Raw genomic sequence first — 142,207 nt, forward strand, 5'->3', positions numbered from 1 at the left:
GGGGCAGTTGGATTGGAGTGGGGAGAGAATTTAAAAAAGGGATACTGATTAGTTTGTTGTTGTCATATGATGCTTGGTGACCCCATTCGGGTTTTCTTGATAAAAATATTGCAGTAATTTGCCATTTTCTTCTCCAACTAATTTTGCAGATGAGGAAAAAATCAAACAGGATTAAGTTTGCCCAGGGTCACACGGCTAGTAAGTGTCTGAGGCTGGATTTAAATTCAGGAAGATTGGTCATCATGGCTTCAGATCTGGCACTCTATGCACTATCCTTCATAGATACCCAGTTAGTAGGTTATTGCTTTACTCTAGGCAAGAGATAATAAGAGCCTGAACTAGCTAGTAACTGGGAGGTGTGTGTGTGGGGGGAAGGGGGGAGGTTGGGTGGAGAGAAGGGGATAGATAGATAGATATAGATAAATAGATATACATGTCTATATATATAGATATACATATATATTGCAGATGCCAAGAAGGTAGAAATGACTAGATTTGGCAATGGATTGGATTTGATAGGTGAGTTAGAGAAGTCAAAGGTGACACCTAGTTGTGAATCTAGGGAATTGAAGATGATGCATGGGACCCAAGATAATAAATAATAAAGAGACTGGAAGATAAGAAGGTTTTGGGGGAGGGAGGAAAGATAAATTCATTTTTAGGAAGGTTGAGTTTGAGATGCCCATGGGATATCTAGTCAGAGCTATCCAAAAAGCAATTGGTGGTGTGGGACTTGAGAAGCAAAAGAGATATCTAGAAATCTAGGAATCATATTCATAGAGATAATGGAACCCATAAGAAATGGATGGGATCAATCACCAAGGCAGCTGATTATATTTTTGCCAATTTTCAAATTTAGCATTATATTATCTTTCTTCATGTTTTGGTTCAGATGATTCCCCTCTGCATGTAATGCCCTCCCTCCACCTCTTAGAAGCTCCATTTTTTTTTTTTTTTTGAGGCTCATTTAACATGGCCTTTGTACCTTTTGTACCTTTTGGGAAGCCTTTCTTAGTGCTCAGCTTAACCAAAATTATCAAGTATTTGCTCATTTACTTATTTTTTTTATTCTTAAGATACAAATCTAAAATATAATCTGTTTTAGGGCAGGGATAATTTCTGCACAAGATATCTTATAAATGTTTGTTCAACTGAATTGGATTGAATTCTATAATATTCTCCTAATATAGTTTTTAAAAATCCCTTTTTGTTATCCTTACCATTCTCAGCTCATTCTAAACTCCTGATATCTTCATTCGACATAAAAATAATTTTTATTGATCTCTTTTGTTTTCACATTTCCTACATTTCCTAGTGTATCTTTCCTTTTCTCTCTCAAAGGTTCCTTTATTCTTCTTCCATTACTTACCCTCATTGAGATCTTGTTACTTAAATGAAATAAACAAAACAACCTCTGAATCAAGTTGGTTTATGAGTTCCCTGTGTATTCACATCTGTTCCTTTATTCAAAATTTAATTCCTGAGAGTTTCTTAGTCTTCCTGGATTGGCTTCCCTTATAGAATTCCCTTTTAGAATTTTAGTTCATGTAATACTATCCTAGCTTGAAACTCTTTGAAATTTGCTCTTCCCAAATCTAGGGTTCAAGTTAGGCAATGGCTCAGTGTTGCAGTGTTGGACCTAGTATCAGGAGGACTCTAATTTAATTCTTATTATTGTTTGCCTCCATTTCTCATTTGTAAAATGGGATAATAATATCACCTATCTCCCAGGTTGTTATGAGCATCAAATGAGTTCATATTTGTAAGGCCTGCAAGCCTTAATGCTATTTTTATTATTATCTCTCACAAATTATAAGACAGGGGATATTTCCTCTCAAGATTTCCATTCTTTTTACTGCAGTGAATTTTAACTTACTGGCCAGAACCCCGTCCATATTTACTTTTCCAACTCTCTGCTTTCTCTACATTTTTGAAGGATGAAATTTTTCTCTACTTAAAACAAGCCAATAATTTATTCTCTGTTTTTAAAAGGCAGAGAAAGTATTTTAGCAGTTGTCCAAGTAATTGACATCTAGAATGACTTCTAAATCATACCTTTCTGCTAGACTTGTAATCTATTTATTTCATTCTTCATTTGTTTCTTCCTTTTGTCCTGTTGTTAGAAGATTGATATAAGCTAGCCCCAGTGCATGCAGCTTGTTACTGCAAGGAGGAGATCTCCTTCTAATAGTTTTGGAGCATAGACTTCTTGGGACAGTTATTAAAAAGTTCCAGTGGAATGATGGAACTACAGAAAACATGCATTATTCAAAAATAGTTCATTTTTGAATTGTTCTCTTCCGACCTCACTTAGAGAGAGCCTGAAAGTGCTCTTCCAAAGATTGCCAGTGATCTTGTCACTGCTGATTCTGATGACCTTTTCTATATGATGACCTCATCCTTAACTACAGCTACTTTTTATACTTTCTTGACCTCCTCCTACCTCTCTCACTGTTGTTCCCCCTCAGTCCCTTTTGCTGTATCATTAACTATGTCATTCCTTCCAATCAGGGATCTGCCCCAAAGTTCTGCCCTATTAGCCTTTTTTTTTTTTCCCTCTAGACTCTCCCTTTTGATGATCACATCGAATCTTGTGGATTCAGTTATTACACACACACACACACACACACACACACACACACACACACACAAATATAACTCCAAGACTCTTCTCTTCCACATTTAAAGCCCTTCTTATTCTGGCTCTAGATTACTTTCCTAGATTTATTTCACATTTTTTCCCCTTCATATACATACATACTACATATACTTCATATATTACATGTGCATTATTAGCTGTTCCTTAAACATGGCATTCTATTTCTTTTCTTTCTGCCTTAATCTAAGTTATTCCTTATACCTAGAATGCACTCTATCATTGCCCCAGTTGGTGTAAATTTTTGAGGACACAAGGTACTTTTTCTTTCATTCTGGTTTCTTTCTGTCCTGACTTAAGTCAGGAATAGGGATGTTATGGGCTCTACTAGTGTGTATTGGAATACACAGGAGCCACCTAACAGTGGCTTGTTGGAGATCCAACCCAGACCTGCAGAATGGATCTTCTCTTGTGAGAGGATGATACAAGGAGAAAGAGGCTGTTGAGTTCTCTGACCTCTCTCCTCTTCCCTCTGCCTCCAATTTATCTCATTCCCAGTCCTCAACACCTGTGTCGGCAAAGGCTGCCTTGCAACGCCTTCATATGTTATGATCCACAGCTGTGGAGGCTCTTGGAGAATTGACCTGTCCCTTAACAGTGTGGATTGGTATCGTTTTTTGCAGTTTATTGTCTCAGAGAGTGACCGATAAGTTAAATTAAGTGCTTTGCCTACAGTCATACAACTAATATGTTTCAGAGGCAAAATTTGAATTCAGGCTTTTCTGGGTGTAGAGCCAAACTTTTTATTTACTATGAATTGAATTTTGACTCAATATTGTGTTATTTCCATTGTCCTAGCTGTTGATTCTTGATCGCCTTTTCTTCAATTTTTCTTTCTCAGTGAAACTATATCTCCTTGTGTCTAAATTTTTTATTTATTTCTTTTTCATTACTGATAATTTTAATTAGGTAGTTTTCAATTAAATAAAATGTTTTGGGTTATAATTTTTAAATGTTGTACTAAATAGGGTTGTGTTGCTTCTTTATACTTAAATACATTTCTGTGAGAGATTAGTCATTGGTGAGCTTTGTCATAATATTTTTGTTCCTAAATAGTTTATTTTGGTTGGTAGGAAATGCATTATTCATAGTAACAAAAATTTCTTCAATGTTATGTTAGTGACTTAATAGAATGCCCTGAGCACATACAAGCTTGTGTCTCTTTTTATAGGGCAAGACCAGACCAATTGTTCTTATTTTGGAAGAAATACCTGTGTAATCTTATTCCAATAATTAGGGAAACTCTAGCTCTGTTATTTCCCCAAAGTTCATACTGAATGTTACCAGAAACAGACTAAATTTTACTCCCATTCTCCAAAACACAGATTTTTATTTATTTTAATGTATTTTGTTACATTAAAGACTGATTGAAAAATTGCTCATCTGAAGTCATTAAGATAAGAATGAAAAATCTTTGGAGGCCAGTGATTGTAAAACATCTGTTTGTAAATATAGAACAGAATCACTATTCAGTGAAGTAAAGATTAGAGAGAGGGCTAAAGTAAGATGATGAGAGACATATTTTAATTTCAGGCAAGAAAATCTAGATAAAGAATGCCATATTCTTAGCATTTGAAAGGATTTTGGAGGCCATCCAATCCAATCAAACCTGAATAAGAATTATCCTTGACATACTTTACAGATCTCAAGTCTTTTCTTAAAGACTTTAAGTGATGGGGAGCTCATCACCTCCTGGGATAGCCCATTTGGAATATGTATTGTTTTAATTGTCACTTTTTTCTTTGTATTGAGTGAAATTTGCCTCTTCACAATTCTGTCTCTTGTGGCCAAGCAAAAATAATTATCCTTTCTTGATATGTCAATGCTCTATTTGAAAGCAGCAATTTCTATCATCCAAGTCTTATCTTCTCCTGGCTAAACACTACTAATTCTTTTAACCCTATTATCATGGTTTCAAGTTCCCTCACCATCCTGGTCACCTTTTTTTTTTTTTTTTTTTTTTTTGGGGGGGGGGAGGGAACTTAGCAACATAATATACAACTTAAGAGTAAAGCACATTTTCATTTTTATATGCATTTCCTGGCATATAGTAGATGCTTGATAAATGCTTGTTGCTTGATCAATTGATTGGCAGTTGATTAAAAGTCCTATATCTTTTTCACACAAACTGTCATCTAGTCATACCTGATTCATCTTGTACTTTGTATTCTTGGGGTTTGAGTTCAGGTTTGGGAATTTGTATCTTTCTCTTTTAGCTTTCCTTTTCCTAGATTCAGCTCATTGTTCTAGCCAAATGAGATCTTCCTATATCTCAGTTCTTTTATGCAGCATATATCCTAACCTTGTGCCATTTGCAAATTTGATATTCACCATCTATGATTTGCACCATCTGCACCATTTACAATTTCACCCAAGTCATTAATAACAATGGACAAAACTGTTGGGATACAGTTGTTCAAAAAGTTTTGAATCCACTTAACTAAATTAACATTTAACCCACGTTTTTCCATCTTGCTTGAAAAGATAAAATGCAGACTTGTAAAATGCTCTGCTGAAATCTAATCATAGAACATCTGTGGCATTTCTTGATTGTACCGGTATAAGTCTGACTTTTTGTTGATCAATCCAAGCTGGATCATAGTGATTACTACTTCATTTTGGGGACTCACAAGCCATCTCTTTAATAATAAATGTGAGAATTTTGTCAGGAATTAAATAATCATCTTGTTATATTTATATGCAATACTAATCTTTTTCCTGTCAACAACAACAAATATTTATTAAGTGCTTATTATGTGCCAGGCACTATATGGATATAAAGAAAGACAAAATCACTGACCTTGCCCTCAAGGAGAATATATTCTAATGATAGAAATAACACACAAATAGGTATTTACATATAAGATATATAAAGAGATGAAAGACAATCTTAAAAGAGAAAGTTCTAGCAGATGGGGAGAAAGATAGGAACAGGAAAGGCTCCTGCAGAGGGTGGATTCTGAGCTGTATCTTCAAAGAGACAGGGACATGAAGGCAGAATTGACTCAGCATGGGAAATAGCCGTGAAAAGACATGAAGGGAGGAGAACAAGTCTTATTTCAAGGAAGAAAAACATCAAGTAGTCCAGCATTATTGGATCACAGAGCAAAATTAAGTGCTTGGGAGAGTAAAGTATAAAATAACCTGAAGACTTCAAGTCCCCTGTTTTAAAGACAAGAAATGGGGACACCTAAAGAATTACAAGTCAGTCACTGAACTCATTGAGGAAGAGAGAACGTCAGGAAGGTTGAGAGATAACAGCCACCAGAATCTGAGTTATTATCTGCCACTTTCAGCAGTCTTTCTATGTGTATGTGTATTACATTTTTTTCCAAAAATTATTTTTTGTTTGCACAAGATGAGCAAGTATAGAAATAGCTATAGCAGATGCAATATTTGCTTATTAATATTCATAGCAATATAACAGACTACTCCAGAAATATTAGTTTTCTTCACGATAACTATAACAAATATTTATCCATTTGCCTACTATGGGTCAGCCAATATCTTAGCTTTTGCAAATTAAAAGGGACACAATCCACAGGATGCTGACTAGGGGTGTGACAGAGAACAAGCATTTGTAATATCTCTAAACTATATTTCTTCCTGGTGGTTTTTTTTTTTCATTTAAGTTAAACTAATAAACAAAAAATCAAACACCCAAAACTTTATTTTTTAAAATCTAATTTAGATGCCTCATCAAGAAAAAGAAGCTTCAAAGAAAGAAGTCATTCTTTTGGCAAAGATGAAACATCCAAATATTGTCAAATTCTTCACATCTCTTCAAGGTTTGTTTTCTGATTTTATTAGATGCATATATATCGTATTGTTTAGGCAGTAGTTTTTTGAAAATGGTGACTAAATCAAGTTTTTATAAGTTAAATAATTTCTCCCACTTCTCTTACATTTCAAGAGCTACTTTCACTTGGCAGTAATTCCTAGTGTTATTTTAATTCTAAATTTCTATGCTGCCTTCTGACTTCAATAAGTACTAAACATAGTGCTTCTCACACAAAAGTCACGTAATAAATGTACACTGAACAAATAATGAATAACCATCTGACACAGTAGATAGAGCACTCCAATTCCAATCTAGCCTCAGGCACACTAACCTTATGATTCTGAGCAAGTCATTCAACCTCTGTCAAATAGTACCTATCTCCCGGTCTTGTTATGAGGATCAAATGACATAATAATTATGAAACTTAGCACAGTACCTGGTACATGGTAAATATGATATAAATATTAATTATCATCATTATTAAAAACTTAAACATTCTATGGAATGCTATTATTTAAAGTTGGACATGATTGAAACAAATGAACAACAAAAACTTAGAGCTCTTTTGAAACTCCCACCTTATTCATTCATTTAACAATATATGGTGGTTCGTGAACTGGATTTAGAGTCAGAAATATGGGCTTAAGTAAGAATTTGACCACTTATTTAGAAATTAGGCAAGTTATCTAACCTTTTTTCAGCCGCAGTTTTCCTATCTGTACAATGAGATGATAGAGAACCAGAGAGGCAGTTGGCTTCTTTATTGTTTCTCATTTTCTTTCTCTTCTGTTATTTTCTATTAGATTGTATTTGTATTCTATTCTTTCTCTTCCTCCTGATATTCCTTCTGCTTGAGATTTGTTCTTGCTAAATACATACTAAAATTGAACAAAATGTTTGATGATATATAATGCTGAGCATCTGATTAATGCACACTTTTATTTATATTAAACATTTTTTAATATGGGGGTAACAGGATTAATTTTCTGAACACTTTCACCCTTCCATCTGTATTTATCATTCCCATACATACACCTGTATTGGTGAATCATGAAAATTTAGATAACTTAAAAGTAACTCTTCTTTGATAAAAAAAAATTGGAGATCCTTTGCTTATGTAGAGGTTCTTAAGTTGGATTTCAAGAATTTGATTTTTAAAAAAATATTTTGATACTTATTTTTCAATATAGCTAAAAATTCCTTTGTAATCATTATTCCTTTATAATTCTATATATTTTATTTTACACATTAAAAATATTATTCTGATAAAGGATCCATAGGTTTCACCAAACTCCCCAAGGGATTCATGTCACAAAAAGTTAAGAAGCCCTGGACTAGAACATAAAGTCCAAGCTTGTTAGCCTAGTATTCAAAGCTCTCCACCATTTGGCCTCAGCCCTATAATTTTTCTAAACTATCTTTCTCCCTCTCTCTAGGAATTCTGTACTTTAGACATTCTACTTGTGTCCTGGAATTTCATGTCTCTATACCTTTATAATACTTCTCCCTCCTTTTTGCCTCCAAATCTTTTTAAGATCCAATTTAAATGCCACATTTTCCAGGAATCCTTTTTTTGACCATCCTGGCCTAAAACAGTATCTCTTCTGAACTTCTATAGCATTTCCTGCCCAATTTGAGTCAGAGTGCACAGTAGATGGTTTGTTGGTTTTGGGATTAGCAGAGATAGATTTGAATCCTATCTCCTACACTTCCTAGGTCTAACTTTCTGCAAATCATTTACCTACTCAATCTCAATTTTTTCAGCTTTAAAATTGGGATGATAAAAGCATCTACTTCATAAAGTTGTTGTAAGAATCATGAGAGATAATATATGCTTTTGTAGATCTTAAATTCTATACAGAATTTGTATGTCCATCTGTAGATTTATGATGTAGAGGTACATATAGATGTATTTAGACTGTATGTCTATTAGATTTAAGGATCAACCCAAGTTCATAGAAGCTCAGCATTACATGGTTGGCTAATAGGTATCAGATATTTTTTGGCCAAAACCACTAATTAAGCCTTTTTTAATAAAACAGGAAATGATTTTGAACTACTCTAGAACAGGGGGATACACACAGATAAAATAACTTTTTAAAAAATATTGACAAATCATATTTATTAATTTTAAAAATGGAAGGTGCATCTTAGGTATTTTCATGAATTATTTTGGGAATTAGATTTCTAACCCATTATATAGAAGAATATTGTAGTTATAGTTTAGAATACTTTACTTCTAAAGAAATAATACATAGAGGAAAGTCATTCCAGTAAATGTAATAATGTCCCTTTTTTCTTACAGAGATGAATAAATTATACATTGTAATGGAATATTGTGATGGAGGAGATCTTATGAAGAGGATCAGTAGGCAACATGGAGTACTCTTTGATGAGGACAAGGTAAAGAATTCTAATTGGTTCAGTAGCAGATATGTTACCAACATCTAGTATCTGGGAGAAAGAAAAATACAGTGATTATTCCAAAATTAGATTATTATTAATGATATTTGTAGGTGATCTCTCAAATTAGAATGCACTGAATTAGTCCATATTCCAGCCTGAGAATACATTCACAATCTTCCATTGAAAGTGAAGTCATCTTGAGAGATAGAATGTTGGCATTCTCGGAACTTCCAGCATCTCCTTCCCTTGCCTAAGTCTATATGTGCTATTAAGATGAACATTTGCATGTTTAAAAGTATTGCATATGTGTAACTTATTGATTGCTTGCTGTCTTGGATAGAGAAGGGTTAAGGGAAGGAGGAAAAAAACTTGAACACAAAATCTTACAAAAATGAATGATAAAACATTATCTTTACATGTATTTGAAAAAATTAAATACTATTGAGAAAAAGATTTTTTAAAAAGATAAATAGTTACTTCCCTTTTAAAGTTAGAATCTGGAAGCATTTAAAAACAAAACATTATATATGCAACATATTAACCTCTTGACTTGATCTTATCCTTTTCTCATTGGGGCAACTAACTGCCTTATAATATCTATGCAATCTTGCTAATGAGGGGGGAAAAACCCTTGTTTTTAGAAAATTTCATTTTTGTTACACTGGTTATTAAGAGAAGAGAGAGAATGAGTGAAAAATGGCCTCCTTTCTCATCCTCCATCTGTGCAACCACACATTTCCAATACATAAAGAGCTTTTGTTGAAGTCTATTTGGGAGCTCTGATCATGGAAGAGATATGTACTTCTATGGAGAGGAATAAGAATCAGAGCCAGGATGATGGATGCTTAATGTTCTGGATTAAAGCACTCCACCATAATGTTACTACCTTCATCTTTCCTGAGGTCCTTTTGTTATATTTTGCTATTTAAGACCATCATGATTCTATACATTGCCTCTAGTTTTGTTGTTAAATATTTCAAATATGAATAAGCAATCCACAAATTTCAAACCATTGTGAATTTATTCAAGCATTCTTCCTATGTTCATGCAGGAACATATTATTTCTGGATTTATGGGAAACATGTCTCCTCTTTTCCTTCTGTGCTATTTCTTCTATATTTATATGACTTCCCTTTGCTATTAAAGTCTGGGCTACATTTCATCTCCATAAAAGGGCTTCCAGAATTACAATTTAACATTTTGTCTCTGGAGAACACCTGCATACATCCTCCCCTTTTTTGTATTTAATATGACAAAGAAACAAACATACACTTGTGAATTAGTAAAATTTGAATGGCATTTCTATAGATATGGAGTACATATTGAAAAGCACCCTGAATTTTATGGCAAGAAATTGCCAAAAAAAAAAAAAAAAAAGAAGCTAAATGAGATGTTAAAAAGCAAGATGAAACCAGATTCTAAAAACTTCTATTCTTGCTCTCTCTATTTTCTCCTACTCCAAAAGGAGTTGCAAAATCATCAAGATTTTATCTGGAAAAAGAAAATACATGTGAAATGACCAGCATCTTATTAACATTCAAATGTTCAGTAAGAAAAACAAAATTAGGAACCATCTCATTCCCTTCCTTACTTTTAATCATTTATCTTTGAATTATATTGAATTCTCACTGACTTAAAGGGCACAGTAGACAGAGGGCTGGACCTGGAGTCAAGAAGAACTGAATTCATATCCATTCTCAGACACTTACTACATGTGTGACCCTGAGCAAATCACTTAACCTTGTCTGGCTAAATTTTCTCAATCTGTAAAATGAGATTAAGAATGGCAGCTACCTCCCAAGATTGTTGTGAGGATCAAATGAGGTAATAATTGTAAAGACTTAACACAGTTTCTTGGACATAGTAAGTACTATATAGATGTTACCCATTGATGATGATGATGATGAAGAAGAATTCATCTGGTAAAGTTGTATAGCTCTTTGTGCCTAAGTTTTCCTTGTCAGAAAATGAACAGAATTAAAGATGAAAGTGGGTACTTCAGTAAATGTATTTGATCTATTCAAAGGATATCCAGGTAATTTCCTCTGTTTTTGTATCTTATCACTAGGACATTTCGCTGAAATTCAACTGTCAGATTGATAGAGAAACTTCTCTTTCATTGTAGATTCTGGGTTGGTTTGTGCAGATCTCTCTGGGATTGAAACATATTCATGATAGGAAGATTTTACACAGAGACATAAAAACACAGGTAAATAACCCAGGAAAAGTGACTTAGAAAAGTGGACTCTTTTTCCTGACTTAACTCACATAGCTTTTTCTTTGTTTATAGAACATTTTTCTTAGCAATAATGAAATGGTTGCAAAGCTTGGGGACTTTGGCATAGCAAGAGTATTGAACAAGTAAGTAGTTTTTAAATATATTTTTTCCTCCTTAAAATGGTTACATATATATATACATATATATTTGTTTAGACAAAGCTACTATTATCTAATATTTTAGATAAATTTTTAGATGCAGACTTTGAGGTAGTATTTGGATCACTGAGGCACACCAAATAAATACATTGGAAGGGAAGGAAGGAAGGAAAAAAAAGAAGGAAAAAAGAAAGAAGAAAAGGAAAAGGAAGAAGTAAAAGAAGAAAGAAAAAACCCTTTGTGTCATACAGTCAGCACGATCAAACCAAAAAAAAAATTCCCACATTGGTCACATCCAAAAATACATTTATCTATCTATATAGTCCATCATCTCTTTGTCATGAAATGTTCTGTTTCATCACTCCTGTGGAATCATCATTATTACTTTTTTTTTTTTTTTTTTTTGCTGAGGCAATTGGGGTTAAGTGACTTGCCCAGGTTCACACAGCTAGGAAGTATTATCTAAGGTCAGATTTCAACTCAGATCCTCCTGACTTCAGGATTGGTACTCTATCCACCTAGCTGCCCCTATGGAATCATTATTGATCATTTCATGAACTAGAATTTTTTCTTTCAGAATTATTCATTTTTATAATATTGACATAAAATAGAAATTGTTCTTCTGATTCTGTTCATTTCACTCTGCATCAGTTCATATAAGTATTCCCAGATATCTCTCAAGTCATCTCTTCATTTCTTCTTTTTTTAATTTCCAAGTTTTTATTTTTTTTTCCTCCTTTTTTAAAAAAATAACTTTTTATTGACAGAACCCATGCCAGGGTAATTTTTTACAACATTATCCCTTGCACTCATTTCTTTTCCGATTTTTCCCCTCCTTCCCATCCCCTCCCCTAGATGGCAAGCAGTCCTATACATGTTAAATATGCCACAGTATATCCTAGATACAGAAGGTAGAAATAACCTGGGAAGAAAAACAAAAATGCAAACAGTTTATATTCATTTCCCAATGTTCTTTCTTTGGGTGTAACTGCTTTTATGCATCATTGATCAATTGAAACTGAGTTAGATCTTCTCTTTGTCAAAGAAATCCATTTCCATCAGAATACATCCTCATACAGTATCGTTGTTGAAGTATATAATGATCTCCTGGTTCTGTTCATTTCACTTAGCATCAGTTCATGTAAGTCTCTCCAAGCCTCTCTGTATTCATCCTGCTAGTCATTTCTTATAGAACAATAATATTCCATAACATTCATATACCACAATTTACCCAACCATTCTCCAATTGATGGACATCCATTCATTTTCCAGTTTCTAGCCACTACAAACAGGGCTGCTACAAACATTTTGGCATGTACAGGCCCCTTTCCCTTCTTTAGTATCTCTTTGAGGTACAAGCCCAGTAGTAGCACTGCTGGATCAAAGGGTATGCACAGTTTGATAACTTTTTAGGCATAATTCCAGATTGCTCTCCAGAATGGTTGGATTCGTTCACAACTCCACCAACAATGCATCAGTGTCCCAGTTTTCCTGCATCCCCTCCAACATTCATCATTATTTTTTCCTGTCGTCTTAGCCAATCTGACAGGTGTGTAGGGATATCTCAGAGTTGTCTTAATTTGCATTTCTCTGATCAATAGTGATTTGGAACACTCTTTCATATGAGTGGAAATAGTTTCAATTTCATCATCTGAAAATTGTCTGTTCATATCCTTTGACCATTTATCAATTGGAGAATGGCTTGATTTCTTATAAATTTGAGTCAGTTCTCTATATATTTTGGCAATGAGGCCTTTATCAGAACCTTTAACTGTGAAGATGTTTTCCCACTTTGTTGCTTCCCTTCTAATCTTGTTTGCATTAGTTTTGTTTGTACAAAGGCTTTTTAATTTGATGTAATCAAAATTTTCTATTTTATGATCAATACTGGTTTCTAGTTCATCTTTGGTCGCAAATTTCTTCCTCCTCCACAAGTTTGAGAGATAAACTATCCTATGTTCCTCTAATTTATTTATTATCTCGTTCTTTATGCCTAAATCTTGGACCCATTTTGATTTTATCTTGGTATACGGTGTTAAGTGTGGGTCCATGCCTAATTTCTGCCATACTAATTTCCAGTTATCCCAGCAGTTTTTGTCAAATAAGGAATTGTTATCCCAAAAGTTAGGATCTTTGGGTTTGTCAAACACTAGATTGCTATAGTTGACTATTTTGTCTTGTGAACCTAACCTATTCCATTGATCAACTAATCTATTTCTTAGCCAATACCAAATGGTTTTGGTGACTGCTGCTTTATAATATAGTTTTAGATCAAGTACAACTAGATCACCTTCATTTGATTTTTTTTTCAGTAATTCCCTTGTGATTCTCGATTTTTTGTTCTTCCATATGAATTTTGTTGTCATTTTTTCTAGATCATTAAAATATTTTCTTGGAAGTCTGATTGGTATAGCACTAAATAAATAGATTAGTTTAGGGAGTATTGTCATCTTTATTATATTTGCTTGGCCTATCCAAGAGCACTTAATATTTTTTCAATTATTTAAGTCTGACTTTATTTGTGTGGAAAGTTTTTTGTAATTTTGCTCATATAATAATTCCTGACTTTCCTTTGGAAGATAGATTCCCAAATATTTTATGCTGTTGACAGTTATTTTGAATGGAATTTCTCTTTGTATCTCTTGCTGTTGGATTTTGTTGGTGATGTATAAAAATGCTGAGGATTTATGGGGATTTATTTTGTACTCTTCATTTCTTATAGCACAATAGTATTGCAGTACCTTCATATACTATAATTTGTCAAGACATTCCTAAATTGACAGATATTCTTTTAGCTTTCTAGTTCTTTGCCACTATACAAAGAACTACTTTATGGTTTTGGTTTTTGTTTTACACATAGGTCTTTTTCCTCTTCCTTTGATCTGTTTGGGGTATAAGCATAATAGTGGTATTGCTGGGTCAATGGACATGTGCAGTTTAATAACCTTGGGGACATAATTCCCAATTGCTCTCCAGAATGACTAGACCAATTTATAACTCCACATCAACCTGTTCTCCCACAGCTCACCCCCAAATTTTTTCTTTTTTTTTTTTCCCTTAGCTTTGCCAATCTTATGGGTATGAGGTAGACTCTCAGAGTTGCTTTAATTTGCATTTCTCTAATTATTAGTTATCTGAAGCATTTTTTTCACATGATTATAGATAATTGTGTTTCTTGTTCACTATTCTTAGAATATATTAACTGGAGAATGCAACCTCAGTTTCAATAAAAGTTGAATGAGACTTCTGTGATTTTTAAGCAAGTGACTGATCTTCTCTCAAACTAGGGCCTGAAGTTGGACTAAATCACACTTTGTTAACTTTTCATTGTATCATGTAGCCTTTTCGCAGTCTAGTTAAACTTAAGTTCTCTTAGAATATCATTATTAATTGTACAAAATAAAATACATAGGATTATGAAAGGAAATATTTTTATTGAAATGCAATTTTTTTTTAAATTCAGGGACCCGGGGTAAAAATTCCTGAATTACAAGATCCTTAAGATCCCTTTGCCTTCTAGTCCTTTCTCAGTCCCCTCCCCCAAAGCATCTGTCTGTTTCTTGTAAAATTCATTTTTCTCCAACCTACCTCAACACTTCATTAGTCTTCTTGGAAGAAATAATTATTTTTGATAACTAAGTGCTGAGGTAGGTTTAAATAGCAAGTTGCATAATGGTCTCCTTCCTGTTGGAGGGAGATTGGGAGTAGGCAGCCTCCCCAGCAGAAGCTTTGTATATTCTGGAATCTGTCTCTTTCTGTTAGGTAGTATCTATTCTCCCCCCTTCCTCTGGCTTGCCTCTTGTCCCACTTGCCCTGGACCAGGTTTGGTGCTTGATCCAGGTGCAAACAGTTCTTAGTTTTGGCTGTATCTTTGAGGTATCTTCCACCTGAGTTTCTCTGGATTTCTTTAAATGGTTAAAATTCACTTCAATTTAGTTAATATTTATTGCACCTGCATGTTGTCTAGCACTACAAGGTGGTTCTGGGTTGAAAAGTAAAGGTTAATATACTATCTTTGAAAAATCAGGCAGATAAACGACCATCATTTCTTCTGTTCTAAGCCCATATCTGTGGTTTTACTTGATTCTTCCAAAAGGAAAATCCTTTGGCCATGAGGAACTTGAGGAAGTGGAAACACAGTGTGATACTTGGAAACAGTGGCGAATCTGAAGGCAGAGGATCTGGGTTCAAGTCCTTTTTCAACCACTTATTTTTTGTGTGGCTTTGTGTGTTTGTTAACTTCCCTTGATGTCAGTAAATCAGTCGTATCAAAGATCCCTTTCAACTCTCTATGTTCAGTTCTATGATCTGGTAATAACAGCTAGTCTTTATGTAGGTTTGCAAAGCACTTTATACATGATAACCTGTTGTATTCTAACAACCCTGGGAGACTTTATATTTGAGGAAATTGGGACACAGAAAAATTAAGTGACTTACTCAGAAGCACAGAGCTAATGAGGATCCTGAGCTCTATCTAGTGTTTCACTTAGTTGTCTTTGGACTTTGAAAGTTAGAGAGGAAATGATAGTCAAGAATTGTTTTCCTTCCTTTTGTTATTTTCAAAATAGTTTTGTTTCTTGTTCTAATGAAATAATTTTTCTGTTATATAATGACTTTACAATAGAGTCTAATTTTCTTGTTTCCATGAGAATAAACAACTTTATTATTTTATTCAAAATATTTTTAGTACAATGGAACTTGCTCGTACATGTGTTGGGACACCTTACTATCTATCTCCAGAGATCTGTCAGAATAAACCCTACAACAACAAAACGTGAGTTCTTGCTATCAACTGACTCATTTGAAATTAGCTGTCAAGTCTAATTTAAAGAATTCTATAGGAATTCCAGGAACTTTGGGTCATCCTAGCCAGCCTGTTGATTATAGCTTTGTATCTTAGTGTCTGTGTAAGATAGAGCTCCTTTGTAAAGATATTTTTACATCTTTATAAATTTTTAGGGTTGAATTCATTTGTAGAAAAGCTGTCATCATAGACACTGAAGATCTTGTTATTCTGTGATGACATATGGCAGATTGGGAATTTTGGTTATGGGTTGTAAACCTTGGCCTCTGGGATTAATATTTGTGAATGCATTGACCTTGGGTTATTTGTTAAAAACTCTATTACTTCTAGTAAATAAATCAATCAGTTTGTTAAGTGTCTTCCTTTTCAACAGGCATGGTCCTAAACTCTGGGAATACAAAAAGAAGTGAAATTCAGACCCTAACTCTTAAGAAGTTTATAATCTAATGGAGGTATCATGCAAACAAGTATATACAAAGCCAGCTATATGTAGGATAAATAGGAAATAATGAAAACATTAGAATTAAGAGAGGGTGGGAAAGGCTTCCAATAAAAAAAGGGATATTAGTTGGGATTTAAAGGAAGCCAAGGAAGTCAGTAGGCTGAGCAGAAATATTCCAGCTCTATACCTGACAACACATATAGAAGAGTGATCTATCTTGTCATTGTATACATTGCACGTACCATCTGTTTAATATATTTAATTAATATATTGTTACATTAAAATAATCAATATAATATAATATTTGGATAGCTAGCATTTGTATTAAAGTTTTTAAAGAAATTTACAAATTTTATTTTATTCTCACAACACCCTTGGAAGGTAGATGTTATTATTATCACCATTTTTAAAAGGAGGAAACAAAGACATGCTAAGTGTTCACTGGCTTGCTCAGGATAGTCCTCTTCCTCCCCCCCAATCCCCTTGTGCTAGGCTGAAAGCACTTATTTTGTGATAGTTCTCTGGCATGAGGACATATTTCCTGGTGTGATGTTTTAAAACATTCAAGAGACATAATTTCTGGGTAATTTAATCATGTTATTAGTAATGCCAGCACTTTAATAAAAGACCATCTCTCCCTTAGACCAAAGACTCTTAGGCTCATAGCTTATATATCTTTTTGGAAGAGGAAGGTTCCTGAGGGAGGCTTCAACTCTGATTGGTCAACAATTTAATGAGAGGAAGCTCAAATGAGGAGCTCAGAATCCCATTAGATCACTAGCCCTACACCCGCCACTCCCAGCTTTGGGCAATTCTAGACAAAGAATGTATCTCCCACCCAAGCCTGAGCGAGTTGGATGGATGGCAACACTCAGAATAAGGAGAATGGTAGTCCCATCTTCTATCAGCCCCATCCTTGAGAGATTGGACCAGGAAATGGAACAGAGGGGGGAAAAAACTCAGGTCTCCCCAGTTTTAATAATTGCTGTTAATATGAAAGAAATAATAATTTTTCTCACTCTGTTGACCCTCATTTTCTACAACTGGGCTGATAGTGCCCTCCTCCCCCGGTTTCAAGGATTGAACCCTTATCTAGGCTCCCAGTTTATATTTAAGAAAAGGCCCATGGGGCTGCCAGAGGCCTGGAGAAAACCGATGAGTTTGGGGTCTGAAACTGGCATGTAAAACCATGGGAATCAGTGCAAGTGATGGGGGAGATGGTTAAGAGAAAAAAGGAAAGGGGAACCCAATATACCTTTTGACCCGTCCAGCAGGTCACCTACATGTGGGTCTCGAGGTGGACATTGCCTGTAAGGCTAATGCCTGTAAAGGAATGGGGTTAGAAATGAGGAGGGAGTCGAGTTGAGGTGGAGCAAGGTCTCTCATTTATTGAACGAAAAGGGTCTTAGTTATATATGATTTCTGGGTGGGGGGTTGCAATGTAAAGAGAAGAATGTCAGACCACATGTGTGGCTGACATCCTGGGGCATACTCGTTATCTAGTTCCTGGGCGGAGATGACCGATTTCCTGGGACACACATTATCTTATCTCAGGAATTTTGGGTATTTGCTAACCGTATCAGAGTTTACACACAGGTAGTCACGTTCTTCTTGGCTTCTTTGTTTCCTGGGGTGCCTGTAGGCACTAAGGTATAGGAGAGTCTTTTATGAATGGTTTCTAGCAACCTTTCAGACATACACACTAACAGTGAAGCTCACATGAGAGCAGCACTGCACAGAGATGCAAGTCCATTCAGCAGGAAAAAGGGGTTCTTCAGCAGGCAGTGGGCTCCACTGCAGAGGAGGGGGAGCTCCAAAGTGTCTTTCTGAGAGTGGGGTTCTGTGATCTTATCAGGTCTCCCTGAAACTGGCTGAATTGCTTGTCGGGGGTCTGGGCAAAATAGTATCTATCAGACAAAAAAAACAAGTTGGTGGTAGAAAAAATATTTTAGAAGTTTGCATATCAGAGAAAAACGATGGTAGGCAAAATATTATTTGGAAGAAATTATGTAATGGAAGAGCTGTACTAATCTTTGAAAAATGTTATTGTCAGTATTTTTCCATGACTGCTCTATAAGCTTACAGCCTTTCCTAAGGGGAGACTTCTGATAAAGACCACCAAGCTTAATCTTAAAGTAGTGCTGAAAACTGAATAAGAATATAGTGAGTTTGGCAGCTGGGTAGCACAGTGGCTAAGTTCTGGGCAAGACCACAGTGACACTATGGCTACAATCATTTTTTAATATCAAGAACAATATCAAATTAATTTACATTTGATTCTGATCTCAAGGAATCTGATCATGTCTGTTTCCTCTCTCCAGTCTAAGACTGAAACCTTGCTCTTTCTAGTAAAGTATTCTTAGGTTTGTGTGTGTGTGTGTGTGTGTGTGTGTGACTATAACACCTTCCTTTTTCTCCTATATCTCTGATTGTTCCTTTTCTAGCTCTTTCTCCTTCTGCTCCTTGAAAGTGGCTAACTCCCAAGGTAATATGGGTAGTTTTTTTTTTTTTTTTAATGATTTCTTGAAATATGTTGTTTAGGCTTTTTCATATTGGTTGTGGCTTTGGGGTATTCCAGTGCTTAAATTTTTTCAAATAAACATTATTTCACTTAAGGATCATGGGTGAAATTCTTTAGCTCTAGAGTCAGTATTCTTTCCGATATATTTGGAAATACTGAAGAACCTACAATTACATGTCAACAAAGGACACATTAACACTTCTGTTTTGGGGTTAGACCTCTCATTTCATAGTCATTCCTTCCATATACTCTGAATGCCTCCCAGTACCTGTGATGACTGTGTTAGCACCCTGGATACCTTAGAATCAGCCAGAGTCCGGATAAGCAAAAGTCCTTGGTTGTTATTCTTGGTCTTTAGAGATAGAAGTGAATTGGATGGAAGCAGAATCTCTGCAACCTTCCTTCTTTGTCTCCCGCCCAGAAGTGACCTTCCACCCCCTAGTTCCTCCTACAATTCTCTGTATACACCAATTATCAAGCCAGCACAGGATAGTGGGAAGGGCCATTTTCCAAGCATATGCTAATAGAGTAATGTCCAATTGGTAATTAGCCTTAAGTGCTCAGTTGTCCAACTTCAGTGCATCAACTCAAGAATTTCAGCCCTTTACAAATGCCTGCTACTCCTATTTCTATTATTGCTGTAATAGAATGAGATTGAGTTATTACAATGAGCAGCAGACTTGGGAAATGATAGGATAGAGACTTCTTTATTGTTGTTAATACCAGAACAGATAATGCTGTCTTCATAATGGGATCATCACTATAACAGTTTGAAGAATTATAACTTTTTTTTGTAATACCTAAAATATGCTGTATTTAATTTGGCTATGCTTCCATTGTATTGCATAAGTAAATATTCTTCATAATGACCCTCTAAGATATGATATTATGCTTTGTAAAATTAATCTCTTCCTGCAGAGGACTGATCTATCTGGAAATCAAACATCTTCTAAATTATACGAATTAAAAGCTTTTCAGCCTATCCCCTAAAATCTAGTAGTGCCATCAAATCACTGAGAAAACAGAAAAAGAGTAATACCTGACTCTTTAGAGCCTCTTACCCAAAGAAGAATATATGGTTAAAAATAAATTAATGATGACTTGTGTCTGCGACAGAACCTTTTATGTGAATCTTGGTAATTAGTATTATTTGGTGATGATTGTAAAATATATCCTCTCCCCCCAAAAAAAACCCCCTGAATATTGTCTTTTAAAATATAGTTTAACTGGGGACCATAAAGATAGAAAAAGGAGAGCATTACTAAAGCCAAGTGAGGACTAAGTGGTCATGGTCATGATGGCTTATCTTGGCTTCTCATGTCTGGAGCACAGGTAATACTTCATATTAGGGCCTTGTTAGATTCTTGCCTTTGACCAACAAAGAGAGGAAGAATGAGGAAGAAGAGAGGGAGTTTGAAGAAAGGGAAAAGGATGAGGCAGATGAAAGTAAAAGAGAGAAAGGAAAAAAAAAACAAGAAAAGAGAAAAGATAAAGGAATGATGGAGTATGAAGAGTGAGGGAGAAAAGCAATAGTCTTGGCTAGAAGATTGCTAAGAATAACAAGAGAGAGTTGCAAAAAAAATTATATATTTCTATTTTATTTTATTCTTTATGTATACTTCCCTCCCACTCTGCTAGAACTGAGGTATTAAATTTTTGGTTATTCTGAAGACTGAACATTTGATTTATTCTTTTTTGGACCCATTTTAAAATACTTTATCCAGGGATATTTTCCTCCTGGCTTAGAACAGAAAGTAGTATAATTTATCCATGTAACAGATTCTTTGGAAATTAGAATAGCCTAAGTGGAAATCAGTGATTCTGTGACAAAGTAAGAAATTTTAAAAACAAAATTGAAAATTGAAACTAGAAAAAAAGTAACATATCTGCTATTTAAAATAATTGGCCAGGAAAACAAGGAGATATAATTTAAATTGGACTATCTAGAAACTATAATTTTTTTAAAAACTTGAGGACTATATTTTCAGAAATCACAAATTAAAACTTCCTAGATATTTTAGATACCAGAGAATAGAATAAAAATATAAAGAACCTGCCAATTACATCCTAAAATAAGTCTCAAAGAAAAAAAAAGCCTCATATCATAACCAAAATCCAGACTTTCCATATCTATATATTGTAAGCCTGCAGAAAGAAGTATCAAGTATCAGAGAATCACAGTCATGATCATGTAAGACCTGAAAGCTTATAAAATGGGAGAAGACTTTGCCAAAAGGCAAAAGTTAAAATCTTGGAAGTAAATATCATCCTATAGGAGGAAAATGGATATTCAGTAAAATAGAGGACTTTCAAGCATTCCTGTTGAAAAGACTACACATCTCAGTAGTAACTCAGAAATACCAACAAAAGAGGTAAGGGAAAGCTATAAAGAGAAATTTATTGGAGCAGTTGAAGTAGTTGTTCAATGGTGAAGGGTTAACATTTTAATAGGGAGAAAACCAACAATTATTCTTTTAGATCAGAATTCAGATTAATGTCTTCTAAATATATCAAGGAATTTAAATAAGAAAAAGAGACTGGGCATGTATTGGTTTTTTTTCTGTGGATTTAAAGAGAAGAAAGAGAAGGGAAGGTAAAAGGAATACATTAATGTCAAAAAGAGAAAGAAGATACAACTTGCTATTTCTCATAATTTAGTATGTGAAGAGAGTATAAAAACATGACAGAAGGAGGAGTAATACACATCAGAAGCTCACATATCCAACAAAGAAGGGTTGTATACATGCAAAAAGGGAGACTTTAGTGTAGAAATACATTAAACAAAGCTGGGAAATAGTAAGGGCTAAAATGGAGGAAGGTTAAAACAAAAGGGTAATACCAAAGATGTATTACAAGCAAATCAAAGTTCTTGATTCTAAAGAAGATAATAGAAGAAGGGAAAGAGACAAGCAAAGAAATGGAAGATAAGGTGGGAGTGGGCAGAAGAGGGGATAGGAGGAATTAATAGAAGAATGAATAGCTGAATAAATTGTTGTATATGAATGTAATGAAATATTGCATCATGAGAACTAGCAAAAATGTGAGACAATTTTTGGCAAAGCATTAATATTTATTTGATCACTATTCTATGAAAATAATTATATAATTAAAGAAGATTAAAAAATGTTTTTTTTTCCCCTTATCTTCTCAAACTGTGTTTAATTCAACCTAGATTTCCAGGTTTGATTAAAACATATCTGTGTAATTCATGAAAATGTTAAATTTCAAAGCAAGATTAAAGCCTCAAATTATTTCAAAACCTGCTGGTTCTAGATATACAGAAGTGTAAAACTGATAGCAGATTTTACATACTTTTCCCATTCCAGAAAACCAATAGAAGAAATTCTGCTTTACTGTTACTTATATCTCATAGAATTGGCCTGTTTTCATTTGAGCAAGAATAAATTTTCACATATGTGAAAACACTTTGAAAAACTGTAAAGTGCTTTGCAAAGAGAAGTAATTTATTTTTATAATTTCCATCGTTGAAGCATTTTAGAAAAAACAAATATGTTCTTGGTATATAAATTTAATCTTATTTTTTCACAGGGATATTTGGTCTCTTGGCTGTGTCTTATATGAACTGTGCACATTAAGACATCCTGTAAGTATCAGATTAATTTTAAATTACTAAAGACATAATAATTTGAACTATTGTGAAAGGAAAAATTTGAAGTTTTAAATAATTACAACAACAACAACAGTAATAATATAATACAACAATAATTACATTTACTTAGGAAGAAAGGAAATAAGCATTTAGTAGGTGCTGACTGTGTGAGGTACTGTGTTAACTATTGGCAATTCAAATATAAGCAAGGTATGAAGCAGTTTGGAAGTACAGAAAGTCTCCTTGAATAGGCAAGAATGTGAAAAAGGGATGTATGTCATGTAGAGTGATATTCCAGGGTGAACATCCTTACAAGGAAGTCCCAGGCACTGAGGGATGTTCTAGGACCTATATAGTTTGTTTTTTTGGTTTTTTATCCCTGAGGCAATTAGGGTTAAGTGACTTGCCCAGGGTCACACAGTTAAGAAGTGGCAAGTGTCTGAAACAGGATTTGAACTCAGGTCCTCCTGACTTCAGGGTTAGTGCTCTATCCACTGCACCACCTACCTGTCCCCTAGCTGCCCCCACCTATGTAGTTTTGAAGTACAGAGACAGGGTTGGCTGGTCTGGGCCCTTCCCCAAAATGGAAGCTTCAGGAAGAATTCCTTAAAGGGAGAAGGGAAGAACACATTTTTATAATGCTTTAGGATTTCCTCACAACCTTTCTATATGTGTCCCCACATATAGAAAGTGTCCCCATTTTCCAGATGAGGAAAATATGGCTCATGGTGGTAGGTTTTCAGATGGTAGCTGCTATATCCTTAGCTGCCCAGGCTATAAAATAACACCAGTAAACTGGAACCAGTGGAGTAGGCAGAGTTCATGATTGTGACAGAGTAAAATTTGAACTCAGGGCTTCCTGAATTTAGACCCAAGCCTCTAAACACTGAGTCACCTAGCTCTTTAAATGCCCCAATTTGAATGTGCAAAGAATGCGCCAAATATGAAAGCAGAGATGACTAATTAGGAATTAATACTGTGCTAGTAGAGTGTCAGTTATATGTCAGTAGGTCATGGGGGTGAGTTCTGATATGGATCTCTGGAAGACTGAGGAAATGTGCTAAGGGTGGATTCTGAAGTTACATGGAAAGTGGATACCATTTCTTTGAGTTCTGAGGAGGAATATAAAGTGCTGCAGTTTATGCAGACTACACTTCAATAATTCAAAATGGTGATAAATCACTTAATTATTTGTTTCCTTTCCTCTCGGGAAAGTATGAGCCTAGCAGACATGAGGTAAAATATTCAGTAGCAAAAATTTCAATCATTTGATATCAGTTTGAGAGGTGATATATAATGTTGACTACAAAGAAATGAGACTGAATTTTTGTGATATGAGTGCTTGTTACTTAATAATCAGACTTGATAATTTGTAATAATGCTATATATTTACCATATATTAAGAGAGACTAGTTAGATGGTGGTTCAAGTATATAGCTTCACAAAAAGCTTCACTGCTTGGTTAGAAATGGTTATACATTGGTTATATATTTGCAGATGGGCATGGTTATTCTTAAAAGTTACACTATCTTGCTTATAATGGAGGATTGCCATTTAGGAATATTAATTCTGCCTTGAAATAAACAGAATAAACAAACCTCTTCCCAAGTGGGAACTAGTTTGCCTGCCATTTTTGTTATTTAAAGTCATCAAAAACAGTTTGTCAAATCCAAAATATCTCAGAAGGACCTTATAATGAGATCATTACTTATTTGCACTATATATCCCTTTATTAAAGAAAATTCCTCTTCTTCCTAATACAAATATATCAGAACTCCAAGAACTAATATTTTCATGATGTGGCTACTCCACCAATGGAGATCCCCACCTTTTTATGCCTACAATGGATTACAGAATAATAATCTAGGGCAACTAGATGGTACAATGGATAGAACAGTAGGCTTGGAATCAGGAAGATTCATCTTCATGAGTTCATATCTTCCCTTAGACACTTACTATTTAGGTGACCTGGGACAAGTCATTTAACTCATTTTGCCTCAGTTTTCTCACATGTAAAATGAGCATGAGAAGGAAAGGGTAAACCGCTCCAATATCTTTGCCAAAAAAAATCCCAGATGTTGCATGGAGTAATTGACAGTTTCTAACAGTCTGTCAGCTTCAGAATTTCCTCTAGGTTTTGTGACTGTTTGCAAGAGTTTCATTGAATTTGAATTGAGCCCCAAAATTTGTGAAACAACTATAAACAATTAAAAATCCATTGCTTGGTAGCCAACCAATGATGAGCTTCTGACTTTAGTTAGACCAGTTTCCAGATGATAGATATACAACCTTATTATTGGCCAGAACTTGAAACAAGGTATTAAGTGGAATTGAGGAGACAATGGTTAAATCTAGTTTAGCATTGATTTAATGCTACAACAAATAATGGTTTCCTAGTGATATAATGATTGGTTTATACTCAGTGTAGAGCCTGTAAGCTAGGAGCCTTAGCCAGGATTTATTCGGAGAGACAAGCGGACAGAAGGCTGGAGGCTAGAGGCTGAAGGCTGGAGCACAAACCCTCGGACTCAGACAGATTCATCCCATCTCACACCACCTTGGTGGCAGGCTCTCCTCCTTCGCTTCTCCACTGAAACCAAGGCTCTGGAAGGCCCCCAGAAAACTAGCTGAGCCCCAAGTGAAGGAGATAAGACTTTGAAAGAGATAATAAAGGATTTGGACTTTAACACCTGGCTGCACTTCTGGTGATTACTGAACTGAAAAGAAGACTTCTCCCAGAGATCTCCAGAAAACCGGACCAAGAAAGGGAACATTACACATTCTAGCAGCCATCTGAGAAATCTGTGTATCTTCAGAGGATCCAATTCCCAGGATCTCTCAACCAGTGCTAGGTGCTATCAGAAGACACAAGATTGTAGTATTTTAGCCCTGATATCAATGATTAAAACCAGTGATTTTGGTTTGTGTCATAGTTCTCCTGTGGTTAAAGAATTCATTGTTTAGTGGATAAACTTTCTGGTGATGCTCTTTCTATATTATTAGCCAAACTAGTCCTAAGCAGATAATAATCATAATTATTATTAGCATTTACATGGCAATTTTAAGTTTGCAAAGTACTTTATGTATATCACATAATTTGTTCTTCACAACAGAAGCAAGGGGCTATTCTTACTCTTATTTTACAGATAGAAAAATTAAAGCAAAGAGTCATCATTATTGTGTTGTTCAGTCCTTCCATTGTGTCTGATTCTATGTGAGCTCATGGACCATAGCACACCAGGACCTTTTGTTCTCCTCTATCTCTTGAAGTCTATTCAAAGTCATCTCCCTTGTTTCCATGATACTCTTATCTATTTCATCCTCTGCTGTCCTTTAACCTTTTGCTTCCAACCTTTCCCAACATCAAGGTCTTTTCCAGTAGGTTCCATCTTTTATTCTGTGACCAAAGTATTTAAGCTTCAGCTTCAGTATTTGATCTTCCAGTGAATGGCCTGAATTAATTTCTTTAAGTATTGACTAGATGGATCTTTTTGCTATCTAAGGGGTTCTCAAAACGCTTCAGCACCATAATTTGAAAGCATCAATTCTGTAGTGCTCAGCTTTCCTTATAGTCTAATTCTCCTAGATATACATCGCTACTGGAAAAACCATAGCTTTGACTAACAGACCTTTGTCAGCAAGGTGACATCTCTGCTTTTTAGTAGGCTGTCCAGATTTGCCACAGCTTTCCTCCCAAAGAACAAGTGTCTTTTAATTTCATAGCTGCAATCACTGTCTGTAATGATCTTTGAGTCCACAAATGTAAAATCTGATATTGTTTCCATTTCTATGATAATTTGGTGATTATTAAAAATAATATAGGAAGAGCTATATTTAGGCAGCTATGGAAAATATATTTTTCTTACCCAGTATTATTTCTTCTCTGACTTTTCAGTTTGAAGGAAGCAACTTACACCAGCTGGTGCTCAAGATTTGTCAAGCACATTTTGAACCCATCTCTCCAAAGTTTTCTTCTGACCTACAGATTCTAGTAACTCAACTTTTTAACATACCTCCTCGAAATCGACCATCAATTAATTCCATCTTGAAAAAGCCCTTCTTGAAGAAGCTCATTGCCAAATATTTGACTCCTGCAGTGAGTTTCTTGGCCAGTCTCCTTGGATTTTGATCAATGTTTTGGTAAACTATCTGAGATAACCACACTTTATGGGTTTCATTTTTAGGTAATGAAAGAAGAATTCAGTCACACACTAATACATAGAAAGAGACCACCAGCAGCACAACCTGTAATTAATCCAGCCCAAGGTAAGAAGTTTTTACTCATAATTATCAAAAAGCATTTTTAAGGGTTTTCTGAAGATGATACTATATTAAATGGTACATAATGAGTTAAAGTATACTGTTCCTATCTTTATGGAGTTGAAAAAAATGACACATTAATATAACCTTTAAGCTTAGGTACTTTGACACTTCAGTGACATATTATGGTCTAGCGTCTTCCTACCTTTCCTTCTTACATCATTTTCTTCCTAGCCTTTCCTGCTACTCTTTAATCTTCCCTCTGAATACACTTTCAGTATGTCCTGAATATATTTTGTTTAGATATGCTTATTTGCATGTTGTCTCCTTTAATAGACTGTGAAATTCTTCAGAGCAATAACTGGTTATTTGTGATGACTGTGTAGTTTAAAATCAGCCGGAGTCAGGAATTCAGGTTAAGGGAAAATCTTCAATCTTTATTCTTTTTGAGGTGAAGAGGGATTAGCAAAGTGAGCAGCTATGACAGGAACCAGCCAGCAGTCTCTTCCGCCTCTCTATCTGCCCCTCTGCCTCCACCCACCAAAATCTTCATTTCCTATACAACACATCAGGACTTGCACAAAGAGTAGTTGGGGCCATTCTTTCTCCAAGCTTATATATTAATAGAGTATGGTCCAATTACTATTTAGCCTCATGTGCTTGGGACCTCAGTGCATCAACTCGAGCTTCAGCCCATTACAATTATTTTTTTCCCTTTCTTTGTATCTTCAGCACTTAGCAGTTTCTAGCACATAGTAAGTGATTAATGAATGCTTAGTGATGTGACACTTTGAGGTATTGGGAGGAATACAAGAATTAGTACACCCATTGATAAAGGAAGAATTAAAAGTTTTGAGAGATTTGTGGGCCAGGGCCACACAATTGTACTCTTTGTGTCAGAGATTCTTTCATAAAGTATTATAGCTTTAGAACTTGAAGGGAATTTTGAGATTAGCTAATTTTCTCATTTTTAACATGAGAAAATGGAGACCCAGAGAAGTTAAAAGTCTTGTCCAATGTCATATCCTGATACTTAGCAGAGTCAGGATTTGAATACAGGTCTTCTGACTCCTATGTTAGCACTCTTTCCACTGTACCATATTATCCATCACATGTTTTTGATGATTTTTTTTTTATTCTCTTAGTTGTAGCTCCAACATAAGAAACAGAGGAATGGTAGAGTATGTGTGACATTTCATGGCATACCAACTTGTAATTGGACAATTTATGCTACTATATATTATTATCTCATTGACTTATTTTACTCACACCCAGTGTTTCCTTTGGGAAACTTGGAATATAGCTGGGGTCTAGGTCTATTGATGTGGTTAAAAGGCATGGAATTCCTATTTAAGCACTCAAAATAACAATAAATATGTATTTATTGTTATATAAATATATTGTTATATAAATGTTATATAAATATATTGTTATATAAATAAATAAACAAAATAACAAATTTAAGACATTTCATTTAGTCTCTTAGAAAATGAAAGATAAAGGATTCAGAGGAATCTGTGATAGTCAAGACATTCTCTTTCTATCTGATGAGTCTTACTTTCCACATAGGAAAATACTTAGTCCTCTAATCTTGTAGATACCATTCTAAGAGTTTCGACTCCTCTGAGAAATAAACTTGGGACAAGTAACACTATCCAAATAATTGGTGGTAGTTGGGGAAGGCAAAGTCTGACTTTTGCTGCTCTCATTATGGCTTAGTCCCTTTTTGCTCCTTCTGTTCCAATTCACAGTTCAGGAGCTATCACTACTCCTCCAGAAAGCTGGGATGCAGTCATCCTTCCCATGATTCTTCCCTTCATTGAGAATTTCAGTCATGGGTTCTCCATAGCTGAGGCTTTGGGACCTTGAGGGCCCAGCAATCCATGAAGGTGTGAGACTGCCTGGAGCTGAGGCCATAAGGTTCTCCTCCTAGGACCAGCCTTTCTGGAAGGTGTGTGTGTGTGTGTGTGTGTGTGTGTGTGTGTGTGTGTGTGTGTGTGTGTGTTTGTGTGTGTGTGTATGTGTGTGTGTGAGAGAGAGAGAGAGAGAGAGAGAGATTTAAGAGTGAGAGAGAGAAAGGAAGAGAGAGACAGAGACAGAGAAATGGAGACCGAGACAAAGAAACAGAGAGAGAGAAAGAAAGGAAGAGAGCCAGAGAGAGATAGAGTATAGAGGGCTGAAACTCTGAAAAAGGTGTGCTTGAATCAGACAAGAGAGCACTTAAGGCTAATTACCTATTTGATGTGAGATAATGGCTCTATAAGCATATATTTAGATGATGGCTTTCCTCACCATTGGTGCTTGCTGAATGCTTGGTGATGAGGTAATTGTAGGCAAGGATTGGAGAACTGAGGGAAAGAAGTCAGGATCACTATAGGGCAAGAAGAGGAGGAGAGAGACTGGAGACTCCAGACTCCAGAATCCAGGATATGTCTTTGGCAAGCCACATGGCAGCTTGGCTGCCTCTTTCACTTCTCCCCCTAAAGACCAAGGACTTTGGTTTATCCTGACTCTGGCTGATCCTGAGGCCCTCCAGGGAGCTAGCTCATACTTTACAACAGAGGAAAGAGAAAGAGAGAGAGAGAGAGAGATTGTGTGTTTTAAGACTAAGAAGAGGGTATGATGAGAGAAAATACACAGACAGGGACAGGTCATTGGAATGGAGTAATACTGAATGAATTTATCTGGAATAAGCACAAAAAATAAGCTTGGGAACATCAAAGTTAAGGAAAAGGAGATCATCCTCTTGGACAGAAACGTAGAACAATGGGTTAAAAGACATTGAAGTTAAGTTAGAGAATTCTGGACCTCATTTGTGGCAGATCAGAGTCTTTGTGAGAAGATACTTACAATGTACCCCCTCCCCCCAGAGTCTTGTAATAAGCTTTTCATAAGCTTTAATAAGCACTTTTTACCTGAAAGGGTTGTAATAAATAATTGTTGAAATGATCATCTGATAAGATAGCTTTAATGTGGACATGAAAGATTAATTAGGGTACAAAGGATTGACTGTAAGGGAGGACTCAAGAAGAAGTAATTTTTTTTTTTTTGGTTCAATCAAGAGATGATTACGACCTTTGGTTATCCAATTAGAAAGAAGCGTAAATGCTGAAGATATTGTAAAAGAGAAAGTAGTGGGGTGTCTCTTTAGCCTGAAATTATAGAGCTGAAAGGCAGCAATGAGCAGAAAATTAGATGGGAGGAATGAAAGAGAGCTGAATTAAGGCTGACACTGAAGGCAGTGATATAGTGGTGATATATACTCTGTTATACAGGAATTAAGCAAAAAGAAAGTCATAGGGGAAAATCATTATCTCTGTCTTTCTCTGCCAGGCTTAATTTGGGTTAGCATTAGGAAATCTAGTTCAGAATATCCCAAAGACAGATTGCTTTGTCTGACTGGCTTGAATGGAAATATTTAAAAGTGAGCAAGTGGAGGAGTTAGAAATAATAGCACCAAATTTTTTTTTGGTATGGGGGTTAGAGGGAGCAGGAGACCAAAGATACCTTGGACAGATGTAAATAAAGACAAATGTCTAAGTAAAAACAGGCTTTAAAATAGTATGAATTATTATTATTATAGTATGAATAGTATAGAACCTTCTTAATAAAAATAACTCATACTTAAATAATGTTATAAAGCTTGTTGAATGCTTTCCTTAAAACAGCCCTGTGAGAGAGGTTATATAATACTGCTATCACTGCCTTACAGAACATGGAGACAAGCTTACATGTGCACAATTCAGAGGTTAACTGAGATCTGACAGTTCTCCTCACTGCTCATTCCATGCTGTTTAGGTTTTGGGGATAACATTAGCCAGCAAGTTCCAAGGCCAGCTTCTGTTCCAGTATGGACTTGGGTGCCCACCCATGCCCATAGCTACCATGTTTTTTGTGGAGAAGGCCTCCCCCCAAGCAGATCCTACTGAAGTGCTGAAAGCCTTCAGGCATTCCACCTACCTCTCGCCCTCCTCTTTTTCCCTTGGTAATGCCTGTCAGCATTAAGAATTGTTCTCTTCTCCTGAGCCATAGCATATTCATCCACAAACACTGACTTGCTCTGAGTTGTAAGCGGTTAAGAGCTGGGTGAAATGGATTCAGCCTTTCTAGCATGGCTGCCTTCATCTGTGCTTCTTCTTCCCCACAACTCCACCCAGAGCGTTCAGAGTATGCTTTAATCAATGGTTTTGTTGTTGTTGTTCTATCAGTCACCCCCAATTCTTCCTGACTCCTTTGAGGTTTGCTTGGCAAAGGCACTGGAGGGGTTGGCCATGTCCTTTCTTCTGGAAACTGTGGGAAACAAAGTTAAGGGCACTGCCCACAGTCCTCAGCTTGAACTAAGAAGATGCGTCTTCCTGATTCCAAGCCCAGCGCTTACCTACTGTGCTAGCTGGCTACCTAGCATTTATTAAACCCATGCTATCTACCAGGCACTAATCACTGCAGATACAAAGAAGGGCCAAAGATAGCTCCTGATTCTGAGGATCTCACAGTGTAATGGACAGCAGGCAAATGACTGTTCAAACAAGATGTATAAAGAATAAACAGAGGCTAGTCTCAGAGGGAAGGCACTAAGATTAAGGAGCAAAGGGGAAATCATTTTACAGAAGGTAGGATTTTAAGTGATACTTAAAGGGAACCAGGGAAGCCAGGAGGCAGAGAGAGAGTGTTCCAGGCCTCAGAAAACCAATGAAAATACTCCGGAGTCAGGAGACTGAGCCTCGTGTATAAGGAACAGCTAGAAGGTCAGTGCCATTGCATCTACAAAGTATGCTGGGGTGAATAAAGTGTAAAAATACCTACCTTCAGAAGCCAAACAGATTTTTGGTGATAGGAAGCTAATAAACTAGTGTTTATTGAATAGGAGAAGAGAGTGTGCTAGAGAAAGGCTTTAATCATAACTTTTTATTTTCAAAATATATGCAAAGATGGTTTTGTAACATTCATCATTACAAAGCCTTGTGTTTAAATTTTTTTTCTCCCTCTTAGACTCCACCTCTTCTAGACAGCAAATAATCCAATATGTGTTAAACATGTGCACTTATTCTACACATATTTCCACATGTCTGCTGCACAAAAAAATTATCATGCTGCGCAAGAAAAATCAAATTAAAAAGGGGGGAAGAAAAAGAAAATAAAAAGCAAGTAAACAACAACAAAAAAGGTGAAAATATTGTGTTATGATCCACATTCAGTCCCTTCTGGATACAGATGGAAGAGTCAAATTTTTAAGACTTTACATGTAGAGGGCTGAAACTCTGAAAAGATGTGCTTGAATCAAACAGCAGAGCACTTAAAGCTATACCTATTTGATGTGAGATAATAGCTCTATCTACATATATTTAGATGAAATGGTAATGTGATGACTTTCCTCATAAATGGCACTTGCTGAATGGTGAGGTAATTGTAAGCAAGGATTGGAGGGCTGAGGGAGAGAGGTCAGAGTCACCTGGCTGCAGGATGAGGAGGAGAAAGGCTGGAGATTCCATTCTCCAGAATCCAGTATACATCTTTGGCAAGCTTCATGGCAACTTGCCTGCCTCCTTTACTTCTCCCCCTAAAGATTAAGAATTTTGATTGATCCTGACTCTGATCCTGATCCTGAGGCCTTCCAGGGAGCTAGCCCAGACATTATATTTAAGACTAATTTGCCAGCTGAACAAAGAATGGATTAGTGTGGGGAGAAACTTGAGGCAGAGAAAGACCAAACAAGATGATGCAGGGGTGAGGTGGTGAGGGCTGGTACCAAGGTGGTTACAGTATCAGAGGAAAAAAGGGGTTATATAAAATAGATTTAAAAAAAAAGAAATGACAGGACTTGAGACTGATTGGATATGGAGGGAGGTAAAGAGAGATGAGTTAAGGATAATCCCTAGATTACCAGCCTGGGTGACTGGGAGCATGGTAGTACCCTTGACAGTAGGGAAGTTTAAAAAAAAAAAAGGATGATTTGAGGGGAAAGATAAAAACATTCACAGTTGGTATGCTTGATTCACATGAAGATCCAGCAAAGGAGATGAAGGAAGAACAATCAGGTTGAGCAGCCAGAAGAAGGCAATGGTCTGAACACCTAGAGAGAAGATAATCTCCAGAAGAGAGGCAAAGGCTGCTCAGAGGTCAAGAATAAGGGGTGAGAAAAGTTCATTAGGTTTGAAAATTAAAAAACTTGTCGGTAGCTTTTGAGAGGGCAACATTGGTTAAATAATGTGGTCAGAAACTACATCATGGAGGGAAAAGAAAGTGGAAGGAGAGAAATTAAAGGCTCCTATTGAAGATAGGCTTCTCAAGGAGTTCAGCCATAAGGGGCAGGAGAGATAGGATAGTAGAGAATAGATGGATCAGGTAAGGTTTTGTTGTATTTTGAGGTTTTCTGAGGATGGTGAAGAAATAGGCATATTTGTAGGCAGTAGAGAAGCAGTCAATAAATACACAGAGAGATTGAAGATAGGTGAGATACTGGGGATTACCATTGGGGCAATCTATTGCAAGATAGAGGATGGAATGAGATTCCTTTTCCAGGTAAAGGAGCTGGCCTTGACAAGGAAAAAGTCAATACTTTTATGTGTATAACTTCTTAGCATCCTCATGGATTAAGATACTGAATATTAACAAATTCCTGTCAAAACCCTGTGGTGTTCTCTTCTTTTTTATATATAAGATTGTTCTCTGTGGGAGCAGGTTTCTCGGGGAGGTTTTCTGGAGGCAGCCTTAGTTTCAGTTAAAAGTAATAATCACCTCAAATGCAGCCAGAGATTAAAGTACAGTCTTTTATTGTCTCTTCCAAAATCTTATCTCCTTCACTTGGGGCTTGGCTAGTTTTCTGGAAGCCTTCTCTCTCCTTGGTTCCAAGAGCTCTTGATGCTAGTCCTTTGCCTCTGCTCCCTTCAGCCTCCAGCCAGCACAAAGGTAGAAGATGGAATGAATCTGTCTTGCCTTCCAGAGAGGGATTCTTCTCAACTGACCCTGACTAGCTCACTGAAGCTCTATTTATGCTGGGTGTAAAAGGTTGACTCCTCCTCTGAGGGAGGGATTAAGGGAGGTGTGAATCTCCCATACTTGTGAACTCCAATGAGTCCTTAAATACATTAGTGAGTTAAAGAATTTGCTAAGTACCATGCTAAATTAGGCAACTGACTTATCACTTTGTAAGGATTAGCTCTAAGGTATGAACCAATAAGCATTGTATCAATTCCATTGAGTTAACACTAGGATTCTAACAAAACCCTAATTAAAAAAAAAAAAAAAAACTATCAGAGAATATTAAACAGAAGTCAAGTTCAGTTACTTCTATCTATCTTTCTGTGCTGCTAATTGTACTCTGTGTCTTCCTCCAAAATGATTTCATTCATTAATACTTTACCCAACTATGCCCCAAAGTCTATCAAACTGTGCACCCTTTGATCCAGCAGTGTTTTTACTGGGCTTATATCCCAAAGAAATAATAAAGGAGGGAAAAGGACCCACATGTGCAAAAATGTTTGTGGCAGCCCTTTTCATAGTGGCAAGAAACTGGAAACTGAGTGGATGCCCATCAATTGGAGAATGACTGAATAAGTTATGGTATATGAATGTTATGGAGTATTATTGTTCTATAAGAAAAGACCAGTAGGATGTTTTCAGAGAAGACTAGAGACACTTACATGAACTGATGCTAAGTGAAATGAGCAGAACCAGGAGGTTATTATATTGGGCAACAGCAAGATTATACGATGATCAATTCTAATGGACTTAGCTCTTTTCATAATGATATGATTCAGGCCAGTTCCAATGATTTTGTGATGAAGAGAGCCATCTATACCCAGAGAGAAGACTGGGGGAACTGAGTGTGAACCACAACATAGCATTTTTACTCTTTTTATTATTGTTTGCATTTTGTTTTCTTTCTCATTTTTTCTCCTTTTAAATCTGATTTTTCTTGTGCAACACAATAATTGTAGAACTATATATAGAAGAATTGTACATGCTTAACATATATTACATTACTTGCCATCTTGGAGAGGGAGTGAGGAGAAGAGAGGGAAAAATTTGGAACACGAGGTTTTGCAAGGGCAAATGATAAAAAAATTATTCATGCATATGTTTTTAAAATAAAAAGCTTTAATAAAAACAAAAAAACACCTTTTACTGGGGTGAAGGATTGTCTTAAAAGAATTTATGTATTCTATCTTTGCATTCCCTAAGAGGGCCAGAATTTCAGGTCAGCTACTGTATTTTTTAGTTTGCTGAGATTTGTATAACATTTTCTCTCTGGGACCAACAGAGCATGGAAAGAAAATGTTCAGCACAGTTTCATCCCTTATTCTAAACTTCCTCTACCATATTCCCACCTAGGTTTTCAACTCCCTTTTCTGTGTCTCTTTCCCCATTAGAATATAACCTTCTTGAGGGATTATCTTTCTGTTTTTATTTGTAGCACAGGGCTCACAAGGGCTTGAATAAATTTGTAATGCTGTAGAATGCAAATTGTTATTACTCTATGGTGAAATATTAATTTATATAAACATAAAATTTTCAATATAATAATTGTACTATTAATATAATAATTAGTTTAAAATATACCGTGTTCTAATTGCCTCTTTTTTCTTTAAAAAAAAAATAAGGTCCAATAATGCAGAAAAAGAGATTCCAGGGTAATCATCCACCAAAATGTAAGATCCTGATACCTCCTAAGAGACGGGAGTTGCCATCTAAAAAAGAATGGATACCTCCTAGAGTTCAGAAGTCAATACTGGTGAGTTGCCCTCCCAATAAGTCTTTATCCTATTTTGTCTATTTGATCTACAAACATTTATTAAATGTCCACTGTATGCCAGGCACTGGGCTAGTGAGAAAATAAAGCAACCAACTGTATCTAAGGAGTTTACATGGAAAAGAAACATACATACACACATATATCTATATATATAAACCCACATATAGATATATAGAGAGAGCTACATTATATATATAAAACACACATATATATTATATATATATATGAACATGCAATAATACAAAGATACATATAAATATATCTACATCCATACATGTGCATATGTATGGGTGTGTTTCTGTGTGTATGTATAGTACATTGGGGGGGGTGGGGGAGGAGATTACCAGAGGCTAAGGGAATCAGCAAACACTCTATGTAGAAATTAGGATTCCAAGAACCAGAAGTGAGGTGTGAGTACATGGAGAGGGGAAGAGATAGAATGTTAGGTGTGAGGAATAGTAAGAAAGTTAGGTTCCTTGGGCATGAAGGGCTGAAATGCATGAAAAAATTACAATGATAGACTGGATTCGGTTTATAAAAGACCAAGTCAAGTTAAGTCAAAATGCAGCTATTAAGTTCTTACCATGTGTCAGCCCCTGTGCTGAATCCTGGGTATACATAGACAAGCAGAAAGACGGCCCCTCAGGCATCTTACATTCTCATGGGGAGAGAGCACATAAAAAGGAACTAAAAACCTGCTTGGAACATGGTAGAGAAACTCTAGAGAGTCAGGACAAAAACTTGGAGACAATGAAGTCATGACTATCCCAAGACTTCTCCTTAAAATGCAGATTTTGGTAGGAACCAAAAAAAAAAAAAATCAGAGGAAAGACCAAGGTAGCCAGAGGAAATTGAATTTGATCTCACAAAATAACAAGGAATATCTGGGATTTAAATAGTAATTATTAATATTAATTGAATTATTCCTAAAAGGTATTTTTGAATCAATGTCCATTGGTAAATTTTTTGTTAGGGATAGATTGAATAGACTCAGAAGAATCTAATTTCAAATTCTAACTTTGATACTTAATAGTCATGTGATAGTTTACTCAACTTAGATAAAACTGAACTCATTATCTTTCCTATAAACCTCTTCTGAACTTTCCTATTATTGTCAAGAGCATTCCCTTGCAATGAATAAATATTTATTAAATGCCTTTTATATGCCAAGAGTTGTACTAAGTGATAGAGACACAAACACAAAGAATGAAATAATTTTCACCCATTAGGATTGTGAGCACTTACAAGGAAACCACGTTCTAGTAAGAGGGATGACAGGCATAAGTTGAAGAAATATTATCAGAATAATAATAGAATAATAGCAGGTGGTATTTATATAGTACTATAAAGTTGGAAAAGCATTTTACATATGTAATCTTATTGAATCTCTATAATAATCCTATGGGGTAAGTAATTTAAATATTATCCTCACTTCACAGGTAAGAAAACTGAAGACAAGAAACTGTCAAATGATTTTCTGAGTTTCACACAGCTAGTGTCTGAAGCAACATTTGATCTTAGGTTTTACTAATTTCAAGTCTAGCACAGTATAGAGGAATTTGGGAGGGAGGGTCCTAGTAGAGATACACAGATAAAAACTCAGGAGGAGAATAATTCTACATCTACAAAAGTAGTCTCAAAATAATATACAGTTTGTCTGCAAGATCAATTAGATTTCTAAGTAGAAATGATGTGAATGTTTTAAAAATGAATTAAAACTATAATATAATTGAAATGGGAGTGATAGAGGAAAGAATTGGAAAAAGAAGAGCTATGGAAGAGAGACTTGGAAGGGGAATCAATTAGTATTTTAGTATAAAAGGTGCAAAACCAAGCACCATATACTTTAAGATTAGAATGAACTAAGTGGAAGTTAATGACTCCATGAGACTATAAGAAGCATTAAAACAAAAAACAATAGAGGAAAATGTAAATTATCTCATATAACCTGGAAAGAGACATGGGGGGAAAATTTCAAGAATTATTGGACTACCTGAAAGTCATGATTTAAAAAAAAATAGATATATTTCAAGAAATCATGAAAAAAATTATGAATCAATAAACATTAAGCTCCTATTATTTACTAAACATTGTGCTAATTGCTAGGGATACAAATAAAGGCAAAAGAGAGTTCCTGTTTTCAAGGTACTCACAATCTAATGGGGAAAACAACAAACAAAAATCTATGTTCAAAGAAATTATATGGGATAAATAAGAATAATCATTAGAGAGAAAGCACTAGAATGAACTAAGACTGAGAAACACTTCTTATAGAAGATGGAATGTTAGCTAGGACTCGAATAAACCTAAAGAAGGTATGAGGTGAAGTTATGGAAGACAGCCAATGAAAATACTTGGAGTTTCTTGTTTGAGGAACATGAAGAAGGCCAGCATCACTGGATCTAAGAGTACATGGAAGGAAGAATTTAAGTTATATAAGAAGATTGGGGGGGAGGAAAAGGGAAAAAAAGAACAAAATAAAAAAGGCACAGCAGAAAACAAAAGAAAACCTTTAAGGAAAGAAAAGAAAAAAAGAAAGCTCTGAACAAAATGTGTAGTATATATTATATAGACTTTATTGAAATGGAAATTTATTGTTTCATATTTTGAATCCTCTCATGTTCTGCTATACATATGGCAATGATTTTTCTTTTTTTCTATTTTGTATTTAAGTTTAAAATAAACAAAATTTAAAAATAAGCAAGGCAGGAATACCAAACTGTAGGAGGAAAACAGATTAGAATGGTCGGGAGGAGGGCTGAGTAATAAAGTTTTTTGGATGCCAAGCAGAGGATTTTATATTTGGTCTGGGAGGTAAAAGAAAGCCACTGGAATTTACTAAGAAGGGACATGACCAAACCTGCATTTTAAGAAAATGACTTAAGGAATGATGTTGTGGAGTGGGGAGAGGCAGTCAGACCAACCAGCAGGCCCAAGCATTAGTTTCAAGCATGAGAAGATGATGTTTTAAGAGCACAGTGGGTTTGGAAAGACTCTATTTATAAACACTTGAAACTCCAAAATGAAAACTCCTAGGAACTTCGTAGCATAAAACCAGAACTTCCAGGTTAAAAAAAAATTACTGTAAGCAGCCAGAAAGAAAAAGCTTAAGTACCCAGAAACCATAATCAGGATCACACAAGATTTAATAGCTACTAATAGATAGGAACAGAGAGTATGGAATATAATATCAAAAACAAAAGATTACTTTTGCCCTTACAATCTTACAAGGAAGGTTACTTTACCCAGAAAAATAATATAATTACAGGGAATGGGAAGGGAATGGAATTTAATGAAATAAAGGATTTTCAAATATTCTTATGAAAAGACAGAACTGAGTAGAAACTTTGAGTGAAATCCATGGGAGAAAAAAGAAACATAAAAAGGTAAATACAAGCAAAAAATCAGAAAAGATTTTATAAGGATGTTTATCCATTTTATTGGGGTAATAAAAGCATTCCTTAGGAACTAATGTGTCAATGGGATTCATAAAAGAAGTCAAATTAGATGGACAGGTTTTGTTTTGATGATCTTAAAAGGGAAAAAAAAGGAATGGGAAAGGAAAAGATACAATTGGAAAGAAAATCATTATAATGGTGTCGGGGAGAATTTATCTCACATAATCTGGAATACAAGTAGAAATCTATAAAATGAAGGAATGGAGAGAGTGTACATCCTTGAACATTACTTTGAACTAATGAAGAAAGAGGTAAGTAGAACCAGGAGAATAATTTATACTATAACAACATTGTAAAGGCTAATAATCTTGAAAGATTAAGAACTCTGATTAACATAGTTATTAGTGATAATTTCAGTACACTGATGATTTAGAATGGTGCTTAAATCCCAATAGAGAGGTGTTGAACTAGATATGTAGAGAGGGACATGCATTTTTAGATATGGTCAATGTGGGAACATATTTTGCTTGACTGAGTTTATTGCATGGGTTGTGTTTTTCTTTGTTTGGGGTTTTTTGAGTGGATGAAGGAAAAAAAGAGAAGGAAAGAAGACTGATATTAATTGAAAAAATTAATGGATTCAATAATTCTATGATAATTTATCAGAAAAAGACAAATACATTTAAAAATTTTTTTCAACTTTTTCTTTCTTTGACACATTACATAGTAATTCATTGTTTTAATTTTCTTAACTGTATATTATTTTTAGTCTCAAAGCCCCAAGAAAAAGGTGGTAGGAAGACCAGAAGTTACTCCAGAGTGCAGACTTTATGGCCATTTTCATGCTCAACTGGACATCTTACAAAAGAGAGCTTATGATCCAAGGTATCAGTATGTTTCTGGAATCAACAGAAGAGCTGATAGATATCATAAACAGAAAGAAGGCTCTACTTCACCTCCCCCTCAATGGTAATAACTTCAAACTTAAACTTTAATATTCTAATAATATCTTGATTGACTCAACCTTCTTTATTTTGTAATATTTACAACTTCTCCAAAAGCAAATAATAAAGCAAGAAGATTTTAGATCTTCTTCCCTTCCCAAACAATCCCCTTCTTCCACTTACTTTTCAGATCATTTGTTATTTTTTTTTTTTTTACTCTCTTCTGTCACTAGCCAGTTGTAGCTGTACTAGGACATCAATAAGTTGAAGGGTGACCTAAATAGTGAAAGGTTTTGAACTATTGACATAAGAAAATCATCTGTAGGACTCTAGGGATAGTTAACCCTGGAAAAGTAAGCCATTAGGGAGAAGGGGAACATGATAGCTGTCTTCAAAAACATGAAGTATTTCTCAGATATAAAAGGGATTCAATTAGTTCTGCATGGTTCCAAGGACAGAACAAAAATAATGGGTGAAAGTTGAAGAGAAGTAACTTTAAGCTCAATATGAGGGGAGGGGAAAAACCAACATTAAACAATTAGAACTATTTAAAAATAGAATGGACCTTTTCAGGATACAGAAGGTCTCATTTGTAATTTTGTCTTTTGGCCTATGCAGGGTATAGAAAACAGCACAATCTTGAAGGTAGGTTAAAAAACATGTAAAAGTGTAAAAGTTCCTACGTTCTAGTTCATAGAATTTATACTTATTATTTTCTCAGTTATTAATAAATTTCTAGAAGGGCTAGATCTAATAACATTGTAATAACAATAATAATGTCTAATAACAACAAAAATAAATTAATTTTCTCATATCTAAGAAAAATGCTATGGTCATATTTAAATTTTTCTTATCCCCTATTTCTCTTTAATTTCTTATATTAATTATTAATAATGGCATATTAATATTCCAGTAAAAGATTTGAATCTTGACACTATGCCAGTTTGTCAACATGCCTCTGAAAATTGTCTTGAGGTGGCCAAGTTAGATGGAGCATCAGATGAAGTGTTGAACTCTGGGTCAGGTTCCAATCCTGTCTCAGTTACATCTTAGCAACATGAACCTGGGCAAGCCATTTTACTTCTCTCAGACTCAGTTTCCTCATTTGTAGGGAGGGATAATAACATTTCACTTTCAGGTTAGTTGTGAAGATCAAATGAAATATGTAAAGTGTTTTGCCATCTCAGAATAATTTTAAGAGAGATTTTAACAAACTGGAATCATATCAGAATGATGAAGAGATTTGAATTTCTTAATAGAGTATTATCATGCCATTAATATAATAAATATTAGGAATTTAGAGAAGCAGGAGACAAAAAAATTTAAATATAACCCAGAGCATATGACTCCTCTTCTTCTCAGATATAAAAAAGGTTCAATCTATTCAATCTAATAACAATAACCATTATTGTTGTGTTATCATTAGTATTGTTACAGCATTATTAGTGTTACTACTACAGTGTTTGCAGACCTTAAAGTGTTATGGAAATGTTAGCTTTGGTGATAATGATGATGCTTAGAATTGAATACATTCTCCAGTTATGGTGGACTAGTACCCAATACTTTCATTTCTGTCATTTTGGACATTGCACTTTTTTGTAGTAGTATTCATGTTGGAAGTAAAATTAAACTGATTTTTCTTATGGGCAGCTAGGTGGTACAGGGATAGAGTATGGAGTCTGGAATCAGGAAAATCTAAATTCAAATCTAGCTTCAGATATGTACTAGCTGAGGGACATTCTTGAAAATGGGGATAATAGGAGTACCTACCTTTTAGGGTTGTTCTGAGCATCAAATGAGATCGTAATTGTAAAGCATTTAACATAGTTTTTTAGCACTATGTAAAAAATAAGCATATTTTAGTTGTTGTTATAATTATTCATAGTCAGTTTACAGTCAATTGAAACCTCTAAGTGTTTAAAATATTTTACATTTTTTTTATTACTGTCAATTCCCAATAAACCCTTCACACATATAGAATTCTCCCTAGTAAGGAAGAAAAACAATTAAGCAATATAAATAGTAGTTGAATCTGACAGCATGTAAGACAATTTGAACCTGTGGTTCACTACCTCTTTATCAAAAAGAGAATTGTATTTTTTTTCACTAGGCCTCAGGAACAAAGATTGCCGACTATATTTAATCTGAATTTCAATTGTTTGCTACTCTTTTAATTTTTATCATTTTGGCTCACAAAATTCTTTTTAAAATTTTATGATATTTTATTGATGCTTTTAAATTTTTTTCATTTTAAAAAATTATTATTCTTAGTTCCAAATTCTCTTTCCAAATTCCCTCCCTCCTACTCGTTGAGACAGCAAGAAATATGATCTCCGTTATACATATAGTCATGTAAATTACATTACTACATGAGCCATGTTTCAATACATATATTTATAGATACACATATGTGTGTCTATATATAGATATGCATATATGTATATCCATACATATCTCAAATTCTCAAGTTATTTCCTTGGATATGTATTAGTTCATATAAATTTTTCCATTTCCCTGAATTCCTCATCTTCATTATTCCTAATGGGGGTACAATGGGGACAGCTAGGTAGCATTGTAGATAGAGCACTGGTCTGGAGTCAGGAATACTCCACTTCCTGAGTTCAAATCTGGCTTCATACACTTACTAGCTCTGTGACCCTGGGCATCTGACTTAGCCCTATTTTGAAAACGAGCTAGTGGAGGAAATAGGAAATCACTATCCAGTACCTTCGCCAAGAAAAGCCCAAATGGGGTCATGAAAAGTTAGACAGGACTGAACAAAAATAGCATAATAATATTCCATTAAATTCATATAATGTAATTTGGTCCTCCAGGTATTTTCTCAGTGTTTAAACATTGGAGTTTATATAACTCTTCTCCATTCTGTAACTTTGTAGTTCTTTTTTTTTTTTTTTTTGTAGTTTGTAGAACTTGTAGTTCTTTTTTTTTTTTTTTTTCTACACTACCCAGTGCAGAATTTATATTATTTCCTATTACATTTCATTTTATTAGATTCAGGCCATCCCATTCTATTGAGATCCTTTTGGATTTTGATTCCATGATGTATTATATTAACTATACCTCTGAGCTTTGGGTCATCAGTAAATTTGATGAGCAGGTAATTGAATCACTGATAAAAATATGGAACAAAACAGAACTCAAAAGAGAGTCCTTTTTCTAGAATGACCTTAATCTGCTATTACACATTCTTTATATGTAGCCACTCAACCAGTTCCAAATTCAACTTAGATTTCAGTTTCTTGTTCAAAAGGCTATTGTAAGATTTTGTCACATGCCTTTTGGAAATACTGTGTGTAGAAATATTGATTTAACAGCCTAGTAACTCTTTCAAAAAAGGAAAGGAAGTTGGTCCAACAAGACTTAGCATATAATTTAGAGCTGAAAAGGACCTAAGAGATGATCTACTCAGAGCCTCTCATTTTACAGATGAAGAAACTGTGGCCCATGGAAATTGCTCCAGAGAGCTGCTGAAGGTCAGCAGAGCTGGATTTTGAATAACAATTCTCTGCAGGGATGAATGGCAAATATTTAGCAATCAATGTACCCAGGACATATTTTAAAGTTTAGTCTGTATTATCAATACTTTCTCCAGCATTTTCTTAGGGCTACTCAATCAACCAAGAAAATAAATAAAGCCCTGATTTGTAGCATTTGTCAGTTTCCAAGGTGTAAATGTTCTTACTGAAAATTTAACAACCAGCTTTCCATGGCAAGAACAGGCTGGATTCAGCATACTGTTGCTTTGACTCAACATTCAGTGCTCTTTCCACAAGACACAATGAAACAATTCTAGTGAGGAGGGAAAAAGGGGAGGGTTTTTTATGATTGCTTGATCTTAAACATATTGGTTTGGATACAAAAACCCAACATCCTGGAGATTTTTTTTAAAAGACGTTCAGAAGACAGAAGAAAAAGCAAGTAATGGAGAAGTACAACAGAGTGATATGGTCCTGGTTTAGGGGTGATAAAGTTCAGAATATGCTAAGACTAGAAAAGAAAGCTAAAGTTAAAAACAAGAAAGGTGTGTGTGTGTGAGAACTTTATTGGAGTTAAAGAGGAGCCTTAAAGAAGAAATAAGACATTTAATAGTAGTAAATGAAATGTTATTAACTGATGAGAGAGATAAAACAATAGTACTCTTATCTTTGCTGAGAAGAGTCTTTGGATGAGAAAGGACAGCATAAAAATGGCTTATTATTAATTATTATTATTATTATTATTATTAATGGTTCAGTATTATGAGTTGGAATGAAATTTAATGTAAAAAGATTAATTGCATCTGGGAGAGTTAGGTAAACTCCTGAATGACAAAGTCAGGATTCAAAAGAATTTCTTTTTTATAGACTAGGACAATGGACCAAATTGAGTAAGGATGAAATTTAAAAGAAATTTAATGAAATTTAAATGTAAAGATTTATAGTCTCTATAGGCTCTAAAAATCAACTTCACAAATACGAGATTGAAGAAGTATAACTAGATCTCAGAGTTCTAGTATGTTATAAGCTCAAAATTAGTCAACAATATGGTGAAAGCTAATATAACTTTAAGGAAAAAAAGAGGCAAGAAAGTTATTAAAACCCTAAGCTGAATTAAGAGAAGTATTTGTTGTTCAGTCTCATCTGATTCTTTGTGACCTTATTTAGAGTTTTCTTGGGAAAGATTCCAGAGTCATTTGCCATTTCCTTTTTCAGATTATTTTACAGATGAGGAAACTGAGGCAGACAGGGTTAAGTGATTTGCCCAGGATCACTCAGGTAGTAAGAACCTGAAGCTGGATTTGAATTCAGGAAGATGTGTACTCTTTGACTCTAGGCCTAGCACTCTATCCACTGTGTCACCTACAGGATCTAGTATAAAGGAAGTGATAGCTCTGTGGAGTCTGGCTTGGTCACTTGGAACATTGTATTCAGTTCTGGACAACATATTTTAGAAAAAAACATTAATAAGCTTGAGTGTGCCCAGAGAAAGGAAAAATGGATGATTAAGGTCTTAGAATTCATGCCATTTAAGAATCAGTTGAAAGATATGGTAATATTTGGCATGAAAAAAAAGAAGACAGAAGTGATTTATAGTTGGATTTTTAATTTTATTTTGGTTTGGTTTTTCATAAGCATGTGAACATTTATCACATGGATGAGAGATTAGACTTTTTGTTCTATGGGGAAATGTGTACCACATTCTAAACAACCAAATTACATACATTTAGGAAACAATCAGTTTATAAGTAGGGAATTGTCTATATTGATTTTTTCAAACTAGGTTTTTTTCTTTTTTAAGGAGGAGTCTTCCTTCATCCATACCCTGTCCAGCTGCTGCTCCAACTCTCTTCTCTTGACTGCCAATTTTTTTTCCATCTCAATAGCATTTTATTTTTCTAAATACATGTAAAGATAGTTTTCAACATTCATTTTTGTAAGACTTTGCTTTCCAAATTTTTCTCCCTCCTTTCTTTCCCTTCCCTCTCCCCAAGACAGAAAACAATTTGAGGTTAAATATGTATGATCCCTTTAAACATATTTCCATATCTATCACATTGTGTGAAAAATCAGACCAAAAGGGAAAAACCACAAGAAAAGAAACAAAGATGAAAAATTTATACTTTGATTCACCTTTAGTCTCCATAGTTTCTTCTCTGGATGCAAATGGCATTTTCTATCTCAAGTCTACTGGAATTGTCTTGAATCACCCATGAGAAAAGCCAGGATCATCATAATTGATCATCACATAATCTTGTTTCTGTGTATAATGGTGTCCTCCTGCTTCTGCTTGCTTCACTCAGCATCACTTCATGTAAATATTTTCAGACTTTTCTGAAATCAGCCTGTTTATCATTTCTTATAGAACAATTAATATTCTATTACATTCATGTACCATAACTTATTCAGCCATTCTCTACCTGATGGGCATCCACTCAGTTTCCAGTTTCTTGTCACTACTAAAAGGGCTGCCACAAACAGCCCTCTTTATGATCTCTTTGGGATAGGAACCTAGTAGTGATACTGCTGGATCAAAGGATATGCACAGTTTTATAGCCTTTTAGGCACAGTTCCAAATTGCTCTTCAGAATGTTTGGATCTTTTCACAATTCCATCAACAATGCATTAGTGCTCCAGTTTTTCCCTCCAACATTTATTATTAAATTTTCTTGTCATCTTAGCCAATCTGAGAAGTATAAAGTAGTACTTCAGAGGTCTTAATTTGCATTTCTCTGATCAATAGTAATTTAGAGCATTTTTTTCATAAGATTATAAATGGCTTTAATTTCTTCATCTGAAAATTGTCTATTCATATCCTTTGACCATTTATCAATTGGGAAATGGCACATATTCTTAAAAATTTGAGTCAGTTCTCTATATATTTTAGAAATGAGACTGCTAAATTTTTAAAGAAAGTCTTTTTTCTCCTGCTTCAACTTCCTTTCTATTCTCTCTTAACTGACAATTCCTTCTCCACTCACAGAAGTGAATCTTTTATTGCTCATCCAGTCTCCTTATCACTGAATCCAGTAGTCTTTTTTCAGTAAACAATCTATTTGATTTAACAGTTCGTGCTATTGAAACTCTCCTTCATCTCTTCTGCATAATTTTTCTTTAGCTTTTGAGACAGCATTCTCAATATTTTTTGAACCAGGTCTTCCTTTGTCTCTTTTGCTGTCCCCTCTTCTTTACACTTTCTTCAACTGTTTTTTTTTTTTCTACAGGGTTTTTTCTAGACTATCTCTCTTAGAAATTTTTATTTACTCTCAGAACTTATACTTTTGCACAGGTGATTTAAATATATTTTTTACAGGCCCTGTAGTCTATCCTGAATTCTGGAGTCATATCTCTAACAACCTCTCAGGACATTTTTACCTGAATATTTTATCACAATCTCAAAATCAGAATGTCTAAAGACAAAATTGTTATTTCTACTGCCTCAAATCTCCTCCTGACTAAATAGTTTTTATTCATCAGAATATTATTTGGTCTTCTGTTAAAATTTTTTTTCAGATTACTTTTAATTCTTCTTTTTTCCATCTCCAGAATCCAATCCACTGCTAAGTCCTATCACTTTTATCTCTGTAATATTTCTGATTCCTACAGTAAAGTACTGCATAAGTGCTAGCAATTGCCTGCACCTGGCTCAAACTTTTCTTATCACCTAGCCTACTACCTTTCATTAGTTTCCTGTTGTCTACCAAGTAAAATCCTAATCATGGAAGTATCTCTATAACCTAAGGCCACCCCGCCTTTCTAAGCTTAATCTCATAATACTCATTTCCATGTAGAATGAACTTCTGCCAAATTAAATTTCTTGCCACCCCATTCCATACCTAGAGGTGTTTTTTTCATTAGTTCTATTCTTCATATTTCCATGTATTGAATGCCCATCGGGCTCCCATATGCAAGAGAAAGCTGATTGCTAAATTTTCAGGGTGAAATTTTCACCTAGGAAATAACCAAAAAAATTAGAGTTTGATTTTTTTTTTAGTGATTGTCTTAATTTAGGAAAATGATGAATAAATATTAACAATGTAGATTAAACTTAAAAGTGCACCTTGGGTATACTGTTTCACCCTAGAGAGTTGGTTGTTAAACATTTACCAACATACTCTTGATCCTCCCCCTCTGCTGGCATCTCTTACACGGGCTCCCCATCTCCCTATCATATTTTGTATTACAGTTGTTTGTGATTATGTCATATCCTATTTTAAATCTTAAGCACCTATTATATGCCAAGCCACTGTGCTAAAAAGCCTGTATTATTATCCCTATTTTTCAGCTGAGAAAACTGAAACAAAGATGGAGCAACCTGTGTTAGAGGATGTATTTGAACTCAGGATTTCAGATCTAGCAATTTAGTCACCATGCCTCATGAAAATAGTCCTCTGAAAATCATTTGTTTAATAAATAACTAATTAACTTTCCGATTAAAATAGGGAACACTGATAATTAAAGTTGAGTGTAAGAGAACCTATTTCACATGAAAGAACTTTTTAATCACACAAGAAAGTTTGTCTCATAAATCTTGAAATAACATTAATTCTATTTCAACTGGATCTGTCCATGCTTTCAATCATTTGAAAAGCCACTAGTGAAGCATTTCCTCCAAAAATGCAGACTGGAACTTTTTCTGCAGTTTTCAGTCTTAGAGAGTTGCAAAATAAGTTAAATGATTTGCTCAGGGTCACACAGGCAGAATCAGGGAAAAGAAGAGACTTGAACTCAGATTTTCTGCCTCTCTACTCACTATGCTATACTGCCCTTCACTCCAAGGTCTCTAGCAGTTATGAATCATCACGGCATTAAATAATCAATCATTTAAAATTTTGTATACAATCATGCAGGTACATATGTATTGTTGGGTTTGGTTTTGTTTTTTAATGTTCATATGTAAAATTAGAGGCTAGTTATCAATTATCTCTAAAATCTATGCCCCTTATAGAGACATCATTCCTGTGGCATAAACAGATTGTGAGTTGATTTTTCTGCAAAAACACTCAGTTATCTGTTCCAAAAAAGTAATCTTGGAATAGACCCTTCTTTCCTACTGTTCCCTGCCCCTCCACCTGGTTGCTATAATTCATTCTCAAGTCTATGGATATTTCCCATGGAAACACTCCATGAATCTCCTATTCCTTGACTTTGGAGTTGTCCTTTCTACTTTATAAAAGTGAAATGAAGTTGGATTTTCATCTATGCACTAAGATCTGCCAAATGTCAATCTGGTTTCCTGAAATTATTTTAAATTGCTTCTGTAGCTGAAAAAAATGTTGTTTTTCTTAAGGCCTGCTGAATACCTTCAGAGAAGATTGGAAGCTCAACAGTATAAACTGAAAGTGGAAAAACAATTGGTAAGTAAAATGTCAAATTCTGAAAGGAAATCAATACATCTAACTCAGAGATTTTGCTTTCTATGTCTTTCTGTGCCTATTACTTGAACAAAGTCTCCTGATTTTTTTCCCTTACAACATCAAAGGCAATTCCATTCTATATTCCATCCCCAAGGGCATTAAACATCAGATTTCTCACATCTCCTTTGTCATTTGTCCATTGAGAAATTGAAAGTAGATGTCTCACATGGCACCACAGAATATTATTTTTCCACCTACTACACTTTCCTTCCATTAACTACTATTAGAAGCTTCTGGCTTCTAATACCCTTAAACATTGAGTTCAATTCAAGATGAGCTTTTTTTTTTTTTTAATAAGAGAGCATTAAAGGAGGATTTTTTTTAAAAAATAAATTTATTTTGCTTTATAAATGATGTTACAAATAGGCTCTTTGTATCATCAGAAAATAATATTTTAAAAATAAGAACTATTTTTCATTTTATCGTTTTTATTTATTACTCATTAATAGGGTCTTCGTCCATCTTCAGTTGAGCCAAATAACCAATTACAAGTGCTGGAAAGAAAGGGAGAACAACCCAAATTCCACAATCTACAATCTAAGAAGAATGAAATTAAGCAAGAGGTCAGTCAGTCAACAAGCATTTATTAAGTGCCTACTGTATGGCAAGCATTTTGCTAAGCTCTGGGAACACAGAGAAAAACAAAAAATCATCTTTGCTCTCAAAGAGTTCATATACTAATGGAGAAGACAATATGAAAATAACTGTACATATGTGTAATTAAAATAGTCCAACCTACAGTACTAGAGACTGAGGCAGAGCTCAGAACCAATGATACTTTATTAAAGGGTTCGTGATCTTCCCCTAATGAAGTGAAGCTCAGATCTTCTTCCCAGTCTGATTTACTTCCTTCATCAAGGGCCTTATTTTCATAAGGCTTGATACCAGATTTGATACCTGAACTCTCTAGAGAGAATATACAAAGTACAGAATGCCATTGGTTGATAGACCTTGCTTTGTGGGCCCAAACTGATTTATTAGCAGGGGCTCACAGGTTGGATGAAGCATGAGGAAAATAATAATTGAATGGTTTTAAGATGGTTCTAAGATAGTCATTTGCTCATGCTGGAGGAGAGAGAATGGTCCAGAGGTACAAAAATAAATTGAAGGACTTTCCATGTAATTGAGTCACATTTACCATACTGGGCTTGGGCACCATAACAAGGAAAAACAAGAGTGGAAGGCCTCTAGTTAACTTCTTATGAGTAAGCAAGTGAACTTACAACCTGCAGTTCATAGTTTTAGGGCCTAATATACAGAACTTATTATGGAATCATGGAAAACTGATTAACACTGAATGGAATAGAATAGGGGTTCAAATGAATTAATTCTCACACATACAGTGTAAATGAAAGTTTAAAAAATGCTCATATCTTGCAGATCAATAATCATTACCTATCTGTCAATTTCTTTTAATTTATAAGAAGATATCAGTGTCAACATTATTTTCCATATGAATGGAAAAGGCATGCATGAACTTATTTTATAGGGTGAGCAACACAAAGAAGAAATACTCAATATGGGATAAAAAGCTGTGTTTGGTCAAGGCCACAAATGAACTATAGAGCCATCACCTTTAGTGAAAGGGGCAACACGTCTGTACTAACTATAGTAACCTTGAGTGCCTTCAAACCCTGAGCTGTAGCTGGAAGCCTTCCCCACTCCTGGTGATTGTAGATTGGCAAGAGAAATATGAATCCCCAAACATGATAGACTTCTGGAGGTGATAAAAGTCACATGAGAAGAATGGCAGCACAATCTTGAGGCAGTGTGACGATGCATCATATTTCATATATTTCTTGGAACACTTTTATACCTTGAACTACAAGCACTGGAGCCTTTCCCACCCCTTGCTGATTGTAAATAAGTTAGAGGAATATATAACCCCGGAGAGCCTAGACTCATGGAGGTCATATTTTTAGCCTAAATTTTAGCATTTGGAAGCCATTGAGCCCAATCCCCTCATTTTACAAATGAGTAAACTGAGACTAGAAAGTTAAGGGACTTAGCCAGCTATACACATTTAATCAATGTCTGAGATGAGACAGTTTTAAAATTTTTTTAATCCTTCCAAACATATGTAAACAGCTATAATTGTTGTTATTGTTGCATTCTTGAAGAAAACCAACAGTTATAGATAGTAGGAATGTCAGGTCCCTCTATGTTCTATTATTAGGCTTATTGTATAATGTTTAGCTTTCTGTCATAGACCCAGTCTCAGTCTGGTCCAGGCTCCTCCAGAAGTCTGCCAGTCTGCTAGTCTCAACCAGTCTCCCTCTGAGTCTGATTTTGGCCCCAGTTTAAATACCCTATTAACAATTACATCATTACAGTATACTGAGTATCTATGAACTAGAGAGCCATTACATCACCATGCTAAGTACTAAGTATATATGTGAACTAGAGAACAATCATGTCATCAATTCCACTGAGTTAACACCTTGTTTCACGTATACTATACTTCTCTAGAGTTCAGGCCCTCTATATAGGTTTTTTGCAAATTTGACTTTTTTGGAATCTCTACATATAGCTTCAAATAATGATGTTGTTGTTCTAGGAAGAAACTGAATGCATCACAAGTTTAGTTGTATAATACAAGAATGCAGAACTATCATAGAGAAAGATAATAGCTAATTAAGAGTTTGTTTGCATAGAGCTGTGGTCTCCAGAGAGAGTTCTGAGGTCTTCTGGGAGGCTCTGGCATGACCCCAAGGGGTCTACCATCTGCCAGTGGGAGAGGAGCTACATCCCACCCTCTCTGCGAGAGCCAATAGCATGGCTTGTCTCTAATAAACCAACCTAACAATCAGCACCACTCCCTAGCTTCAGTATCTCCTGGACTGTTCAAGCTCCCAACTTTCTTTCTATTGTATTAATTCTGGTCCCTTGGGGGAATAATGACCTCAAGCCAGACATCAGCTGCTGCCTAGGTCCCCAGAGGAAAAATCCCCCCACTTCTCAGCACATCCCATGTACTGACTTTCTATATCACTGCCTCTTCTCCCTGTTTTGAGTGGAATTGATGAGTTGCAATCTATATCGTGACCTCATTTTATTTTTTTCTCACCAAACTCACCCCTCTATTATACTTCCTCATTTCTATTGAGGGTCTCATTGTCCTTTCATTCACCCAGTGTTCAATCTCAGTGTTATTTTTACCTCCTCACATATCCAAGCAGCTCCAAATTTTTTTGTTTCTAACTCCTCAACATCTCTTGCATGGGCTTCCTTCTTCCTACTTATTAGACATCAGGTTCAGTACCACATCTCCTCATTACCTTCACACACCTGCCCAAATGATCTTTCTAAAATGTATATCTAACCAGGAGCCTCCTCCATCAAGAAACTTCTGGGGTTCACTATTACCACAAAGATCAAATATAAATTCCTCTGTTTGGTATGCAGAGGTCCTCCCAGCCTAACACCAGTCTATCTTTCTAGCTTTATTACTTCATTTCTCATATTCTGTGGTCCAATAAAATTGGCCTTTGGATGTTCCTTGTACTCATACAAAAACACAACTAAGACAGCCATAAGTAAATTGGAATTAAAGTATGACACCTTCCACAGAGTCACATGAAGAAAGGAGGATCAGATTTTCTTGATTGAAAACTTTCTAATAAATTGAAATCAGAAATAATTCACTTTTTAAAAAATTGTTCTTATATCCAACATATAAAGGACTGCTTGCCATCTAGGGGAGGGGGTGGAGGGAGGGAGGGAAAAAAAATCGGAACAGAAACGAGTGTCAATATAAAGTAATTACTAAATAAAAATTAAAAAAAAATAAAAAATTGTTCTTGCTTAGTTTATAGTCAGTATCTACATACAGAGAAACATGTCTCCTGCAGAAGGACTGTTATGGTTACTACTGCTTTGACCCATTTTTTTTTAATTGGATATTTTTTAATAAAAAGTTTCCACAGAAGGTTTTGCAAGGATCAGTGTTGAAAAATTACCCATGAATATGTTTTGTAAATTAAAAACTATAATAATAAAATAAAATAAAAATTAAATTAAAAAATAAAAATAAGATAAAAAGTTTCAAAAAAAAAAAAAAGGAAGAAACAGAAAAATTCACTGGTTTGGCTAGCTATAGACCAAATGAAGAGTACACTGGGCCCAGTGTCAGGACACAAATATAAGTAACTTTGGGCACTTAACCTATCTGACTCAGCTTTCTCATTTATGAAATGAGGATATTAATAGCATTTATTTCCCAGAGTTGTTATGAGGATAAAATGTAAAACTATATATGCTTTGCAAACTTTAAAACTACATAAGTACTAAGTATTATTATCAAAGTAACTGAATAATTTCTAACAATTATTATTTACTGCTGATCTACACTCCAGACCACTTATAGGACTTAAAAAAACAATGAAACATATGCAACCATATTGCTCCTAAGAATAAAAAAGTCTTTTGTACCATTAATAAAATTAAAAACAGTTTGTTTTATTTTTGCCTCATTTCTTTTAATTCCTATTTTTGTAGATGATATATTGGCATAATAATATATATAATTTATAAATATATGTAACAAGAATTCTGTGATCCTTCTCTCCCAGAAGCAGGCTGACTCCATCTGTCTTTTAGGATCCTAGGGTACATTGAGGGCCAGGGAATGTATGTCTTTTTTTCTCCCCCATCACTCTATACCTAACTGGCTTTGTTTCTTCCCACTGTTAGATACCAGCGATTAATATCTCTGTTCTATTTAACCACTTAACACCAAGTAACTTTTACAAAGGAATATGTTTCTTAAAGATATGAGAAAGAGCAAAAATACAAACATTTCCTTGTGCCTTCTCTCTTATATCACTTTAGTCTCTGGAGAAGAGTGGGCTCACTCTTAATTTGATTCTCAAGTAACACCGATCCCATCACATTCATGTCAGGATGCAGTCTGATTGTCAGCTGAGTCCTTGACTCAGTATTGTTGAGCTTGACTGAGAGGTCATTCCTGACGGTCACCCTTTGCTTCTAAAGGCATTGATTCCAAGCAGTCTATAAAATCTGGGCTTTGGGACACTTGCTTTCCTCATTGTCCAAATCTCACAAGGTTGGAGTTTCCAATTCCTTCATAGGAGTGAAAGAAAACAAAACAACGACCAAGGACTGTCCTGTTTTATATGACTACATTTTGCCCTTTTTGGGGAGAAGATCTAACACTGTGCCCCTTACATCACTGTCTCATCAGACACCAGCAGAGGAGTAAACCAAGAGCAGAGTGACAAAATAGATGCTTTGAGGAAAATGGCCAATACCAACTACAACCTTCTTGATGATGTTCATAGTTCCAGTGACCCAGTCAATCAGAAAAGGTTTCTTTTCACCATGTGGTTAGCAGACCAGAACCATTTACAAATGGCCCAAAAAGGCATTTCTATTTCACTTTATCATGATTCTCTTGGAAAGATCTTACCATCTACAAAGAATCTGCTTTAACTTGAGTTCTGTGCTGAATCTATTCCATCAGTGGTGAAGGCTGCTGGCAAACATATATCTTCCTGCTTTGTGTCTTGGCTCTCATTTATTGTAATCAGAGAGTTGTTAAACAGACTTATTTCTGAGAAAATAGCAACTACAAAACTAGATGCCGATTTTCCTACCTGTACAAATTTTTTTGTCATCCATAAAGTTCATCTTTGATAAAGGTATTTATGAGGAACAAATAGATTTTTGCATTTGCTATTCAGTAGTACTGCATCTTTACCATTTCACATTTAACAGAAAGATGTAAAGACTAAAAAATTCCATTGTGCCTATTGTTTGCTGAGTTTGAAAAAGCATAGTAGAGAAAACATTGCCTTAAAGGCTCTTTTCCAATACTATATCTCTCATCATCAAAATCATTCAAGATTGCTTCAATGATATAATGGCTTTTTGTTACAATTAGGTTATTTTTATCAAGTTGTTCACACGAACATTAAAAATGTTTATTTACTTAATAGGAATATTGGAAACAGCTAGAGGAAATACGCCAGCAGTACCACAATGACATGAAAGCTATTAGAAAGAAGGTTGGAAGAGAACTTGAGGTAAAAAAAAAAAAAGAAAAAATCAATTTATCCCAAAGTGATCAATTTTTTTATTTAAAATAGAAAGATAGATAGATAAAACAGCTATCAAAATGAATTATTTCCTTAAAGAACATGGGGATGAGATTCCCGACAGGAATAGTAATGTACCATGTCTTTAGAGAGAAAAATTCTGAATACACTGAAATTATCTCAGATAATAGGGGAATTTAACAAAATCATTATTGATTATTATCATCAATTGTATTATCATCAATCTTAAAAGCCTACATGATGCATGGTTTAATAAAAAGATAGATGTAATTTGAAACCCACGTTCAGACATTAAATAGTTGTATGATTGTGGATAAATAAATGTTTGCTGATTGATTGATCTGTAAAATGGGAATAATACTTGCATTACTATCTCCCTCATTAGGTTGTGAGTGTTATTAAATATTTTATGTGCAAAGAACTATGTAAGCATCAAAATCTTATATAAATATACTACGTTAGCTAGTTTTATAAGATGACATGAATAACTTTTATCAGGGCACTGCTTGAATTTTTACAATGTGGATTCAGAACTAATCATGAATGTTTTGTGTTAAAGGAGGACTCGAATGTAAACCACAAGACTTATTTTGTGAAGCAGAAAAACACACATACTCACCAAGATGAGCCCAAGGAGGTAGGAGAACCAGGAGAGGTACTGATTGTTGTCTGTGAATAGAATTTTATTGCAACCTTTTCATAAAGATTTCCTCATAGCATACAAGATCAATTCTACTTAGAAGCAGCTAGATGGTGCAGTGGATAGAGAATCAGCCCTGAAGTCAGAAAGATCTAAGTTCAAATGTGGTTCTTATATCCAACATTTACTAACACTGTGACCCTAGTAAGTTCCTTACCCCAACTGCCTTCTAGGAAGGAAGGAAGGGAGAAAGGAAGAAAAGAAAGAAAGGAAGAAAAGAAAGAAAGAAAGAAAGAAAGAAAGAAAGAAAGAAAGAAAGAAAGAAAGAAAGAAAGGAAAGAAAGAAAGAAAGAGGAAGGAAGGAAGGAAGGAAGGAAGGAAGGAAGGAAGGAAGGAAGGAAGGAAGGAAGGAAGGAAGGAAGGAAGGAAGGAAGGAAGGAAGAAGGAAGGAAGGAAGGAAGGAGGGAAGGAAGGAAGGAAAGAAGAAAGGAAGGAAGGAAGAAAGGAAGGAAGGAAGAAAGAAAGAAAGAAAGAAAGAATCTATGTGTCACTTTTTTTTTTTTAATTTTTAATAACTTTTTGTTGACAGCATGCCAGGGTAATTTTTTTACAGCATTATCCCTTACACTCACTTCTGTTCCGATTTTTCCCCTCCCTCCTTCCACCCCCTCCCTCAGATGGCAAGCAGTCCTTTACATGTTAAATAGGTTACAGTATATCCTAGATACAATATATGTGTGCAGAACCGAACAGTTCTCTTGTTGCACAGGGAGAATTAGATTCAGAAGGTATAAATAACCTGGGAAGAAAAACAAAAATGCAAGCAGTTTCTATTCACTTCCCATTGTTCTTTCTTTGGGTGTAGCTGCTTTTGTCCATTGATCAATTGAAACTGAATTAGCTCTCTTTAACAAAGAGATCCACTTGCATCAGAATACATCCTCAAACAGTATCATTGTTGAGGTATATAATGATCTCCTGGTTCTGCTCATTTCACTTAGCATGAGTTCATGTAAGTCTCGCCAGTCCTCTCTGTATTCATCCTGCTGATCATTCCTTACAGAAAAATAATATTCCATAACGTTCATATACCACAGTTTACCCAACCATTCTCTAATTGATGGGCATCCATTCATTTTCCAGCTTCTAGCCACTACAAACAGGGCTGCCACAAACATTTTGGCACATACAGGTCCCTTTCCCTTCTTTAGTATCTCTTTGGGGTATAAGCCCAGTAGAAACACTGCTGGATCAAAGGGTATGCACAGTTTGATAACTTTTTGAGCATAGTTCCAAATTACTCTCCAGAATGGCAGGATGTGTTCACAATTCCACCAACAATGTATCAGTGTCTCTATTTTCCCACATCCTCTCCAACATTCCGCATTGTCTTTCCCTGTCATTCTAGCCAATCTGACAGGTGTGTAGTGGTATCTCAGAGTTGTCTTAATTTGTATTTCTCTGATTAATAATGATTTGGAGCATATTTTCATATGGCTATAAATAGTTTTAATTTCTTCATCTGAGAATTGCCCGTTCATATCCTTTGATCATTTATCAATTGAAGAATGGCTTGATTTCTTATAGATTAGAGTCAGTTCTCTATATATTTTGGAAATGAGGCCTTTATCAGAACCTTTGATTGTAAAAATGTTTTCCCAGTTTATTGTTTCCCTTCTAATCTTGTCTGTATTTGTTTTGTTTGTACAAAAACTTTTCAATTTGATATAATCCAAATTTTCTATTTTGTGGTCAATAGTGATCTCTAGTTCTTCTTTGATCATAAATTCCTCCCTCTTCCACAGGTCTGAGAGGTAAACTATCCTATGCTCTTCCAATTTATTTATAATTTCATTCTTTATGCCTAGGTCATGAACCCATTTTGACCTTATCTTGGTGTACAGTGTTAAGTGTGGGTCAGTGCTTAGTTTCTGCCATACTAATTTCCAATTTTCCCAGAAATTTTTGTCAAATAATGCGTTCTTATCCCAAAAACTGGGATCTTTGGGTTTGTCAAACACTATATTATTAAAGTTATTGGCTGTTTTGTCCTTTGAATCTAACCTATCCCATTGATCAACTAGTCTATTTCTTAGCCAATACCAGATGGTTTTAATAACTGCTGCTTTATAATATAATTTTAGATCTGGTACAGCTAGGCCACCTTCATTTGATTTTTTTTCATTAATTCCCTTGAAATTCTTGACCTTTTGTTTTTCCATATGAACTTTGTTGTTATTTTTTCTAGGTCATCAAAGTAGTTTTTTGGGAGTCTGATTGGTATAGTGCTAAATAAATAGATTAGTTTGGGTAATATTGTCATCTTTATTATATTTGCTTGCCCAATCCAAGAGCATATAATATTTTTCCATTTGGCTAGATCAGACTTAATTTGTGTGGAAAGTGTTTTGTAGTTTTGCTCATAAAGTTTCTGATTTTCCCTTGGCAGATAGATTCCTAAATATTTTATACAATCAGTCGTTACTTTAAATGGAATTTCTTTTTGTAACTCTAACTGTTGGGTTTTATTAGTGATATATAAGAATGCTGATGACTTATGTGGGTTTATTTTGTATCTTGCAACTTTGCTAAAGGTGTGGATTGTTTCTAATAACTTTTTAGTAGAGTCTGTGGGGTTCTTTAAGTATACCATCATATCATCAGCAAAGAGTGATAATTTGGTTTCCTCATTGCCTATTCTTATTCTTTTAATCTCTTTCTCAACTCTTATTGCCAAAGCTAGCATTTCTAATACAATATTAAATAGTAACGGTGATACTGGGCAACCTTGTTTCACTCCTGATCTTATTGGGAATGATTGCAATTTGTCCCCATTACATATGATGGTTTTAAATAGATGCTACTGATTATTTTAAGGAAAAGTCCATTTATTTCTCTACTCTCAAGAGTTTTTAATAGGAATGGATGTTGGATTTTATCAAATGCTTTTTCTGCATCTATTGAGATGATCATATGGTTTTTGTTAATTTAATTATTAATGTGGCCAATTATACTGATAGTTTTCCTAATATTGAACCAGCCCTGCATTTCTGGTATAAATCCTACTTGATCATGGTGTATTATCCTGGGGATGATTTTCTGTAATCTTTTTGCTAATATTTTATTCAAGATTTTAGCATCAATATTCATTAGGGAGATTGGCCTATAATTTTCTTTCTCTGTTTTCAACCTACCTGATTTAGGTATCAGTACCATGTCTGTGTCATAAAAGGAATTTGGTAGGACTCCTTCATTCCCTATTTTTTCAAATAGTTTATAAAGCATTGGGGCTAATTGTTCTTTGAATGTTTGGTAGAATTCACATGTAAATCCAGCTGGTCCCAGGGATTTTTTTTTAGGAAGTTGATTAATGGCTTGTTCTATTTCTTTTTCTGAAATGGGACTATTTAAGCAATTCAATTCCTTCTCTGATAATCTGGGAAGCCTATATTTTTGGAGATAGTCATCCATTTCCCTTAGGTTATCAAATTTATTGGCATAAAGTTGGGCAAAGTAACCCCTTATTATTTCTTTAATTTCCTCTTTATCAGTGGAAAGTTCTCCCTTTTCATTTTTAAGACTACTAATTTGATTTCCCTCTCTCCTTTTTCTAATCAGATTTACCAAAGGTTTATCAATTTTATTGGTTTTTTCATAAAATCAACTCTTAGTTTTATTTATTAGTTCAATAGTTTTTTTACTTTCTATATTATTAATTTCTCCTTTTAATTTTAGAATTTCAAATTTAGTAATTGATTGGGAGTTTTTAATTTGGTCTTTTTCTAGCTTTTTAAGTTGCAGGCCCAATTCATTGATCTTCTCTTTCTCTATTTTATTCAAGTAAGCCTCTAAGGATATAAAATTTCCCCTTATTACCGCTTTGGCTGCATCCCATAAATTTTGATATGATGTCTCACCATTGTCATTATCTTGAGTGAAATTATTAATTGTGTCTATAATTTGCTGTTTCACCCAATCATTCTTTAAGATGAGATTATTTAGTTTCCAGTTACTTTTTGGTCTATTTACACCTAACTTTTTGTTGAATGTAGTTTTTATTGCATTGTGATCTGAAAAGAAAGCATTTACTATTTCTGCCTTCCTGCATTTAATTTTGAGGTCTTTATGTCCTAATATGTGGTCAATTTTTGTGTAGGTTCCATGAACTGCTGAGAAGAAAGTATACTCCTTTCTGTCACCATTCAGTTTTCTCCAGAGATCTATCATACCTAATTTTTCTAATATTCTATTTACCTCTTTAATTTCTTTCTTATTTGTTTTGTGATTTGATTTATCTAAATCTGAGAGTGCAAGATTGAGATCTCCCACTATTATAGTTTTGCTGTCTATTTCTTCTTGCAACTCTCTTAACTTCTCCTTTAGGAAGTTAGATGCTATACCACTTGGTGCATATATGTTTAATACTGATATTGCTTCATTGTCTATAGTACTCTTTAGCAAGATATAATTTCCTTCCTTATCTCTTTTAATTAGATCAATCTTTGCTTTTGCTTGATCTGAGATAAGGATGGCTACCCCTGCTTTTTTGACTTCACCTAAAGCATAATAGATTCTGCTCCAGCCTTCTACTTTTACTCTGTATATATCTCCCTCTTTTAAATGTGTTTCCTGTAAACAACATATTGTAGGGTTCTGACTTTTGATCCAGTCTGCTATCCGCCTCCTCTTTATGGGAGAGTTCATCCCATTCACATTTACGGTTAAAATTACTAATTCTGTATTTCCTGCTATCCTAATAAGCCCAGATTATACTTTTCTTTTTCTTGTCCTCATTCCCTTCTTCCCTAGTATTAAACTTATTGGTCCCACTTACATCACGCAGCTCTCCTTCTTTCGTGTCCCTCCCGCCTCTCTTTGAATCCCTTCCCCTTTCTTGTACCCTTCCCTTATTACTCTTTTTCCTTCTCCCTTTTCCTCTCCCACTTTTTAATGAAGTGAGAGAAGAATCTCTGTAAAACAAATATGTCAATTATTTCCTCTTTGAGCCAATATGTGTCACTTTCTTAACCACATAAAACCAGTCATTGAGATCGTACAATAAAGAAATCATCTATTTAATTAACTTTCAATATTAGATTTTCCTTTCAGAAGGACACTTAGTACAATGCCTTGTACAGCGTGGGTCCTTAAAAAAGATTGAATTAATTTGAATCACATTCCTTATACTTATTTATGTACATATTTCCTCCTTTCTATTTGATTATAAACTCCTCAAGAACTGTCCTTCTATCTCAGTGCATTCATTACACAGTATCTTGCTCATAGTAGATGCCAAATAAATGTTTTAACATTTTTATTTGAATTGAAATGAATTAGAATATATTTACAGAAATAAATTTTAAAATGATCAAGTTTTGATAACAGGTTTCCATCTTTTAATTTTTCCTTGACAAATTTTCTAGTTATATATTTTTTGCAACTAAGATGATGTTTTTCAGGATCCCTCCTCTAGGACTTGATGTTGCCAAGCAGAGATATATGGATGCCAAATACAACATGAGATTAGACTATAAACTCATTTGTAAAATGTTATGAAAAAATCACTTCAAGATTATAAACAGTATCACTTCATAAAATAATAAGAAACAGTGGAGGGAAAAACAAAATTGCAGACAGCTTGGCTAGAAGCACAACTAAATAAAATCATCTTGGAAGCATTATAAAGGAAACTGGAAGGAGAATAACAAATGAAAGAAAGAGGAAAATGATGAATAAGGATTTTGAAAGCAAACCCTTTTCTCCATTAATGACAGTGAAGCCACATATCATATTTGACTTCAACAGTCTCTAGTGGGCTGCCTTAGAATTAGATGAAATTTAAGAAAACAAATATGGGAAAAGCTGCTGAATTCAACCAAGTATAATCAGTGAAGTTCTGTGCTGGAGGCGGTTTTGAGAGTTATAGGTTTGATTTTTCAAATTAAAAAATTGAAGCATACCAGAGACTTTGATGCAAAGGAGAGAAAACTTGGACCTTATTCTTATTTTTATAAAAAGATGACCAGAAGAATTGTTAGTAATTACCAAACCACATGTCTTCTTTTCCATCTCTATAAAATCTTTATTAAAATAATCTATACAAGGATCAAAGGAACTTTGATGAATTATATGTGAGAAGAGGCAGACAAATGTTATTCTTCAACCAGTCACATCTTCACAGTCATACAATTAATTGAAAGGTGTGGAAGAAACAAAATCTCACTGTGCTTATTATTTATATGTTGGTTTGGCAGAATAAAATGTTTCCAGAGGCGATCCCATTGGATGCTTCCCATGTGTATTTTAAAATCTGGATTATTTTTATAAAGATTTTATAGAGATGAGAAAGTAAAGCTATCTCTGCTATGTCTTGCAAGAAGTCTTGTATAATTTAAAAATATGCATGAGAGACATGAACAGCAGGGCCTCTGGAGACATGTTATTCTGCCAAATCAAAGGCTTGTTTTATACTTGACAAATAATAGGCACAGTGAGATCTTGTTTTCTCCTCAACTTTCAATCAATTTTGTGACTGTGAAGATGTGACCTGTTATATAATATCATTTATGAAAGCCTGCTGCTTTGCCTCTCACACATAGCTTCATCCAGGTGTCTTCAGTGCACGTGTATAGACTAACAACATTTTGAGGCAAAAAACAAGACGACTCATTCTTGCCAAAGCTGTTGCCATTATAATGGAAGATTTCTAGTGCTGGGTAGAAAAAATTTCTGTTTTCAAAGGACAGGTCAATAGCATCAAGCCTTGGAACAATGCAGAATCCATTCTGTGATATCCATGATCACTTAGCACAGGATGACCACACAGAAAGAATTACATGGAGGAAGAATGCCTAGGGTTTTTGGAGGTGGCTAGATCACAGTGGATAGCATGCTGGGTCTGGTGCCAGAAAAACCTGGCTAGCCGTGCAATTCTGGCTAAATCACTTAACTTTTTTTTGCCTTGGTTTCTTCAACTGTGAAAAATGGGGAATAATAGCAGTCCTTACCGTTCAGGTAGATTGTGTGAGGATCAAATGAGATGGATTAATAAAGTGTAAAGTGGAGTGCTTGGAATATAACAGGCCCTTAAAAGCTTGGTTTTTTCCTTTGAGTTTATTTGGCCGGACAAATTATGGTACTAGTCCATCAGCGTATTTACCTTGGATAGATATTGCTGACAATCAAAGGACTGGGTCCTAAAGTGAATTATGAAAGAAGAGAAAGAGATGGATTGCATTTATGAAAATATGTATTGCTTAGAATGATCTCATGCTTCTCTTTTAAGTAAAGGCTTATCTTTCTTACAATATTTATCTAGAGATATTAAGTTGCTTCAGGTCATGTGGTCCCCACAGTTTCTGAAGAATTACCCAAAGGACAATGAAAGGGAGATTTGCACAAGAAGAGTGATATCATAGATGTCATCAAAGATGTCTGTGACTTGTGTAGTTAAATTGAAGGCAGTCTTTGTGTCCCACTGGCATCCATGCAACAGCAAAATGTCTAGATGGAGGAGTTCCACACACTGAATGAGCCTGTTAGGGAAGATTTAGAGGAAAAAGGGTATGGATGAGTGGCCATGATGAGTTGCAAACTGAACCATTGAAGAAAGTGTTTATATTGATGACATCACAGATAAATGAAATATTGAAATATCTCCCAATATCTTGTATATCGAACATCTCAATAAGAGCCATAATCACTTAAAGGAATTTGGCCTAATAATCCACACAAGAAAAAACAAGTGGATGAAAAATCCCTCCCTTCCAGAATATAGTAAGCAATTATATATGAAACCATTCAAGCTGATTTGTCAATGTGTTTATCTTGAATAAAGGACACAGACTGGACAATATGTTGAGATCAGAATTTTAAACAAGATGAGAGTGAAAAGGCTGGATTGAGTTTGATAAATTGAGCAGCAGATGAAATGTCCTGACATAGCTTCCTGTTAAAGAATCCCCTGAACTTGTCCTGAAACAAAACACTATATTTTAAAAACCAGCAATTCCTGTAATCACTTCCAAAGTCCTTTTGTAAAGTCTTATGTTGTGCAGGGCATACTAGGTTTTTGAAAGCTGTGGTAGTAGGGTAGAAACTCATGCAGGTTTTCCCTTGTTAGAAAGGATTTGAATATTGCACTGGAAACATTGGAAAGATTGACTTTTCTGAGAACCAGCAAAGCTAAATCAGGAGAGGCACATCACTTGTAAGCTAGCTGCTCAATAATGAATTCTTTGGACATGGCAAACATGCAAAAGAAAAATACTAAAAACTACCAAGTGGCCTTCACTCCTAGATCCTTTCCTATTTTTGCAGTGAAAGTATATAGTGCTAAAAGGGACAGAGACTTCTGTGTAATCAATCACAGAGTTTTTAGATAATCTACAAACTTTAGCTTTCCTACTGGGACTTCAAAGATTAGATCCTTATGCAATCACCATGGAGTTTAATAAATGCTCTTGAAAGAATGAATGGACATAACACTGAAGGACTGAAGGATCAAGTTTGACATTCTTGTTGAAAACAAAACCAGAAGAATAAAGAAAGCTCAGTGGAAGGATAGCTCATAATTCTTCCTTGGAAAGGCAAGTAGAGAAATTGATGGAGTGGACAGAGGAAGTACTAGAATCCAAGTAGGATTCTGGCATCACTGTCCCAAATGGACTGACAGAGGAGGTGGGCTTAGTATGGAGAGCAAAGGTAGGAAATGCAACTGGATTAGGTCAAGAGACCTGTACTGGAACACACAGTTGTGATGGTGCAGAGGAAATAATTAACATGATAGCTGAAGTAAGGATACAAAAGACATTAGGACCTAATATTGAAAAAAAGGAGACTCTTAGAATTCCAATAACTACTGTCCTTTGTACTGACTATCCTGTATGTATAATTTTTTGAAGATTGTCTATACTCACATCAAAGCCATTATCAATGAGGATATTAGTGAGGAACAGGCAAACTTTTGCAAGCAATATTTCACAGTAGACAAATTATATAATTGACTAAAAAGGTAGAGAATACAGAATCCCACTGTGGTTTTTGTTAGTTGATCATAAATAGTATTTTATTTGGTGGAGCAAAATGCTACTGTAAAGATTCCTTTCAACAAAAGAATTGAAAGTACACCAATGTGCCAACTTACACGAGACTCCTTCAGTAACACAGTGGTAGAGATAAACTTGTTCACCATATTCTGTATTAGGTGAGGCATAAAACAGAGAGACAAATGCTTGCCAAAAGGATCACCACAGTGCTTGAGAAGATCCAGTGTGGAGTATGCAGTGAAGGATTCCCTAGAGATGGTGATGTATTCCAAGTGTCTTTGTCCGTGGAGAACAACTCATAATATTGCAATGATATCAAACCATGGCATACTGCAGAGCCTCCCAGATGAAATCTATAATTACTTTTAAAAAGTTTGGTCTAACCATCCACACTGAAAAAAAAACAAGTGAATGAAAAATGCCCAATGCTCAGATTTTGACATGATATTAAATGAACAACATACAGAGTTTTCCCATTGATATATATATATATATATATATATATATATATATATATATACACACACACACACACACATATGTATATATGTCATCCATATGTGTATATATACATTGCATAGATATGTATACACATACACAGATACTATAATTGGAAATTTTTGGGGTCTAGAATTAAGTAGAAGGAAAACAGACTTGGATTATCTTTGGGAAATTTGAAGACTTTAAACTTATTCTGGAAAAAAATTAATACCAATATTCTACTGGTAGAATTGATAGCTGTGAGTTAAGAAACATAGTCACAAAAAAAATTTAAAATGAATATTACTCAGAGGATGATTTAAATTGTACAGTGGGAGTGAGCATGCCGAAACACAACAAATAAGAAAAACCTCAAAAAACAACTAGAATAGGGGATACCATCAAAGTAATGAAAACAGGCTGGTCCTGTGGAGAGAGCAAGAAATAACCAGTGCTCCATTGCTATCCTTACAATGACATGACAAGAGAAAGATGCTTAACATAGTGGGTGGAAGCTCTCATAGTGAATTTATGGGACATAGATAAGAGTTATACAAATTGGGCAGGCTAAAGTAAATTAATATCTGTCATTGGAAGACATATATATACCTACATATGAGAAAACCTGAGGCTAAATCTGGCCTTTGACACTTAATAGCTGTGTGGTACCAGACAAGTAAGTCACTTAACTATTGTCTGCCTTAATACACTGGAGAAACAACTCCAGTATCTTTGCCAAGAAAATTCCGTACAGGCTCCCAAAGACTCAGATGTGACTGAACAACTAAACATCATGGACCAGGCACTGTGCTACTTAAGTGCTTTACAAATATCTCATTTAATCGTCACATCCATTTGAGTAATGTTTTATAGATGTAAATAGATCCATTGAAGTTTTCAAGAAACCTCCCTGTATTTCTGTCAATACAAAAATTGACTCAGCTGATTCTTGAAGGAAAGAAGGAAGAAGAGAAATGGGTTTAATACAATATTATGTGTATTTAAACCAAATACTTGTAAAGAGAATTGTATTTTAAATACACTAAGAGAGCTTTCTTTTTAACTGAACCCTCCAGTGAATTTTGTGCGAAGCAAATAATCATGCCCAATTTTTCTGTTTTATAAATTCTTATTTTCATTTATTGCTTTTCTTAGAGTGTGTCACATCTATAAAATGGAAAGCTTTTTAGGAGACAAGGGATTAGCAATATCTTATTACAGACCTTTGTACGGAAAAACTAGAGTGACTTATTCATGGTTATGCTAGGCTGAAGTTCCCAATCAGCATAACAGATGTTGACATTACTTAGAGACACAAATGAGCAGTAAATCATTTTCAAGGGGCACAGTTTACCAGGGAATCTACAATTGGATTCAGTCTATAAGCCAGTTCATTTTAAAAGTGCATTATAGTTTTAGGACTTGTGTATATACAATTGTGCTTTTAAAATTCTCCTATTTTCTCTGCCCTTTCAGAACATTGAAAGAAAATTGGAACAAATTAGGCTGCAGAGCAAACAGGAAGGAAAAATGCTAGAACAGAAATACAAGGCTAAGGTAATAGGCATTGTTATCTCTTTTTGACCATAGGACTCCATCTTTACAACTTGATTTGCTTAAAAGATTTTTAATCGTGCTATTATGGAGTTCTCTCAGAGTTTGGAAGTACCTTTAAACTTTTTTTCTTCAAAGAGAATTACTTTAGTTATTATTGTGAAATTCAATAGGATATTAAAAAATAAAGAGATTTTTTTTTTATTTTAGGGAGGAGTGAAGTTTGAAATAAATCTAAACAAATGTGTTATTGATGAAAACACCATGCAAGAGGAAGAGGTATGACTTTAATTATTATATACTTCTGTTTTGCATCTGTTAATCTTACAAAGAGTATTTTGATAAATATTCTCATAAAACAATATATAGGAAATAAAAACATTTTTTAAATTCCCATTTAAAAAAAATTAGAAATGCCCTTGTTAGGCCACATTTGGAATATTATGTTCACTTTTGTGTGCCTCATTTTAGGAAGGGCATTTGTAAGATGAAAAATGTTCAGAGGAAGGAAACCAAAATGGTGAAGAGCTTTAACATCATACATTAGGACAATAGTTTGAAGAAGCTGGGGTTGTTTCCCCTGGAGAAGAGAAGACTTGTGGGAGGAAGGGAGGAGATTGCAATATTCAAGTATTTAAGCTATTGTGCTATGTGACCCTGGGCAAGTTATTTAACCCCAATTGCCTCACAAAAAAAAAAAATGAAAATTTGAAAAGGCACATGTAGAAAAGGAATTAAATTTGTTCTTTTTGGGCCCAGACCATAGAACTAAAAGCAATAGGTGAAAGTTGCAAAAAGACAGATTTAATTTTGATTTGGGGAAAATGTCCCCAAAATGAAAGAGACTTCCTTAGGAGATGGATGATTCCTCCTTAATGGAAGTCATCATTGTTGGATGACCATTTTTCTCATATGCTAAAGAGACTAGCAATCTAACACCTGCCATGATTTACATGAACTAATGTAAATGAAACAAACAAAACCAGGAGGACATTGTACACAATAATAGTAGTATTGTGCCTGGATCAACTATGATTTAGCTCTTCTCAGCAATACAAATAATCCAAGATGATTCCAAAAGATTCATGATAGAAAATGTCAATCACATCTAGAGAAAGAACTGATGGAGTCTGAATACAGACTAAAGCATATTGTTTTTCATTTTCTTAATTTTTTTCCCTTTTGCAAACTTTTTCTTCTTTCACATCACTAATGTGGAACTGAGTTGTTGTCTTTTTTAAAAGAATGATTATATCAGATTTATTTGGGGATCTTGTTGAATTCTGGGATTCTGCACAAATAAATCACCTTTTTAAAAAAGAAAATCTTGAATGAATTCTCTCATTTGATTTTCCTCCCCTCAATACATAGGTGTTTTCTTTTTATGATGAGTTTTCTAAGTAAGATTAAATCAAAATACGTTAGGATGAATAATTAGTACTTTGTATATTTAATTAAATATTTGAGAAAATATTACAAAACCTTATTTCCCTCATTGCTCTTTTAAGTAAGACAAGGTACCATATTGACTCCAAGGCCTGCTTTCTATTCACTATTCATGCTGCCTCTCTCAGATTTAATTAGCTAAAGTTAATCTTTAGGTGGAACAGTGAAAAGTCAGGGGAAAAGTGGCTTGAGTAGTACAAACTTGATTAAGATTTTATTGTTTATTTGAAATATCTTTTCAACTAATTTTCACACTTCACTAGTTAAAATGAGATTGTTAATTCTGTATTCTAAGCAGTATAATCAGTCCTATTTTACCCAGATACTTGTGACTCATATTAAATAGTACTGGCCTATGTAGGACTACAGTAGCAAATGTTTTCTTACTGTTTCCTGGGATCTTTGGTATTGTTTCTTTTAGAAATGGGACTGTATATGAATATTATACTTGAATGCCTGAATAATAATAATAATAATAAAGGCAAGGAACCATAAATCTTAAATTCCCATCTGCCTTTGTCCAATTTAAAGAAAGATTGTAGCCTCTGGTGCCTGGGGCATGTGTGTATAAATATATATTTTTTACTCCTCTGTTAGACTTGAAACTTATTGAAGGAAAAGACTATTTCATTTTTGTCTATGTCTAAGCACAATGTGTAGCACATAGTAGGCATTTAATGCTTATTAACTGATTGATACTGTGTCCCTGCTATACCTAATGATACTGATGAGCGATTCACAAATTTTTTTCCGAATATTTGTTGTGTTTCTCATTAAATGCTGGTTTTCTTTCAGGAAATAGATGCACTTAATGAAACTTTGACTTTTGAGGATGGCATGAAGCTTAAGGAAAAGCACCTTATGAATGAATCCAAAGATGATACAGACCAAGGTTTGGAAAAAATATATTATCCAGAAGCAGGTATTTTTTTTAGGAAAATACAGGCAGAAATTGATATGTTGGCCTTTAAAAAATATGGACCCACTGAAAATAATTCAATGAACTAAAACAAAATTTATTAATTCCTGAAAGAATTAATGTAATTTTCAGTGTAGCTTACTTATTCACCCATGAAAGAAAGAGTTTATTAGCTTTTAGGATAACCATTCCATTCTGTTTGGGAGCCCTAGGACCTAGAAAATGGTCCTTTGCAGGTCCCAACCAAGAACATGGTTTCTCACTTTACCAAAAGCACTCCACAAATACGGAATGAGGCCATAGTTCTGTTTTGATTGACCTTCTCCCCTCTTTTCACATTCACCCTAATAGTGACCTAGTGTGTATCCAAGTCTTCTACATTCCTTCTTTCCTTCCTTTCTCTTTTTTCCATCCCTTCCTTCCTTCTTTCTTTCCTTCTTTCCTTTCTTCCTTTCATTTTCCCTTCCCTTCTTCCCTCCTTCTTTCCTTTCTTCCTTTCATTTCCCTTCTCTCCTTCCCTCCCCTTTCCTTTTCCCCTCTTTCCCTCCCTCCTTCCTTCCTTTCTTCCTTTCTTTCTTTCTTTCTTTTTTCCCTCTCTCCCTCCCTCCTTCCTTTTCTCTTCCTTTCTTTCTTCCAAGATATATCATATCATGAGATCTACTTGAAACCAATGCTTTTCAGGAGATATAGCTACATATAAGAAAGTTTTCCTTACCTATTCTCATTCTAATGACCATAATTTCCTGGAATTATTTATTATCATTCATTGCCATACATGGTAGCGCTAAGAGCCTGTGTTTCAACCTTGTTCTACTTTCTGGAAGCTTCTCCCTGACTTATCCTTTCCTTACTAGTTTCCTTCTATGCACATAAGTTAGGACAAGCCCTGACAAGATTTACTTAAAAACAGCTAACATTAATTTTATAAGAAATCTAAAAGGATGAGTGTTTCCTAAATAATAGTCCTTAAAAATCTGAAGCTTTGTGGTTAGGGAAGAATTAGGTTTGTACTACTTAGCACTAACAACAGATCTAGCAACAATGGATGGAATTATAGAATAGCAAACTTATACATATAAGCATTTAATAAATATTTGCTGAGTGATATATAATAAAAAAAACTTTACTGACAGTCAAAGCTATCCAATAATGAAATGCTCTGCCTTAGAAAATAGTGAGATCTCCATCACTTCAGGTCTACAAAAAAGAGAATTTGTACTTTGAGTAGGAATTAGACTAGATGTCTCCTGGAGGGCAGTTCTACTTTGGAGAGTCAATGATTCTACATAGTAACTGTCAATATCATTATTTTTAAAAAAGGTATAGAAGTTTGAGGTTTAAATGATACTCAAAAAAGTAATTAAGTTTGATATACTGGCTAAACTAGAAAGAGATGTAGTAAATATACCTATTGACAGTGATTGCTATTATTTTCTCTAATTTATAGCCTTTAAAGGCCACATTTCAACTTTTATCCTTAAATTTTACTTTCCTAGCCCAGCTTTTCCCGTGTTAATTTAATCACGGAATATTTGAAATATAGAATCCATAAATGATGGTCCAAGGGATCTGGGAATATGGGACAACCTGGGATAAAGGAAGGTATTGGAGAAAACACTAGAACAAAATAGAGGAATTGTAAGCATCAAATACTAACTGTGTGACTCTGGGCAAGTCATATAATCTCTAACTAATTTCCTCATCTGTGAAATGGACATAATAGCAGTACCTACCTCCCAGGGTTTTTTTTGAGGTTTGTTTTTTTTTTTTTTTTTAGTTTTTTATTTTCAAAATATATGCATAGGTAGTTTTCAATATTCATCCTTGCAAAACCTTGTGTTCCTAATTTTTTCTCCCCCTTTTCATCCCACTCCTTCTCTTAGACAGTGAGTAATCCAATATATGTTAAATATGTGCACTTCTATATACATTTCTACTTTTATCATGCTACACAAGAAAAATCTGATCAAAAATGAAAAAATGAGAAAGAAAACAGAATGCAAGCAAACAACAACAGAAAGGGTGAAAATGCTATGTTGAGATCCATACTCAGTTCCCACAGTCTTCTCTCTGAGTATAGATGGCCTTTTCCATCACAAGTCTACTAGAACTGGCCTGAATCATCTCTGTTGAAGAGAGTCATGTCCATCAGAACTGATCATCATATAATCTTCTTGTTGTCATGTATAATGATCTCCTAGTTCTACTCACTTCACTCAGCATCAGTTCATATAAGTCTCTCCAGGACTCTCTGCTGGTTGTTTCTTACAGAACAATAATATTCCATAACATTCATATATCACAATTTATTCAGCCATTCTCCAACTGATGGGCATCCACTCCGTTTCCAGTTCCTTGTCTCTACACTTCCCAGGGTTTTTATGAAGATCAAATGTGGTATTATTTGCATAGCATTTTGAAAATCTTAAAGTGCTATATATGTGCAATATATGTTAGCTATTGCTATTGTAACTATTCTTCTACCTGAGCAGTGGCTTTTGATGCAATCACTGCAGTCCAGTTATTAGTCTCTTGGAATTCTGAAATACTCGTGCTTATTCTAATGGAGGCTCCCTTGCTTCAGCCATGTTAGCAAATGAGGTTGTATTGGAGTTATGGGCAGATCCCCATGATGTAGAGTAAAATGAGAATAGACCTATTTATGATTTCTGGTTTCTCCAACTCTCAGAAGTGCTTCCAGTTCTTGAACATATCATAAGACATGCAAATCCACAATTTAGCTGCTTCTGAATTATTTCATTATTTTCCTGTTTCAGCTGCTTCCAAGCAAGGTGTTGTTACTGGAGAAAAGAGGAGGCACTGGAGTGTTCGAGCTCCTCAGACACTGTTACATATGATAGAGGGAGCAAACATCACCTCAGCCTGCTCTACCGGTTCTGGAGGTGAGTCCAGTGGTCAACACGGATGGTGAACCAAGGGAAGCTGAACTACTAGGGCATGTTTTATAGCTCCTCCTTTTCAGGAGAATCCCTATAGAATCTGATACAAAATTATGAAGAGAGATTATCTTTAGGATAGGGACTCTTAGGTTTGGGTCTATCAATTATTTTCATATTTTGATTGCTATATTTCAATATATTTGGTTTCCTTCATAATCCTACACATTTAAAAACATTATTCTGAGTCTAGTTTCACTAAACTGCCCAAGGAGTCCATAGCATAAAAATAGGTTCAGAATCCTAGCTCTTTAGGGTATTATCTGGGTTATTCACTTTCTCTCTATAGTGGATTGTACCCAGTGTGATATACACTCTGAATCAGGGCAACTGGATTATAGCTCCTACTCTACTATTTATTAGCTATGTGACTCTGAATCAGGACAACTTGATTATAGCTCCTACTCTACTATTTATTAGCTATGTGACCCCCAAGCAGGTAATTTGATTTTTCTGGTCCTTAGTTTCTTCATCTGAAACTAGGGATAATAATGCATACATGATCTCACAGATTTATTATAAGAAAGTGTTTTATATTGCTATATAACTGTGAACTATCATTATAATCATCATTTATATTATCCAAGATAATTTCTCTCTCATCTTAAATTTTTCATAGAAAAATAGGGTTGAAAGGGATATTAGCAAAGCAATTATATGAAACCTCTTCCTGTTACCTTTTTTTCCCTCAGTGAGCATTGCATGCCATCCCACATATAGTATCATTTCACCTTTTGACCATCATCACTTTCTTTCTAGTTTTCTTATAAAGTGGATTTAGAAGGAGCAACAGAATACATGTTCAAAGCAAGTTGTTCCATGCATGCAGCCATGCATTTTACATATATGTCCCAAGCAAGATGGAGAATAAATGGTCATGAAAATTAACTTGGATTATTGACTTGACTAATATTTCAAAGTACAGTGAAACATCACCCTACCTGTATGTAAAATATCTGCACAAAAAGGGAATTTTGAAATATATCAAGAATCTGTAGTTTTGTGGGGGGTGGATATTCCCTTCCCTGACACAAATCATAACCTTCTATGCCTTAGGACATGATCTTTCTGAGTCATTTTGACAATAAGTCTATTATTCCATGATCAACCTGGGAAGTGAACAGTGTTGAAGTAGAAAGATTACTGCATTTGAGTACAGGAGATCTGGGTTCACATGTCAACACTTCTACTTTTTTGAACCTTGGTTTCCTCATTTGTAAAATAAAATGATTGGAATAGACTCTCTAAAATCCCTTCCAACAACTACCAGATACGTATTAAGTGCCTACTATGTGCCAGGCAGTCTACCCAGTGTTGAAAATACAGACATCAAAGTGAGAAACTTCTTATCCTCAAAGAGCTTTTATGTTAGCAGTAAATCTATGATCCTATGCTTCTATGAACTTAGCTAGGATGGTGCTTAGTCAAGAGTTAGCACCCATAATCCAATGCTTTTTGATTTGGAAGACTGGCAAGAGTTTATACGCTGTATATCTTGAGAACTCAGGTTCACTTTCATGCTATGATGAAGCAGTGGAATAGGATATCAGGAGAGGTTAGAGGGACTACGCAATTTATTGCTGATTTCTGAACCAAGTAAATAAACTAGGAAGATAAATACATCTAGTTTAAAATTAAAATATGAGAAAAGTTTTTATAATGAAAAAATAACTAAATTTACAATGCAAACAAATGGAGAGAGGGTTTTAGCACTTTGTGTGTGTGTGTGTGTGTGTGTGTGTGTGTGTGTGTGTTTCACTAAATCACTTTACTTCCTTGTACCTGGCTTGCTATTCTATAAAATAAGAAAGTTGAACTAGATGTTCTCTCAGGACCCTTTCCAATTCTAACATTTTGTGATTCTACTTAAAAGCCAAAAAAAAAGTCATTTAAATTTTTTTTCCTATTAACACTTTGTCTTCCAGATGGCCAAGTTGTTATAACTGAAGATGCTTCAGAAAATAGGAAACAGTGGAATCAGGAATCACCAGGGACACTAATGAATATGTTAGCCGCAGCAGAGCTAGCCAGTGACTCCTTTTCTGCAAATGAACAAGAGTTTGGTATGAAGTTTATTATTAAACTCATAATTGCTCCCTTTGGACTTTGGCCAGAGACCTGTGAGAAAACAATAAGGTGATTTTTAAAAAATCTATGGCATGGAAAAACAAGAAAATGGAAATGTCCTTTGCTAAGCATTGTATAATAGACCTGTGAATTTACAAGTAGGTTGGGTTTCTTTCTTTTTGTCTAATCAATAACAGATTATGATTAGTAGTATAAATAGAATTGGTGAACTTGTATTTGATGGTTTAGAGTTCAATTGATATTCTGGGAGCCATTGAATGATCTCAAATTACTTTCCAATGGGCAAAATAAATCTATCATGATGCCCAGAATTTCTTCCAGCAGTTCTTAACAAGAATTTGAGCCTATGTTCTGTATAGCTTTTATTTAGCACTTCAATTTATTTTTAGGAAAGCAATTCTTCCTTTCCCATGTTTAAAGAGAATTCAGCTAACAATGGGAGTTTGATTCCTTTAGGATAGGCAAGTTAGTAAACAAATATAACCTGTGGCCCTAAGGCTTACATGGTCTGAATTCAGTCTAAGTGATCTGTGCCCTAAATCATAACTGATGCATTTTGCCTACATGCAGAATTTCTTCTGGAAACTTTAGAATTTAGTTTGTGTGCAGGTCTCTACAGATATAGGTAAAGGGACCTCAGCAACCATAAGTACTGAAGATAAGATATAAGATATTTGAATTTCAAATATGATTCCTTTATTTTGTCACAGTTTGAATGCATAAAACACAAAAGATTCACAATAGCCCATAAATCAATTAATCTTCTAAGGGATCTATTTTGATTTCCATCTTCTAGACAGTTTCTGTTATTAACTCGTAGATCTTGCTCCTCTTGTCCACCCCATTTTTATTGGTTGTGTCTCATTCTTAGAATTACCATTTCTTCCAAGATAAAAAGGATTGTTACCTCATTGCAGGTATTTTTTCCCTGATTATGTAATTCTTTACAGACCTTTGCCCTTCTCTTGGCAATTTTTTTCTCCATTTGCCTTGAATCTCCTCCTTTCTACTGTTCTGAATACCAACTATTCCCAACAGCCTGATTCCCCTTATCATGACACATTTTTTTTTCCTTTTCTTTTCTAAAACCCAATTATACTCCCATCTCCCTTATAGAATACCTCTCTTCTCCCATGGTAACATTCTTCAGTGTTATCTCCTCCCACCACTAAAACCGGATTTCTGCCCTTTCCCCGCTTTCTTTGTCTCCTGGCCCATCTTCCTGTATTTGCCCTTTGTTATTAGCCTTTGATTTGATTCTTATTTAATCATTCAGTCATGTCTGACTCTTTGAGACTCTGTATCCTACTATCTGTGGAGATTTCTTAACCAGGATACTGGAATGGTTTGCCATTTCTTTCTCCAATGGATTAAGGTAAACAGAGGTCAAGTGATTTGGTCAAGATCACAAATGTCTAAAATGAAAGAAATGGCTATTTCTCTTTATATTAATAGCCAATTATTGAATCAGGACTAAAGTTTTTCCCCCTTTCTTTTACTCAAATAGAAATCAACTCTTGTCGGTTAGTCAGGCAGCCTTTCAAGTATAGGACTCATAAATGAGATGAAATTTTGGGCAAAACTGACCCAACTAGAAAACTTAGATCTGTTCAAAAAGTAAAGAAATTTCAGTTTCAGTGAATTGATGTATTCCAGCCCATTGAGTTTCACTCAGACAAGTCCAAGTAAAACTAGATTCCCCTTTTGTCTAGATTATCCTAGATAGGATGATAGGGTATACACAGGTCTCTTTGATCAGGACAGAGTGATCAGAGTCATGTCCTCCAGACCCTCATTAGAATAAGACTGCCTCTCATTATAATAGTCATTCTCTTATTACTTGTTAATCCTATGCAAAAATAGATCTCTGTGGATTAAGAGGCCCAGGGATGTCTCCTCCTACAATGTGATTAATAATAGCTCTCACATTTCCTTACAGTTCCTTTTCTGAACCTGTCTTGTCCTACTTCAGGCTCTGTTGTGGCAATGGAACTAACAACACAGGCCCTCTCAATATCTTGTCTCTGAGTGAGAGCTTCTAAGGGACATCTATAGGGAATAGACTGAGTCCTTTACACTGCGGCTGAGAGTAAAGCAGGGTTATATATTATTTTTCTTTTCCTTTGAATCCTACCTTCTTCCTAGGGAGCTATATTGTCTTTCAGAATATTAGAATAAGCAGAAGAATGATTAGAATAGAAGATTTAGTCTCCTGTTGGGGAAGAAAATGAATTTAGGGTTGTTAAGAAGTAATTCTTTTCCCATCAAATCTGTACTGTACAATGAACTCTTGTTTACTCTGTAATTTTTTTTTAATACTAACTGAAAGTAAAGTTTAAGGTCTTTTTGCTCTTTCATGTTGTGGCCCTTCCCACTTCTGGTCCACATGCTTACTCTAAGTTCAAGAACTCACAGTACTTCATCATCCCCTTAGATGCTACTCCTGGGGTCTCTTGGATAAAGACTTACACACAAGATATAAGATACAAAGAGCTTTATTTTGAAGAATTGATATGTGGTTTCAGGAATTCCTAATGTTTGTTCTCAGTGCATATTCTTGGTCTTATTGAAAAACCAGGCTGCCAATCAATCAAGGGAGTTAATAATAATAGCTGATATTTAATCCTCAAAACAACCTTCAGAGGTGGGTACTATTATTATCCCCACATTATAGATGAGGAAACAAAGACAAACGTGGATTAAATGATTTGTTGAGGATAACATAGCTGGTAAGTGTCTAAAGTATTATTTGAACTCACTCTGATTCCAAGCCCAGTGCCCTATACAATGCGCTAATCAACTTCGGGTACAGCTCTCCCTTCTTTGATGTTGATTTCCTTTCATAATATTCTGAATATTTTTTTCCACAAAATGATAGTTTTTTGTTTTCTTTTAAAGATACAGATTTTATATTTACATATGTATATATATGTCTATATATATACACACACATATATATATACACATATACACATAAGATATATGTACACATATTTATCTATATATACATATGTGTGTGTACCCACATATGATCTTTGTGAACCTTATTGTCTAGGGAAAGAAATTGTGTGGGATGGCAACCCCTTACTCAAAACAACTACTCAGAGATTTCTCAAGGTGAAGATCAGAAGTTTTATTAGAATCTTATAAAAAGTGGGCAGTCCACTCACTGGAGTCTCAGACAGAGGAGGCCAATTTTACAAAGACTTAGAGGTGATTTAAATAGTCAAAAATCACAGAAACCCAATGACCCCTTCCCCTTATTTGGATAATTTTCATTGCCTGCTCAAGTGGAAGTAGCAAAGGTTTGCTAAATTCTAGTCAAGCCAATATAGTTGACCTCTTGCATATGTGTTTGCCTAAGTTTATTGTGGTCAGCTTGTTACAATGTTTGCAAATGCTTGCTTGAGCTGATATGGGCACTCTATTGTAATGTTTGGAAAAAGAATTTCATTTTTTCCCAAACCCATCAGACCTTCATATACTAAAATTCAGTTTATAGGTTCAATCTACCTTAGTTAATGATTTATGAGAAACCACATAATCCCTCACAATAAGGAGATTCATTTAGAGGTAAATAATCGATTAAACCAGGGGGATTAAAGGTTTCTAAAATAATTAGGGAGACTTAGTTTACCTCAGGCTTTCTCAAGCAACAAACAAAGAAAGTTAGTTTGGAGGCTCCTCGAATATCTCCAGGTTATTAAATAATTAGTCAGGTTTTTCTCTAAGCAATTGAGTAGAGGTCAAGGGGGTTATCGCTGGATGTTTTCTGTTATAAGAGCAAGTCTTTGCTCTTCCCAGAGCCTAATGATTAACAGATCCCTGGTGTTGAGTCTTGAATTACCCAAGGTTATTATTCTGCGAAGTCCATAGTTTCCCATTTCACTCAAAATCTTACATCTAAATTTCAGCCTCAGTTCTCTCTCTCTCTCTCTCGAAATAATATTGTAAATATTGAACTAGTAGAAATAATAGCAGTAGAGGCAGCTAGATGGCTCAGTGAATAGATAGAACATTGGGCCTGGAATCAAATTTGGCCTCAAACATTAACTTTGTGAGCCTGGGCAAGTCACTTAACTTTGTTTGCCTCAGTTTCCTCACCTATAAAATGAGCTGGGAAGGAAATGGCCAACCATTCCAGTATCTTTGCTAAGAAAATCTCAAATGGGGTCATGAAGAATCAACAACTATTATGGCAAAAGCTTATTCTTGATCTCAACTTGGATGTTAGAAATGGTTTCCTGAAGTATGAGCCATTCCTCTGCCTCCAGGCTGCCTTCGGGTGTTCTCTGAGGGTGGTGAATAAGCCAATATAGCTAGAGTGGATTATCAGAAGAGAAAAAAAGAGAATCATAAAGCTTAAATGTACCTTAGAAAGTATCAAATCGAATTTTAAAAATAAGAAAACTGAGACCCTGCAAACTTAAGAGATTTAACTCGGGTCACATCCCTAAGTAAACCCTGAAATTACACTTTCAAACCAGATCTTTTGATGGCAAATTTAAATTATTATTCTCTTTCTCTCTCATAATATATATATTATGTAATATAATGTGTAGATATATACATTTATATTATATATAAATATAATTCTGATTCCCTTGTTGTACATAGTGACACGTAAGACAAGAACAAGAAAAACTGTCCTTCTAATATAAAGTTCTTATATATTCTGACTTGAGTTAGCATTCAGCTTATTTGATTTTTTTTAAAAAAGAAAACAATATTAGGAATTTTGATTCATTAGTACCTTTTCAACTCCAATGCATCTAATTTTGTGTGTGTGTGTGTGTTGAGTAGAGATTGGACAGAAAATAAGAGAATCAAAAGAGATAAATCAACATTAAATTTTTCTTGTTGTGCTGACTTGTAGCCTTCAAAATCAAGTATTGGGTTTGTTTCAAGAAAGATAAATGGGATGGGGAGAAAAGGAAAAAAATCAGTATTATAGAAGCACATGTTTCTTGCAAAACCCTGAGAAAGTAACAACACACTTTCTAGGGATAATGTGAATAATTTCCTACCCTGCCCCAATATCCACCACTGACTTCCAGACCTTATAGTTCTTAGAAAAGGTCTAGAGGGGAAAAAAATCTCTTCTGGATTCATTATTTCAGGTGTTCATGGTTGTAGCAGCTGCCCATGAAATGAATTAATCAATAACCCTGCATTTTCATATGGACTATTTCCAACAATTTCTCTAAAGGCATTTTGATGAAAGAATACAACCATATGGATTTTTTTGACAGCTGCTTAGGATAATTATAAGTCTCTGAGCATCATGGGCAAGCAATGACTGTACATATTTAATTCCTGGATCCTTAGCTACTCTTGAACACCTCTTTATTTATTTATTGTCTACAGGTAAAAGACCAGAGCCTCATCTTTCTGAGATTAGACAAGTTGATTTTCATCCCTTTCCTAAAAATTTACTTTTTCTTTATGAGATGTGTTGGAGAACTACAGGCTGAGTTTTCCTCAAAAACTAAAGAGAAAATTTCACACTTCATTCAAACTAATTTATCTGATGAAATGATGCTTAAAGCATTTTTCTTAAAAATCAGTTACTAGGATGATTTTCTTTATTTCTCTCTGCAGAGATGTGTGTGTGTGTATTTGTGAATCTTTAATAATCTTATACAAGAGTTGTGAAGCTGAAAGAAAACAAGATTTTCAGAGTTTTTTTCTTTCTCAGATAAAGTCATAATTAATTGGATGTCTATGTACCTGTAGGCTAAAGGTTCCTAACCTTTTTTGTTATTGTTATGGGACCCTTTTGGAAGTTCAGTGAAGTATATGGACGCCTTAGAACAATATTTTAAAATCACAAAAAAGTATAGAATTACAAAGGAAATTATTTATTTTAAATAAATATGTGATTTTTTCCTTCTTTCAAGCTCCAGATTAAAAACTCTGAGCTCTAGGCCCTTGTTGAACTTTGGCTGTAAGGTAAAAGGAACAGCTAGTTCCTGATTAATGTGAATAATTAATCCCCTTAGTAAAATTATTCAAATTCATACTTCATATTTCCATTGGACTGGAACCAATTACCATATTTTACATGATTATAACTTCTAATAATACAAATTCATTATTATTTATACTATTGGAATCTATGGTTCAGCCCAGATACTGTTCTGTTCTCACCAGATCTATGTGAAGGCAGGAAGCCAAATTTCTCACTGGGATGCCAGGACTCCTGCTCCAAAATTAATACCTCTTAATGGATGAAAGCTCCTTGTTCTACTTGACTCAGTATGTCATCCCTGGAGGCCAGTGACATCCAGCTGTCACTATCTCATTTACAGGAAAGCCAGATTGCAGAGGGAAATAGAAGGAGGTTGTGGAGAGGCCTTCTAGGGACTTCTAGAAGTAAAAGGCAAAAAAGACAGAGATGGGTAATTGGAGGAGGTGTAAGCCCAAGTGAAGAGATTTCTAGGACACAGGAGAGCTGAGATCAATAGGCAATAGGGAAGCTAACAGACATGGAGAGATGGAGGGTGAGAGGAAATATTTGTGGGCTCAGCAGGGGAAGAAATACATCTTTTCTAACGACATCACTTCCAAGGCCAGGTGACTGAGATTATTGCTACATCCGGCTTCCTTCTTGCTGGATCAAGGAGGGCCCAGCTGGGACAGCTAGGTGGCCCAGTGATAGCATCCCAGCCCTGAAGTCAGGAGGACTTGAGTTCAAGTCCAGACTCAGACACTTAACTCTTCCTAGCTGTGTGACCCTCGCCAAGTTATTTAACCCCAAATGCCTCGGGGGAAAAAAATGGTCCAGCCTTGTCTTTTGCCATTTATAAGACCCTGTGTCATATTTCATGATGCTGGTTTGTTCCTGAGACTTGTGGCACTGGGCTGATTTTCACTTTGTTTTTTCACCTGATATACTCTATTTCCATTCTACTTCAAAAGGATCTTTTGAATCCTTTTGTGGACTGCATGGAGAGTATTGTAGCTAATTCTTTTTTTATTATTGTTCCTTTTAGTATCATTTTAGAGCTTTCACTGGGATATTTGTGGGGAAACTGATCCTTCAAGTTCTAAAATATCACCATCTTTCACAATTCCCCCTACCTCCATGATCAAAGAAAAACTCTTCTATTTGTTTTTTAAGCCTTTCACACCTCACTTTCTGATCTTCTTACATCTTATTCTCCTCCAAGTACTTTGAAATCCAGTGATACTGGCCTCTTTTCTGTTCCTCACAATAAACTCCATCTCCTGATCTCAAGACATTTTTTACTGGATGTCTCCCATGCTTAGCATTTTCTTCCTCCTTATTTCTGCTCCTAAATTTCTTTCAAGTTTCAGCCAAAGTCTTATCTTCTGTCAAAAGTCCTTTGTAGCATGCAGTCCTCTTAATTTTCCTTAAATTTAGTGCCTTCCTTCTAGGATTAATCTTCAAGTTATCCTCTAACTATATTAGATTATATGGTAGTTTGCATGTTGTCTTCCCTTTCAGAGCTTGTTTCAAGCAAAAATTGGGTTTTCTTTTTATTTGTTTTCTTTCTTTGAATCCCCAGTCCTTGGCACAGTGTCTGCTACAGAGTAGATACATTCAGAAATACTTGTTGATTTGAACTGACAGCTGATGAGACCAAAAGAAGTTGCAGACTATTTAGGAATGGTGTTAGGTTTAGGAACACTCCTGAAATGGAGTGTTAGAGGAGATTAACCTTGCTTACAAAGTCTGTATAGTCAAAGCCATAGCTTTTTCAGTAGTAATGAATGACTGTGAGAGTTGGACTGTTAGGAAAGCTGAGTACCACAGAACTGATGCTATCAAATTGTGCTGCTGGAGGAGACTTTTTTTTTCTTTTTCTTTTTTTTTTTAATTTAATTTTTATTTAATAATTACTTTATATTGATACTCGTTTCTGTTCCGATTTTTTTTCCCTCCCTCCCTCCCTCCGCCCCCTCCCCTAGATGGCAAGCAGTCCTTTATATGTTGGATATGTTGCAGTATATCCTAGATACAATATATGTTTGCAGAACTGAACAGTTCTCTTGTTGCATAGGGAGAATTGGATTCAGAAGGTATAACTAACCCGGGAAGAAAAACAAAAATGCAGATAGTTCACATTCGTTTCCCAGTGTTCTTTCTTTGGGTGTAGCTGCTTTTGTCCGTCATTTATCAATTGAAACTCAGGTCTCTTTGTCAAAGAAATCCACTTCCATCAAAATATGTCCTCATACAATATCGTTGTCGAAGTGTATAATGATCTCCTGGTTCTGCTCATTTCACTTAGCATCAGTTCATGTAAGTCTCACCAGTCCTCTCTGTATTCATCCTGCTGGTCATTTCTTACAGAACAATAATATTCCATAACATTCATATACCACAATTTACCCAGCCATTCTCCAATTGATGGGCATCCATTCATTTTCCGGTTTCTAGCCACTACAAACAGGGCTGCTACAAACATTTTGGCACATATAGGTCCCTTTCCCTTCATTAGTATTTCTTTGGGGTATAAGCCCAATAGAAACACTGCTGGATCAAAGGGTATGCACAATTTGATAATTTTTTGGGCATAATTCCAGATTGCTCTCCAGAATGGTTGGATTCGTTCACAACTCCACCAACAATGCATTAGTGTCCCAGTTTTCCCGCATCCCCTCCAACATTCATCATTATTTTTTCCTGTCATCTTAGCCAATCTGACAGGTGTGTAGTGGTATCTCAGAGTTGTCTTAATTTGCATTTCTCTGATCAATAATGATTTGGAACACTCTTTCATATGAGTGGTAATAGTTTCAATTTCATCCTCTGAAAATTGTCTGTTCATATCCTTTGACCATTTATCAATTGGAGAATGGCTTGATTTCTTATAAATTTGAGTCAGTTCTCTATATATTTTGGAAATGAGGCCTTTATCAGAACCTTTAACTGTGAAAATGTTTTCCCAGTTTGTTGCTTCCCTTCTAATCTTGTTTGCATTAGTTTTATTTGTACAAAGGCTTTTTAATTTGATGTAATCAAAATTTTCTATTTTGTGATCAGTAATGGTCTCTAGTTCATCTTTGGTCACAAATTTCTTTCTCCTCCACAAGTCTGAGAGATAAACTATTCTATGTTCCTCTAACTGGAGGAGACTTTTAAGAGTCCCTTGGACTACAAGGAGGTCAAATCGCTTAATGCTTAAGGAATAAATCAGACTGTTCACCAGAAGGTCAAATACTGGAGCTTAAATACTTTGGCCACATAATGAGAAGATTGGGCTCATTGGAAAAAACCCTGATGTTGAGAAAGATTGAAGGCAGAGAATGAGAAGGACAGGTACTTTCAAGAGATAGCCAGCGATGGAAGGACCCTGTGTGCTATGGTCCAAAGAATTGGGCACAACTAACACCTAAACAACAAAAAAGTTGTTCATTGCTCAGTATGTTCAACAAACAAATCAGAATTGATGAATTTCTAATAAGGTGAAATCTCACAGCTGAACTTGAGTATACCCAATGGAAAAAGTTCTGGTGCCAGAGACTCCATCTACCTATGTGAGACTGAGCAAGTCACTTTAACTTCCCTGAGAGTCATTTCCTCATTTGTAAAATTACAGGATTGGACTAGAAAGGCCTCTGAGGTCCCTTCCATATATAGAATTATGATCTTTCAAATCCCTCCCAGACCTCTGTGTCAAAAGCTTTTTAACTTTAATTTTAACTTTAAGTGCCAAAGAATTTAGCAAATGCCAGCATAGTTGAAGGCCTTCTTTGCCAAATGGCTGGGTTGTACAATGGATAGAACTCTGAAGTTGGAGTCAGGAAGACCTGAATTCAAATCCTTCTTCAGACACTAGCTGTATGACCTTAGGCAAAGGAATTACTCTGGCCCAGTCCTAGTTACCTTATCTGAAAATGAGGATAATAATATGACCTACATCATAGGAATATAATGATTAAAGAAAGTAGCATATGTAAAGTTCTTTACAAAACTTAAACCGATATGTAAATGCTAGCTAACTACTCCTGTGACAGCTCAAATAGATTTAGATTTGAAATGTTCTGCGAATATACTTTCTGTTGGAATCTTTACAAACTGCTGACTCATTAGAGTTGATGTTTTGGGCCAGAACCTGAAACAAGGTACTAAGTAGAACTAATTGAAACAATGCTTGTGTTCACACCTTTACTCACTGGAGTTCACAAGTATGGGAGATTTCAGGGTTTAGTATGAGATATCTGAATTCACACCTCCCTTGAAGCTCTTAGGGCCAGAGAGCACTATGGGAGAAACCCATAATCCCCCTCTCTCATATCCCACAATTCCTCTCTCTCATATATAAGAAAACAGACAGAGGCTTTTGTACAGAGTTCAGCTAAAGATTGAGAAGGGAGCATCAGTTCAGTTGAGGAGAAGCACTCTCTCGGAGGCACAACCAGATTCATCTTCATCTCACACCACTGTGGTAGGTGGCTGGGCTCCTGCGCTTCCCTCACTGAGACCAAACTGGTCTGAAAGACTCGCCAGAAAGCTAGCCGAGCCCCAAGTGAAGGAAACAAGAAATTCATTCCATCTTTGTGCTGAAGGATGAAGAAAGGAAAGGCAGAGGCTGAAGGACAAAGCGGCAAGAGCTCTTCGGAGGCAAGGCAGATTCAACTTGGTGCTGGCTCTGGAGGTTGAAAAAAGCAGAGGCAGAAGCAAAGGACAAAGCTGCAAGAGCTCTTAGAACCAAGCTGAGAGATAGGACTCTAAGCTAACCGGGCTATATTGGAGACAATAAAAGATCTGAACTTTTATCCCCTGGCTGCATTTGGGGTAATTATTGATCTGAACTGATACTAAGGCTTCCTCCAGAAAACCTCCCTGAGAAACCTGATCTCTCGCAGAGAGAATATTATATTATAAAGAAGAAAAACACCACACTTTCAATTACCAAAGAAATGGTGGGGGAAGGAGCAGACAGGACAGGGCAGTGGGGAGCACCTACCTGCCTCTGTACTTGTAGAAAATGGAAATTATATTGGGAATTCCAATGATATTCCAGAAAATGTATTTATGGACATTTTGATATTTGATTGCCACATAGAACTTATCTATTAATGTCAAATTTTGAATTTGATCAGTGATGTTCAGATTGTGTCCATCATTATCTTCATGTGCTTTTCACCTTTGTTTCTATCCTATTTATACATTTCCTATTATAATTTTTAAATGTTCAAGGACCTTTTTTATATACATGAATCTTATGGTGATAACTATACTAGGGTATATATATATATATATTCATATTTGTATTTTAATTCTGCTAATTCTGCTTTCTTAGCAAGGATTCTTAACCCATAGGTATTTTAAGGAGTCCAGGATATTATTATTATTATTAAATATTTTGATAATTTTATTTCAGGATATTTAGTTTCCTTTCTATTTTATTTTATTCACCTTGTCTAAGTTCCAGAGGTATTTCTGACACAAAAAGACTGAGACTTTTTATTGTGAAAGCCCGAATACATAGCTAAAACAGGAATTATCTTAAAATGAAAAGGAAAGAATTTTGCATATAGCCAATCAGTAGTTCATTTACTTGCATATCTCATGAATCACTAAAATTCATCTTCCTAAAAGTAAAAATGAAACGTGTCTGATTGGTCTATCGAGCTTTCACTCTACTTCAGAAAATTGATGTAACATAAAATAATTAAAAAAAAATAATCCAGTTAGTGTTGAACAGATTATAAAAATTTTTAATCACAATGTGCTTCTCAAAACCTGAGAGATTACATTTTACTTTCCTTTCTGCATCATTTCAAAATTAACTCAAGAGAAGGAAGAAACGTCCTAAAAAGTGACATGGAAAACGTGGGAACTATCCTAAGTAACATCCAAGGTTCTCCTTGAACCCGAGCCAATAACCATGAGAGTGGTAATAACCATGGGAGGGAAACAAGGGGCAAAGACTTCTTCACGTTGATGGTTACCCCTTAAGTACGGATTGAAACACTTTTTGGGGCCAAAAAAAAAAAAAATCTTGCCGTAGGTCCTCATAAAAGACTCCAAAACACACGGACACACATTTCTGTGTCTCCATCCAAATAATGCTTTTTGCAGAATTGCCTTTCGTCACTAGGAGTCACCACTGAATTACTCCGTAGCTCCAGCCCTCACACACCACCCGCTTTTTTTTAATTTGTTTTTTTTTACCGAGCTGCTGTTGGCCCCGCTAGGAATCAGACTCAAGGTGGAATCTTAGCGGGGACACAGCGGAACGCTATCTGGCAGACTATTTTTATCACACGGAGTGCTAGACAGCTAGCAGAGCGCTTACGTAGTCATCTCGATCCCTTTGAACTGAAGGCGGTGTTCTCATTCGTTTGGACTCTCTTAGTCTAATTCATACCTTAGTTATGGTCAGAAAATTCCTTTCCATTTCTAACATGACCTGGTCTTGGCGAATCACTCCCAGCGTGATCCATTTAACAAAACAGCGAAAGAGTTGAATGAAGTTGAATGAAGTCAGGATTTTCCTCTCAAACCCCTAGCATGCCCCTTGGATTCTATGCAAATCGCAGGGGATAGAGGGAGGAGACTGAAAGGGTTAGTCATAGCTGCTCTACTTCCCCCCCTGTCTCCCAGCAACAGAATAACTGCCTTTCTACATAAAATGTATTTAAATGAGGAGCTGTCAGTTCTTGAATAACAGTACAGATTGAGACAAGTCCAGAACATAGTTAAGCAATAATTTACATTTACGCTTGGAAAAGTTTTTTTCTATACCGGATTCATATTTCAAGTTGACTTTAATTAGTACATTAAAAGTATTTTTCATTTTCTGAGCACACAATAACTAAGGATAAGAGAGAGTGACTTGGACTTTTGTTTGGTGGCAGAACTACCGTGGGATTAAACGTCTAACACATTTAACCCGTGCAGGGAGGTTCTGCATGTGAATATTAACGTTCCAATAATATTGCTTTGGGAGATCGAACATGCCGTAATAGTTGCTACAAGAACCAAATAAAGATTATGTCATATGGGGTTTAACAGTGATTGGCTCATAGAAAATATTAATATTTATATTAAGACAAAGTCACAGTAGCTCACATTTCTGTAGCGTGTTAAAGGTGTCTTGAAGTGTTTTATGTATAGCATCTTTTAAGTTCTTTGAAAGGAGCCTTTTACCTTAGTGTTTTTTTTTTTCTAATGCAACATGCTGACTAAAAAAGCTGTCATAAAATCCAATATTTCAGGTATGAATTAATAAATGGGGAATTCTGTGATAAACATTCTACCTCTTATGGAAATGCTTTAAGCTAAGTAAATGGTGGTAGTCAAGATACTTCTTACAAATTATTGAAAATTGCATGTTGGGTTGCTTTTAGTCTCCATTACTTACTTTCCTGTCTTTGCTAGATGGAAAGAAATGCTTTTTAAAAATCTACAAAATAAGTACAGAAAAAATAATATGGCCAAGATCTGGGTGAGAGAGAGAGGAAGACTCTTCATGATCATTAATTAATAGTGATGTCACCAGTAAAATTATCAGAATTATTAAGAATTATAGGAAATCTTAGAGAATCTCCCTTTGTTTTAATAAGGATCTTTATGTTTAATTAGTGGAAACATTAAAATACTGGCTTCCCATTAATGAAGAGGAGGGGAAGATGGAACCAATCTCTGCTACAGATATAGATGAAGAACAATTGGAGCCCAAATCCGATGATGATGACACGTAAGTGAATGAAATGAAAAACGCCATCTTTGGAAGAGAAAATAATACCTCTAACTGAAGGAGTGTTTTCCTCTGCCCCCCCTCCCCTTTAAAAAAAATCCATTTAGTAATTTTAAACACTGATATCCAGATTAGTTTGTACATTGTTCCAAGGAGTTTCACTGCATATCTGGAAAATGTAAGAATAGTTGGGTCTTTGCCTATTTAATGACTAAATTTAAAATACTGATACATTGCTAAATGAGGAAGGAAAGCACACCTCTTGCAAAATGTACATTTTATGAATTAAAATTCAAAGGTTTTAAATTTTTTTAACAGTATTTTATTTTCCCAAATACATGCAAAGATAGTTTTCAATATTCACTTTTGAAAAACCTTGTGTTCCAAATTTTTCTTTCTCCTCCTCCTGTGAACAGCAGCAAGCATATAGGATACAGGTTAAATATATGCAAAAGAATGTTTTTAAAAGAGGTAATGGGGACCTTGGAGTTTACCTAATACAAATTATTCGATTTATGGATAAAAAACAGACCCAGAAAAGTTAAGTAATTCATCTAAGACTATGCAACTAATTAGTGGCTGCTCTATTACTAGAGATGATTTCTCTGATGGACAATAGCAAAAACTAACATTTATGTAGTGTTTTGCACATTATCTCATTGAGCTTTCAAAGAAAACTCCTTGAAATGTATCACAAGCATTATTGTCCCTATCTGTAATTTGAGAAAATTGAGACAACTTTCCAAAGACATTAACTTTCTGATCCTTGACAAATCAGTTAATTTCTATGACCCTTAGTTTTTTTCATCCGTAAAGTGGGGATAATAATACCCACACTGCCTAGCTGTTGTGATAATCACAATATATAGATGAAGCATTGCATATCTTAAATGGTTATATATATATATGTATGTATGTATGTATATATATATATATATATATATATACAAACACACACACAATATACACTATGTATATATTATATATACAATATACACCATATATACAATATATAAACTAACAACAGTGGCATATATATACATATATGTGTGTATATATGTTTATATATATATATGTATATATATATATATACATATATACATAATATTGTTGTTATTGTTGCTGTTGTTTTCACCCTGAATAGAGCTTAGGTATGGTTGGGAGTTTTGAAAAATTAATTTGAGCCATTAGTGTATCATTTAGTAAATTCAACTTTCAATCCAACTAAGTGATTCCCAGACTGGGTTTTTGATATTCTGATATGTTTTCAATTCTGTCAAGGAATACTATGAAATTCTCAAAGGAATAATTAAGTATATCTTGTATGTATACAAGGTATTTCAAAAGTCTTAATGTCGTGTGATGGGTAAAAGATAAAATGATTAAGAAAACAAAGGTTTGAGCTTCTGAAAATTTAGATTTATAACTGCCTGACTTTCCAGACACTCTAGGTGATTCCTTCTCCTTCCTCCCATCTCGAGAAAAGGGAATCTGTGCTCATCCATGAGCAATCACCATAGTAACTGACCAACAAATTAGGACCAGTTGCCTTCCTTAGCTTTGGCACTGAATTCCATTACAGGGAAAGACACTTTTATACATTAAAAATAATCAAATAAGAACAATTAATTCAAGGGATACAAAATTAGGTAATCTGATTTCCAATTGGAGGAAAGATTAGGATTTTTCCAAATTGGGAAGAGAGTGAATAGAAGCAACTCCTTCAAATCAGAAAAAGAGGTGTCTCATTCCTTCCAAGTATGAATGAATACTTATTCCTCAGTGTTTTAACATAATAAAAATTAACTTTTTCTTTTGAACACTTCAGAAATTTTGAAGAATCTGAAGATGAGTTGAGAAATGAAGTGATGGCATCTCTAGAAAAGCTTGCAATTTCCAGAGATGAAGAAGAGAAAGAAAAGATGGCAGATCCCCCTAAGGATGAAGAAAAGTCAGAGGGAGATCTTGTGAGTGACCAGACATCAGGGACCCCAAATCAACATGTTGAGGAGACCTGAGTTCCATCTACTGCCAAAATTTGCATTGTAGATGAAGGAAAGAACAATTAACCCAAGTATATAAGTGTGATCACAGGGTCATTTCTGAAATAATATTTAGCATCTCAGTTCTGCTGTGGGATTTGAAATGCATGTCATAGACATTATTTTTGCTTCCGTAGCTCTCTAATGAGAAGGCAATGTGGAGTAGTGGATAGAGAGCCAATCTCTGGCCCAGGAAGATTTATGTTCAGATACCACCTCTGATACTTATTGGCAATGAGATCTAGGGCAAATCATTCAACCTTTGGCCACTTCTCTAATACTATAAGGAGGAGAGAAGTTCCACTGATTTCTCTTAGTTAAAAGAGTTAAGCACCAAGAGCTCCTTAACTCAATGAGATCTCAAATATAGTCCCTAATTATCTATAAATCCTAAATGGAAGATTATTTTTCCCCTTCCCATCAGGTGAAAATCTAGAAATTACACCTTTGTAGTTTTGAAATTTTCAAATTACATTTTTCTTCAGATAATATGACAAATTCTAATTAATATAATGACAACCAGCTAATGTGGGTCACCAAAGTCAGCTCCAAGGGAGGAGTTGATTCTTTTAGGAATGAACAAATCTTTTGGTCAGCTGGGCTAGAAATGAGGTCAATATTTATCTGATATATATCTGATACACCTACTACCCACACATTAATTATAAAACTCCTTTTCAGATATTCATGGTGTTTTCTACTTGGTTTGGGTTTTTTAATGTCTCCTACTAGACTGTAAGCACTGTTGTAATGCCTGTTTCCCTGACTCGGTTTCCCTAAGTTATTATTCTGTACCCTGAATAAAATATTGTCGACATCTACTCTTTCCATACTCCATTAAGCTCTGGTCACTCTCACATCCCAGTGAGTCATAAAACTCCAGATGGCTTATCTCAAAAGCCTGGATATCTTTTGCCCCAGACACTTGTCTCCTGCCCCCGACCTTCTTGAGAGCCAACTTGTCAGAACTGAATTATGATCCTTTCCTAAAATTATAGCTCATCCCCTCACCCAGTGCTCTGCACCCCCTTGCCTTTGTTATCCTAATAGCTGGAGTCCTATACAAGTCTGTGGAATTAATTGCTCAGTGCTGGATGCTTTGAGACAAGAGTCCCATCCAACCAGCTAGTTTTTGCTAGCCCAAATTCTCCACTATTAAAATATTAAAAACCTAATCTATGTCTTACTTCAGTTTCTCCAGCATTGCACTATGAAGGCAGGGAACATGCCTTTATATCCCTTTGTCTCTTCCCTTTAATACCTGCACAATATTCAGGTCCTGTCTAAAACTACTGATTAGATAATAGAGGCTAAATAAATATATGTTGTCTGTCTAAAGTTGTGAGGTTTGGTGAAAAAAATGAGGTTTGTGATTTTAATTGTTGGATTAGTACAAGCAGGATCCTGTCTGAAACAACTGTCCAAAAACAGAACTAAAAGCTCATGTATAATGGAAATTTATCTTTAATCAAAAATGGCCAGACAAGGAGTATTTACTTTTGGAGATGACATACAACTGTGACAGGGCTCAGATCTTAGAAGCCAAAGAAGAATTCAAAATATTCAATAGTAAATTGATCTATCAGGTATTGTTATCAACAACAACACAAAAATAAGGGGTAGCTAATCAACTGTTTATAGAGCTATCCAATAGTTTATACCATGAGTATATACATCTTATTTCCATGATTTTACCTTCCACAGTTATTAGTGCTTCCAGCCCTCTCTAGTATCCAGGGAATAACCACATAGATATCCATCCAGTATCATATCTAATTCAAACAACTTGATATTTCCTAAAAACTTTATTCAAAAACTTGATTGTCCTCTCCTGTATATCTCTGTGTAAAATATATATATACATATATATGTATACACACACACAAACACACCCACACCCACACACATATATATATATATATATAAATATGCAAACATACACACATATAAATAAAAACTCCATCTTTCCTCAAACCACAATCTGGAACTATACCTCATTTTAAGAAGTATACAAAAAATCTATATCTATATTGCTTGCCTTCTTAAGTGATAAGGAAGGGATGAAATGGAAAGACTTTGGAAATCAAAATTTTTACAAATTAATGTCAAAAAATCATATGTGTAATTGGGTAACATTTAATAAAAGAAATAAAAATATATCTTAGAAATAGATATACCAAAAAGTAAACAGAGCCAGTTATCTTTATCTCTATCTCTTCTTCTTCCTCAGCCCTGATTCTTATTAGAATTACTACTTGAAAGAACTGACCTAATATCCTGAAACATTTCTAGGAAAAAACTTTGGGAAACCCTAGTCATGACCATGAAGTCCTATTGTCTTAGAGAGGCAGTGTGGTGCAATGGAAAGACTTCTGCCCTTGGATTCAGGTCGGAAATGGATTCATATTTTACCTCTGGCATTTTGCCAGTTAATTCAGTTAAATTCAGGCTCAAATCTGAATACTACAGTGCCATGAGAAATGATGTATATGATAAATACAGAGAAACATAGGAAGACATATGGACAAATGCAAAATTAAGTAAGCTTTAAGAAAATACTATACACTTTGACCATAGCAACAAAAATGGAAATAACTACCACTACAAAATGATTTGGGAAGGATGTAAAATTATAATAATCAAATGATAAGAAAGCATTTCACTTACCTTTTTGGAGAGGTATGAGATCATGGGTGTGAAACACTGAATATAATGTCAGACTTTTTGTTAATATTTTGATTAGTTTTAGTAATTTTTTCCCCTACTCCTCTCCTCCTTTTTCAATTCCTTGTTATAAGAGATGACTTTTGGAAAGGGAAATGTTTGTAATACAGAAACCAAAGATCTCAATAAGCATTTTTTTATTAAAGCCTTTTATTTTCAAAACATATGCATTGATAATTTTCTTTTTTTAATTGAAGCTTTTTATTTTCAAAACATATGCAAGGATAATTTTGCAAAACCTTGTTGTTCCAATTTTCCCTTCTTCTCCCCATCCCCTCCCCTATATGGCAAACAATTCAATATATGTTAAACATGGTAAAATATATGTAAATCGAATATAAGCATATATGTTTATGCAATTATCTTGCTGCACAAAAAAAATCTGAGAAAAATTTCTCAAAAAGGAAGAAAAATGAGAAAGAAAATAAAATGCAAGCAAACCACAACAGAAAGAGTGAGAATGCTATGTTGTTATCCACACTCAGTTCCCACAGTCCTCTCTCTGGGTGTAGATGGCTCTCTTCATCATTGCAAAAGTGGAATTGGTTTGAATCACCTCACTGTTGATGAGAGTCACATCCACCAGAATTGATCGTCATATAATCTTGTTGTTGCTGGGTATAATGATCTCCTTGTTCTGCTCATTTCACTCAGCATCAGTTCATGTAAGTCTCTTCAGGCCTCTCTGAAATCATCCTGGTGGTCGTTTCTTACAGAACAATAATATTCCATAACATTCCTACACTATAACTTGTTCAGCCATTCCCCAACAGATGGGCATCCACTCAGTTTCCAGTTTCTTGTCATTACAAAAAGGGCTGCCACAAACATTTTTTCATATGTGGGTCCCTTTTCTTCCTTTAAAATCTCTTTGGAATATAATGCCAGTACAAACACTGCTGGATCAAAGGGTAGGTACAGTTTGATAGCTCTTTGGGCATAGTTCATGGATAATTTTCAACATTCACTCTTACAAAACTTTTGTGTTCCCAATTTTTCCCTCCCTTTTCCCCCTCCCACTCCCCTAGACAGCAAGTAATCCAATATATGTTAAACATGAAGCATTTATTTAAAAAAAAAATCTGCATAGAGTGATCTGAAATTTGGTCATGAAAAAATTTCTGAAAGAGTGTTTTTTGGAATGCTAAAAGTAATTGACTCTTGCCAACTATCTCAAGATCACAGGTTGGACCAACTAGTTTTAATAATGCTGCCTTTCTCCCCAGAGCTTCATCTTTCTACACATTAATTGTGCTTTTCTCGGTTGTCCTGTACTCTCCAGACTATCCATAGATGGTCTAGTTTGAACTAGATAACTCAAACATCTGTGTTTGTCAACTTTCATAAGTACATGTGGTAGCTAGGTGGAACTCTTTTTTCCTTGCCATTAGGACTGGGAGAAATTGAATTACAAAAAACCTTGAAGCTCTGGCCACTTTACATTCCATTGTATCATAAAACTCCAGGTGCCTTATCTCAATCCTTGCTGGGATAATTCCCCCTCCATTTGAGTATTGCCCCTCTCCTCCATGAATCCTGCCCTTGACCTTCTTAATTTGACCCTCATCCTGTCAGGACTAAGTTATTAGCCTCTCCTGGAATTATGCTTGTCTGCTCACCCTTTGGCTGCCACAAACATTTTTGCACATGTGGGTCTCTCCCTCCTTTAAGATCTCTTTGGGATACAAGCCCAGCAGAAACACTACTGGATCAAAGGGAAAGCACAGTTTGATAACTTTTTGAGCATAGTTCCAAATTGTTCTCCAGAATGATTGGATTCATTCAGTTCCATCAACAATGTATCAGTGAACCAGTTTTTCCACATCCCCTCCAACATTCATCATTATCTTTTCCTGTCATATTAGCCAATCTGAGAAGTGTGTACTGGCATCTCAGAGTTGTCTTAATTTGCATTTTCCTGATCAAGTGGGTAAGAGCATTTTTTCATATGAGTAGAAATGGTTTTAATTTCTTTAACTGAAAATTATCTGTTCATATCCTTTGACCATTTATCAATTAAGGAATGGCTTGTATTCTTATAAATTTAAGTCAGTTCTCTACACATTTTAGAAATGAGGCCTTTATCAAAAACACTGGCTATAAGCATTCCCCCCCCTGCTTTCTGCTTCCCTTCTAATTTTAGCTGCATTGGTTTTATTTGTGCAAAAATTTCAAAATTTAATGTAATCAGAATTATCCATTTTGCATTTCATGATGCTCTCTAGTCTTTGATTATAATTCCTCCCTTCTCCACAGATCTGAGAGGTAGGCTCTCCTTTGTTTTAATTTGCTTATAGTATCATCCTTTATATTTAAATTATGAACCCATTTCAACCTTATCTTAGTACAGGACATTAGGTGTTAATCAATTCTTAGTTGCCATTCTATTTCCCAGTTTCTCTGGTAATTTTTATCAAATAATGAGTTCTTATCCTAGGAGCTGTGTCTTTGGGTTTATCAAAAACCAGATTATTATAGTCACTGACTATTATGGCTTATGATTCTAATCTATTCCACTGATCCACTACTCAGTTTCTTAGCCAGTACCATGATGATGAATAAAATACTTTTATGTTTGTAAGTCACCTTCTTTTGCATTTTTCCCCATTATTTTCCTTGATATTCGTGCCCTTTTGTTCTTCCCAATAAATTTTGTTATTTTTTTTTTCTAGCTCTATAAAGTAATTTCTTGGCAGTTTGGCTGATATGGCACTTAATAAATAGATTAATTTAGGCATTATTGTCATTTTTATTATATTAGCTGGGCCCACCCATGAGCATTTGATATTCTTCCAATTGTTTAGATCTCTTTGTTTGAAGAATGTTTCATAATTGTGTTTATATAGTTCAGGCTTTATTTTGGCAGATAGACTCCCAAATATTTTATATTACCTACAGTTATTTTAAATGGGATTTCTCTTTCTATCCCTTGCTTGCTGGGCTTTATTGGTGGCATATAGAAATGCTGATAATTTATGTGGGTTTATTTTATATCTTGCACCTTTGCTAAAGTTGTTGTTTGTAGTAGTTTTTTGTATGATTGTCTAGGATTCTCTAAATATACAATCATATGATCTGTAAGGAGTGATAGTTTTGTTTCATTACCTACTCTAATTCCTTCAATTTCTTTTTCTTCTCCTGCTGCTAAAACTAATATTTCTAATATAATTTTGAATGATAGGGGTGATAATGTGCAACCTCATTTCACCCCAATCTTACTGGGAATGATTTTAGCTTATCCCCATTAAATAAAATGCTTTCTAAATGTTTTAGATAGATGCTACTTATCATTTTAAGGAAAACGCCATTTATTCCAATCTTCTCTAATGTTTTTAATAGGAACAAGTGTTGTATTTTGTCAAATGCCTTTTCTGTATTTATTAAGATAATCATAAGATTTCAATTAGTTTGGTTACTAATATGATCAATTATGCTGATAGTTTTTCCTAATATTAAATGAGCCCTGCATTCCTGGTATAAATCCCACTTTATCATAGTGTATTCTCCTGGTTATAAATTGCTGTAATCTCTTTGCTAATATTTTATTTAAGTTTTTTTACATCAATATTCATTAGAAAAACTGCTCTATAGTTTTCTTTCTCTGTTTTGGCCATTCCTGGTTTAGATATCACCACCATATCTATGTCTCATCTTTCTCCATTTTATTCATGTAACTATTTAGAGATATAAAATTTCCCCTAAGAACTGCTTTGGCTGCATCCCATAAGTTTTGGTATACTGTCTCATTATTGTCATTCTCTTGGATACAATTATCATTTGTTTCTATGATTTGTTGTTTGACCAATTCATTCTTCAGGATTTGATTAGTTTCCATTCAATTTTTGGTCCATTTTCCGATGGCCCTTTATTACACATAATTTTTATTGCATCATAATCTGAAAAGGGTACATTTACTATTTCTGCCTTTCTGCATTTGATTGTGAAGTTTTTAATGCCCTGATGCCCTCAATTTTTTGTATAGGTGCCATGTATTGCTAAGAAAAAGGTATATTCTTTTCTATCCCCATTCAATTTTCTCCAAAAGTCTATCATACCTAACCTTTCTAAAATTCCGTTCACCTTGTTAACATTTTTCTTGTTTATTGTGTGGTTAGATTTATGTAGTTTTGAAAGAAGGAAGTTGAAATCCCCTGCTAGTTTAGTTTTACTGTTTCTTCTTGCAACTCAACTTCTCCTCTAAGAATATGGATGCTATCTCACATGGTGCATATATGTTTAATATTGATATTACTTCATTATCTATGTTGCCTTTTCTTCCTTACCTCTTTTAATTAGATTTATTTTTGCTTTTGCTTGATTTGAGATCAAGATCATTATTTCTGCTATTTTTCACTTCAGCTGAAGCATAATAGATTCTGCTCCATCCTTTCCCCTTTACTTCTGTATGTTTCCCTCTACTTTAAATGTGTTTCTTGTAAAAATATAGAATTCTGGTTTTTAATCCTCTCTGCTATCTAATTACATTTTATGGGAAAGTTCATCCCATTCACATTAACAGTTAAGATTACTAACTCCATATTTCCCGCTGTCTTATTTTTCCCAAGTTGTACTTTTCTCTCTGCTTTTACCCTTTCCCTTTTCACCAGTATTCTGCTTCTATTGCAGTTTTTTTTTTAATACTGTTAAATTATGTAGGGGGATGAAAGAAGCAAATTTGCCACTAACTGTGATTGACATAGTTACATAGGTGAAAATCAGTTCTTAAAATTACCTTTAGAGGCAGAAACTACAAAAAAATAACTAAACAAAGAACAAAGCCTACTTACTTCATTGCATACATTTATAAATAAGAGTTAGATTTCTAAAAAATACACTTTTATGCATACAAGTCTTTATAACAAAACATTAATTCTTATAATGTAATCTTCCTAAATACAAAAAAAAAAAAACCTTGAAATAAGTCATAAAATGTAGTATATAAAACTGGTAACATGCTAAACATTTTTTCTTACTAGTATTATCTAGACTTATGTAATTTTTTTGTGCTAACATCCAAATTAAAACAAGACAAAGCATTGGTTTCTGACAATCATAACTTTTCACAACATATGAAATCTATAGTACTATAAATACTGTACAGCAAATAAAATTTTTAAAAGAAAAACATTTTTAAATCTCAATCTTACTTTCCACTGTGTCAAATGATGTCAGAGCATTGTCTAGTATATTATAGCAACTTCTGAAAACCAAGGGAGAAGTTATAGGAATTTTAGTCTTTGCACTTGGAAAACACAACTAGACTTCACTTAATAATGACTTGCAGTGTGCTTGGGGGCAGAATTGCAATACAAAACTTAAGAGTTTAAAGGGAAACAATGAAAATGTGCTTGATTCCACAATGGTAGAATGAAAAAGACTAGTGAAAGGCATAGTAGGATACCAAGGGATAGGATTCCACAAACTTGCATACATTGCACCTTTTTCTTTTTTTAATCTACTGCACATAGCTTCAAATGTGCAAGGTTACCAACCTGAAATGAAAATGAGGTTATTAATGAAATCACACTAATGCTTGAAGTCATGAAAATTAAATGCACAAATGCTGAAGGCTGCCCATAGTGAAAAATTATAGAAGCAGATAGTCATAGGGCCTCCCACCCCTTGTAAAGATATTAGAGTATGATGTCAGGCACTTTAAATATTAGCATTTGTGATTATTTCATGTTTAAAGAAATTCACTGGAGGGAGACATATAAATTGATATGGACCTTTGTTCTTGATAAGTGACTTTTATGTCATATCCCAGAATTGATTTCCTTTTTTTATACATATTGTTTTCCCCACCAGATTCTTATAGTCTACTCTCTTCCTTTCAAATTTCTTTTCTGGCTATGCTAAAGAGGTAAACTATGATTTAAAAATATAAAGAAGTAAATTATGATTAAAAAACTGCTAATGGGATGAGATAAACATGGTATGAATATAAAGAGCCTAAGATCTAGTTCCAGCTTTTCCCTTATCTGGGTGATCTGAAAATCAACTACTTTACATATATCTCTTGCTTGATTTTTTTCCTACCTCAATCTTCAGCAATCATCTAGTTCTTTACTGATCTGGCATCTATTGCCAGCCATATCTGGACAATGTTTATATTAGCTTCCTATCACTATGATAATGGCTACCTCCACCTTGAAGTTTAATCTTAAAAACATTTTTTAGCTTGAATGTTACATTCCACTGTATCAGTAGTGGTGTGAGTGATGTAACATAGCTTTTAGGGGAGATAGCAATAATTTTAAGGTCTCCTGTCCTTAGGGGCTTCTGTTCTAACAATAACTCAGTGATTACAAGTCCTCTGGCTTTGGAATCTGATCCTGAGCCCTCCCACAGCCAATTTAAGAATACTATCATTCTAACAATCTGATTCTGAAGACTTCTGGCCTCTGGATAGTCCCACGGATCGGATTCCTAAAAAAATAGTGAACCAACCACTCCTCAGTTCTTTGCTGACTTGTCCGATGGATAATCTGTTGGTCAGTGATAGCCCAATCCCACAGACCACTCCTACTTCTGGGCCATAAAATTAGCATGCGTATAACACCAACTAGATAAATTTGTCTGCTTGCTTCTGTTTCTTTCCTAAATTCTCTTGGAATTAGACTGCTTTAGTTGCCATTACAATTACAATAAATCTTGCCCCTTGACTTGGAAATAGGTTCAAGCCTGCAAATTCTCAAGACACTTCCTGACATTGGTCTGTGACTCAAACTTTTGGGGTCCCTTTCCAACCTCAATACAAAGGTGTTGTACAGTAAATTATACTGCTGTAAACATTTCTGTCTTGGCCACTTTCTGAAGTCCCAAGAAAAGTTGGATGGACTTTAGTCACTGAAATCTGAAGATGCCCAAAGATGCTGATAGAACCAGCAGAGTCCAAAGGACCTGCATTATGCTTTGGGGGTAGAATTCCAAATTGACAAAGGGGTAGGAAAAATTCAATATTACATCAAATTTAACTTTTGAGAGATTTTTTTTGGGAGATATGTAAATTTGGAAAAGGCAGAATAATGGCAGAGCACTGGTTATTATTTAGACCAGCTCTTTTATGCAAATGAGAACTCTCTAGAACCTAGGGTTCTCTGTTTATTTCACTCCATTAGCTGATCTTTCTAGAGCCAATAGCAGTGTAGATTTATTTGGGGGAGTGGGAATCAACGTGAAGCTTGGCTGAAACCTGCCAGAAAGGAGTGGGCTAGTCGAGGCACTTGTCAAACAAAGCAGCAGGGGCCTGGGTTGGAGTTCCTGGGCTAAGACATTGTCTGCTTCCAGCAGCAAGGCAGCTTAGCTTCCGTGGGAAGTTCCCAGGGAGAAGGGAATAAAAAGGATTATTTTTGATTGTCACAGAGAGCAGTTGCTAATGGTTTAATGTCATCTTGGAGATCTTTAGTGAGTATTCTAGGTCTGCTGTTAGTTCTGTGTTTTCAGTATCTTGACTAGGTAGAGAATGGGGAAGAAATATCTTGACTAGGTAGAGAATTGGGAAGAAATTCAATAGGGAAAAACGTAAAGTCTAATGTTTCTCTTGGGTTCAAAAAACCAACTTCACAGAGAGTGTTCAATTCTCAGAAGCTGAGTTTTGGAAGGATGTTGATAAGCTGAAATTTACCTAGAATGGATAGTTCTTGATCTGGGTCCATGAAAATTAAAAAAAAATTTTTTTTATGACTATATTTCAATATAATTAATTTCCTTCATAATCTTCTAGTATATTTTATGCATTTGAAAACATGATTCTGAGGTGGCCATAATCTTCACCAGACTGCCAGAGGCTTCCAGGACACTAAAAAGGTGAAGCCCTGACCTTGAGGAAAGCTGCCAAGATGGAACAAGTTCTTGCTACATGTTATATAAGAAACAGCTGAAGAAAATGGAGTCATTAAACCTGGGGACTATGAGTGCCAACTTTAAGAACATTAAAGGCTTTCTTGTGGGAGAGGAACTAGGAGTAATGGCTGGAAGTCACTAAGGGGCAATTATGGGTCTATGTTTGGAAAATCTCCCTCACAATTAAGAGTTCTGGAAAGGTGAAAGGACTACCTTGGGAGATAGAGAGGAGTTCTAACACGAGCTCTTTTAGCCAAGCCTGGGTAATCACTTGAGTATGTTGTACAGCAGGGGTGTCAAACCCCCATGCAAGTGGCAAGACCCAGATTAAAATGTAATTGGGAAATGTGCAAATTGTGGTAGATGATGTTAATCTGTCCTTTTTAAAGTCAATATACAACTCTATGGTTCTATTTCTATTTAAATTTTATACCATGGTAGAGCATTCTTTATGTAAAGATGGCCACTGAGGTTCCTTCAAACTCAAATTCTATAATTATATAAATCACTGGTCAAGAATTAGGCAATCAAATTAACTCTCCCTAAATCTATTGTGTGTGTATGTGTACATATGTGCTGAATAGTAGTGAATTAGAATATATTAAATGGTTATTAAGTTGCAGATGAATTTTAGCCAATGAAATACTTTTTCTTGAAAAATGTAAAATTTCTGGCCAGAAACTAAGTCAAAAAATTTAGATTTTTTTTTTCTCATAAGACAGTTCATTAAAAACAAAAGGATATATATTTTAATTTAAATTATTTTTCTCTTCTTTACAAACTCAAATAAACATGACACTGCGTGGGGTGACTTTATTAAAACAGGGAATAAAAGTCTAGAAAAATGTAAAGGCATTTAATCATACGTTTATTACAACAACTTCTCTATAACTGAGAGGAATGACACTTCAAATTCTTCATCAGAAAATCTGCTTACAGATTGACGAGCATTCTCCCTTATTTGAAGCCTCTTTTCAGGAGACAAAGAAAGGATATATGCCATCTTTTCAGCATAATCTTCTTCATTTTCTGCCAGGAATCCAGTTATATTATCTTCATAAGGTATAACAATATCAAGCATTGGGCCTCCTGAATTGTGAGCCAGAATTATTGTCCCAGCAGCCATACATTCCACAACCCCTATAGAATACATAAGAATCAACAAGAAAAATTATTACCAAAGGCATTATATCATAATTTCCCATGTGTGTCCACTAAAACAAAGGTTACTAGAGACCATTTATGAATTCAGTATTCCAAATTTAGAAAGTGATATTTGCGCAGACATAAAAATAGCCTAACTAGATGTTAAAAAATTAAGACGAAACAAACATTTTAGGCTTTTAAAAATGCTTTCTAGTACTGTTCTTTAATGTTATACTGTGGGGAGGGAGGGTGGATGAATAAAAATAGCAGAATATTAGGAAATGAAAAAACGCAAAATAAAAGTTTGTTGAGAGAAAAATAGTATAAAAAAAGAAAAAGCAGCAGAGAGATAAGAGTAGTAAATAGAGATAATAAAGAAAAAAATTGACATACTATGTATTAGGAATAGTAAAGGAGTTTTGGTTTGCTTCAGCTTAGCGATTCCTATTCTCAGGAATCTCTGATGGGACTCTTCTTAGATATATAAAACAAAGATTATTTGGTGTATAATATCAATATTGTACTAAATGGATTAGGAAAACAGTTTCTGTGACATAAATTCAGTTACAGGTACTATATAAATAGAAAATAAAGTAGTACTCCCTACTAAAAGAGGAAGCAGGATTCAGAATGAGGCAAGTCTATCTCAAAATTCATGAAATGGTACAGATTAAGTATTCTTAGTTCCTAAGTCAAATATCCTTAGTTCCTGGTTTAGGTTGAAAAACATTCCAAGAAAGGGAAATTTAAGAACAAAAGCATGGAATGAGATGGTTTATTAAGTGATGTAGCCAGAGTTCATTGTAAGGAGCCATATCTTTTTAGGGAGGTCTTAAGGGGTGTGTGAAAGCAAAGCTCCAATCTATTTTAACTAGAACTTTAAAAATGTCATTAAGGTACCAAGAAAGGTCTTTGAAGTTCAAAACTCACCAATTCCAAAATGCTCATTCCACATAGTATGAAGGCCAATTGTTGCTTTCGACAAATAATACTTGACTTCTTCAAATGGAATATTGATTTGAAACTCCACATTTTCTTGAACTTTTAGGTCTTCACAAAGCTTTTTAAGCTCATTTACCCGTTTTTCATCATCTATGTTACGACAACCTCCAATTAAGATAAGTTTAAGTGAAGAAGAATAATCTGGAGTCATCTTTCCCAGCAACTTCTCAAAGGCTCTGATCTGCAAAGAATGGTTCTTTTCAGGCCTGAATTGGCCAATTGATACCACTATAACTTCTGAGGGTGTCTCTTCTTCTTTAAGTAATGGAATGTCCAAAAATGTTTTCACATCACAAGGGGGATAAACAATATCACAATTCTGTACCTTCCAGAGGGACAGAATATGGTTTAGAGTCCAGGAAGAATTGACCATGACTACATCACTGCAAGATCCAACCAATCCATAAAACAAAGCAAATAAATAATAGTAGATGAGCTTCACTTTGCTGAGAAAATAATTTTGGGTAATAAAGGTTGCATTGTTAAATCTAGCATTTTGATTTCTCACAACAGAGAGCATATCAATACTGATGGTGGGATAATGGACATAACATCCAACTTTGCAGCCTCCTAAATACTTAAACAGTGGCAATGTAAAAGCATAACCCATGGAGTCAATGTAAATATCAGGCACGCACTTCCTAAGAGCTTCCCAGCCAAGAAAAATGGACCCGACGGTCTGGCCCAGCAGAGTAAAGTGAGGATAGAGTGATGCTTCCACAAGGTACCGTTTTCTTAAAAACACAAACTTCACTGGATGTTCTAATTTGATGTTGAATCTTCTGAAAGCCTCATCTAGGATTTGTTCACCAGTGACATTTTTATCACCAGTATAAACAACATAAGTTGCTTCATCATACCTAAAAAAAAAAAACAAAAAAAAAACAAAACAAAAATCACTTAATTTAAAACTGGAAATTACAGGAAATTTTTTGTTTTCAATTACTTAATAGGTTTTTTTTTAGGCTATTTAAATGGTCTTCAGGGTTTTATCAATTGTCTAATATTACTGGTAGACTTGATTTAGTTTCTTCCTTTAGCCTATGTTTTTTGATCCAAATTTTAACAGCACTTAATTTTTTGGGAGTAAATACCACTTAATGTAACAACTTTAGATATTCATAAATAGGCCATGTAGCCTTTAAAACTAGAGAATAGGTTTGTTTGTTTTTTTTGTATATTCTAAAGCACAGCACTTTGTCAATAACAAATACTAATACAAAGTGCTAGACTTAGTACAGAATTTTCACTTTTTAAAAAACACCTTTCATTTAAAGTTTTATTCAGGGTCTAAGTCATGCAATTAGATGGAATTATTATATAATCACATAACCTTAAGAGTTGGAAAGGTTCCTAGATGTTTTGTGTCACCTGTATTTGAAGCAGGAGAATCCATTCTACAACATGGACAAATGGTCATCAAGTCTCTGCTTCCAGTCCTCTAGAAATAAAGAATCTATTTTCTCCTGAGGAAATTCATTTGCTTTAGCAAAACTCATAATTTTTTAGTTTTTTCTGTTTCTCTCTTGCAGCTAAAATCTGCTTGTAACTTCCATAGATTTCTCCTAACTTTGCCTTTTAGACCAAAACAGAATAAGTCTTATTTCTATAGCCTTTAGGATAGAAAATAAGTTCACATGCCTCTCTCCTCTTCTTCCACCTACCAAATGTTCTATTCTAACCAATATTTATATGACATTGTCTATTTCCATCATCATCCAGATTGCCTTCATCTGCACATGCACTAGTTTATGTCTGCCCTAAAATGTGTAGCTTGCATTGTACACAGTATTTCATATGTGGCCTGATCAGGGAAAAGTACAACAGAACTGTAGCAGGACACCTTCCCCATACCAACTTTGCTTATTGCAAACTAAAAATTGTATTAATGTTTTGGCTGACACAAAACTTATATTGGCCTTGTAGTCCATCAAAAATACCCTGGTCCTTTTTATCTATACTGTTGCCACCTTTATGCTATACTTATACGGCTGGATTTTTGAATATAGGTGAATGTCACTATTACATTTCATCTTATATTCAGCATACTGTTCCTTTCTATTATTATTATTATTTTTTGCTACTTTTACAATAGTGACTTTTGATGTGGCTGTTGATAATTATATTTTGGAAATAAGTGAAATTAATTTTCCTGTTCATAGGAGAAACTCCCAGATAAGTAATCTCATTCAATTCAATTGGAGATCTTGGCATAATCATTATCCTCACTTGAGTTGAAAATTAGTCCCTCAAATTCATGTGGAGATTGGCTTCTGCCTGCCTAGGCCAAAGAAACCCAATATATCAAATGCTATGTGCCCAGACCTTTTGCAAAAGTCCTAACAGGATTTTGCCCACTAAGAAACCTGTTTTCTTAGTATAATAAACCCATTCTTGCCACAAACCTCAAGTCTGTATTCATTGGGGTTTGTGAATTCTTTCACAATGTCTATGGACCAGCCAGGGGATCCCACTGCTGTCAGGGGATCTCTCAACCCTCATTTCTCACACCTCAAAATTTGGTGGCCCATATGGGGATCCCTGAAATTCTGGCTGAGGTAAGCCTTCTCTTGTTGTTGTCTATTCTATAACCGGGACAGCCAAACACCTGGTAAGATTGGGCTGTTAGAGCTTCATGCTCAGCAGAATTCTCTGGCTGGGGATGCTCAGACTGGGAATTCCTGCATTTCTGACAAGAGTCCCCTTAACCAGGGAACTCTGTCATCTCCCTCTCTAGGAAGCCTGAGAGAGGATGAGGTGCTACAGAATCCAGGAAAATCTAAGACTTGTGGCAAAATGGGACAATCTGCCTCTGTCTCTATTTCTAAAGATTCTCCTTTAGGCTGTTTCTTAAACAGAGACAAATTCAGCTTAAAAGTTTAAATTAAAATAGCACTGCAGAAAGCTGCTTAAATTCGATGGAGAGAAATCAAAATTAGATATTAACTTTTTAAATAACTACCTTCTTTCCACTCCCCTAGGGACACAGGCTCCCTCTGAATGCCTTTCAAAACCACCTCTAACCAAAGACAGGACCTTATATCCGATAATATTTCTTTAACTATCTCCCTCACCTGAACCAGATTCTGAGACTTCCCAACCCCCACTCCGCAATCCCTCTGATACAAGAAGTGGGATCCTCTTTTCTCTTCTTCAGGAAACTGAGTTAGCCACCTCTTCTTACCTCTGCCCTGAGAGAAGCAGCAGATTCTCAGAGAGAGACACTCTGAGTAGAGGTGTCTCTTTCAATGTCAAATCTCAATCTCTTCCTGGAGAAACTCTGAGGACTCCACCCAGTTTTTTGAAGGGTCCAAGGCCAATGCCCTCTTTGATCTTTCCTGGGGAGATGTTAATTTTTAAAAATCTGACCCAGATATATGGAGGAAGCTGCAAAAGCCAGCTTTGGGCCTTCAAATCTCTCCCATTCAGCTGTCAGAAACAGCTGTTGGAGTCTTTAATAATAGGGAGCAAACTGCAGCAGAGGAAAAAGACTGCAGAGTTAAAGCGAGAATTGGAGAACAGTCCCATATTTTGGCTGCTATTTTTGGGAAACATAGGGGTTTATGCTTCAGGTGTGATGGCCAGGACCATCTGACCCAAAAGTGTCCGCCAAGGAAACTTCCCAGTCCTTGCCCTGAGTGCAACCAGGAAGGACTGCCCACAGGGGACAAGCTGTCCCCCTCCCCCTACACTCCCTGCCCTCCGGCAGGAATTTGGAGCTTGGTCAAACTCCCCTTCACTCCACCACAACAGCCTAACATCCAGATATGGCCAGTGAGATCACTGAATTTCTTTTTGCTATGGGACTTCTCCTTCCTTGATGCTCTGGCACTCTGGTGTCACTTGCCCCTAAATATAAATTAAATAAATCCCCATAAAATGGGAATTAAAGGGAAACTTAAGAATTATTTGGAGATTTTCCCTCTATCCTGCCAGTTTGGTGACCTGTAAATAAACAATTATTTCTTCTTATTCCCTCCTATGCTGCTCCCTTATTGGGGTGTGATTTAATGGTAAAATTAGGGACCCAATTTTCTATTCTCAGACCTCCAGATGGTCTTTTTGTGCTGCTCTGAAAGCCCTCCCACATTCCCTCTGAAATCTGGGAGAAAAGAGATTGCTCTGTCAAGCTTGAGAAAAGATGGGGCCAGGCCCTGGGGGTCTTAACTCAGGCCCTTAGATTTGATCCCAGCTCAGTTGTTATTTCTCAAAGAAACTGGCCCCGGTTTCTCTAGAATGGCTCTCCTGCCTTAGAGAGGTGGTTGACATGGCCCTTCTAACTGAAGAAGCCTCAAAACTCACTTTGGGGCAGCCATTGGAGGTTTTCACCTCCCCACTGAATTCAGAGCATTCTAGAAGCCAAAGGGCATCAGTGACTCACTAGTGGGCAGCTTATTAGATATCAGGCTCTCCTGCTAGACACTCCCGACCTGACTCTCTGAGTGTGTCACACTTTCAATCCTGCCACTTTGCTTCCCTGACAACACTCAAGTCAGGAAACTTCATTCATAATTGTGAGGAAGCTTTAGATTCTGTCTACTCCAACCGCCCTGACTTAAAGGACATTCCCCTTGACAACCCAGATGGTGAATGGTTTACAGACAGGTCGAGTTTTCTTGAAAATGGGGAAAGAAAGGCAGGATATTCTGTGGTGACTCTCAATAGTATCTTGGAGGCTAAGCCACTGCCCCCTGGGTCTTCTGCCCAGAAAGCCAAACTCACCGCCCTAACCCAGAGCTTTGGAACTGGGGAAGGGAATGAGAGTGAACATCTATACAGACTCCAAATATGCTTTTCACATTTTGCATGCTCAAGGGGCATTATGGCAAAAAAGGGGACTTTTGATAACAAAGAACCCTCCTATTAAACATGTAGGAAAAATGTCCATAAACCCAGAAAGGTTTCAGTCATACTTTGTAAAGGACACCAGAAGGGAGATTCACTTCTAGACAAGGGGAATAGGGTTGTAAATCTAACCACCTAAAACTGCTGTCCACTCATCCCTGACTATGGCACCTTTGGATCTCCCAGCTACCTGCTGTCTTATACCCCTTCTTATAGCCCGCAGGAACAAACCCTTTCTCCTTCTGGCTGGTTTCAAACACCCTTAAGCCTACTTTTAACTGTTAAACCTCCCCCTCTCCGGAAGCCTGTTCAGAGAAGGGGCACATATCCAGAGGAAGATTGGTTTCCAGTTGCTTTTGGTCTTTCTTGGCACCTTTACTAATTGTTAGGTAGAAGCTTTTCCCTGAAGGACTGAGAAGGCTCAGGAGGTATCAAGATGCTTGCTAAAAGAGATCATACCTCACCCAAACCTGCCTAGCCTTGAGAGGGACAAATAATCCAACTTTTACTTCTCAGGTACTATAGAGTACTTCTGTGAGCACTTTGGAGAAAGAAGGGTAAAATTATTTGTGTACTCCTTTCTCTCACTCTCACTTATCTTCCTAACTGTTCTTACTCCAAGGATGAGAACTTTGCTCCTAGCATCTTACTTTTCTGCTCACCTTCTGGTTCATAGGAGAAACTCCCAGATAAGTAAGCTCGTTCAATTCAATTGGAGATCTTGACTTGGGGCATAATCATTATTCTCTATATAGTTGAAAATTAGTCCCTTAAATTCATCTGGAGATTGGCTCCTGGTTCTGGGCCAAAGAAACGCAATATATAAAATGCTGTGTGCAGGGACTTTTTGCAAAAATTCTAACAGAATTTTGCCCACTAAGAAAGTTATTTTTTTAGTGTAACAAACCCATCCTTGCCACAAACCTTGAACCTGTATTCATTGGGGTTTACAAATTCTTTCGCAAAGCCTGCAGACTGGCCAAGGAATCCCATTGCTGTCAGAGGATCTCTCAACCCTCATTTCTCACACCTCAACAAAGTGACAGGCCCTACTCTGTTGTTGTTTGTCCTTCCTTCTCCAAGAGGATCTGGACATCGGGGGTGATGCCTGACATACAGGTGAGTTGGATTTAGATGAGGGAGACCTGGGCAAGGTCACCTGCCCCATTTTCCCCTCCAGAACCATCTGGGCCCAGCGGCCAGACACAGAACAGGAGATTGGAGATGGTCTTGGATGCAATGGGAGACCTCAGCCTTTACCAGATCTCCAGTTTGACTGAGGCCACACCCATTCAGAGATTAAAGCCAACAGGAGATTGAAGCAAAGAAAATTCTTTCACCTAGTCAAAAAAAAATCTGGGAGGGAAGAGACTCAGGATTTCTGAAGAAAGGACTGCTATTTACATTCAATCTGAGTCAAATCAAGCTCCAAACAATGACCAAATGGGGCTGAGCCAAAGAGCAACTTAGTGGTTTTGGCTCAAAGTCTGGTCTGCTCAGACCCAGGCTCTAGCTCAGAGCAGCCTCCTTTGGAGCTCTTCTTCCCAGGCTGGGCTGCAGGCTCCCTGAGGGAAGGCAAGGACCCTTTCTCTTTTCCAAGGTGTCTCCCCAGCACTTAGCGCAGTACTGGGTATACATTTGCTGACTGACATTCCTATTAGAATGTGGAAGGTGGAAGGCCTGGTCAGCCCCGTCCTGGAAGAGGAGAGTCTGATGTGGGCACTGGCCTAGGAGAGAAGGCAGGGGCTGGGGAGGGAGGAGGCCTGCTGCCCAGGGCTGTGGGTCTGACAGATGCAGGAGAGGACCAAAAAGCTGCCTGAACAAAGCCTACACTTTGAAAATCAAATGAGGCTGAAGAGGCATTTTCCTCTCCACAAAAACAACTGAACAATATTTGAAACACTTTCTTCTTTTTAAAATAGATTTTTACAGGATTAAAAGAAAAAAATCAAACATACTAATTTCATACAACTTTCTTCATAAATGTAACTTTTTTGGTAGAAATGATCCATTTCCTATGGGTAGTTATGGATTAAATTAATTCATGTTGATGATGATTCTAGAGTAGGTATTTTATATTCATTATTCAACCTTTTTTACAACTCACCTCCAGACCACAACAATGTAATAATCACCTATGAAGTGCACCTACATAATAGAGATGGCCTCTGAGGCAGGAAGACCTAGCATAGCAGCAAGTACCATTTCAGAACCACAGGTGTCCTAGGGTAAGTCAAGTGATCTTGAGGTGTCCCCAGGCAATTCTAAGGCCACAAAAGGCAGAGCAGTTCCAAAGAAATTAGATGTCTTATTTCCATATCAGAGGGAAGTGGGGACTCTCCTAAGTATAGAGTCCCAAACTAACCAGGTCTCTTCTGGGAGTGCACATAATGATCATCCTAGTCAAATACACCAGGAAATGGTAATATTTTCCAGCAATACCATTTGAAATTCAAAAGTATGAGAAAGATAATGGGTATGTATCTAAGAGAAGAATTCTAGAGAAAGTAGGCCAAGGAAATTCTAAAATGAGAGTAGGTGATATTTGTAATACAGCTTCTAGGGGAACAGCAATGATTTTGAGGTCCCCTTACTTCTGTGCTAACAATAAATAAGTAATCCTAAATCTAGCTTTGGAGTCTTCCGGCCTCAGGATAGCCCCATAAATCAAATCCCTGAGACAATAGTGAATAGACCACTCCTCAGTTCATGGCACAATTACAATAAAATTTTGCTTCTTGACTAGGAAATGGGTTCAAGCATTTTGAGACAGCTCCCGTCACCAGTCTATGACCCCAACTTCTGGGTCCCTTTCCCAACATCAACAGTACCAGAGAAGGAGAGATATTTCTGGGTGGGGGAGGAGGGAAGGAGATAATTTTTAATGGTGGGGGGGAGGGTGATAATGCTGAGATTTGCTTCAGAAAGATGCATACCTACTTTTTCTGCAGAGCTCGCAGGGCACACCACAAAACTCTCTCTCCTCCACCGCCAGCATTGCAGTACGGATGAAAAAATGCAATCACCCTCTGATTTTTTTTATATCTGTATGTTGAAACTGATTTTTTCTTTTTCTGTAGTGTTACTCTGATTGACCAAAGGACAAAAATCAAAAAAACACATAAAAGTCCGCTTATAATCAGTCCAGGAAAGAGGAAGGAGTTAAAAAGTCTGGAAAGGAAAAAAGATGAAATTAAGAATTCAATTCAATAAACATTTGTTATGTTCCTAATATGTGCAAGGTATTATGCCAAGTGCTAGAAATACAAAGACTGGGGGGTGAGAGGGGAAAACCAGTTCCTGACTTCAAATCATTTATAATACCCACCCACATGAATTTAACTGGAGCAAGGAAGAACTGTTTCAGTGTGGAGAAATCAAGAAAGGTTTCATAGATAAGATGGTACCTGAGTCTTGAATATAGAGAAGTATTTTAATAAAATGTGAAATAAGTGTGTTCCAATAAGGGATGGTTTGTGTAATAAATGGAGGCAGGATGAAATGAGGGGAATGGGGGGAACTTATAGTTTGGTTGGAACTCATAACACAGGAAGCAGGGCAGAGTGAAATAAGCTTGGATAGACAGGCTGTAGCTAGAAAGGTGAGAGGCCTTAAAGGTCAGAATAAGGAGTTTTGTAGTTTTTCCTATAAGAAATGCAGGCACAATAGAAATTTTTGAATATGGAAGCAATCTGGTTCAACCTGTGAATTTGAAAGATCATTTTTGCATTGACAAAAAGAGTTTAACAGGATAAGGGAAACAGGAAAATCCATTAGGAGTATTACAAAAGTCAAAAATCATTAAGTATCTACTGTGTGCACTGTGCTAACTGCTACAGAAACAAAATTTGGATAAAATGATCCTTCCTTTAATGGATTTTACTTATAGTCTAGTAGTGGGATAAGATAACTACAATACAAAATAACATGTAAATATATGAGTACAAATCAGGGGTTATGGAGATCTGAAGAGAGACTGTCAATACTGACTGAAAGGGATTACAGAAAGCTTCCTAGATATGAGTTGGAATTAAGAAGGAAGAAAAATTCTATGATAAATCTTCAACAAGTGGGAGTTTGGTGTGGGAAGGATGGGCATCCTGGGTTGAGGAACTCCAAATCTTCTATATATAAGTACTTTAAAAATGTTTGTTAAATTGAATTTAGGTATGTGGAATCTATAGGGCAGGAATAAAAGATACACCTGGAAAGGTGTGAATTGCAGACTAGAAGGTGAGGCAGAATAGTATAATGGAAGTGCAAGGTTCAAATCTGGTCTCTTGTCACTTACTCCTCCTTGGAGGACTGTGGGAAATTACTTGACCTCTGCAGGTCTTAGTTTCCTCATCCTATGAAATAAGGGAGATGGACTAGATTATCTCCAAGATTTTTTTTTCTAGTTCTAAACATATGATACTATGAACTTTACTCTATAGGTAAGGGAGTCATTGAATGGCTTTGAGCAGAAAGATGTCATGAGGATAAGTTTGGTAGCAGTGCGAAGGATGGCTAGGAGATGAGAAAATGAAGATCTATTTAAAAACTCTTGAAATAATTCTGGTGGACAGTAAAAGAGGATCACAAAAAGATCAGAATGTAAGAGATACAGGTAGTAGATCTGATAAGCCTTGTAAATAATTAGTTTGATATGAGAGGTACAGAAGTGTCAAAAACATCTTTGAAGTTTCATACATCACTCACATAATCCTTAACAGATACATTTCTTATGCACTTGTGCTATTTTGCACTACAGGTTTTTGTGAATATGCTTTACTTTTGCTAGAAGGCAAGTAAATTCTTTTTTAAATAGTTTCTTTTTTCAGAATAGATGCAAAAATAGTTTTCAACATTCATCCTTGCAAAACCTTGTGTTCCAAAATTTTCATCCTCTCTTCCCCACTCCCTTTCCTAGATAGCAAGTAATACAACAGATGTTAAACCTGTACAATTCTTCTATAATATTTCCATGCTGCATAAGAAACATCAGATCAAAAAGGAGAAAATGAGAAAACAAAAAACAAAAAACAAGCAAACAACAACAAAAAAGGGGAGAAAACTTTGTTGTGATCCACATTCAGTGCCAACAATTCTCACTGGATGCAGCTGGATGAAGCTGGCTCGCTCCATCACAAGTCTTTTGGAATTGGCCTGAATTACCATTGTTGGAAAGAGCCACCTTCATCAGAAATGATCACTGCATAATCTTGATGCTGCTTTGTACAATGTTCTCTTGCTTCTACTCAGTTCATTTAGCATCAATTCATCTAAGTCTTTCTAGGCTTTTCTAAAATCATCCATGCATGTAAATTCTTCCAAGGCAGGAACCAATTTATCTAAACTTTGTTTCTTCAGCACTGAACACAGTGAACATTGTAGGTAATGTTAAACTGGTACTATGGTACTGGTATGGAGCCAGAACAAGTAAAGAAAGAAATTAGATTTTTAAAAGAACAGAAGTAAGATTCAATGGGATAAATAATGATATTTTATAGTTTTGAACACAATCAAGTGAGAAGTGGAAATATAGCCATGCAAATATAAGAGATTGCTAAGGGAAACATAGGGAGAAAAGAATCATTACAAATATTGAGAACTACTGATATATGTTAGGGGAACAATTGCTTTAAGAGGCTATGATGAAAATGTGGGGGCCAGTATTAGAAACAAAAGGTGCAATCAGAGAATTTGGAGAACCAGGAGATTTTAAGGTTCCAAGAGTCATCAAAAGAGATAAAATAGAGGGTGGGGTAGGATTAGTGTCAAGATACTTTTTAATATATCTCACTAAAAATGTTCCCATGTTAAATTAAACAGCTAATTATGTAGTTATATTACCTTTTCATAATATGGAATCTTCTGGCAAAAAAAAAAAAAAGCATTGTTTTAAATTACAAAAAAATCAAGAAAAAAATGAAAACACCTAGGGAGCTACAAAGGAAATAGTCTTTCTCAAATTGCTCCAGACACTAGCTGTAGAGGGTCTGAATGAAGGTGGTGACTCAAAAAGGACAGATTAAAGAAAAAATGCCACAGCAGAGTATAAGTGTATGGGGCAAAGGAAAGAACCAATGATGACTTCAAGTGTATAAGTCTGAGAACCTGTAAAGAAGGGCCTCTTTAGACCTCTAAAAGAAATATGAATATAAAGAAGAGCATATTTTTGGAAAGAATCTTTGAGTTCAATTTTAAATTTGGAATGTGAAATGTTGGCAATACATACTGGAGAAGAAATACTTAAGATAATTTAAAATGTGGGACTGGAGATAAATGTTTGAGAGTCTTTTGCAGGGTTAATTGAAACCTTGGGAGCAGATGAGATCACAAAGAATGAGTAAAGGATCTGAGACTAGTTTTGGAAGTTGTCAATTCTTAGAATAGCAATGGACAAGAGTACTCATTTATACAGTGCTTTATAATTACATTGAGTAGAGATACTCAGTACTAGTTGTATAACATTGCACTAAACTCAGTTAACTTCAATGGGTTTCACTTGTCTTTAAAATGAGGAATTAGACTAGACCATTTCAAGGTCAGTGATGATATAATGGATTCTGCCCTAATGTAAATAACCAGGCTGTGGAGAGGAAGCTGCATTTGGAATTAGAGGACTTGTTGACTCTATGATCTGTAAGGTTCCCTCAGGCTCTTTTATGATCTATGATCCATGATCCTATGAATTTACAGCACTCTCTCCCACCTGCAAGCATTACCTAATGGTGCTACACAGTACCTATACATCTCTGAGAAACAGGATGCAGTGGCACTATTTGCCACATAAGGAAACGGATCCCTGGAAAGATTTTAATTCATTAAGATGCAGACACACATTAATGAGAATGAAATGCATATAATTAAGGAATTGATTACTGAAAATAACACTTGGAAGCATCTCTTGAAAACATTGCAGAGTAGAAACATACTTAAAGGGCAAAAGGATAATAATTTAATAATGACTGCAGTCCAGACATTATTGCACAACATGCAATCCATGTTCTCTATTTTGATAAGGACACGTCAATAAGCATTTATCAAGCACCTACTGGGTGCACTGCTAAGCTTTGGAACTATGAAGGTAAAAAGACAGTCTCGCCCTTAAGAAGATTACTTCTATTAGAGGCAAAGGTAGAGGAAAAATAAGATGTGAGAAAAGGAGATGAAGCCGTGGTTGGGAGGCGAACAAAATGCACGGATTGTCAGCGGGGTGCAACACCTGGGGAAGAAGGGACGGAAACCAAACCAGATTCCAAAGAGGAGAAGCTGGGAGTATAATCTTTACGGATTAAGCCATGCAGCTACCTGTCAACTAGTGCATGCAAAAGATTCATTTAGGAAGCTGGGAGAGCCAATTAAGCCGTGGCCGGGGTTGTTCTAAGGTGCAGGGCAGAGAGTTCTGGAATGAGAATCAGGGTCTGACTGTGCCACCTGCTGCCTCTGAAGCTACTCCCCTCACTGGGTCTCAGTATCTTCCTCTATTAGCAGGGGGGAGGTGGATTAAATGGTCACCAAAGACTTCGCAGCGACTGAATTATCATATTGAAGTCCACAAGAAACTACAAAATAAGCTCAGAGCAAGCGGAAGCGAAGCTGATGCTCAGTTAAGTTCCCTGCCCCCGTTCCAATATCAGACAGCCCTCCGCGGCCCCCGAGGAGCAGAACTCCCCAGAGCCCGGGACCCCCGAGGACGACTCCACCAAGTTAGCGCGGGCTCCTCACCTCATAAATTTGATCAGATAGTAAGTCCGCTCGCCCAACGCCATCTTCCACCGACCCCGGAACTGCTTCCCGGTCCTCCTCTCCCTATTGGTTCGCAGTGACGTATCATTAGCTCCGTCTTCCCTTGGAGCGAAGACCGAGTTACCTGATTAGTCCTTGGCAGTAGCTACGCATGCATCTTACGCCACTCTTCTCTTATCCAATAGTATCCCCAAGCGTCGTAGTGGCGCTAGATACTTAGTTGTCTCCCCGCCCCTTAACTGAGGAGGGGTGACGAACGGGAGGCGGAGTCTATCTAAGTGACGCAAAAGAGGGCGTGGTCTAGTAATTGGCCGCTGGAACGCTTCCAATCCCCGGGCTCCTCCTCCGCCATGCCCCCCTTCTTCCTAACAGCTTCCCCCCCATCCCCATCCCCATCCCCATCCCCCAGTTTGCTCTGGCTAGTAATACCCATCTCTGACGAATGGGAGTCTCTGATACTTTCTTATCGATCTCCAGAGTGCAGAGTCCATACTTATTATTGTTGTCTTTGAGACCCGGCGTATGAGTCCCGAGGCAGCGGCTGCGGCAGCCGCAGAGGCTGAGATCTGTACGGGGCTGGGAATCCGTAGGACAGGGACTCCAGTTCCCTCCTCCTCTTTCCCTAGGAATTCCAAACACAGAAGGTAGAGGCGGCCCAGCCCCTTTTATTCCTTAGCTCACACTCTCCTGTGGCCATTCTAGGGGAGCTGCCAGGCCTGGGGACCTCACGGTTCCCCTAGTTGATTCCTAGGATCTTACCTCCCTCTATATCACTCTCTCTCTCCCTACTATCACGTGCCTGCAGCCAAGGACTCCAGCCTCCAGCAGTGACCTAGAGAAAAGGTACTGGCACCCAAGATCCCTGCGTTAACTATCAAATAGTCTGGCTTGTCTTCTTTCTTTGTTTTTAAAATCCGTAAATGGAAACAGGGAAAAGCTTAATTAAGCAGGTTAAGGGTTTAGCTGTTAAGCCCTCTGCCACAAATGTGGGCTAAAGCCTGACCCTTTCATGCTTGAATGTATCAGCCATTAAAAAGGTTGGATCTGAAAGGTCTCTGGGGTATTCTGATGCTTGTGTGATTTAAGGGCAGGCAGGGAGTGTGGGTCCTGCTTGCTTTGAATTGGGACTTTAGGGATTTCTGGCCCCAGGAATTATATCCCTTTGTAATTTAGCTCTAACTATATGCCTTAGAGATTTTTTCAGCATTCTAGTTTCTGGTTCTCTGTCATTAAAACAAAAAACAACAACAACAACAACAACAAACACCACAAGTGTTTTTCTCTAGTCAGTTTGGTGATTTTCATGCTATTTCCAGACTTATTATAGAAGAAACTCTTAGAAGGGGGGATACCTGGAAAAGAAAATCAGATCCTAGCTAGAGGGAAAAGCGGACCACTCCAGAACTATTTCCAGCAAGGGAAAGTAAGTTTTTTTCATCTTTTCAATTGTGTTACACTTCTTTCATTCACTTAATAAGCTCACCTATAGAGAGAGTGTGTTATTCAAAATGCCTATGGTTATTGAAATCGGATGAGGAGGATATTCCCAGAATTTACAGTGATAAAGGAGAAGGAACTGTGAGAGAATAGGGATTGTCTTTTGCATTTCTTTGTCTCCCTAGCGCTTAGTAGATAGGGAAACTGAGATCTGGATCTGATTGGCTCAATAACGGAAATGAGTGCTTAATAACTTGTTGACTTGTTTTAGGCTCTGATACTTAGCACTTGTGGGTTAGGCAAGTCACTTAGTTTTTCTGAGGCTCAGTTTACCAACCTGTAAAATGAGTGAGTTGGAATAGATAATATTGTCTAGCTCTACATTTATCTGTTTTTCTGGCTCCGTCTATGCCATTATCCATATCTCTTTCAGTTCTGACCCTGCAGCTTTTAAAGATTACCTTGTTTCCAGATCATATCACACTATGGTACTTTTTCCCTGATATGTTTTCAGTTGTTCCTCAGAGACTGGGTTTTTTTTTTTAAATAATTATAGGAACTTCACTACCAGTAGGTTATTTGAGAGTAAATCACATCCAGATCTCTAGGCCTCAGTTTCCCTTTCTATAAAATGAGAAGATTACTTGCAAGAACTGCAAGGAATGCTAAAATACCTCAAGTCTCTTTTTTTTTTAAATGAACCTCATGTTTTTTCTTAATAGGTATTAAAATAATTTTAGAAGGTTTTGCTACAAGGATTCTGCCCAAGTTTTAATAATGATAATGATAATATCATTAATAATATAACTAACATTCATATAGCACTGGCCATGTACCAGGTTCTGTGATAAGTGCTTTACAAATATTATATCATTTGATTCTCAAAAAAAAAAAAAAAAAACAACCCAACTTGGGATACTCTTATTATCCCCGTTTTATTGTTGAGGAAACTGAAGTAGACAGAAGCTAAATAATTTGCCTGAAGTCTCACAGCTAGTTAGTATAGGAGTTACATTTGAACAGGAGATCTATCTAGTGCTCTATCCACTGAGCCACTACTTATCTAAAATTTTTTGTTGTAACTAAAGGAGTCCACCACTGTGGAAAAGTTTGAAGAGCAGAATCTTTCAGTTCCCCAATTGAAAAGATAGAGTTATGAAGTTACTTACTATTATACTTGTACTTTATGTGTACCTAATTTTATTGTTATTTAGGGTCCATCATGAGAGGTATAGCATTGGCTGGTAGGTGAGATAGTTCCTAATTGTCTTTTTTTTTTCTTTAGTATTTTCCCCCCAGTTACATGTAAAAACAATTATTAACATTTGTTTTTAAAACTTTTGAATTCCAGATTCTTTTCCATTTCCCCCAATTGTCTTATGTTATACAAATGAGTAAGTGGAGTTACTCATTTGAACATGATTCTAAGTATGATGCAGGACTAGCTACTGCACTTTGAGGTTTCCAGTGGTCTAAAGATTAATTTCGTTTAATGCTTATTTTTATATTATGATAGTGTTTGTGCTTATGGTTTCTTTTTGAATGTTTCTGGTTTATTTCTGGAATCTCTGTTGTTCCTAAAAAAATTCTTTCAAACTTTCAGAATAAAGCTCACAAACTCTATCCTTTATGAATTCATCCCTGCCTACTCTATCCACAGTGATCTCACCTTTTTTAAAAAACAAACAAACAAACAAAAAAAAACTACCTTCTATCACATTCTATGTCCATAAGATAGGTGCACAATAATATGACATTGTTTAATTCTTCACATGCAAGTATCATAAGATTAAAAAAAATCAGAGCTGGAAGACCTCTGAGGCCATTGATCCAACAGCCTTATTTCATAGCTGAAGACACTGGTCATACTGGTTAATCAGATTTGCTTTATGATTACATAGAATACATGCTGCAGAGACAGAAGTCAGACTGGCTTCAGTTAATGCTTCTTTAACCCCATTGTTATCTTGTTTCTCTTGAAGGTAACAAACAATGTATCTCAAGTGCTTTGTTTTCCCTGCCAGTGCAGGGTCAAAGATGATAAACAATTTAATAACTTTTCCAGCATCGTCCAGTTGTGTTCTAGAATGGTTGGACTAATTTATAGCTCAATGAAATGTGTACCAATATACTGGGCTTCTCCCAGCCCTCAATATCAACTCTTTCTTATCATCTTTGGTAGATTTGTATGTGTGAAATGATGTCTCAAAATTATTTTAATTTGTATCTTACTAATTATTAGTGGTCTAAAGCATTTTTTCTTTCTATAATTTGCCTTCTTTTGAAAATTATTCATATTCTTTGACTACTTCTTTATTCAAAGAATGGCTATATTTCCTATAAAAATCTTAGAATAATGGACCTTTATTAGAATATATAAATATCAAAAAAAATTGTTGATCTGCAATTTTTTCTGCTTACATTGATTTCATTCATGCAAAAGCATTTACAATTTTAGATAATCAAAAAATGTCTTTCTTGTCCTTCATGACCTCCTCCGTTCCTTGTTTGGTTTTGAGTTTTTCCCAAGGCAAATATTCTTCAACTGACATACTTCATTATTGAACTGAAAGTCCCCACTGCTGCCCAAGGACATTGGTCATCATGAGTGTTGTGCAAAAATATAAGGCATTGCCAGCTGAAGTCTTGAGAAGGTGCCTTAGTCATTGATTTTTGTTCAGAACTCCCTAAGTGAGAAAACCTTTAGAGAACAAAGGACAATGAGAGGTGCCTTAGTAATTGGTTTTTGTTCAGAACTCCCTAAGTGAGAAAACCTATAGAGAACAAAGGACAATGAGCTAAATGGGAGGTCAAAAGAGACAATTTTTTTAATGATAATGTAACTACCATTGTAAATATGACTTTGTAAAACCACAAGTCATTGTGACATTTGTTTTTTACAAGTGGTAAAAAGGACAGAATACTGAGTTTCTTCTGAAATAAAAAATTAATATTATTGGGATTTTGATGGCCAGATTTTAGGGGCAGGGAGCCAGAGAGAGTTGGAGCATTTCTTGAGTGGATCTCTTAATTTTTTCTAGCTAGTTGCTTCTCATTTTACTTTACAAATTTGTCAAATTATTCTTTTTAAAATTAAAAAAAACTATTTGTTTTGAGCATTCATTTAGAAAAAATTTTAGTTCTTAATATCTCTTTCCTCCACCCATTGAGAAACAATGTGATATTAGTTCTGTGTGTGAAATCATGAAAAACATATTTCCATGTTTTGCTAAATCATTCATCAGTTTATCTAGGAACATCTGACACAGTATTCCCCAAGCTTATTTGACTATGGATCACTTTTGGATGTGAACTATATTATATACTGATTTTAATTGGTCCGCAGAAGGAGCAAGGTGTTTGGGGTTATGGATTTCTCCTTGAAATAAAGCAAATTTTGGGGAAATTTGGAGTAAAGTAGAGAAAATGAAACTAGTCTTTATAGCCGAAACTTGTTTTAGATAGTAAGTGTTTTTGATATATAATGCTTCTGAAGAGAAAAATGCCAGCTTCACTATTTTGTCATGGAACTCCTGTTATCCTTCTAAAAGATAGCATGTAGTTATTTTTTGAATGGTAAAGCACCCCATACATATTATCTCACTGAATCTTCATAATAACTCTGTAAGGTAAGTACTATTATTAGCCTCAATTTACAGTTGAAGGAGTCTGAGAGATTATGTGTCTTGCCCAAGTCACAAAGTTATAGTAAATATCTGATGCAGGATTTGAACTCAGATCCTCTTGATTGACTTTAGCTGTCAATCCACTGTGTCCCAAGCTAGTTTAAAGTTTAAATTTTAAACTGCTATAAACATTTTGGAATACCATATCCCAATAATATCTATGATTTTTAAAATGTAATATACAGTGGAGCTGGCAGCAGGTGATGGGCAGAATCAGAAGAATTTTCTTACTTCTTTTGCTTCACTGATTGAAGGTTCCTATCACATGAGAATGGTTTTATTTCAAGAGCTGTTTTTCTTCTAGCAATCATTGTCTATCTTTGTTGACTTCAGAGCCTTTCAAATGTTTTCCTCAGCTCACAGCTTTATTCTCAAATTCATTTTTTCTTTCCTTCAACAAAACATTCATTAAGCACCTAGAGAAGGGCATTCTAGGAAAGAGCACAGATGTGGAAGGAGAGAGGGGAATCATGGTGGTTGTCAGCTGTATGATTGAAAGAATATGGTACCTGTAATAAAAAGAGGAAAGCTGGGAAGGAGAAAACCATAGAGGGAGTTAGGGAAGAAATTTTCACTCCTATCTTTCACTGTCTTTTCATTTCTGCATAATTTTGCATTGTGTATTAAAATCATGTGAGATTACAATTACTGAAAGATTCAGCAAGTAAGATAAATTATCAGAGGCTTGTTTAGCAAAAAAATTAATGTCAAGGGAGGCATAAAATGGGAAGAAATCCCTCATCAAATTTGTAAAGAAGGTCCATCACAGCTTCTAAGTGAAAGAGGAATTCCAAAGGCAGCAAATTTTTCATAGACTTCTGTTTGTAAGTGATGATGCTATCAAATCCTTGAATATTACTGAGCCTTTTTTTTCCAGTCAGTCATTTCAGCCATGTCCAACTCTTTGTGACCTCATTTGGGATCTTCTTGGCAAAGATACTAGAGTAGTTTGCCATTTCCTTCTCCAGCTCAATTTATAGATGAGGAAACTGAGCCAGTCTGGGTTAAGTGACTTGAACACAGGTAGTGAATTTCTCACTCCATCTTGCCCTACAAAGAAATAGTACAACTTAATTAACTTCATTTCTTTTTGAAAAGTTATTGAACTAATAAATGAGAGTTATGCTATAGATAGCATTTACTTAGATTTTTGAAAGTATTTAGTAAAGAATGACTCTCAGAAGCCATGAGGAAACTTTGGCCAAGGTAGGACCTTGGTAGGACCTTTTCCTTAGGGTCACTCTGGTGGTAAGAATCAAAGGGAGGATTTGAGCCCAGGTCTTTTGACTCTAGGACCAATTCTTTCTCCAATTCCATATTGTTCTTATAGAGTAGTTGGAGAGATGTGGACAGAAACTATTGTAATGACCACAAATGGTTCACATCTGATGGCTGGATTCAGAGTGGTTGTTATGTCAGCTTGTTGGGAGTTCCTCAGTGGAGTACTCTTGAATCTGTTCTTAATTCCACGCCATTTAAGATTTTCATCAGTGACTTTGAAAAAGGCAGGAAAAAAATAATGAAAAAAATATGAAGCACAAAAAGATTACTTGAGAGTAAAAACTGAAAGAAAAATAATTCATTTTTCTTTACTGTTTTTATTATGCAGGTAAAAATTACAACTCTTGCTGCCAGTCAGTATAGCAAATGAAAGAAAGCTATGATCAGTAGCTTATGGGCTGTGGATCAGAGTCCTGTTCCAGACACATCTTGCCAGGATAGAGAATCAGGTTGAATTTAAAAAAAATTTTTGTTCATTAAAGAGAAATGTAAAGTTTTATTTGTGGATTCAGACAACAAATTTCACAAGTATTAGAGGGGGGAAACAACAATTTGTCTGAAAATTACGTGGAGGTTTTAGGGGACTACATGTTTAGTGTGAGTGGTCAGCCAATTTGATGTGGGGCTACATTAGAAGAGGTCTCTTTGACCTTCCAAGGCCCTCATAATCTGTCCCTCCTCCCTTTCCAGTTTTCTTACATCTTACATCCTTCCACAAATGTTGACCCTTTTCTATTCTTTGTGTAACATACTCCATATCTCAAGTTTGTACTTTTTTACTAGCTGGCTTCCTAATCTAGGATTCTTTCCACTTTACAAATAAAGAAAGGAAAGGTGGGAGATTCAGAGCTGGAATCCATCTGATCCCAAAGGGCCTCCTATGTGTACCTTTTGTATTTAGTGTAAAGCATTATGTTATGTGGGGGGAAGGAAAGGAGACATACAAAGATTAACCAATCAGTTCTGCCCACATGGTGTTTAGCGTCTATTGGAGGAATCATCAAATAAATGGATAAGTATATATAGGATAATTTGAAAAGCTTTTGGGACTCTTAACAATAGGGGATAGTGGAGAGCTCCAAAATGATTTCCACTGCAGATAGGATATGAACTGAATCTTGAAGGAAGATAGGGATGGCTAAAGGAACAAATGAAGAGGGAATATATTTTATTTCTGGGCAGTAGTGTAAACAAGGTCATGGACCTATGCAAGTCCATTTTCAGAATTCCAAACAATGAATGATCCAAAAAAACTTGTTAAAAATGACTTTCCTATAAAATGCATTTTGTAATTAAATTTGATTTTTTTTCTGATGTTCTGGAAATTCATATCTCATAAGAGTAAATGATGCAGATTTTGCAAAACTATTATCTCCTTTGTCTCTAGTTCTCAATTAAAATGCACTGGTCTATTTGAAGTTTGTCAGGGTTGTGGAATGTCCTGATATAGGAAAGATCCCAGAATACAAAAAGTATTTAGGTGAGTGGACACTAAAATCCTGGGGCAAAGAAAAGTACTTGCAGCCCTCTAAGAGTCTTGGAAATTTAGATCTTTTCTTTTGTTGTTACTTACTAAAGAAAAAAAAAATCCTCACTGCCTCTTAGAAGCATTGTGCATTCTCTTTGGAGTCAGGGGATCTGAATTCTAATTCAACTTTTTTCACCTACCAGTTGTATAACCTTAAGGAAGGAACTTGTCTTTTCTGGGCCTCAGTATACTCCTGTGTAAATGAAGATTGTCCTAAATGACTTTTGAGGTACAATCTTCCATTGCTAGATCTTTTATCCTGTGAGCAATAATAATTAATTATTCACTTTTAAAATCAGTTTGGTGTTGTTTTACTTTCATCTACAGAAGCCACTCAAGAGTTGGAATTCGGCTGCTGAACCCACTCCAAATACTTGATGTCTTGGTGTACCCATGAACTCTTTTTATCTTTAAAAATATGTTTGGTGTACATTATGTAATCATTGAGAAACCTTCCAGATGATGTAATCCAACCTCCTAAATTTACAAGTAGAGAGACTGAAGCTCATATAAGTGACATGACTTTCCCAAAGTCAACTATGTAGGAAGTGGTTAGATTGACCTTTAAACATTTCTGCTTTACTTGGATTCCTCTCCTCATCTCCTATAAAGGAAATTCTAGTTTTCTATAAAATGCTTTTTGGAAACAGTTAAACATGAGTAAGTGAGTTGATTTCATATCAAAGGCATATCAGAGAGGCAAATTTGGTTGCTCCTCATTAAAATTGGCATGGATTAGATCCTGATTTGAATATTCTGCCTACTTCTGAATTTCAGAACTTAAAGAACATATGGAACCCTTCAGCTATATTCAGAAAAGAATCATACATGTGATTAAGGACCTGGAAAGTAAAGCTCTTGGAAAAAGGAATAAGAAAGAGACACTGGAGTGAAAGCTTGAAAATTGAGAAAATGGTTAATAGAATGTTGGGGTTCAAGGGGACCCCAAAAATGTTGGAGTTCCAGACTGGCGTTGCAAGGTGTCTCAAAAGAATTTGCAGGCTCAAATACATCTTCGAGCTAAAGGGCAAACTTTATTATACTTGGAATGACAAAGCAGGCTAAGCTCTAAAAGAGGTTAGCAAAGAACCAGGAGTAGGAAGATAAATTTATAGGAAAAGTTGGAGAGACCAAGTGCTTTATGTCACTGATATGCGTAGAGGGGGAGTTGATGAGTAAGGAGTGGTCCAGGTCTGACTTTGTGCACAGGTGCAGTGCCCAGAGTTCTCTGGGCAGAGCTCATGGCAGGGGCACTTTTCGAAAGTGTGTTTTTAGGCCTGAAATTTTAGTAGATTAAATGGCAGGCACCCACTGTTGTTCTGTGCCTGCATCAACTTTAAGCACCTCATTATTGTTGTTCATTAGTGTTTTTCTTCTTTTTTCCTGTAATATTTTTATTTTAATTTTTTTAATTATAGTTTTTTATTTACAAGATATATGCATGGGTAATTTTTCAGCATTGACAACTGCAAAACCTTTTGTTCCAATTTTTCCCCTCCTTCTTCTCCCTCCTCCCCGAGATGGCAGGTAGACCAATATATGTTAAATGTCTTAAAGTATATGTTAAATACAATATATGTATACATATCCATACGATTATTTTGCTGCACAAGAATAGCCGGACTTTGAAATAATGTACAATTAACTTGTGAAGGAAATCAAAAATGCAGGTAGACAAAAACAGAGGGATTGGAAATGCTATGTAGTGGTTCACATTCATTTCCCAGAGTTCTTTTGCTGGGTGTAGCTGGTTCTATTCATTATTGAATAAATGGAACTGATTTGGTTCATCTCATTGTGAAGAATTGCTTGTTAATCTTAAGAAACTCTGTTCTCACTGATCAATAGGCTGTTATCTGACAATCAGCGATATTTGTGATCTTAGCATTCTGATCATATGGAGTGATTTGGGACAGGATAGCCTAGGGAAAGAAATGCATCACTTCTAACTACATGGCTTTCAAGGTCAGGTGACTTTGGAGCTATTGCTGCATCCTTTCTAAGGGCTGCAACAATTCAGGAGCACTTATTTCTACCAAGTGTCAAATAATACTAGATAGCTTTGTAGGAGGAATTTAGATTATTTATAGAAAATTTCCTAACAGTGAAAGCAGCCAAATACTGAACTAAATGGCCAAAATTGCCTAATTTTGCCAGTGTTCATTCAGTGCTATGCTTAGGTTGAGTCATCATTTCATAATTTTAGAGCTGAAAGACAACTTCAAGAGCATCTCATTTAGCTCCTTCATGCTACAGAATAGTTGTTGCTTGCTCCAAGTCACTTAGGAAGTAAGTACCAGAACCACAGTACAAACGTAGACCTTCTAAAGCCAAGTTTAGCACTATATAAAATACAATAGGCCCCTCTTGTATTCTCTGGTTTGTTATCTGGTTAAGCCTCCTGCACAAATATTGCACTGATATGTGACAAAATGTTAGCCAACTCATCATTATTTTATAGTGATATATTTATATATACATTTATATTTACAAAACACTTTCTGATTGTCATTTAATTTGTACCTTCCCTTCCCTCCATGTACCTTTACCTCATAGCTACCCTGTGAAATAGGTGTAGTAAATATATGCAACTTTACAGATTGGAAATTTGTAGATTAGATGAATAGGCTTACTGAAGCTCAAATCAATTAAAAGATCTGCGACTGAATCCAGATTTTCTCCCTTCAAATTGCATTATTATTCTCTACATTCCTCAGTAATACATTCAACTAACATTCTGAAATGGATGTAATATGTTTTGGTTGATTGCTTGAGGCACAAATTAGATGGCTAGGAATAACCCAGTGGTGTTATCTTCTGAGTTTAGTAATAAATATTTTTTGGATTGAGAGACATTCTCTTTATTGTACTCTTTATAATATTCCTATAGAAACATTGTTCCCTCCCCTTTTTCCCCAAGTAATATATTTCACTTAATGATATTAGGTGGGGTATGTCTGTAATACAAAATGGAATGTGCTAAGCACAGAAGAAAGTGCAGAGTACTCCCAGAGTCCACAAATGTGAACAATTACTTTTTATGTGTATGTTTGTATGTGCTATATGAGAAGAATGGGGTTAGAGGAGGAAAGAAAGGTGAGTGGGTGAGAGTTAAGGTTAAGATCTTAACAAAGGCCCCATGGAGGAGGAAATGGCATTTGGGCTAGGTCTTGAATGACAGGTAGTATTTGTATAGGGAATTTGGGAGTTGCATTCCAGATGTGAGGAACAGTATGAGCAAAAGGTACATGGAGGGAAAGGAAGGTACAGACTATATTTGGGGTATGTTGAGCAATACCAGAGAACAGAGTAATAAGTAGTAGAGTATTAGCTAAAGCAGGAATATAACCTAGATACAGATCATGAAGAGTCATCAATTCCAGTCTATAAAGCGAGGTTAGAGTAGAGCTAGTGAAGATTTTAGAGCAATGGGGGGGATATAATTAACAGGTCTTAAAAAATAATAAGAAGAATATCTTCAAAATATCTTATTTAAGAAATAAGGGGGAAAATGCTGCCAAGTTCATGTTGCAGTTTAAGCATCACATATTCAGACAGAGTAGAGGATATAGTAATGTGTAAATTGTGGGCAAATAATTTCTAATTAAGATGTGAAAATACACTTTTTTTCATTTATTGTCTATTAGATTGTAAGCTCCTTGAGGGTAGACAGGTACTTTTTTTTTTTTTTAACCTTTTTTTGTATCTCTAGTTTCTTTCTTTGTGCTTAATATATTTATTAAACACTTACTGTACACCAAGTATTGTAATTAAGTTCTGGGGATACAAATGATCACATTTATACAGTATGGAAGTTAATAAAGCAATCTTGTGTATGGGATAATTCTGAATTAGGGGAAACAGGCAAGCCAATTAGTAGACTGGTATAATAATAATCCTAATTAGAGGTAATAAGAGCTTGACCTATAGAGGTGGCAGTAATAGCAGGAAGAAGAGAAAGGGAGTAAGAGATAGCAGAAGATAGAAGTAATCAGCCTTGGTGACTGATTAGATGTAGATGAAGGGGAAAGGATATTTTAAAAGAGATTCTTTTCAAATATAGGTTGTATTAAATGCCCTGAGGTTTCTTTCTAGCTCAGATTTTCTGATTGATGTACTCTTTGGAAAACATTGGTCTGGATTTTTTTTTTTTCTTACTAGCAGCTTTTAACTGAAAAAATAAATGACTTAATCTCACCATTTGACTAATCAGTCATGCATTTATTTAGTTCTTTCCTGGGGCTAAATGCTCATGGGAATATAAAATGTTTTCCCTAAGTGCTCAAAACAAAACAAAACAAAAGCAACCATAGAACATGAGATTCTTTGTTACAAAGCTCAGATGCTGTTTTCTGAGATGTAAAATTAAATTGCTGTTGTATTTTCATTATTTGGTCCTATAATAGAAGTGAGCTCCATGGACTTGAGCACAGGCCCTAGTACAAGAGAAGAACCAGGACCATGGAATTGATTGTGCTTTATATTACTAGAGGAATTTCTATGAGATCACAGATTCATAGGCTTACATATGTTAGGCGAATTGGAAACTGGTTTTAATGTAGTAGAAATTATTTTAAGAAATTGTAATAAGGTTATTTCCCAGTATGGTGGATAGAATGTTGACTTTTGAATGTGAAATCAGAATTTATGTGAATAATTTCAATTTCGAGACTCAATTTCCTCGTTCATGAAATGGGAACAATACTTTTGCATAGGGATTGCTATGTAACACAAGTATTCTGTAGATCTTAACATTACATAAACATGTGAATAATTCAATCCACAAGTATTTATCCCTTACATTATGCTAGATCCTGGGGATAGATAGGAAGAAATGAAATGGCCCTTATTCACTTATGAGTTGATAAAAGTAATAGACAAGATAAATGCAAAAGTTTTTATTTTGGAAGAGAGAAGATAGAGTTTGGTACTGACAGTTGGGAAGTTCCAGAAGGAACTTAAAGGTGATACTGGACTTGGGTTTTGACAGGAGCAAAATCTTTGGAGAGGAGAATGAGGAAGGAGGGAGTTCTGGGGCTAGCAGCCAGATGGGACAAAGGTGTAGCCATCCAGGAAGGACTATTGTGGTTTAAGGTGTTGGACTGGAGAATAACATATAAGAAACCTAGGATCGCAAGCATGGAAGAGTCTTTCAGAATGAATCATAAGAGTCTATATTTTTTGCTAGAGGCAGTTGGGAACCGCTGGAACTGTTTGATCAGGAGTGTGACCTGTATTTTAGGAATTTTTTGGTAGCTGGGTAGAAGATGGATAAGAGGGGAGAGATGGGAGGGAAGGGGGCCAATTAGAAGGCTCTAGCATTAGTAGTCCATGATTCCTCCTCCCCTTGTCTCATCTTACTCCAGATCTTACTCTGGCTTCTCAAAACTGAACCTATGAAACTTTAAGCTGACATTTTCTTTTCTTTTCTTTTTTTTTAAATAACTTTTTATTGACAGAACCCATGCCAGGGTAATTTTTTACAACATTATTCCTTGCATTCATTTCTGTTCCGATTTTTCCTCTCTCTCCCTCAACCCCCTCCCGCAGATGGCAAACAGTCTTTTACATGTTAAATAGGTTACAGTATATCCTAGATACAATATATGTGTGCAGAACCGAACAGTTTTCTTGTTGCACAGGGAGAATTGGATTCAGAAGGTATAAATAACCCAGGAAGAAAAACAAAAATGCAAGCAGTTTATATTCATTTCCCAGTGTTCTTTCTTTAGGTGTCAAGCTGACATTTTCTTTTCTTTTCCAGAAGGTCCTCTCCCCCTCAATAAGTCAATAAGCCTGAGTGCTTTTGTGTGTCAGATACAGTGAGGATACAAAACCACAAAACAGTCCCTGCCCTCCAGGAGCTTGCGGTCCAACAGGAAGACATCAAACTGGATTCTTCATGTGCCCACAACATCTAGCAGAATCAAATGGAGATTAATCACAGAGGGCAGATACTGGAATTAAGGGGGATCAGGAGAGGTTTCTTGGCAGAAAGTGGGACTTTAGTTGGGAGATGAAGAAAGCCAGGGCATCTGGGAGGTAGAGGTGAAGAGGGAGAGAGTTCCAGGCATGGAGGACCACACTTGTGAGGAGTCAGAAAGATGGCCATTGTCACTTGGAAGTGTAAAGTGTAAAAAGACTGGTCGAGTAGGAGGGGGCAGGTTAGGAAGGGCCTTAAAATCTCAGTGGGGGATTCTGTATTTGATCCTGGAGGTTACATGAGGGTGACACAGTCGAATCTTCCCTCTAGGAGCATCTCTTTAACAGCTGGCTGGAGAATGAGCTGGAGTGCGGAGAAGCTTTTGTGGTCCTGTACAAGGGTGGTGGCTGTCTCAGGAAAGAAGGGCACAGAAAGGAGGAATGATACTCCTTGTCAACAGATTGGTTTATGGGAGAGGGGGGGTGGTCAGGAGCCCAGCCTGAGAGTCAGGATTTTGAGGAGGAAAAAGAATTCAGTTTTGTAAACAGGACATCAGTAAAAGATGTCCAATAAACAGTTAGAGATGTGAGAGTAAAGATCAGCAGAGAGGTTAGAGATACATCTGAGTATCATCAGCATAGAAATGGCAAAGCAATGAGGCTTTCCAGGGAGATAGCAGAAAGGCAGGCAAACAATGAAGGGTAAGGATTGATCCTCATGGGACATCCTTGGTTAGCAGGTGTGACCTAAATGGAGATCCAGGAAAGAAGACTGAGAGGTGCCCTTTTCCCACTCCTTAGACCCAATTGCACCGTGGAACCTGACAGAGGAGCAGAAGACTTTATATATCCAACTATTCCCACTATCATTGAGGACCAAGGGAAAAAAAATTGGAATCAATGATTAAAGCAAGAGGACTGCTTTGTTTGCTACAACAGAATTTAGCTCTTAAAAGTAAATTATTCATGAGAAATACAAACATAGATAATGACATCATGTAAATATTAGCATTGCTAAACACCAATGGGCAATGACATGGAAGGCCTCACAGAACCACATTTTGAGAACTAGCAGATCGGAGTAAACAAGGATCCTTTTTGTATCAACCAACTACTCTTTTAACTGAATAAAAAGACAATGCAGATAAAAATTTAGAAGTTATATTTACAAAACTGCCAGAAATGTGTTACAAAAATATGGAAATACTATGGGTGTAGTAAAAATGGAACTGCAGGTGAAGAGAATATTTAAGAATATAATATGTATGAGGAAAATTCACCATATCAATAACAAAATCAACAGAAATCATATGATCATCTCAATAGATGCAGAAAAAGCTTTTGACAAAACAAAGCACCCATTCCTGGGCTAAAGACACTATAGAGCTTAGGAATTGGAAAATGAATAGAGGCCCATCAATTGGGGAATGACTGAATAAATTATGGTATATGAAAATAATGGAATATTATTATTCTATAAAAAATAATAAACAGACTGATTTTAGAGAAACCTGTAAAGATTTACATGAACTGATGCTGAGTGAAACAAGCAAACCGGGAATACATTGTACATAGTAACAGTGAGATTGTGCGATGATCAGCTATAAAAGGCTTGGTTCTTCTTAGTGCTTCATTGATTCAAAGCAATCCCAATAGACTTTGGACAGAAAATGCCTTCTGCATCCAGAAGGAGAACTATGGAGACTGAATGTAAATCAACATATGCTATGTTCACTTCTTTTTTCTTTTTTTTTTTCTCTCATGGTTTTTCTATTTTGTTCTGATTTTTTTCTCTTTCAACATGATTCATAAATATGTATTTAAAAAGTTAGAAAAAAATACAGTATGCATATATTACCTCTTCCATTTTTTCTCATAAGTTTTTTTTTTTTAAAGTATGCTGAATCTAAGCAAGTTTAGTTAAACATGTGAGGATGCTGTATCTTTGCCCTTTTCCCTTCAGTTAGACCCTTTGACTGGAGGACAGAGCCATGGGTCCAGGGCTTTGATTTAAAAGAGAGACTCAGCCTTTTTTTTAATCCTTTTGGGAGTTCTCTGGAACTGCTAACATTAGATTGTAGGCTAGTTAAAGACAAGGATTGTCTTTGTTTTATTTATAGTCCTAACACTTAGCACTGTGCCACGCATGTAGTAGATGCTTAATAAATGTTTATTCACTGGCCAGCTATTAAGTAAAATCTAGAATGAATTGCCATATCTCTTTTGTGATTTTCTTGGTACTCTTGTTCTTTAGCTGTAAAGTAATTTGCAATACCTTTTTATAGATATTATATGGACTCTATCATCATAAATTCAATGACTTTATCTTAAAAGCTTTAAGCTGATTCATATGACTAGCATGTGATTTTTCATGGTCTGCCATTGATGTCTTCTTAGTCTGTGTTTCCATTCCATAGACTCAAGCCAGGTTTTACATAATTGAATAAGCTTCCTGCTAGCCCAGTTTATAAACGGACACAGACTTTCTTAGAAGTCATTTTAAATAAATTATAAAGTAAGTTGTTTCTTTTTTCTTTTTAAAAATTTAATGCATGTGCTTTTATACTTATAAAAGATGTTTTGTGTCACCAAGAACATATGGCTTGTATTATGTTTAAGATTTATTTCTGAAGGAAATCTCATCTTTTTTTTAAAAAATAAGATTTATTGATAACTTTTGTCTTTATATCAGTCTTTCTTGAATATAACCTTCCTTCCCCAAAACCTTTAAAAAATTTTTGTGCAAGGAAAAAGAAATATTTTCCTAGTTGACTTGTAGAAAGTAGGGAGGAAAGTTTAGCAATATATATTGTGAAAATTGTAATCTTTTTCAGGTAATAGATATTTGTTGAATTTTTAGGAACTGATCCTTTTATTTATGGATGAACATATCTTCTCCTCCCTCCTGTTCTCTATATTCCTAAATAGCATCTGTTTTTTCTCTCACTATTCTGTTTCATTTCACCCGCCTTTCAACATGCTCCCACCCTCCATCTGCTCCATCTTCAGATGTCTCCATTGCTTCCCTTTTATGTAGTTTTCCAATTTTGAAGCCTTGATTTTATCTTTGTGCTTTTAAAAAATAACTTTATTTTTAAAAATGTTTATTTTCCCCAGTTATGTGTTCAAACAACATTTTTAAAATTATACATGTACATTAAATTTTTTTTACATATTTCTTTATGAATCATGTTGGGAGAGAAAAAATTAGAACAAAAGAGAAAAACCATGAGAAAAAATAAAAGAATAAAAAAGAAAAAAATGTGAACATAGCATGTATTGATTTACATTCAGTCTCCATTGCTCTGTCACTGGATGAAGATGGTGTTTTCCATCCAGAGTTTACTGGATTATCTTGGCTCAATGAACTGCTGAGAGAAGAGCCAACCCTTTCATAGTTGATCATCACACAAATTTACTGTTGCTGTGTACAGTGTTTTCTTAGTTATGCTTATTTTCCTCAACATTAGTTCGTGTAAATCTTTCCAGCTCTTTGTAGAATCAGGTGGTTCATCATATATCATAACTTATTCAGTCATTCCCCAACTGATGGGTATCCACTCATTTTCCAATCTTTTACCACCACAAAAAGAGCTGCCATAAATATATTTGCACATATGGGTCCCTTTCCCTCCTTTATGATCTCTTTGGGATACAGCTGAATCAAAGTGTATGCACAGTTTGATGGTCCTTTGGGCATAGTTCTAAATTGCTTTCCAGAATGACTGGATCAGTGCACAACTCCACTAACACTGGATTGATGTCCCAGTTTTCCCACATCCCCTCCAACATTTATCATTATCTTTTCCTATCATTTTAGCTAATCGAAGAGGCATGAGATGATAGCTCAGAGTAGTTTTAATTTACATTTCTCTCTCTCTTTTTTAAAAATTCTATTTATTTATTTATATATATTTTTAATTAAATAACTTTTTATTGACAGAACCCATGCCAGGGTAATTTTTTACAACATTATCCCTTGGACTCTCTTCTGTTCCGATTTTTCCCCTCCCTCCCTCCACCCCCTCCCCGAGATGGCATGCAGTCCTATACATGTTATAATTTACATTTCGCTAATCAATAGTTTAGAGCATTTTTTCATTTGACTACAGAAGGCCTTAATTTCTTTGTCTGAAAATTGTTTGTTCATATCCTTTGCCCATTTATCAGTTGGGGGATTATTTTAATTCTCATAAATTTGACTCAGTTCTTTATATATTTTAGAAATGAGGCCTTTAGCAGAAAACTGACTGTAAAAAGGTTTTTTTTTTTTTTCCACGTTTCTGCTTCCCTTCGAATTTTGGCTACAGGTGCTTTGTGCAAAACTTTTTAATTTAATGTACTCAAAGTTATGCATTTTGCATTTCATAATGTTCTCAAATTCTTCTTTGGTCATAAATTCCTTCCTTCTCCAAAGATAAATAAACAATACTGATAAGTAAACTATCCTTTGCTCTCCTAAATTGCTTCTTATATTACTCTTTACACCCAAATCATGTACCCATTTTGACCTTATTTTGGTAGGAAGTTTGAAGTGTAGGTCTATGCTAACTTTCTTACATTATTTCTTAATTCTCCCAGCAATTTTTATGAAATAGTGAATTTTTATCTCAGAAGGTAGAGTTTGGGGAGTTATCAATCATTAGATTATTATAGTCATTGATTATTGTGTCATATCAATCTACCTTATTCCATTGATCCACTATTCTATTTCTTAGTCAGTACCATATAGTTTTGATGATTGCTGCTTTATAGTAGAGTTTTAGGTTTTGTACTGCTAGACCATTGTCCTTTGTGGTTTTTTTTCATTAATTCTCTTTTTATTCTTGCCTTTTTGTTCTTCCAGGTAAATTTTATTATTTTTTTTATAACTCTATAAAATAATTTTTTGGCAGTTTGATTGGTGTGGCACTGAATAAGTAGACCAATTTAGGTAAAATTGTGGTATTTATTATATTAGCCTGGCCTACCCATGAGCAATTGATATTTTTCCAATCCTTTGGATCTGATTTTATTTGTATGAAAAATGTTTTGTAATCGTGTTCATATAGTTCTTGAATTTGTCTTGGCAGGTAGACACTTAAATATTTTATTTTGTCTATAGTTATTTTAAGAATTTTTCTGTCTCTTACTGCTGGGATTCATTAGTAACATAGAAATGCTGATAATTTGTATAGGTTTATTTTACATTTTACAACTTTACTAAAGCTGTTAATTGTTTCTTATCATGTGCAAAAAATGATGGTTTTATCTCCTTATTTTTTACTTTAATTCCTTTTTCTTTTTCTTATAGCTTAAGCCAACCTTTCTAGTACAATATTGAATAATAATGGTGATAATAGGCATCCTTATTTCATCCTTGATCTTATTAGGAATGTGTCTAGTTTGTCCCCATTAAAAATAATTGCTGGCTGACAGTTTTAGATAGATGCTGCTTATCAATTTAAGAAAAACTCCATTCCAATGTTCTATAGTGTTTAATTAATTAATAATTAATTCATTAACAGGAATAAATGCTATTTTTTTTTACATTTTTCATTATAGCTTTTTATATACAAAACATATGCATGGATAATTTTTCAACATTGATCCTCGCAAAAACTTCTGTTTCAACTTTTTCCCTCCTTCCCTCCACCTCCTCCCCTACAAGACAGGTAGTCCCATACATGTTAAATATGTTAAAGTCTATGTTAAATATATGTTTACATAGTTATACAGTTATCTTGCTGCACAAGAAAGATCGGATTTAGAAAGAAGGTAAAAATAACCTGAGAAGAAAAAAGAAAAAGGCAAGCAAACAATAACAAAGAGTGGAAATGCTATGTTATGGTCCATACTCATTTCCCAGTGTTCTTTCTCTGGGCATAGCTGGTTCTGTTCCTTACAGATCAATTGGAACTGATTTAGATCCTCTCTTGTTGAAGAGAGCCACATCCATCAGAATTTATCATCATATAGTATTGTTGTTGAAATTGTATAATGATCTCCTGGTTCTGCTCATTTCACTTAGCATAAGTTCATGTAAGTCTCTCCAAGCCTCTCTGTATTCATACTGCTGCCCATTTCTTATAGAACAATAATTGAATGCTATATTTTGCCAAAAGCTTTAAAAAAATCTCTTAAGGTTATCATGATTTCTGTTAGTGTTATTATTGATGGGGTCAATTATTCTAATGATTTTCCTTATATTTTATTTCATATTATATCACCTCTACTTTCCTGGTATAAATCCCACTTGGTCAAAATGCATTATCTCACTGATAAATTGTTCTAATATCTTTGCTAATATTTTATTAAATTTTTTGAATCAATATTCATTAAGAAGATTGGTCTGTATTTTTTTCCTTGCTGTTTTGGCTCTTCCTGATTTAGGTATCAGCTCCATATTCCTATCATAAAAAGAATTTGGCAAGATTCCTTTGTCTTTTTTTTTAAATAGTTTACATATTATTGTAATTAATTCTTCAAATGTTTGGTAGAATTCTTAGGAACTCATTGATGGCATGTTCAATTTCTTTTTCTAAAACAGGATTATTTAAATAATTTATTTCCTCCTCTGTTGATCTGAGCAATTTGTATTTTTATAACTATTTATCCATTTCAAATAGATTTTCAGATTTATTGGCATAGATTGGGCAAATAGCTCCTAATTATTGCTTTAATTTTTTTCTTCATTGGTAGTAAGTTCTTCATCCTTTATATTTTTGATGCTGGTAATTTGTTTTTTCTTTCATTTTTCTAAACAAATTAATCAAATATTTATCTATTTTGTGGGTTTTTAAAAATAAAACTAACTTTTAGTTTTATTACTTAGTTCAAAAGTTTTATTAATCTCTCATTTGATTTTCAGAATTTCTATCTAATTTGGTCTTAATTGGGGTTTTTAATTTGTTCTTTTTCTTGCTTTTTAAATTGTATGTCCAATTCATTGATCTTGTCTTTCTTAATTTTATTCATATAACTAGAGATATAAGATTTCCCTTAAGAACTGCTTTCACTGCATCCCATAGGTTTTGGTATGTTAGTTCATTATTGTCATCTCTTGGATAAAATTATTGATTGTTTCTATGATTTGTTTTTTGTCCCATTTATTCTTTAGAATTATATTATTTAATTTCCAATTGGTTTTTAGCCTATCTTTCTCTGGCCCTTTACTGAGTCCTATCAATCCTAATCTGAAAGGGAACCCTTTATTATTTCTGCCTTTCTGCATTTGATTGTGAGGTTTTTAATGTCTTAATGCAAGGCCAATTTTTGTGTAGATGCTATATACTTCTGAGAAAAAGGTATATCCCTTTTTATCCCTATTTGATTTTCTTCATAGGTCTATCAGGTTTTTCAGATTCTTTTAATCTTCCCTAGTTTCTTTCTTAAACATTATTTTGTGGTTAGATTTATCTAATTTTGAGAGGTAGAGATTGAGGATCCCCACTGATAGTTTTGTTGTCTATTTCTTCCTATGACTGACTTAATTTCTCTAAAAATCTGGATGCTATACTACTTGGCGCGTATACATTTAGTACTGATAATACTTCATTGTCTATGGTACTCTATGTGGTTTCCTTCCTTATCTCTGTTAATTAGATCTATTTTTGCTTTTGCTTTACCTGACATTAGAATTGCTACCCCTACTTTTTTTGCTTTGGCTGAAGCATAATAAATTTTTCTCCAGTCTTTTACCTGTACTGTCAAATGTGTTTCTTGTAAACAACATATTGTAGGATTTTGGTTTTTAATCCACTCTGCTATTTGCTTCTATTTTATGGGAGAGTTCATCTCATTTACATCACAGTTATGATTCCCAGCTCTATATTTCCCTCTGTTCTATTTTCTCCCTTGTATATACCTGTGTTTTTTCTTTCTACTCTGTCCTTCCTTGTAGTGTTTTCTTTCTGACTTGCCCCACCTTCAATTTATTCTCCCTTTTCAGCCCTTCTCTTACTTCTTTCTCTTAATGTTCTGCCCTCTCCTCTATCCAGCCCCTCCTTTTTCTTTCCTTTTTCTCCCCCTACTTCTTTATAGGGTAAGATAAATTTCTCTGCCTAATTGAGTGAATATGTTATTCCCTCTTTAAGCCAAAATTGATGAGATCAAGCTTTAGACAATGCTCATCCCCTTTCCTTCTTTCCCTCTATTGTAATAGGTTTTTTTGGTGCCTCTTCATGTAATCTAATTTATCCCATCTTATCTTCCTTTCCTCTTCTCCCAATGCAATACTTTTTCTACCTCTTAATGCCTTTTTCTTTAATATTATCACATCAGAGTCCATTCATATCTATACCCCCTGTCTATGTATGTCCCTTCTAACTGCCCCAATAACAGATACAGTTCTCAAGAGTTACAGGTGTCATTTTCCTATCTAGGGATATAAACAGTTTAGCCTTTAAATAATAAATTTTTTCTTTATCGTTTACCTGTCTGTGCTTCTCTTGAGTCCTATATTTGAAGATCAAATTTTCTATTTAGTTCTGGTCTTTTCAGTACAAAGTTTTTTATTTCATTGAGGATCCATCTCTTCTCCTGAAAGATGATGCTGAATCTTATTGGGTAGTTAATTCTTGGTTGTAATCCCAGGTCCCTTGCTTTCTGGACTATGATATTGCAGGCCCTCTGATCCTTTATTATAGAAGTTACCATATCCTCGGTTATCCTGACTGTGCCTCCTCAATACTTGAATTGTTTTTTTTTTTTCTGGCAGTTTGCAGTATTTTTTCCATTAGATTGTACTTCTAGAGTTTTGTAACACCGTTTCTTGGGGTTTTTCCTTGTGGGATTTCTTTTTGGAAGTGATTGATGGATTCTTTCAGTGACTGTTTTGCCCTCTGGTTCCAGTATATCGGGGATTTTCCTTTATGATCTCTTGAAGAATGCTGTCCAGGCTCACCAATGATTTTAAAATTCTCTCTTTTGATTCTATTTTCCAGGTCAGCTCATTTTTCCAATGAGGTATTTTACATTTTCTTCCACTTTTTCATTCTTTTAGTTTGTTTGACTGATTCTTGATGTCTCCTTAGCTTCCATTTGCCAAGTTCTAGTTTTTAATGTATAACTTTCTTCAGTTAGCTTTTGTATCTTTTTTTTTTATTTGATTAATTCTACTTTTCAAATTTATTGTTATTTTTTAATTTGGTCAATTTTGTTATTTAAAGAATTGATTTCTTTAATGGACTTTTTTCCCCATTTTTCCCCATTTTCCCAGTTGTAATTTTTAAGGAATTATTTTTTCAGTCAATTTTTGTTTTTTCTTTTCCAGGCTGTTGCCTTTTTCTTGCATAACTTTTGTTTCTTTTCCTAATTTTTCTTCTGTCTTTCTTATTTGTCTTTTAAAATCCTTTATGAGAACTTTTGAGAAGTCTCTTGGATTTGAATTCATATCATCCTTTGAGATTTTTCCATGTGGACATTTTATCCTTTTCTGAATTGGTATTTTTCTCAGTTGTGAGTAGGATTAAGGTTTTTTTTAGTTTCTTCTTTCCTTCCTTTCTTCCTTTTTTTCCTTCCTTCTTCCCTTCCTTCCTTCCTTCCTTCCTTCCTTCCTTCCTTCCTTCCTTCCTTCCTTCCTTCCTTCCTTCCTTCCCTCCTTCCTTCCTTCCTTCCTTCCTTTTTTCCTTCCTTCCTTCCTTCCTTCCTTTTTTCCTTCTTTCCTTCCTTCCTTCCTTCCTTCCTTCTTTCCTTCCTTCCTTCCTTCCTTTTTTCCTTCCTTCCTTCCTTCCTTCCTTCCTTTTTTCCTTCCTTCCTTCCTTCCTTCCTTTTTTCCTTCCTTCCTTCCTTCCTTCCTTCCTTCCTTCCTTCCTTCCTTCCTTCCTTCCTTCCTTCCTTCCTTCCTTCCTTCCTTCCTTCCTTCCTTCCTTCTTTCCTCTCTCCCTTCTTCCTTCCCTCCCTCCTTTTTAAGTAGTTCTTTACAGACCTCTGGAGGCTTACTTATGAAGTTAAAAGCTTCTGTTTCCATTTTAAGAGGAATAAAAATATGTCAGTACACCAAGGAACTGTGATTTCAACCACTGGCCGCTGTGCTGCCAGCTGCCTGAGAACCTAAGCATCCTTTTTAGTATTAGTTCCAGTGGAAAGTGTCCTGAGTTCCAAACAACCAACTTAAGAACAAACTTTTAATAAAGCTTGTTTGTAAATGGTGCCTGTGTGTCTTACTGCCATAGTTGGAGTTTATGCACCTTGCTGAAAGAAATTATATTATACTTTTATTCTCTGTAGTGTTGAATATAGTGTTTTGCATATAGCAAGTACATGATAAATGCTTGACAAAATATTGATTCAGTTATTTTATAACCATTATACTTACCATCCTTCACCCAGGCTTTTCCCCAGTGTTTCAGGGAGCCTAGAGGCAAACCTGGGTAATCAGAAGCTAGGCCAATGGAGTATACCTGGGAGAAAAGACAGTAATTGGGAAAGTGTTAACAAGCATTGGCAAGACCTTCCATGCCAGAAAAGCTTTCTCTCTCTCTCTCTCTCTCTCTCTCTCTCTCTCTCTCTCTCTCTCTCTCTCTCTCTCTCTCTCTCTCTCTCTCTCTCTCTCTCTCTCTCTCTCTCTCTCTCTCTCTCTCTCTCTCTCTCTCTCTCTCTCTCTCTCTCTCTCTCTCTAGCAGGGGCCTACAGATTAACTGTATTGTCTGACTTTGGTGAAGTGAATATGTAGGTAACAGAAAGGCTCATTACTATCATTAGTTATTAGATGCTGAATTTGGTGGGCCATAGCCAATCATGAATTAAGAAAGGGAGAGTTTGTGATACACAGAGAGAGTTCCCTTATGAGTAAAATGTCAGATGATAAGCCCATTTGGTCTGTTGATTTAGTGTGCCACTTTCCAAGGCTATATAACATGGTATGGGAAATGTTATGTCCTGTGCTTCCCAATATGCAGCTTAGTGTCAAGTTCTTGCTCACTTTTGCCATTCATCACACAGCAATTCTGAGAAATTTTTTGTTCTCTGTGCCTTCTCTGCTTCCCAAGGAGAAGGATGGCCAAATATCTTCCCTAAGCAGCCACTCCCAGTGCAGATTTGTAGCTTGGCTGAACAGGTGACCTACGTAAGAACTGAAAGATTCCAGGCTGACGTCTCCTCCTCCAAGCATGGTCCTTTTGTCCTGGGAGGCTCATGGAAATATGAGCCTCCCATCCCTTCAGTGGGCCCAGGCTTCTCAGGTTGCAGTAGAATTGTTTAGGACACTAGAGGGATTTCAACTTTCATACAAAAAAAAAAAAAAAAAATAGCTCCACAAAGACTGGGAGCATGAGTAAGATGCAAACACAGTGAGATTGATTCTAGAAAAAAAAATAAGTGAGCACTTGTGGGAAGAGAAAAAAAATTACAGATTTTAAAATCATATTTAAATATTTAATACTTAAATAAAATATAACTCTTTAGTAGAAGGAGATACTTGAAAACATCTAATGCTGGGAAGAATATATAGGTGGCTAATGAATTTTTATATTTATTGCAATAAAGGGAATTTTAAACAATAATAACATTTTGCTAGAAAACCTTTAACCTAACTATTTGAATGGGTATTAATTGAGCATCTCATATTTGCTTAGCATTGGGTTGGTGGGGAAAATGAAGTTTTTTTTTTGTGTGTGTGAAGCAGTTGTGGTTAAGTGCCAAAGCCCAGGATCGCACAGCTGGCAAGTTTTAAGTGTCTGAATTTAGCTTTGAACTCATATCCTTCTGACATCAGGGCCTCTATCCACTATGCTGTCTAGTTGCCCTGAAAACAAAGTTTATTTAAAAAGTAAAATAAAATAAAAGGTTACAGAAAGGTTACAGAGCTGTACATGGAATGTGTATTCAGCCAAACATTTTGGTTGATTATACTCTCTGTAAGGGAGATAAGATACTCACGTGATATAGATAACAATTGATGAAGCAATATGGAAATGTGCTAAGTTGAGCTATGTAGAATGTCTTGCTGGAGCAGTTTAGAGGACAGACCTCAACCTTGAGCCAGTGTGAACAGAGAAAGAGAAGATGGAATGCAAGCTGCTCTGGGATGAATAAGATTTAGATAGATTAAAGGAAGTGTCAGAGAACAAATGAAAAGAGAAAAATAACAGAATTTTTGGGATGGAATGGTCAGTAGTAGAGATGAAATATAAACCATACTCAAACCTTAATACCCTTTACAGTATTCATTCAATTTGAGAAACCTCTTGATAAAGGGAATATCTTCATTAATGCTTTCACCACTTTTCATTAGCTATAAATGAGATCAAATGAGGTAATGTTTGTAAAATTCTTAGTGCTTAAAAAAGTTTATGTTGGGACTTTTCTTTCTTTCTTTATAAATAGCATTATTTTTCTCATTTGAATGCATTTAACATAAAAGGAAATTCCTATTCCACAATTCAGTGGTTTTACTGGGGAGGAGGAAGAGTTGCAAAAGGAGTGAAATCATAGGAAAGATTTTCTTTTCATTGCTGACATCCAAAGCAACAGCAGGCTAGCTCCTTCCCCATGATTCGGGGTTGATTTGCCCAGACTGCAGTAATAAGAAATATCCCCAGCGTTCTTGTCCTATGAGTTAAGGCCTTGGAGCTCCTCCCCCCCCCCCCCCCCCCCCCCCCCCCCCCCCGCTTGTGAACATGTAGGAAGTCTATGATGGGAGAAAAGGTTGTTAATGGTCAGAATCCTATCAAAAAGTCACTAATCTGGTCTTAGTCTTTGACTTAGTGATATTCTTCCTAGGCCTGTGTCCTCAAGAGGTAAAAGAAAAAGGCTAAAGCCCCTTATGTATAAAAATAGCAAGTCTATTTGTTGTAGCAAAGATCTTAAAAGAAAGTGAGTGCCCATCATTTGGGGAATGGCTGAACAAACCGTGTTATATGAATGTAATAGAATATTGTTGAGCAATAAGAAGTAACAAAAAGATAGCAATTTCAGAAAAACCTGAGAAGACTTGTATAAACTCGTGCATGATGAAGTGATCCAAACCAGGAGGACAATTTTTATATAAAGAGCAATAAAAATATTTTAAAAACAAACCACCTCAAAAGAATTTAGAACTCTGTCAATGCAATGGAACAGTCAGGGTTCCCGAGTACCTTTGATGCTGACTACCTCTTCAGAGAAATGGGATAGAGTCAAGATGCAAGATTTCAGATACAACTAATATGAGCTTTTTGTTTGATTTACTGTTGATGTTTGTTACAAGGGTTTTGTATTTTGCTTTCCAAGAAAGTGAGAGGTGGAATGAGAGTGGTTACCAATATGGTTTGCTTCTCCCTTGCATAGTCCTTCTGTACTGCAC

The 142,207-nt window shown here is 35.5% G+C and overlaps 2 protein-coding genes across 2 annotated transcripts; one reads left to right on the forward strand and one right to left on the reverse strand.

The window, feature by feature from the left end:
- The first annotated feature begins 8,744 nt into the window (after nt 1-8,744).
- Nucleotides 8,745-91,682, forward strand: NEK5 (NIMA related kinase 5). The gene is made up of 20 exons (XM_051990722.1): nt 8,745-8,840; nt 10,969-11,052; nt 11,134-11,204; nt 15,907-15,993; nt 22,536-22,590; nt 26,492-26,692; nt 26,781-26,862; nt 35,457-35,587; nt 39,776-39,975; nt 48,738-48,804; nt 49,314-49,427; nt 54,822-54,908; nt 55,501-55,578; nt 66,585-66,665; nt 66,873-66,941; nt 68,904-69,000; nt 71,805-71,930; nt 73,910-74,047; nt 87,637-87,751; nt 89,580-91,682. Exons 1-20 carry the CDS (start codon nt 8,745-8,747, stop codon nt 89,767-89,769), a joined length of 2,169 nt encoding a protein of 722 aa, XP_051846682.1. The 3' UTR covers nt 89,770-91,682.
- Nucleotides 91,683-101,213: 9,531 nt separating this feature from the next.
- Nucleotides 101,214-115,186, reverse strand: ALG11 (ALG11 alpha-1,2-mannosyltransferase). Its single transcript, XM_051987383.1, has 4 exons — nt 115,069-115,186; nt 110,296-110,526; nt 102,439-103,370; nt 101,214-101,502 (listed from the first exon to the last, which is right to left on the reverse strand). The coding sequence occupies exons 1-4, from the start codon at nt 115,110-115,112 to the stop codon at nt 101,234-101,236; spliced, it is 1,476 nt and encodes a 491-aa protein (XP_051843343.1). The 5' UTR covers nt 115,113-115,186; the 3' UTR covers nt 101,214-101,233.
- Between the last annotated feature and the right edge of the window lie 27,021 nt (nt 115,187-142,207).

This window comes from Antechinus flavipes, chromosome 3, assembly GCF_016432865.1.
Source record: "Antechinus flavipes isolate AdamAnt ecotype Samford, QLD, Australia chromosome 3, AdamAnt_v2, whole genome shotgun sequence".
In the NCBI taxonomy this organism is placed as follows: domain Eukaryota; kingdom Metazoa; phylum Chordata; class Mammalia; order Dasyuromorphia; family Dasyuridae; genus Antechinus; species Antechinus flavipes.

Bases quoted from the DNA above. Each gene is read 5' to 3' on its own strand.
- NEK5 (XM_051990722.1), top strand. From the start codon at position 8,745: ATGAATAAATTATACATTGTAATGGAATATTGTGATGGAGGAGATCTT. The intron at 15,994-22,535 runs GTGAGTTCTTGC...ATTTTTTCACAG, and splicing joins AAACCCTACAACAACAAAAC to GGATATTTGGTCTCTTGGCT. The intron at 66,942-68,903 runs GTATGACTTTAA...GTTTTCTTTCAG, and splicing joins ACACCATGCAAGAGGAAGAG to GAAATAGATGCACTTAATGA.
- ALG11 (XM_051987383.1), bottom strand. From the start codon at position 115,112: ATGGCGTTGGGCGAGCGGACTTACTATCTGATCAAATTTATGAG. The intron at 110,527-115,068 runs GTGAGGAGCCCG...TTTCCTTTCCAG, and splicing joins TATCTGATCAAATTTATGAG to ACTTTTTAACTCCTTCCTCT. The intron at 103,371-110,295 runs GTAGGTATGCAT...TTTTTTTTTTAG, and splicing joins CTGCGAGCTCTGCAGAAAAA to GTATGATGAAGCAACTTATG.